Consider the following 136,314-nt stretch of genomic DNA (forward strand, 5'->3'; position numbering starts at 1 on the left):
CACTTGGAATACAGCATTCAGTTCTGGTCGCCACAATGTAGAAAAGACGTGGAGACTCTAGAAAGAGTGCAGAGAAGGGCAACAAAGAGGATTGGGGGGACGAGGCTAAAACATGAAGAATGGTTGCAGGAACTGGGTGTGTCTAATGTTTAATGAAAAGAAGGACTAGGTAGCAGTCTTCCAATATCTCAGGGGTTGCCACAAAGAAGAGGGAGTCAAACTATTCTCCAAAGCACCTGAGTGTAGAACAAGAAGCAATGGGTGGAAACTAATCAAGGACAGAAGCAACCTAGAAATAAGGAGAAATTTCCTGACAGCGGGAAGAATTAACCAGTGAAACAACTTGCCTCCAGAAGTTGTGAATGCCCCAACACTGGAAGTTTTAAAGAAGATGTTGGATAGCCATTTGTCAGAAGTGGTGTAGGGTTTCCTGCCTAAGCAGGGGGTTGGACTAGAAGACCTCCAAGGTCCCTTCTAACTCTTGTTATTCTATTCTAACTGCCCCTCCAGTAGCTGATGGTGAGACTGGTCTTCCCAGTCTCCCAATTTTGCCAAATTGTAATCTGGGATTTGAGAGTTGGGGTCTGTTCTATGCATTATACCCCCTTTGGGATTCCTTGATTTAAACTTTATTGCCCTACGGTGCCCTGTTTCACCCAGTTTAAAGTGGCAGACGCAAGAATTTTATCCGTACATGTAGTCCTCAAGTTAGGACCCACAGGTCAGGCCAACAAAGACAGTTGTTAAGTGAGGTTTGCACCATTTTAGGACCTTTCTTGCCACAGCTGTTAAGTGAATTGGGATGAGTTAAAACAAAGACACTGACAACCTTGAAGCTTCAAATATGGCCCCAGCCAGGTTTGCTTCAGAGTTAACAGCAGTGGTGGGATTCAGCCGGTTCGCACCTATTCGGGAGAACCAGTTGGTAACTTTCTAAGCAGCGGTTTTGGGAAGAAATATCTTGTTTTTTCCCACTTTACAGGGCTAATCCTGTAAGGAAGGCAGGAAGGAAACATTCTGGTGTTGTTTCTAGCCTAATCTTTATTGCCCTGCTTACAGAAACGGCCTCTCCGGTTAACCCTTATTACCGGTTAACCCTTCCCACCAAAAGCACCCCTAACCCTTTAGAAAAATAAACCCAGGGGTGTTCAAACTTGACAGCTTTAAGACTTGTGGACTTCAACTCCCAGAATTCCTCCTCTCGCTCTTCATCTTGATGATGTTCGGATGGGGGGGATGGTGGGGGGAGCTGGAACCGGTTCTAAACGGCACAGTAGATTTGGTGAACCTCTTCTAGAGAAGAGGTTAGAACTGGCAGGAACCCACCCCTGCTGTCCATGCTCTGTAGCATCTACCCAGACACAATTCTAACCTGTAGCACTCACCTGCTGAGCTGGGATTTATGTCTCTTCCCACATTGTGGTCACGAGGTCCCCACTTAACGACCCGTGTGATCCAGGGATTACAAGAGGAAATTCTGGGATTGCTGTCATTAAGCAATGCAGTCGTGTGACGTTTGTGCTTTTCAACATCATCACTCACCATTGTTGTCAACCCTGACGTGAACCTGGCTGCGGTAATCCAGGAGGCTTTCAGGATTGCCACACAACAGAGGGATTTGGATTTGGATTTTGGATTTTATTAGTATTTATAGGCCGCCCTTTTCCCTGAGGGGACTCAGGGCGGCTTACATAAAATAAGGAAGGGAGGGTACAGACAATAGACACAAACAATACATAGAAGTAAAATAGTAAGCAACATTCATTCATCATTCGGGTGGGGACAAATTAGCTTTATCTCTAGGCCTGACAGGCTAGCCAGGTCTTAAGGGCTGTGCGGAAGGTCTGGACGGTGGTGAGGGTACGAATCTCCACGGGGAGATCGTTCCAAAGGGTCGGAGCTACTACTGAAAAGGCTCTCCTCCGTGTAGTTGCCAGTCGGCACTGACTGGCAGATGGAACTCGGAGGAGGCCTAATCTATGCGATCTAATTGGTCGCAGGGAGGTAATTGGCAGGAGGCGGTCTCTCAAGTAGGAGGAGGGGAAATAGCTAGATGAGGTTTTGTAGCCAAAACAATACATTTATTTATACCTTCTCTTGGGCTTTGACCTTTAGCTTCCTGTTCCTGTGGCAAGTGCATATATCCTATTGGTTGCAGGCCCCCATGTGGAGCCATGTTTGTCTGAACAGAGTTTGGTTGAACCTTGCTGGGTGATGTAATGAAGGAAGGGACTTGTGCCATGTGGTGAGCTAGATAATCCTATTATGTCCTGGAGGGTCCTGTCTTAATCCCATCACCCTGGAGCTGGAGGTCTTTTGCTTTGCAGATAGTGTCAGGCCTGCAGCGGCTCCTTTAAGAATCTTTGGCCTGCCACACTCTTATTAAGGGGAGGGGATTTAGCAAAGGGTAGAATGTGTTGTTTTCAAAATAAGAAATTCTTTCCTAGAAGCTCCCGGTCATCTTTTGTCTTCCAAACCCGAACACCTGGACGGAAGCAGTTAGGCGTAGACGCCAGTGTGGAAGAAGATTGGACCATGTGATGGACTGTGGGTGTGGGGGCAAGATCATGAACTTTTAACTGGGTGGGATTCTTGTTGTGACTCAGCAGCAGTCTTCTGTGAGTCTTTTCAGAATGCAAGATTAACGATGCAGCTGGGGCTCGTTAGTGGGGTTTTGGAGATAAAAGGACAGATGCTGCCATGCCCTAGTCGCAGGAGTCAACGTTCGTTCCTTGGTTCGTACAACATTGCTTGATACACTTGGATAAGTGCTTTCTGTTTCCTGTAACCCTGATTCAAGGCTACACTTGGAGAAGTGCATTGCTTGTAAGAGTTGTTTTGTTTTTCATTCCGTTATCTGGTCAGAGACTGTATTTATGTTATTTTGGGGGCTCGAAGCCAGTCCGAGCCGAGAACTGATAAAGAAAGTTCCTTTTAAGTTTGTTTGCCTGCCATTTGTTATCAAGCCGTGAAGGGGGAACAGAACAGTTTCTGATGTAACTTCCAGAGTCGGAATCGCATAGCTCTATGCCAACATGCCTGCTTTATTAAGTTGGAACTTTAAGCATAGTTTTGGCTTCGACTCTGATTTAATTTTACATGGTATTTGGAACGCTTACAGATAGGTTGGCCCAGTTTTAATGCGCACCAAATATCTGCTGGGCGCAGGGAACTACTCTTCGTCTTTAAAAACATGCTTCTTCTTTTCTCATCCAGGGAAATAATACACATTTTCAAGCCCAGGGCATTCGTGCAAGCCTCACGCGCGAGCAAAGCAAATGCATGGAAGGCGGTGCACATGTGTTGACAGGGCACATGCACTCACATTTGAGAACTGGTAGGGAAAGTACCATATTTTTCAGAATATAAGACGCATCAAAAAAGAGCATGAAAAAGTGTGTGTCTTATACAGCATTTTTTTGCCTCCCGAAGTGCTGCCCCCTTCACCAAAATGGCCATGCATAGCCTTTAGGAGGCTTCCAGAGTGCTCCTGGGGGCTAGGGAGAGCAAAAAATGAGCGAAAAACGGGCCATATTTTGCTCGTTTTTGCCCCCTCCCAGCCCCCAGGAGCACTCTACAAGCCTCCTAAAGGCTATTCATGCTCTTGGTCTGCAGAGTGCAAAAACCTTTTTTTAAAAATTTGCCTCTTATTTGTTTATTTATTATTTATTTATTATTTATTTATTATTTATCTATTATTTATTTATTATTTATTTATTATTTATTTATTTATTACTTATTTATTTATTATTATTATTATTTATTTATTTATTACTTATTACTTATTTATTATTTATTTATTACTTATTTTTATTTATTTATTATTTATTTATTATTTATTTATTTATCCGGGTCCGGATCTCAACAGGGAGCTCGTTCCAGAGGGCCGGAGCTGCAACAGAGAAGGCTCTCCCCCGGGGAGTCGCCAGCCGACATTGGCTGGCAGATGGAATCCGGAGGAGACCTAACCTGTGCGATCTAATTGGTCTGAGAGAGGTAATCGGCAGGAGGTGGTCTCTCAGGTACCTAGGTCCGATGCCATGTAGGGCTTTATATGTAGCGACCAGCACCTTGAAGCGGATTCGGAGACTAATAGGTAGCCGGTGCAGCTCGCAGAGGATAGGTGTAACGTGGGTGTACCTTGGTGCACCCACAATCGCTCGCGCGGCTGCATTCTGGACTAATTGGAGTCTTCGAACACTCTTCAAGGGCAGCCCCATGTAGAGCGCATTACAATAATCCAAATAATCTTCAAAATCGTGGTGCAGCTTATATTCAGGTGCGTCTTATAAGTATAATCTTTATTGTTATTGTACTTAAATACAACGAAATTGGTTTATACTCTGAAAAATACGGTAAGTAAATACCATCTCTGGCCACAGCCAAGTAGTCGGCCATGGTCCACAGGCTGGGGGCCCCTGCATTAAAGGACCAGTTTTAAGTCACGTGCATTCGATACTGTCATTAACGCTACGGATCATAACCCAAGGACTAACTGTGGTTTACTCCATCACCATTGCCCTCTCCTAGGTTATGTCTAAGGGGCCTTCATCCTTTCAGAAAACAAGGGGAGGCAGAGGGTTGTGGGTATATAATGCTAAGGAAGGATGGAGTAAATTGGTAGCCCAACGGCAGTAAGTCATTTTAATTAGTGTAGAGCAGTGATGGTGAATCTTTTCGGCACCGAGTGCCCAAACTGGAACGCACAATCATACGTGTGCATGTGCATGCCTGCGCATGTGTGCTGGAGTCCGGAAAACTCAAAGCCCAGCTGGCTGGTGCGTGCATGCCTGTATTTTGAGCCATTTTCAGGCCCCTTGTTCGGCGAAAAATGCTCAAAAAGTGGGCATTTTTCGTGCTGTTTTCAGGCTGATTTTGGGGCCATTTTCCAGCTGTTTTCCAGCACTCCAGCACCCAGAAAGATCAGCTGGCTGGTGCGCATGTGCCTGCTGGAAACCAGAAGAACAGCTGGTGATGGCGCCCCCCCCCCCGCCCTGCTCACAGTGAGAGCTCTGTGTGCTACCTCTGGGTACATGGGCCATAGATTTGACATGACGGGTGTAGGGTGTTCTCATGAACTGTTGTGCTCCATCTGAGAGCAGGCATAGCCTTAAAATCAAATATCTTCCGACTTCTAGAGTGCTTTCAAACGACAGCGTAGGTAGTCCTCACTTAGTGACCACAATTGGGATTGGCACCCCTGTTGCTGAGCAGTCATTCAGTGAGTGCAATGGACTTTTAAATCAGTTCGGTGGTGGTCATTAAAGCCATAATTAAAAGTCGCCGTGAGTAGGCGGTTTTTAAAATTTTCTAAATGAAAATAGAAGTCACAGCAGGTTGTTAAGGACAACTTCACATAAGGGCAAATTGTAATTTAATGGGACCGTGAAGTCTGAGAACTATGGGTGTTACGACCTTGTAAATGGTCTGCTTCTTCATTTCAAGTTGTATTTACTTATTTCCCCGATTCCAGCAAGCAGCTTCGGTCCAGCCCCTTCAAATCTATAAGGTAAAGGTAAAGGTTCCCCACGCACATGCATGCCAGTCGTTCCCGACTCTAGGGGGCGGTGCTCATCTCCGTTTCAAAGCTGAAGAGCCAGCACTGTCCGGCATGACTCAACGTCAAAGGCGTACGGAACGCTGTTCCCTTCCCACCAAAGGTGGCCCCTATTTTTCTACTTGCATTTTTACGTGCTTTCGAACTGCTAGGTTGGCAGAAGCTGGGACAAGTTATGGGAGCTCACTCCGTTACGTGGTGCTAGGGATTCGAACCGCCGAACCGCTGACCTTTCTGATCGACAAGCTCAGTGTCTTAGCCACTGAGCCACTCTAAATCCCACATAAATCTTTTATAGTGAAACCAAAAGGCACACTGTGGATGATACATTATGGCTAGTGCAATCTTGAAAATAAAAGTAGTTTTGGGAAAATATGGTAAAACCACATTCCTGATGTTGGAAAAACTAATACGAATAAAATAAAAACCACCATAGCAATAGCAATAGCACTTAAGACTTATATATCCCTTCAGTGTTTACAGCCCTCTCTAAGCGGTTTACAGAGTCAGCATATTTGCCCCCAACAATCTGGGTCCTTGTTTTACCCACCTCGGAAGGACGGAAGGCTGAGTCAACCTTGAGCCTGGTGAGATTCGATCTGCGAAACTGCTGGCAGCCATCAGAAGTAGCCTGCAGTACTGCACTCTAACCACTGCGTCACTGCAGCCATAATGTATGTTGACCCTAAGTATATTTTCTTGCAGTCCTTGTGCCCCAAATGACGAGAAAGTTGAAAAGAGAGTTTCCTCTGTCCCCACCTCCTCCCATCCTTAAACCCCTTTGTACAGGTAGTCCTTGACTTTGGACCGCAATTGAGCTCCAAATCACCGTGGCTAAGTGGATTTTGCCCCATTTTACCCTTCCTGGCACAGCGAAGCGAATCACTGCATTTTATGACTTTCCTGCCGCGGTTAAGTGAATCACTGCAGTTGTTAAGTGAGTCGCGCAGTTGTTAAGTGATTGTTTTTGCTTGTTGTAAAAAGGGATTCACATGACCCCGAGGCGCTGCAACTGTCGTAAATGTGAGTCAGTGGCCCAGCGTCTGAATTTTGATCACAGTCATAAGTGTGAAAAATGGTTGCAAGTCCCTTTTTCAGTTTTGTTGTAACTTCGGTCACTAAACGAACCATTCTAAGTTTGAGGACTACCGGTTGCCCTTTCCAACTGCCAGTGTTCTCCTTTGTCTGCTCAGATATATTCAGTACCCCCAAGTTACTGGCTCCATCCTCTCAAAACATGAGAAATTTAAGCTGGTACAGTTGTGGCAGAGTGCCAGTCTTGGACTGGTCTCTCTTGGGCCACACTGTGCCGTAATGAACACAGCATCCCACATGACACCTAAGGGAGTTGCACATTGGACACTGGGGTGGGGTCATTGGAGGGAGGGTGCTGGGTTATCATTTGATATGTACTTGTTCACACCCTTCTGGCTCAGATCTTGCCAAAGGTCATTTGTGAAAAATGGTCATAAAAGTCACTTTTTTCAGGGCTGTTATAACTTTGAACGGTCACTAAACAAAGTGTTGTAAGTCAAGAACTACCTGCACACCAACTCCATGGCTTCAATCCTGACTGGAACTTCAAGAGCCGTAGCTTCAGTTTGGAAAATCTTACTTAAGGCGAAAAAAACCAAAATCAACTATATTGAGCTGCAGGCTAGGTGAAATCTGGTTTAATGTCAGTAACTGTGAGAGGGATCTTGGAGTCTTAGTGGACGATCACTTAAACATGAGCCAGCCAGATGAAGCAGCTGCCAAAAAAACCAATACAGAGACAGGAGCTTACGTCGCAACGTTTTTTAAAAGTGAAAGTATTGGTTTTTCTTCTATTTCTTTTTTTTACCTATGGATTAAATCTTTTTCTTTATTTTTATAATATTGGTTTGGATGGGTTTTTTCTCTTTATTTTGCTCCATTTAAGAATTTTGTTTCTTTTATGCCTAGAATAAAATAAAATATAAAAGGAATATAAAGAGGGTAGTAATATCAGAAGGAAAAGAAGTTGCACTGCCACTTGGAGGTTGGAGGTTGAGTCCTGGAAATATTGCTTTCTCTCTTTTCTCTTTGATCATTTTGACTTTGCACTTCAAAGGCTTCAACTTGTTTACAAAAAAGATAAAGAGCATGGGTTGTTTATGAAGGTGCTCTTTGGATGCTTCTTTGGCAGCTGGAGAGAAGTGAAAACAAAACCTTGTTTTGAAACTAGAGTGGCAGTGTTTACTAGTTGGAAGAATAGCACAGCATCAAAAAGAAACCACAACATTACAACAGGTTATGTTTGAAATTCAAAAATTATTAGAAACAACAGAGAGAATTGAGAAGAGATTGGAAAATATAGATTGTAATGCAGTGAAATTCGATGGAAGAGTTGAAGATATCCAGCAAATGGAAAAAGGGGAGGTTAGAGTCCTAAAAACCCAGGGGAGAAATGAACAAGGAGGCAAGATAATTGTGGATACTGATGATGAACTGAGTGTGGTTGGAAAGAGTGGAAGATGGAAAGGGAAGATAGATGGAAAGGAGCTCTACCCCAGATTTCAAGGTATAGAAGATAATAGAGAAGAATTGATGGATTCAAGGAGAGAAACTTTTGACAAAAGCACTACTGATAACCAAAGATAAGCTGATTAAAGAAGCTGACGGAGGATCTCGAGATTTTACAAGATATGTAAAAAGCAACAAGTTGCAAAGAGAAGTCCACACAAATTTGTTTAAGGAAATAACCAGAAGAATAATTCCACAAATGGCAAAAGTTATAAGACTGCACTATTACTGGAAAGACATAGGTTGAGAAGAAAATTAATAACAAAATTAGTCAAATTTAGTTAAAATTAGAGCATTATGTTAAAAATGAAGTGATAATGGATATAGTTAGATAAATAATTGATAATGATAACAATGTACACATATGTATTGGTTTGATAAGAGGAAATTTGGTATAAATTCTAAATGGTGATCATGAAAAGTATAGAAACTTATGTATGAAAGCTTATATTAAAAAAGAGTAAGTTAAATTTAAACTAAGACAAAAAAAATGAAATGATGGATATTGTTAAATGATTGATAATAATGTAATATTTGTATTGACACGATAAAAGGAAAATTGGATATAAATTGTAAACAATGATTAAGAAAGGTTTAGAAACTTTGTTATTAAACATAATTAATTTTTATTTAGAAAGTGTTATAAAGATGTAATGTTGCTGGATGATATTGAAAATAGATAACGAAATGCCATCATGTGGTTTTGCTTTAAATTTTGGAATATTTTATATAAAGGGACGTAAAAATAATTGTCTTATGAAGATTGAGGTATGATAGCAATATATATAAATATATTTGATTTAAAATATATAACTTGATATGAATTGTAGGTGATGACTATGGAAGGGATGCACGAAAACTCTTTGTAGCCAATTGACACACTTTTTACAATGGAAGATATTTTTGTGGTTTGTTGTGTTTTGTGCGTTTTTGTTTATTCAAAAATAAAAAATTATATTAAACAAAAAAGCCAATACAGTTCTAGGCTGCATTAAAAAAAGGGGGCGGGAAATCAAGATCACGTGAAGGTTTAATACCACTTTACAAAGCTTTAGTAAGATCGCGCTTAGAATACTCCATCTTGGTTCTAGTTCCCACGATATAAGAAAGATGTCGAGGCTTTGAAGAGTGCAGAGAAGAGCAACTTAAGACGATTAAAGGCCTGGAGACTAAAACATCTGAAGAATGGTTGTGGGAAATGGTTAGTCTAGAGAATTCAGGATTTGCAGAATCCAATCTGGGTTGTGTTGTGGCCTGCCAGCTGGCAGCGGAGCTGGTGGCAGATTCGGACAGCGAGGAGGTTGGGGAGGAACCTGGGCCAGTCCTGGAGTCTGGGGAAGGCTCTGATGAGGGCTCTGTGTCGGAGGCAGAGAGGGGGCCAGGGCCCTCTGACAGTGATCAGCTGCCTTCAGAGTCAGACATCAGTGAGGCAGAGGAACAGCTGGAGCCTGTTCCCAGTGTGCGCATGCACAGAGTTGCCAGACGAAGGGAACAGCTAAAGAACCTGGGAGTAAGGCCACAGGTGGATGGTGAATGCCCCCTCCCATAGGGAATAAAAGAAGAGGAAAGGGGAGTGGAGTTTGCAGGAGACAATTAATTCACTTAATTAGTGTGAAGATTTGTTCATGACTCTGAGACTCTGCCAAGTATTTTCTTGTATAGCATTGTGTTTGGAAGATATCAACCTGGCAGCTCTCCAAGCCTGATAAGGTTTGTGATTGTAAATACACCCTTGAAAGACTGTTTGCCGGGACTTTGCTGGATGTGAATGAGAGGGATTCACATTAGTTTAACAAAAAGGGGTTTGGTTGGGACAAGGAGGCTGCTTTGTGATTTGGTGAAGTCTAGGTCAGAAGAGATCAGTCACCAGCACCAGATTTTGTCTTCTGAGCTCTCAGACTCATCAGTCAACAGGAGTGCTGATTTACACACACCCCAGCTAATCAAGTACAGGTAGTCCTTGACTTACAACAGTTTCTTTAGCGAGGTCACAACGGCACTGAAAAAAATAACCTATGACCATTTTTTACACTTCTGACCACTGCAGCGTCCCCATGGTGACATGATCAAAATGATTGGTAACTGATCCGTATTTATGTCGACTGCCGTGTCCCGGAGTTGCGTGGTCCCCTTTTGTGACCTTCTGATGAGAGAAGATGATGGGGAAGCCTGATTCACTTAATAGCCATGTTACTAACCTAACAACTGCAGCATTTCACTTAACAACTGGGGCAAGGAAGCTTGTACAATGGGGCAAAATTCACTTAATAATTTTTCACTTTAACTGCAGGAATTTGGGGCTGAATTGTGGTCGTAAGTGAAGGACAACAGGTAGTCCTTGACTTACAACAGTTCATTTAATGACTGTTCAAGTTCATAACACCACTGAAAAAAGTGATCACGTTTTTTCCCCACTTACAACTGTTAACAACATCCCCATGGTTAACGTAATTAAAATTCAAATGGTTGCCAAGTGGTTCATATTTATGACGGCTGTCATGTCCTGGGGATGGGTGGGCCACACGATCCCCTTTTGCGACCTCCTGACAAGCAAACTCCATGGAGAAGCTAGATTCACTCAAGAATCGTGTTACTAAACTTAACAAATGCCATGATTCCCTTAACAACTGTGGCAAGGAAAGTCGTAAAATGGGGCAAAACTCGCTTAACAAATGTTTCACTTTGCAATATAGATTTTGGGCTCCGTTGTGGCCGTAACTCAAGGACTACCTGTTTCTGTATTTAGGAAGCAATGATTTGGCAGCACAAGGAAATCACAGCAAAAGACTTAATAGCAAGCCACAAACACCCCATTCAACAACTAAAAAGCCACACACAACAGACACCACAACAATTGTCTGCTAGAGAGAAGATTCCTGAGGACAGGCTCCAGTACAAGCCCAAAAGCTCGGAAGGGAAAAACTTTGGTCCCTCCCGGTCATCAAATCCAGATTAGAGCTTGCAAAATTTTCCTGGGACATACACGTTTGCCTTCAATTGTGAGAATTGTATTTTTTTTTTAAAAAAGTACTTTTGCATGTGTGAGAGACCTGCCAGTGGGATCACGTTAGGCATTTTCCAAATTTTTGACCCTTGCCATCGCTGGCCCACCCCTTTGGCTGAAAAACCTCCGTTCTGCTGCACGGACAAGGGGACAAAAAATAGCGACTGGATCCCTGGACACGAGGCACGTCAAGAGCCCGTTTTTGGTTCAATCTGCAGAGCAAGGGATCTCTGCTTCCATCTGCTATGCTGGCCCGTTGCCAAAGCGATACAGAAATGTGAACTTCAAAGCTACCTGAGCAGTAACTTGCTCCGCCGCCAGGGGCGTCCAATTTTGGTGACATCGAAGACTTGTGGAATTTCGACTCCCGGAAGGCTGGGAATTGAAGTCCACGGGTCTTAAAAGTGGCCACGGTCTGTACAAATCCCTTTCCTGGGAGTCTGTAGAGATTGTCAGTCATCCAGGTCACGGATTCCCAAAGGTGCTTTTTTTTTTCTCAAGAGGCAACTGGCCTTTCTTGTGTTTCTTTGAAGACGTTTCGCTTCTCATCCAAGAAGCTTCTTCAGCTCTGACTGGATGGTGGGGAACGGAAGGTTTTATATTCCTTGCAGACAGCTGGTCATTTGCATCTCTTTTGAAAGTCGTTGAGGCTGCTTGGAGGTCTATCGGTGTTCTCAGGGTCACCTGAGTGGTGCTTCTGGTTCCTGTAGTCTGCACGCCCTCGTGACCTCAAGACTGGACTACTGCAATGCGCTCTACATGGGGCAGCCCTTGAAGAGTATTCGGAGACTTCAACTCGTCCAGAATGCAGCCGCGCGAGCGATCGTGGGTGCACCTCGGTTACACCTATCCTCCGCGAGCTGCACTGGTTACCGATCAGTCTCCGGATACGCTTCAAGGTGCTAGTCGTAACTTATAAAGCCCTTCATGGTATTGGACCTGGGTACTTGAGAGACCGCCTGCTGCCAATTACCTCCCACAGACCCATTAGATCTCACAGGGTTGGCCTCTTCTGGGTGCCATCTACCAGCCAATGCCACCTGGCTACTACCCGGGGGAGGGCCTTCTCTGTGGCAGCTCCGGCCCTCTGGAATGAACTCCCCGCAGGGATTCGGACCCTCACCTCTCTCCAGGCCTCCCGAAAAGCCGTCAAAACCTGGCTTTGCCGGCAGGCCTGGGGGTGATGAGTTCCCTCCCCTCTCGACATGGATGGTTGTGCGACTGTTGTCGACTTTTATTATTTGTATTTTGTCTTTTATGTTCCCCCTTTTTGCCCCTTTGAATTGTTCGCCGCCCTGAGTCCTCCCGGAGAAGGGCGGCATACAAATAATAAAATACAAATACAAATTTCCTTTGCAATTTTTAGAGGAAAGAACTGCAGTCTACAAGAACTACTCAAGTGATCCTGATGACACAGATAAGCCTCCAAGTGGCCTCAACGACTCTCTCAAAGGATGCAAAGGACCAGCTGCCTGCAAGGAGGATAAATCCTTCCATTCCCCACCATCCAGTCAGAGCTGAAGAAGCTTCTTGGAGGAGAAGCGAAAGGTCTTCCAAGAAAAACAAGAAAAGTCCAGTTGCCTCTGGTGAAAAACCACCTTTGGGACCTTTTCCCGGGAGGCGATTGAGGCCGGATGCTTCCTGAAAAGCCCTCAGAACCAGCATCGGGGCGATTGTAAATCGTACTTTTTTCCCCCTTTATTTATAGAAAATGGAATGCCTCGTAAAAGAAACACGTTTTCTTTGAAAGGATGAGCGTGTGCGGCAGCACCTACAGAAACACGTTACAAAAAAAAAAAAAAATTATGATGAATGGCTTCACATACTGAGCTAGGAAGTGAAACAATGAAGGTTAACTTAAGAGTCACAGTCAGTGGTACACACTGAGTCGTGGTGTCGAGTATCTTTGTCCCTCATCTTGGTTGCCATTTGTACAGTTAAAAACAATAAAAACATTCAATAGTGACAGCTGAACCGGGGGTCGCCGGGTCGGTTTGCCCTCTCTTGTCCTGCAAAGCCCTCTCCCTGGGCAGTCGGTTCCTGCAGGCCACCTGGGATGAATCCTCCTTGCCTGGAAAAGAGAGAGGGGGAGAGAGAGGGAGAGACCACCGTGAGAAGGGGAGGGCCATAGGCCAGGAGCCCTCATTCCCAGCTGTGCCCCATGCTCCTTCCCCTTTTGCAAGGAATTATTACCCTGGTGGCAGCACCAAATTGGTTCAGGCCAGGTGAACTTTGCTGCACCAGTTTCCTAACTTTGGCAACTTTAACAAGCCAGGATGGGTGGGCTTTCTAATTCCCAGAAAGGATGTGTGAATTCCCAGAATTCCACAGCCAGAATGTGTGGGTTTCAACTCCCAGAATTCCCCCGATGAGATGGGCTGGACAGTCTCCCTCTTCCCTCCAAGGAAAGGCAAGAGGAAAAAAAATTAAGTAATCCAGGACCCTAAGGTTGAATAGGAAGGAAAACATGGGTTTAAAACATATAAATGGGCCCCTTAGGGTGCTCTTAAGATCACAGCTAGATAATGCAACATTTAAAAAACCCTCCAAATGCTGTACTGGGAGAGGAAGGGCCACTTTGGGAAGCAGAGGGGGAGACTGCCATTTAAAAAACCGTCTAGTTTTGCTAGTAAGTCAAATGCATAATGAGAAAAGGTTAACCTTACTCTGAATTCAGAAGGCTGAAGGCTTCTTACCCAGACATTCCACCTCGCGGCATTATGTGGCCACGCCGTTCTCTGCCCCCACCTAGAAAAGACGGGAGTAATTCAAACACTTGCAAGGTCTGAATTGCTCTGAAACTATCTGTCACGTTTCCTCCACTCCTCGATCTGAACAGAACAGGAAAAGGAACCCTCGGAAGGAGAGCAATTCAGAACTTGTGAAGCCCTTGTTGCTCCCTGCCCTTGTTTTTGGCAGGCGTTTCATGACCCAAAGAGATAACGGGACTAGGAGTGACATGATAGTGGCGTTCCAGTATTTGAGGGGCTGCCGCAAAGAAGAGGGGGTCAAATTATTCTCCAAAGCACCTGAAGGCAGAACAAGAAGCAACGGATAGAAAGTAACGAAGGAGAGAAGCAACCTAGAACTAAGGAGAATTTTCCTGACAATGAGAACAATTAATCAGTGGAACTGCTTGCCTCCAGAAGTTGTGGGTGCTCCATCACTGGAGGTTTTCAAGAAGAGATTGGACAGAATGCTATAGGGTTGTGATGGCGAACCTATGGCAGGTGTGCCAGAAGTGGCATGCAGAGCCATCTCTGTGGGCACGCAAGCCATCGCCTGTTGCTCTTCTGGGTTCCGGCATGCCGGCCAGCTGGTCTTTGTAGTCGTAGGTTGAGGACTACCTGCACACAGTCTTGCCCTGTCAGTGGTGTTTTCCTTTTGGCAGTTCCTTAAATGAGGTTGCTCCTTACTGTTGGATGGTTTGTCTGAGTTGATACCCTGTTTCCACCGAAAATAAGGCCTCCCAGGATAATAAGCCCAATCGGGCTTTTGAGCGCATGCGCTAAAATAAGCCCTCCCCGAAAATATTGCAACACAGCAGCAGCCATGAGGTGACCACACTCTCCTCCTCCTCCTGCACCTCAAAAATAATAAGACCTCCCCGAAAATAAGCCCAAGCGCTTATTTCGGGGGTCAAAAGAAAATAAGACCCTGTGTTCTTTTCGGGGAAATATGGTCGTGGCAAATTCCACTTGCTCTGTGTTTACATAAGAGCAAACCCCACACTCCCTTCTATCACTGATGATGTCGTCTAGCTGGGTCATGAAACGTCTGCAACAAAATCACCAAGATCAGACACCATCAAGGAGTCCACAGTTTAAGCCTGAACTACAAGCTATAGATATTCCCTTCTGTTAATTTCTGAACCTATCAGGCTTTGGGAACAGAGCTTCCTTCATAGGATCCTGTCTGACTATAAATACCATTCCCAAAAGCTGTTTTGAGTTGCACCAACTGGTTTCTCCTTCTGCCCAGATGTAAGAGCCCAACTAGAGAAGGAACAGACATAGGGTTCTTGCTGTGCCCCCACAATAGGCTTGGCTGCCCTGGGACAGGAGAGCTGAAAGGGGGGAGAATATCTGGACATTACCCAGGGGACACAAAGCACTATTCACATAAGGACACCAAAAAAAAAAAAAAAAAAAGGAAGATTGGTCAGCTCAACAACGTTCAAGAAATGACTCTAACATTTCTTCAAATCCTCCTTGGTCACTCCGTTCATTTCAAAAACAGTAAGCCTGAAGGAAAGCCCTTTTTTAAAAAAAAAATTGTGGAAATGATGGTTTTAGGAGACCATACAGACCCTCCTCAACTCACAACCGTTGGTTTTGCAACTGTTGGAAGTTACAACAGCACTGCAAAATGTGACAACTGGCGTGTATTGATGACCGTTGCAGCGACCTGGGGTCACGTGATCCCCTTTTGCGACCTTCTGATAAGCAAAGTCAGTGGGGGAAGCCAGATTCACTTGGCAACCGTTGTTGGCAACTTAAAAACTGCGGTGATTCGCTTAACAGCTGTGGCAAGAAAAGTCGTAACACGAGGCAAAACATTGCTCAGCAATGGAAATTTCGGGCTCGATTGTGGCTGTAAGTCAAGGACTACCTGTAATCTGAAGAATGGAGAAAGCTTAAGGGGATAAATAAAGAAGCAGACATAATAGATATTTCTTTCCTTGGCTTTTCTGCTCCGCACAGAATAGGATCCTGGAAGGCTCAACCTTGCCTATGTCCCATCCCCAAAGCCTAAACAACAACAGGAGTTTTCCCAAAGGGAAAATACAGCTGTGAAGGGAACAGAACTAATTACCTCGCCATCGCTCATGTTCACGTCCTGGTGGGCCCCCATCATCGTTGCCTGGCCAAGAGCGACCGGGGTGGCCTTCAAATTTTCTGATGTGATCCCCCCAGTCACGTCCATCTCTGAAAGGCAAGGAGTTTGTCATAGACCAGGGGTCGGCAAACAAAAACACTCAAAGAACCATTTGGACCCGTTTTCTCCAGAAAAGAAAACACCGGGAGCCACAAAGGTCCTAACCGGAAGCCCCCTGTTCAATGCTGGAGCTGACCAGAAGTTCAGTTCCCCCACCAGAGAGTCTCCTTCTAGCGCGGCGTCCTTTTTCCTCTACCTGTCATAACCGAAAGCCCTATCAATTGTGGAGACAACTGGAAAACCCTCCCCTTGCCGTAGAGTCTTCTCCTAGCGCACTGTGCTTCTCCTCCTCCACCCCCCCGGAAGCTCCTCTCAAAATTGTGGCATTGACTGGTGACGGAGCTGCAGCAGAGGGACAAAAGAGCCACATGCAGCTCCAGAGCCGCAGTTTGCTGACCCCTGACTTAGATCAAGTGGTAAACCGGTTTCTCAAAACACGTAAGATAATCCTGAAAGCTCTCAAGTTCAGGAGGTCGTTAAAAACGAAAAGAGAGCTTATACGGGAAATGTTTAACAGGTTTTAAAAATACTTTTCTAAAAAAACAAAAAGGCACCGTTCAGAGGCTTGGCATTATGTCCACTCTATTTACGAATCATCATGATAGCCCAGCAGTATGCCAATGCTACCATATCAAAACACTTGTTTGGATGAGCCGAACTCCCTCCCTCCCCGTTAGAACTGCTAAACGCTAAAGAAAGCAGCTGCCTTCTCTGCACCATTTTCACTGAGTTTACCAATGTTTAAAAAAAAATGTTGCTTTTTAGAAAGCTACCCAGAGAGATTGAGTTGAGATCTCCCAAGGTTCCCATGATGGTCCATGATGAGGCCAGCCCTGACTTCTCCTGCCTTCCAGTTATTTTGACAACTGGCCTGAAAGTAAGTGAGTGAGTGTGTGTGTTTGAGGGGGGGGGGGGGGGGGGGGAGGAGAGAATATGAATCCATAGCCATAGCATTCTTGTTTGCAGCTTCCAGTTTTTCAGTGCATGCTTTGTTTAGGAATCCCAGAAAGTTTTATTAATGAAATGCTGTGTGTGTTTGTGTGTGTGTGTGTGTGTGTCCCGTGTGTGTTTCCATTCACTCATTTTCATGTGTGCAGAAGGTGGATATAGGGAGGCTTAGGTCACTGGTGTGACTTGTGAGTGAGTGGAAGGGAAATCTTGGTCTCGCAACCATATTCGTTGTGTTTTCAAAAACTAACAAATGGCTTGGAATAAGGGCGAATGTTTTCGCTTCTTTGTAGTCTCCCTAATCCCTTTTGGCAAAAGAATACGGGAGTGAAAGCTCAATTACTGTCTCTCTCTCTAAAAGTGTCATGGAATCCCTGGAGTGGTTGGTGAGTTGAAGGCGTTTCGTCAGGCTTTTAACTCGGCAACTGTTCTTTTTAACTAGGTTTTAATCTGGTTTTGAACTCTGTTTTGAATTATGGCCTTGATGTCATTTTATTTGTAAATGGGAGATGTAGAAATTTGATTAGCGCATAAACAAACCAGCTATAGGAAGTGTCGCTTAATATCCACTTGCTTAGCAACTGTTTGAAGTCTCAACGGACCCTTGAAGAGCTATTTATGACCCGTTTTGGAATTTCAATGGCGGCATATAATTCTGTGGTCACATGACTGCACTTTAGGGATTTGGCAACACTCACCTTTATCCCCGGCTGCAGCGTTCTTCAGTCACATGACAGCAATTTACAATGTTTTCTGCCAGTTTCAAGTCTTTTCCAGCAAGAAATGCCCACAGGGGGATACATTGATTCACCCGGGGTGGGATTCAGCCGGTTTGAGCAAACAGTAGCTCCGACGATCAGGTGGGCCCACCCGTCTGCCTCTGCGCTATACTGATCTATAGTTCCTTTGTTTGAAGCCCAGCTGACAGGCGTGGCAGATGGATTGCCGCACCTGAGGTGTCTTATTCACCGGGGGGGGGGGGAGTGCGCTACAGTAGAAGGTAAGTTTTTGAGCTGTTTTCAAAGGCACTGCCCGTGCGCAGAGCAAACCGGTTGTTACACCGGTTGAACCCCACCACTGGATCCACTTAATGACTCCAACGGTAGTTGTGCCTGGTCCTCAGGAATTTGGGCCATCCTAGTGTCCCTGTGGTCATGTGAAGCTACCTGGGTGCTTGTCAACCTGTTTGAACTCATACCTGTTTGCCAAGTGCACCCCGCAATCACCATTTGCTAACTTGCCTGATGACCCCATTGACCCCAGAGAGTCAATGGGGAAGCCAGCAGGGAAGGTTGTAGAATGGTCTCCTCCAGTCTCAAACCCTCCCCCAGGCCCTGAGCACTCACATCAGGCTGGGGCTGCCACTAAGAAGAAGGGAGCCACCCTATTCTCCAAAGCACTTGAAGGCTGGGCAAGGAGCCAAGGATGGAAGGTGATCAAGGAGAGAAGCAATCCGGAATTAAGGAGGAATTTCAGAACAATTAGCCAGTGGAACCACTTGCTCTAGAAGCTGTAGGCGATCCAGCACTGGAGGTTTTCGAGAAGAGACTGGACAGCCGTTTGTCTGAAATGGTCTCTAGGGTCTTCTGCCTGTAGAGGCCGTTGGACTAGAACATCTTGGAGGTTCCTTCCAATTCTATTATTCTGTTAAACTCTCACCCACTTTCCTCAACCAATGAGGGCACCACTTATGTCCTCCACCAACCCACACGGCAAATTTTGTATATCCTCCCCTTCAACCTGCACCCTGCCCCCCCAAAAGCAGCCTATCTGCAGGCCTGGGGCTTGCAACTTCCTGTCAGCTTTCCCTGGCTGTGGGAAGCTGGCAGGAAGTTGCCTCACCTAACGACCGAGGGAATCAATTAACAACGGGACTGCAGGGATTGCCTTTGCTAAATGATACCGTTGTTACCTTATGACCAGATCGCTTAACCAAGGAAATTCTGATTGCGCCTATGTTCTGCTCGTAAACTTAACTGCTTTCTGGACTCGACGCTGTTTGAACGCGATCACCTGCAAGCCACTCACCGGGACTGTGGAGGTATCCTCCGCCCCTCGTTCATGCGCCTGTCCGACCCATAGCCGCCCCAGCCATCTCTGGAGTGGCGATCTGGATCCCTGTGACGTTCCTCTGCATAGTGCTGAAAGAGGGGAAGGAGACAAGAACAGCAATGATCCAACTGGTACGTGGGGGGGTACCAAGTGGGGTGCAGCAGAGATTTCTGAAGCCACGCAGCAAAGTTCCCTACTTCAAGATAAAGGCAGGCGAACGACACAAAGCTTCTAGCGGATATTTCAACAAGCTCGTTTTGCTGGTGACTCATTTGCTCTAAAGTAGTGACGGCGAATCTTTTCGGCACTGAGTGGCCAAACCGGAATGAGTCCTATCCCACCCACCCCGCCGAAGAAACTGGAAGACCAGGTGGCCGTTGCGCATGCACACACTTGGAAACCTTAAGACCCCTGGTCTTCTGGTTTTTGTTGCTCCAGCGCGCACCAAGACCAGCTGGTGCTCCAGAAATGATGCCGGTGCGCATGCCCACAGAGCTATCTGTGGCATGCGTGCCATAGGTTTGCCATCAAGGTCCTAAAGGAAACACCAGAAGCTCACAAGCCACTGAACTAAGAAAACAGCCAGAAGCATTGGGACTTTTAAAAGGTTTTAGAGCTTTCAAGAGCTGCAAAGCACTGGTGCTTTCTCCAAAGTGCTCCAGCGGGTTAAGAAATTCTAGAACCAGATATTTATGTTGGTTCAGAACATGTTGAAAAATGTGTATAAAATTGAAACCTGAAGTTTTTTTTTTTTTAAAGGAATGGCAGATAACACAGAATCATAGGGCTGGAAGAGACCAATCCCGTTCAAGGCACGAGACATTATACCACCCCAAAATAGACCAACACACACCCCCCCCCATGGTCGTTCTTGGATGAGATGCAAAACGTCTTCAAGGAAAAACAAAGATGCAGAAAAGCATCTTTGGGACAAGCAGGATGACTGAGAACCTTCACAGAGCTCCAGTGTTGGAGCACCAACAACTTTTGAAGGCAAGTCATCCCAGGGATTGACTGTCCTCAGTGTCAAGCTTTCATCCTATCAAATGCACAATGAACATGACTCACCGGCCTCTCTCGGTCTCCCATCATCCCCCGTGACCCTTCTCTCCTGGGAAAAAAACACAGTCATGTCAAATTTTTGACCTGCATTGATCCTCAATAAATTAGCATTAGCAATGGAAATTGTGGTCCCAGTTCTGGTTTAAATTGATGGTATTGCTTGAACTTCGCCTGAACATTACTCTGCTTTGGAACATTTGAAATGTTCAGAGTTGGGATATTATATTAAATTATATATTTCAAGCTGAGGATATTATATATTAATATCCACGTGGTCTGCTAGGCCCTTTAATCAGGAACCCTCCTTTCTCTCCAAGTCCTTAGCAACTGAGGAAAGAATTTCTTCTAGACAAAAGGGTCTCCAAATTTAGCAACTTTTAAGACTTGTGGACTTCTACTTCCAGAATTCCTCAGCCAGTCATGTTTTTTAAAATATATATCTATATATGTATATTAAATATACACCCATATTGTGTGTGAAGAGAGTTGGTTCTGAGTATCATTCATATTAATCCAATTCACAATAACAGTTTTAGTAATCTCTATCACACTTATCAAAATTAAATAATCATTATATTGTTCAAACATACAAAAACAAGAAATGTCTAACTCCTCATCTTTATCTCTATCTTCATCTATGTCTTTCTTGTTCAATCTAAACATTTCTCTGTTTTATATGAACAAATTTGAGTAGGTATCATTTATATTGCTCATGTTGAAAGGAATGATACTAAACAGATTGTCCACAATAAAAGGGTTAATGCATTACACCTCTTCAGAGAGAATTGGGGGGGGCGGGGGGAGAATAGATCCCTGCAGTTAATTTAACAACTTTGGTTTTTAAAAATCATGTTCATCATAACACGTTGGGATGTGAATTGTCACTTCCCTCAAAAATCTAGGTGCGTCTTATACACTGAATACAGCATTTTTTTGCCTCCTGAAACCCAGCCCCCTTCACCAAAATGGCCGTGCATAGCCTTTAGGCTTTCAGAGAGCTCCTGGGTGCTGGGGAGGGCAGAAATGAGTTTTTTGCTCAATTTTGCTCCCCCAGCCCCCAGGAGCACTCTATAAGCCCCCTAAAGGCTATTCATACCCCCCCTTTTTTTTGACAAAAAACGGACCCGTTTACACAAAAAAGGGCCATTTTTTGCTCATTCCCCCCCCCCGAGCATTTTACAAGCCTCCTAAGGCTATTCATGCCCTTTTTTTGAAAAAAAAAAGGGGGGGGGGATTTTCACAAAAAACAGACCATTTTTGGGAGGTCTGCAGAGTGCAAAAACTTTAAAAAATTTGCCTCTTCAAAACTTTGGTGCATCTTATATTCTGAAAAATACGGTAATTTACAGTAAGGAGATGGGAAAGGGATTAAGAGACTGGCAGCTGGACAGAGGAAAGGCTCCGGGATGGAGGAGAGGAGAAAGCTAATATGGTTGAACAATCAAATCCTCCTTGTGACAAACTTAAACCAGGTCTGTCCAACCTGCAGCCCACTGGAAAGCCAGTAATGAGGCCCCAGAAGATAATAAAAAATATAAAAAGAAACAACCGTTGACTTACCTGAACGGCCCCTTCTATGTGCGCTGTGAGGGGAATCCAAGCATGGGTTAACCTTGCCCATTAGCCTTGAGACTGAGTTATGTAATTGTTGACCACACCTCCTCTGACTGGGATACTTCAGTTTTGTACGAAGGCTCAGCCAATCCAAGAGATGTAACAGAACCAGCTCGGAACGTGAAGACGAGTAAACAGGTAACCAGAACAATGTGTCCAATGCCCGGACCAGCCGAAGCCGAGGACGGGATTGAATTCCCCTCACAGCGCACATAGAAGGACCGTTCAGGAAATCCAAGCATGGGACATGCCAAAGCAATGCGTCTCAAGGGCAGGAGCTAGGCTGGTCAGGGGCCCTAGGTGGCGATAGAACCCTCTGCAAGACTTGCCACCCAAAGGAAGCCTCCGCCAAGGCATACATGTCCATTTTATAATGTCTGATAAAGGGCGACGGAGATGACCAAGTCGCCGCCCTGCAAATGTCTTCCACTGAGATTTGCGTCGCTCAAGTCGCTGTGGTGGCCGCACTCCTGGTGGAGTGGGGGGGAGGGTGATGCGCCTGGGAACTGGTCTGGATTGACTGTTGTAAGCGAGGGCAATACACGCTTTCAACCAGCGTCCGATGGTATTCAATGACACCTTCTGTCCCATGGATGCTGGCTGAAAAGACACGAATAGTGCCTCTGACCTTCTGAGTGACGCATTATGTTTCACGCAGCGACGGAACGCCCTTCGAACATCGAGGTGGCGCCACCGTCGCTCTTGTAGGTGTGAGGGCTACGGACAGAAGTCCAGGAGGATAAGTTCCTGGGCCCTGTGAAACCATGAATTAATTTTCGGGAGGAATGCCGGGTCTAACCGTAGGATGACTCTGTTCGGATGGAAGATACAGAGGTCCTCGCGGACCGACACCCTCCTAGCTGATGTAATAGCTACCAAAAAGACAGTTTTAAGGGTCAACAATCTAATGCTCATCGTGCGGATGGGCTCGAATGGTTCCATCATGAGGGCCCTAAGTACCAGGGATAGGTCCCATATCAGGTTACGGTGGATTACTGGCGGCCTGAGGTTCAAGGCACCTTTTAGGAATGACCGAACACTTGGATGTTGAGCCAAGGAGCGGCCCTGCCCGTCCCCAACAACAGTCGATAGAGCTGCAATCTGGCGGCAGAGGGTGTTGGGTGTCAGCCCATTGACCATGCCTATCTGCAAGAAACCTAGTACCTGTGGTACGGATGCTGTGAGTGGGTCAACTCCGGTTGTGCAGCCCCACCTGCAGAAGACCTGCCAGATGGCCTCATAGATGCGAGTTGTGGACGGACGTCGTGCCGCTTGGATTGTGTCAATGACTTGTCAGAGAATCACTGTTGAGTCAAGAGAGCCCGTTCACGTGCCACACAGCTAACTGTAATAGTTGGGGGTTTGGATGGATGAGAATCCCTTGGGAGAGATGTATCTGATTGTCCGGAATTCTCCACGGGCATGAGACGGACAGATGGATGAGGTCGGCATACCAAGGGTGACGGGACATCGGTGCAACCATGAGAACTTCCACCAGTTCTGCTAGAATCTTCCAGATGACAAGTGGAATGATTGGGAGAGGCGGGAAGACGTAAAGGAGGCCTTCCAGCCAAGGATTGCGAAGCGCATCGGCGCCCTCTACCCCCGGTCCGTGGAACCTGGTGTAAAACCTTGGGAGGTGTGAATTGTGAGGTTGCGCAAAGAGGTCCACTTCAGGTTGACCAAACCTGCGAGACAGTTCCTGGAATAGGGCTGGATGGAGCCACCACTCTGCCTGGTCCACCGTGGCCCTGCTCAACCAATCCACCTCCGTATTGGCTGTGCCCGATATGTGCTCTGCCCGAATTGATAGCAAACGGTTCTCTGCTCAATGGTAGAGCCTCTCCGCTTCCAACATCAGGGACTTGGACCGCATGCCTCCTTGGCGGTTGATATGAGCCTTGGAGGCCATGTTGTCAGTGAGGATCAACACCTGGTCGGCCGTCACCAATTCCCGAAACTCATGGAGAGCTAGCCGAATGGCCTGCAGTTCTAACCAGCTGATGCTGTTCCAAAGTTCCTGTGCAGTCCAAAGTCCCTGTGCTACTCGGTCCAAGACATGGGCTCTCCACCCAAAGAGACATCCCTTGAGTAATTTGGAGGATGTCCACACCGGAACGACCGTAACACATTGGATGATACTTGTACCCTGGTTTGCGAGAGACTAGCGTGGGCTCTCTGGAAGGGGAGTAGGAACCATTGGAGCGGTCATGTGTGGAACCGTGCTCAGGGAACAATGTTTATACATGCAGTCATTTTCCCAAGAAGCTGGGAAAGAACTGCCAGTGGTATCGACCTCTGTGATAGTACGTGACTCACCGGGGGTCGGCAGGCTTTGTTGTCTCTCCTGAGATAGTGACACCTCGCACAGCTCCCAACTGATGATGGTCCCGAGGTGTAAGAGAGACGTGGTCGGGTGCAAGTGACTCTTTGGAAAGTTCAGGATGAAGCCATGGCGCTGCAGTGTCGATTGTGATTTGCAGGTCTTGATCCGCCTGGTTCCGGGATGAGGACAGGACCAGGATGTCATCGAGATAACAATTGACTCTTATGGGTAGTGACCGAAGAGATGCGACAATCACTGCCAGCAAATTTGTGAAGATTCTTGGGGCCGATGACAGGCCAAATGCCAGGGCTCGATATTGAAAATGCCGTCCTGCGAACTGGAACCGCCATAACCTTCGATGTGCCAGATGTATCAGTACGTGGAAGTACGCCATGTCGACTGAGGTAAGCAGGATAAGATGCTTTTGAGCAATTGCATCTTGAACCTCTGATATTTCAGGTATAAGTTGAGCCATTTCAAGTCTACGATGGCTTGTCATCCTCCCGGGTTTTTGGGAACTAGGAACAGAATAGAGTAAAAACCTTGTCTTTCCTGCCCTTGTGGTACCGTCTCTATGCCATTGATTGATAGTAGATGTTGGATTTCGGTGTCCATCAGACACCTCTTTACCTGACAACTGGGTCTGGGGCACCTGATGAAACACCTCGGGGGGGACAGAGAGAAATTCTAGAGTGAAGCCCAGCCTCACAGTCTGGATGACCCAGGCATCTGAGGTGATTTCTGCCCATTGGTGAACGAAGGCTGTTAAACGTCCACCAATAGGCCCCACCCTGTGCGAGTATCTACGAAAGGACCGGTTGTTGGCACCATGAAATGGCCGCCAGGCCTGAGGCTGTTGCTGGCTCTGTTGATGGAATCAATCCCTGGCATCGGAATGGTCCTGGGCCCTGTCCTGTGTCTGTGTATAGGACCTGTTATACTGGGGAATATATGGAACTGTGTTATACCCAGAGTCCTGGGCATGAAAGGACTGCTGTCTATTGTAAGGTTCTTGTCTCCTGTCTGTGCATCTGTTGGTTGATGGGAGCACCTTACATTTGTCCCTAGTCTCGATTAAGATAGGGTCCAACGCGGCACGAAACAGAGGCCCGCCCTTGAAGGGGGTGGATGCTAGGCACCATTTGGAGCATATGTCCGCCTGCCAATGGCGTAGCCAAAGGAGGAGATGGGATGCCACATTGGATGCTACCGCTCGAGACGTGAACTTGGCCATATTGAGGGTAGCATCAGAAGAAAACTCTAATGCTGCCACCAGTTTGTTGACATCCTGATGGAGGCACATATCATCAGGAGCAAGCCTGGCCTGTAACTACCTGAGCAAGACCAATGAAGTCCTATTGAAAAACGAGGCCGCCGTAGCAGCTCGCAACACCCAGCTGCCTGGTGCGTTTTACATATGACCAATTCGGCCTTACGGTTCTCAGCCTTAAGATCTTCTGAAATTTTGGACGGAATCAAAGCTGGGGAGGCCAAGGCTGCTACTGGTAGGTCTACTGTAGGGAATTGAAGGATTCCATCCAGTTGTGGTGTGGAAGTATAGAGCTTCCTGTCACCATTACTACGTGGAAGGACAGCAGTTGGTTGCGTCCATTGTTTTTGGACAACGTCAAGGAACAGTTTTAGAAAGGGAATGACATCCTGTTCTGCACCTGTTCAGCAAAACAACGTTTTGCAGAGTCAAGCCCCACCGCAGTAGCCTGTGTGATAGCACCCCCCATGTTGGTAGTAGCCTTAGCCTTATATAAAAGTGATTTAAATAAGGGTGGACAAAACAACCCAGAAAAGGTAGGCTTGTCCTGCACTAGGCCCTCGTCATCTGAAAATTCTTGGTCAGCCACCTCTTCCTCTTCGCCCAGCAACGAACCCTCGCTGTATACCGAGGGCAGGGGTGATAGAGGGTCAGCCTGGGAGGTAAAGAGGTCCCTAGATAAATTAAGTATCATGGGCCATTGGGCCCTGCGATGCAATTCCGCATCCACGTCCTGTGAGATGGCTGCTGATATTTTGAAGCTCGGGGAGGAAGACTGAACTCGGGGCCTTCCTCAGGTCTGAGCCCCGCAGCTGTAGGTGTAAAAGTAGCCGTGGGACCCGAGTGCGTGGGTGCTGGTGCTGAGGCTGGGCTAATCTCAGAAAGGCCAGGGAGAGATTGGGTCCCCCCCGCCCTCCTCAAACTTTATCCCCTGGGGAATAGGGAGATCAGGGGACCAACCCTGGATCCCTGCCAAATGCAGGGAAGAACCAGGAGAAGGGCCTTCGGCCAATAATGTGGGAGGCGACCTGCTGGTGACTACGGGTGCCTTGGCTGATGACTTGTCCTTGTGCTTAGCGGCCCTATCTGGAGCCGCAGATGAAGCGCAAACCCTATGGCTAGAGGCCCTAATGGTGGCCCTGCCCACCCTAGTGCTGGCCTCGGCGGTCTCAGAGTGCAGCGGGGAAGAGGTAGAAGCCCCAGTACTGCCTCCGGAGGTGGGATGATCCGCCATTATAACTAAGAGGAAGAGAGAGTGAGTTGAAAGGCTCAAGCTCACGTCCAAATATCAGAGTGAATACGCTGCTACAAATAGCGAAGCTAGCCCAGGCTGCTGAGATCGAAAGGACAACCGTGTGTGCTGAAGCGGAATAGTAGCGAACCGACTTCCACAAGCACAGATAAGGCTGTTGACGCATCACCGCAAATCGGGTGCGAACTGCAAGTCGTGCCCCTTCCGGATGCTTTTTTAGCGCGAAAACAAACGGCTCCCAAAATGGCTGCCAGCAGCAAGAACGGCGCGAAATTCAATTTCGCCTCCAAAATGGGCAACGCTCCTTGCCAGAGACCTTCAGCGATCCTGTTATCGTGGCAGTAACATAGCAGCAACAACTGGCGGGGCAGTGGCGAAGCGACGAAGCCACTCTGGGACAGATCACGCTGGATTAAGTGGATCGCGCCCATCCCAACTGGCGCAAGATTGGCAAACCGACTCTCAACCACAAGCGAAATGGTCACAAGCGAAATGGAGAGTGGTGGACATATTCTCATCCACAACATGAACATAAGTCAAACCGCGCGGCTGCAATCCTCTGCAGGCGATAGCTTCCCCGGCCGTGAAAGCCTCAAGAAGCTTGCTGAAAGTTTCCAATGAGGTCGAGGCTAACAGTGAACTGCTGCCCGCCGAAACAGTCAAACAATACGAATTGTGCTTCGCCAATTTCCACAAATAATCAGTCAAACACAGTGAAGAATCCGAAGTTGAAGAATGAGTTAATTTTGTCTATTATCCTAGAGCAAATTATCTTACGTCTCTTTCGGCTGGGCTGAATTAAAAAACTGAACTATCCCAATCAGAGGAGGCGTGGTCAACAATTACATAACTCAGTCTCTAGGCTAATGGACCAAGTTAACCCATGCTTGGACTCCCCAAGCAGCGCACAGGAGAACAAAAGAAGTTTGTTATTTATATACATTAACTAGTTTATATGTTTTATGTGGCCCCAGATAAATCCTCTTCACTCCACGAACTTAACAGTCGTTTTGATAATGAAGCCAAATGGAGAGAGACTACAGTAGTTCTCGACTTACAACAGTTCATTTAGTGACTGTTCAAAGTTACAACAGCACTGGAAAAAGTTGACTAAGGACTGTTTTTGTTATAACCTTTATGATATCCCCATGATCATGTGATCAAAACTCAGATGCTTGGCAACTGACTCATATTTATGACGGTTGTACTGTCCCTGAGGTCATGTGATCCCCTTTTATGACCTTCTGATAAGTGAAGTTAATGGGGAAGCCAGATTCACTCTGTAACTATGTCACTCACTGATCAACGGCAGTGATTCACTTAACAGCTGTGGCTGGAGAGGTCGTAAAATGGGGCAAAACTCACTTAACAAATATCTTACTTAAGAACAGAAATTTTGAACTCAATTGTGGACGTAAGTTGAGGACCATGTGCTTTCTCCCTATCTATCAAAAGCAGAACAATTAAAAAAGGTGACAACATTTATATAAGATTAAATTAAATTTGTGAACTCCTAACTTCGGGGGCAGGTGGATTGTTTGCCTCAATTTAAACAAAAAGGAATACGTGTGGTCCTTGACTTATGACCATAATTGAGTTTGGACTGAAAAAGGTCACATGATTGTAACTTGTTTTTAGACCTTTATTGCAGCGGTCATTAAGTTAATGTGGTGCTTATTAAGAAAATCTGTTTTTATCTGATGAGCATTTCTTTTGCTGGAAACTAGAAGTAAACACTGAAAACCAGCCAAAAAGAAGAAAAAAAAAACCTTTGAAATTTATGGTCACATGATTTGGAATGCTGCAAACAGCCACAATGACCAGTCAGTTGCCAAGTGGCCTAAATTGGCATTATGTACCTTTTGTGGGGGGTCAATAGTAACTTGGTCGTAAAGTGAGGACTACCCATGGTCCACTTTTCTGCAGATACGCTTGAGGTTGAACAAAAAACCTCCCCTAAACAGGGGAAACGAAACGTTCCAGTCGCTGCCTTACCTGTCTAGAGGATGGCCCTGGTACCGTCCGCGTTCCCTGTGATCAAAGTCATGGAACCGTTCCTGGCGGCCGAAATCAGAGCGGTGACGATCGTCCATTGCCATCCGCTTGGCTTCTGGCCAGTAGGGATCATCCCTCCTGCAAGCAACATGAGGTCAAGAGACCAGCCTAAAAAAAACCTCCCCCCCCCGATCTCCTAGTAGCAATAGCAGTTAGACTTATATACCGCTTCATAGGGCTTTCAGCTCTCTCTAAGCGGTTTACAGACTCAGCATATCGCCCCCACAGTCTGGGTCCTCATTTCACCCACCTCGGAAGGATGGAAGGCTGAGTCAACCTTGAGCCAGTGAGATTAGAACCGCTGAACTGCAGATAACAGTCAGTTGAAGTGGCCTGCAGTACTGCACCCTAACCACTGCGCCAGCTCGGCTCATAAGTTGCTACCCTGATCCAATATAAAGGGATGAAACCTGATTCACAATAAAGGAGAATGTTTGTAGCTCAGGGTTGAAATGAGGGGGTCCTTGGTGCTCTCTGAGCTTGACTGTTTTCTTGCAGACGTTTCATGGCCAAACTAGGTAACCTCATCAGTGCTAGAAGGGAGTGGGGTTTGTGGAGGAGGAGGAGGAGAAAGAAAAGGTCTGTGGGGTCCTTGGTGCCCTCTGACTTTGTTTCCTTGCAGACATTCCATGAACCAAACTAGATAACCTCATCAGTGCTAGAAGGGAGTGACGTGGAGGAAGACTGTGAGTACCCTGAGCTTGGTTGTTTTCCTGCAAACGTTTCATGACCCAATTAGGAAACATCATTAGTGCAAGAAAGCAGCAAACCCCACATTCCCTTCTATCACTGATGATGTTACCTAGCTGGGTCATGAAACGTCTGCAAGAAAACAACCAAGCTCAGAGAACACCAAGGACACCTCAGTCCTCCTCCTCTCTACAAACCCCACCCCCTTCTTGCATTGATACCTAGTTGGGTGATGAGAGGTCTGCAAGGAAACAACCAAGGGCCTCTCACCTGACCCACAGTTGCAAATGTGACTTTCACCTGCCATCCATGTCATACGGCCTCCGCAGGGCCACGCGCCTCTCCTTGTCGTAGCGCAGCTGCTCATGCTGCCGCCGCAGTTCCTCTCTCTCCCGCTGGATCCGTTCCTGCTCTCGTCTCCGCTCATGCTCAATGTACATCCGTTCTCTCTCCAGCCGCTCCCGCTCCATCTGCTCCTGTTCCAGGCGCGCCCGTTCAAACTCCAGCTTCTCGCGGGTGATCTCCAACCTCTTCCGCTCCTCCTGCTCCCAGATGGCTTGCAAGCGCAAGCGCTGTCTTTCTCGACGGTCGCCGGTGCTGTGAGGCAGAGAAAAGACAGTTGGCTCTGGTCAGCAGGCTGTTTCTGCCTTTCGGCTCCTCCTGTCAGGTTTCCCCATTCGAGGAATGAGCAAGTGAGGAAGCCTAGCCCCCCATTTGGCCACCTTCCTGACGCTGAACTGGCTGGGGAGAAGGAAATGTCACCTCCACTCTCACAAAGGTAGCTTACACACGGAGCCAGTTTGGTATAGTAGTGAAGGTACTAGATTAGAAATCAGGAGGAAGTAAGTTCTGTTCCCACCTTAGGCGTTAAAGACGCCTGGGTGACACTGAGGCAATCACAAGGTGGTGAGTTCTAGTCCCACCTTAGGCAGCAAAAGTGGCTGGTTTCATGTTGGGCCAATCACCAGGAGACTAGGAGTTCTGGTCCCACCTTAGACATGAAAGCTCACAGGGTGACTTTGGACCAATCACCAGAAGATGGTGAGTTCTAATGTGCCTTAGGCATCAAAGTTGGCTGAGTAACTTGGCTAGTCTGTCTCTCTCTGTCTCTGTCTCTCTGTCTCTGTCTCTTTCTCTCTCTCCAACCCACTTCACAAGATGGTTGTTGTGGGGAAAATAAGAGAAAGGAGAATTATGTAAGTTCACTACCTTGAATGGCCTATAAGTAAAATCTAAAAATAAACACAGCAGTATGGCATGGAGTCCCAAGTTCTGTACTTTCTTGATTAGTTATTCTTATTACAATTTTGCTTAAGTACAACAATACAAAAGGTAGGTCTTTTAATATTAGGAGGGCACATCAAAAGATCAGCACTCTAAATTGAGGTTCTCCCAATGTACCAAGCTGCAGAAAATCTTCGACTTAGGATTGCAATTGAGCCTGCAAATTTAGTCCTAAGTCAATATGGTTAAGGGAGTCACTCACATGACTGCGCCCCGTTTTACAACTTTTTTGCAATGGATGCTAAGTGAACGTGGCGGTTGCAAACTGAACACTGGAGTTAAGTGTACCAATTTGCTATGGAGTGTTTTTTGCCAGAAACTGGAAGCAAGTTTTGGAAGAAAAAAAAGGTCACAAATCATGATCATGTAACCATCCAGCGTTGCACGTGACTGTAAAGGCAGGTGAGTTTCACAGCACTCAAAATGCAGTCACATGACCGTGGGGAGGGGACTGGGCCTTTGCAATCTCAAATATGGTTCTTAAGTTTCTTTTGGGAATCCATCATAACTTTAAATGGTCATCAAGCGACCAGTTGTAAGAAGGATTATCTGTACAATGGACATTCCTTATCAGTACAATGGCTAGATATGATAGGAACCAAAGGTGCTTTTTCAAAAAACCAACTGGACTTTGTTTTTTCCTGAAGACACTTCACTTCTGATCCAAGAAGCTTCTTCAGTTCTGACTGAATGGTGGGGAATGGAAGGATTTATATTCCTTGCAGTCCTTAAAACCTTCCGTTCCTCACCATTCAGTGAGACCGGAAGAAGCTTCTTGGATTAGAAGCAAAATGTTTTCAAGGAAAAAAACCAAAGAAAGTCCAGTTGCCTCTTGAAAAAGCACTTTTGAGACAACCATGATCTGGATGTCTGAGAATCTCCCCAGACATTTATGATAGTTTTACTCAAAATAGAGAAATCTGTAAGTACCGTATTTTTCGGAGTATAAGATGCACCGGAATATAAGACGCACCCAGGTTTTGAAGAGGCAATTTTTTAAAAAAAAAGTAGGTAGATAGAGGGAGAGAAAGAGAAATACAGTATGTAGGTAGGAAGACAGAGTGTGAAGGTAGGTAGGTAGAGGGATAGAGAGAGAGAAATAGAAAGAGATAGAGAAATACGGTAGATAGGTAGGGAGAGAGTGAGTAGGTAGTTAGGTAGGTAGATGTATATGTATATATATAGAGAGAGAAATACAGTAGATAGGTATGGAGAGAGAGAGAGTAGGTAGGTAGAGAGATAGAGAGAAATAGAAAGAGAGAGAAATACAATAGATAGGTAGGGAGAGAGTAGGTAGGTAGGTAGATGTTTCCAGGTGTATTTATCCATGTACTGGAGAAGGAAATCACTGATAAACCTTAAGACTTTGTTTCTGCTGGCACAGCACTTGATCAATGTAATTCTCATCAGTTAAAAAGCTTTTCAAAGGGGGGGGGGGTTGCACTCTGCAAATCTCCAAAAAAACAGTCTGTTTTTTGTGAAAACGGGCCCTTTTTAAAAAAATAAAAGGCATGAATAGCCAGGGGGGGGGAGGGGGCGCTTGCAGAGTGCTCCTGGGGAGGAAAGAGCAAAAAATGGCCCCTTTTTTGCGAAAACGGGCCTGTTTTTGTCAAAAAAAAATTATGCAAAGCCTTATGGAGGCTTATAGAGTGCTGCTGGGGGAGGGGGGGGGAAAGGCCCATATTTTGCTCATTTCTGCCCTCCCCAGCCCCCAGGAGTTCTCTGAAAGCCTTCATAAGGCTATGCACAGCCATTTTGGTGAAAGGGGCGGGGCTTTGGGAGGCAAAAAATGCTGTATTCGATGTATAAGATGCACCCAGATTTCCAGGTGCGTCTTATACTCCGTAAAATACGGTAAATATGACACAGGTTGTTTTTTTTTAAAAAGGCAAAGAACGTGAACACAACCACAGATTGAGCCCCTTCCTTTAGCCTGTAGGTCTCACCGGTGCTGTTCTTCATTTGGTCGCTTGTCTCTGGTTTTGTTGAATGGTGCGGAGCCTTGTCGCTCTCGGCTCTTTTCTCTGCTCTCTGACTTGCGATCCTGACTTTTCTCACTCTGTATTTCCAAGAGACAGCACAAAGTTGCAACTTCTAACTCATTAAAGGAAGGGTCACGTTTGAAAAGGAAAAGGAAGATCAAGCGAAATGTCTGTCTTTCAGTCTCGGCTCTAGAGGTGGCTCTGCCTCTCTGCTACCCATTGCTTCTTCTCCTGCCCTCAGGTGCTTTGGAGAATAGCTTGCCCCCTCTTCTTTGTGGCAACCCCTGAGATATTGGAAGGCTGCTATCATGTCTCCCCTAGTCCTTCTTTTCATATCCAATTCCTGCAACCATTCTTCATGTTTTCTTTGAGAATCAGGATTATACAATAAATATATATTATAAACGTATATAGCGAACTATCCTAAAAATACGAGTTCCAGGTGTAGCTATAAAAGAAGAGACAGACATTGCGATATTATCCACTTAGCTTTCGTTAGCCTCTGCTAACATTGTCGGTGTAAAATCGACCACTGAAGAGATATTTGCCTTTATACACCATTGATCAATTTGGCCATTGCACGTAACTGCCTCAAGCTGTAATAGACATGAACAATGAGGAACTAGCTGGACAGCTCAGTGTTATTCCCTGGGGATGAGTAGCTCAAGCTGTGCTCAATAAGGGAGGAAGCAACAGGAGCTATGCCTCCATCGATTAACATGTCTGAAGTAAAAACGACATAGCTAATTACAGGTGGGAGGTGGGTGGATGGGCCTATCAGGTGTGCAATGGTCAAATTGATCAATGATGTATAAAGGCAAATATCCCTTCAATGGTAATTTTTATACTCTGATGTTAGCAGCGGCTAACAAAAGCTAAGTGGATAATATATCTTAAGTTCCAGAGATCGCTTAAGACTTACCGGTAATGATCAAAATCAACTTCAATAAAGAATCTTAAAGGTTTCACATTGATCTCCCCATTATGCAGGGTGAAAGGATGTTTACTTCTTAGTATCAAGTTTCCAAAATACAAAGATGGAAAGACACACTTAATTCCCCACAATAGAAGAATGGATGGCAAAAGTTAAGGGGTTGGCAGAGAAAATGGTCGATTTTGACCATTTGAATTAAAGAGAAAAGAATTTATATAGTTTTTGTTTCTGTTTGGAAACCACTGATGGATTTTGTACTCAAATCTGGGGGAAAATTGAAACTCTAATTTTAGCTTTTTATGATTAGAGTGACTTTGTTGTTATAGGCTTGAAGTATTTAGAAAGTAAAAGTAAAAGGTTGAGGCTGTAATTGTTTTCTTTTATTCCACTGTACTTTAAAAGGTTGGAAGTCGTTCCTTTTTTCCGTTCTTTCTTATCTCCTTTTCCACCTTTCTCTCCTTTTAACTTTTGTATTTTACCTATCAATAACCTTTAATGAAACTTTTCGGAATGAAAAAAAAGTTTCCAGGTGTCAAAGTAGATCATCGCATTTCAGTTATCTAATGATTTTTATCTCATTGGTTAAGATTTTTATAAGAGTGGCCAATGAACGCCTCTAAAGATTAAGGGGGGGGGAATCTTGAGGTTTCGATAACTCTGTATAGCAAATGAAAGAGAAACAACGATATAAAACTTCTCAAAGATAAAACAGTAAAACTGTCCTATTTCCTTCTCTTGCTTTCAGAAAATCTGTTAAATAGCAACTGTGACAAGGAAAGCTATTCACTTACTCTTTCTTTTGATCGCGATGTGGTCTTCACCCTGATAACTGGTTCACCCTTGGACTTATCCATTATCACGGTTCTCTCTGTCCCTTTGCCCCCTATGCAAAAGCAAAGAGATTGGATGACAGTCCAACTGATGGCAGAAGCCAGCAGTGAATGGCTTAGGGCAATGTTTCTCAACCGTGGCAACTTTTAAAGATGGGTGGATTTCAACTCCCAGAATTCCCCAACCAGCCCAGAACTTTGGATGTTGAAGTCTTCCCATCTTACAGTTGGCAAGGTTGAAAAACATCGATTTAGGGGTTCCCCCCCCAACTCCAGTTATAAATTACCTGATTTGGGAGTCTTAGATTTATCGGCAGATGAAGATTTCTGCTCCTCTTTCCCCTTTTCGTCTTTTTCATCCATTTTGTTACTATCTTCTTTTGCATCAGATTTTTCATTCTTTTTTGCACTGGAAGCCCTGAAAAAGCAGTCAAGTTCAAAATGTTTAGAGCAGACCTGGGTGTTTTAATTAATTAATTTATATTCCACCTTTATTATTTTATTTATGAACAACTCAAAAGCGGCTAACACATCTAATACTCTTCCCTCCTTCTATTTTCCCCACAACCACCACCCCGTGACGTGGGTTGGGCCGAGTATGACTGCCACATCATCACTGCAGCCATGATTGGAATTTGGGCGCTTGGCAACCAGCTCACACTGACAACTGTTGCAGCATCCTGTGGTCACATGATCAAAATCGGCATCCTTCCCAGCTTTCTTCCGACAAGCGAAACCAATGGGGGAAAACTGGGTGCACTTATCAATTCAGGGTAAAAATGGTCATAAAATTGGTTTTGGCCACATGACTTGTTTAATGACCACACTGCTTAGTAATTGAAATTCTGGTTCCAATGGTGATTTTAAGTTGAGAACTATTTGTAAAGAAGATAACCTAGACCAATGTTTCTCAGCTTTGGCAAGTTTAAGACCTGTTGATTTCTACTTCTACACTTCCTCAGCCAGCCATTTTGGCTGGGGAATACTGGGAGTTGAAGTCCACATGTCTTTAAGTTGCCACGGTTGAGAAACACTGACCTAGATAGAGACATATAAGGTCCAGGCCAATGAGGGGCAAAATATATTTTGGATCAATGGTAGACAATATCTGAAAGTAGCTCAGGCAGACACCTCTGGAATTCACAGCAGTATAAGGGGGAGAATAAACAGCAGACTAAAGTAACAGAATAACAGTGTTGAAACAGACCTAGGAGGTCTTCCTGCTCAAGCAGGAAGCCCTATAGTACCATTTCAAACAGATGACAGTCCAGTCTCTTCTTGAAAGCCTCCAGTGATGAAGGTCCCACAACTTCCAAAGGCAACTTTTGTTCCATGGGTTGATAGCTCTCACTGTCAGAAAATTTCTCCTTATTTCCAGGTTGAATCTCTCCTTGGTCAGTTGTTCCTTATCTGGCCTTCGGGAGCTTTGGGAAATAGCTTGACCCCCTCCTCTCTGTGGTAGCTTCTCCAATATTGGAAAACTGCTATCATGTCACCCCCCCTAGTCTTTCTCTTCACTAGACCAGCCAGGCCCAGTTCCTGCAACCGTTCATGTGTTTTAGTCTCCAGTACCCTAATCATCTTTGTTGCTCTTCTCTGCACTCCTTCTAGAGTCTCCACATCTTTTTTTATATCATAGCAACCAAAAATGGATGCCGGATTCCAAGCCTGGACTTAAAAAGTACACTGACTCTTATCTGATGCCAATTTGCCTTGACCATTAGATCGTCAGATTCTGGTGAATAGCATGAAATACACTCATAATGCTTTTGAACTCTAAGCTGGTGCCTGATTTCCTGCGTCTGACAGTGATTTCTGAAGAGAGTGGGGTAGAGGAACACATCTAATAAACTGAAAAGCAAAACAGGCTGCAGAACTTACCTATCCCCAGAGGACGTTTCAGTCTTCCCCTCACTGTCCTTTTTGTCCAGAAGCTTCCTCGTGGCAGGTTCATTCTTTGCCTGAAATTATATTGCATCATCAGAAAAACTGAAGCGACGGGTTGTTTTCCCACCAGTCTGGGGGCTCGAGGAAGGAGGGAGGCCCCACTTACTCTTTCCACTGAGATTATTTTGCCGTGCAGCTCCGTCTTGTGGCAATGGGCAATGCATTTGGTAGTTTCTTCAGCTGTGGACATTGTCACAAAACCGTAACAGCGAGCCCCCGGGCTACGAGCGTTGGTCACCACCTTGGCACCAACCACCTGGAGAAGAGAAACCACATGTGGTCTTGGGAACTGCTGGCTGAAGATCCATTGCATCCTTCTAAGATCAAGCACCAGGCCAGTGATGGCGAACCTACAGGGCATGTGTCACAGGGGACATGCCATGCCATTTTATGGTGACAGGCAAGGTCTCCCGACTCTCTGGAAGTTGTGCGAGCAGGCCTTGCTCTCACGCAGCCTCTGAAAATGGCACAAGCGTTGTCGTGTTATTTTCTGAGGGTACCCTTGGATGGCGTCTGAGAAGATCTGGAAAGTCCAGAGAGGAGGTTCAAGGGGGCCTATTTTGTCCAGGGTGAGGGTGAAGTGTAGGACACGCCAGCAGAGGCTAGGTGGGCATTTTCTGAATTTTTGACACAGTGAGTCCAAAAGGTTTACAGTCACTGAACTAACCTTTACCAGTCAGGAGGAACAGAGACAATAATTTCACCTTGTCAGCCAGCCCCTCTCCCCAATTTTTTTTTAAATGTACAGATAGTCTTTGACTTACAACCACAACTGAGCCCAAAATTTCCATTGCTGAGCCAGACATTAAAGTGAATTTTGCCCCACTTTACGACTTTTCTTGCCACATTTTGTTAAGGGAATCCCTGCGGGCTCTTAAGTTAGTAACATGGTTGTTAAAGTGAATCTGGCTTCCCCACTCACTTTGCTTGTCAGAAAGTGACAAAAGGGGGATCGCTTGACCTCAGGACGCTGCAACCATCATAAATGCATGTCAGCGGCCAAGCATCTGGATTTTGATCACGTGACTGTGGGGAGGCTGCAATGATCATGTCAAAAATGGTCCCAAGTCACTTTTTTTCAGTGGCATAACTTTGAACAGTAGCCAAATTAAGTGAAAGACTATCATATAGGGTATCATTATTCACTGTTCTGCCAACTATCATAGCTTCTGCTACTGGTCAATCTCTCTAACCACCTTTTTAAAAATATCAGTTGAGGCCTTACAGTCTGGGAGGTTGGGGGGGAACGGGGGCAGATGGTCAATTATTTCTACATAGCAAAAAAAGAAGAAAACAACTCCCATGCCCAGATTTATTCCCAAAAGCTGAGGATAAAAAAATATCTACATGTAATTTTCTAAATGGAAAGATTCTTGATTTAAAAAGCTTTGGGGATTGGGGGGGGGACGACACACCTGTGTTGTTGTAATGGAATGGAGAGTCCTGGTGGTACAGGGGTTAGAGTGCAGTACTGCAGGCTAACTCTGCTGACAGCCGATTGCCAGCAGTTCGGCAGTTCAAATCGCACCGGCTCAAGGTGAGCCATCCATCCTTCTGAGATGGGTAAAATGAGGACCCAGATTGTTGGGGGTACTGCGCTGACTCTGTAAACCGCTTAGAGAGGACTGTAAAAGCACTGTGAAACGTTGTATAAGCCTAAGTGCTATTGCTGTTGCAGGCAAACCCTGCCCACTGCCAGGAGTTCAATCCTCATTGGCTCAAGGTGGACTCAACCTTCCGTCCTTCCGAGGTCAGTCAAACAAAGACTCAGATTGTTGAGGGGACAATATGCAAATGATATTTCTACATTGTAAACTGCCGCAAGAGTGCTGTAAAGCAGGAGTACCCTGACTCCATGCTGCGGATGGGTACCAATTCGCGGCCTGTTGGGAACCAGTCCACCCATGTGGTGGGCAAGCGCACCAAACTTTATTTGCGCATGTGCAGGATTAGGTTGCGTGCAGAAAGCCATCCCCTTTTTCTCCCCCACTGCCAGTCTTTGGAGCCAAAACAGTTGTGGACCGCTGCTGTAAAGCATTATGGGGCAGTATATAAGACCAAATGCTGTTTATATGGCTAGTATCCTGACAGAGGGCATGAACTGGTGTTACACCAAGGCCCTTGCGTTAGAAGGGAGATAAAAGGAACCTGTAACCAAACGGATCATCTTTGGACTTAAGGAAGAAATAGAAACAGCCTTACTTTCCCATATTTGCTAAAGAGGTTCTTCAGGTCAGTTGCTCGGGTACTGGAAGCAAGACCACTGACCCAGAAGTTCCGACCGGTGCTAGTGCTACTGTGACCTAGTTGGGAATAGAAAACGAAAGCATGTGACAAGGTGCAAGGTGAGCAGTCCAGCCGCTCTCTCTGTTGCCCATCCTTTCAAAGGAACACAACTCCAGAAAAATATCTTTTATGTTCCACTAAAAGCTGTTCTCAACTCAAGGGGATTGGCTCACCCCACCCATGCCAGCAGAAGGGGCATGCTGTTGGTCAAAAGACCCCAGTCGGCAGGATCCAGAAGAGCCTTTTCTGCCATGGCTCCCATCCTCTTGAAACATCATGTCCCGTGAGGTGAGATTTGCCCCCAACCCTCTTCGCTTTGCAGAAGGGCCTTGACACCTGGCTCTTGGGGCAACTCACTCTGGAAGTGGTTAATGGATTCAGAGAAGACTCCTACCCTCCACCCCATTATCTGTTTTTTCCTTCCTTGGCTGTTTTTTGTTTTAATATCTATCATTTTGTTTTCTATTGTTTTTTTTATCTTGTAAGTCACTAGATGGTGAGATGAATAGAATATAATACAATGGAATGGAATAGAATAACAGTTGGAAGAGACCTTGGAGGTCTTCTAGTCCAACTGCCTGCTTAGGCAGGAAACCCTATACCATTTTGGACAAACTGTTGTCCAATCTCTTCTTAAAAACTTCCAGTGTTGGAGCATTTACAACTTCTGGAAGCAAGTTTTTTCACTGATTAATTGTTCTAACTGTCAGGACATTTCTCCTTAGTTCTATGTTGCTTCACTCCTTGATTAGTTTCCACCCATTGCTATTTGTTTTGCCTTCAGGTGTTTTGGAGAATAGTTTAACTCCCTCTTCTTTGTGACAATCCCTGAGATATCGGAACATGCTATCATGTCTCCCCTGATCCTTCCCTTCACTAGACTAGCCATACCCAATTCTAGCAACCGTTCTTCATGTTTCAGCCTCCAGTCCCCTAATCCTCTTTGTTGCTCTCCTCTGCACTCTTTCTAGAGTCTCCACATCTTTTTTACATCGTGGTGACCAAAACTGAATACAGCATTCCAAGTGTGGCCTTACCAAGGCATTATAAGGTGGCATTAACACTTCACATATATAAGATATTCACTATATAAGAGCCTTGGTGGCGCAGTGGGTAGAATGAAGTATTGCAGGCTAACTGCATTCCCACTGCCAGGAGTTTGATTCTGACAGGCTCAAGTTGACTCAGTCTTCCATCCTTCCCAGGTTGGTAAAAATGAGGACCCAGACTGTTGGGGGCAACATACCAACCCTGCAAAACTGCTTAGAGAGGGCTGTAAAGCACTATTGAGCACTATATAAATCTAAGCATTATTGTTAATAAATACATGAAAAAGTGGCAATAGTCATACTTGAGGTATTTTAGTTTCAACTGCAGTCAGCATCCACTGATGAATGCCATCGAAGGAGATATTTGCAAAAGATGTCTGAAATTACTGCCTTTGGAATCCCAGCATTCATCAGTCTTTTGACATCTGCAGGACAGTATCCACCATCACAAAATGCCATCATGCTAATTGATAAATAATGCTTATTGACTATTTTTTAACTGTAGGATTTCATCTCCACTCATCATGAAGCATCAGCTGAGGTCATGTGCGAAGCCATCCAACATTTAAATGTCCTCTCCCCAGTAATGGTTATGTGTTAAGTGGACAAGATATAGGTTTTTTTATACACAAAGAAACGCAAATACCTTTTTCCTCTTTTGAAGACTGTTTGGGATCTTTGGATTCCTCAGAACTAAGAACAAAAGAGAGAAAGGAAAGCTCAGTCAGCAAACGGGAGGAGGAAAGGCTACTACATATAATAAGGTATTTTAAAAATTCATTAGAGTCCAAATACCTACCCGGTTTAAACATAAATGAAATCAATGAATTGAAAAAGCAGTCTTATAGTACTCACAATTTAATCTTAGAAACCATTTTTTAAATATTTTTTTTAAAAAGGTTGCAAAACAATGTTTAATGCACAAGAAAGGGAAAAAACAAAAGCCATGTTTTTTTTAAGGTAACAAGGAATTTTAGTGGGCTTGCAGGCCAAATTGAAGAAACATCCTAACCTAACTTCTTACAGACCAGCTATCTATCTACATACTGTATATATGTATATATAAAAAGGAAAAAGGCAGCATTTTGTCTAGAATGGAGAAATGTAAGGTACCAGCCCGTATTACCCACAGATTAATAAAACTGTTAAGCACTAGCAGGATTAATCAACTCATTACTTACACAACTGAAAAAGAGGGGAAGGTTAACATTCTGAGGAATTGGAGAAAAATAAACAGATGCAACAATGTTTTTTTTTAAATTCCCTCCATGATTCAAGAAGGAGGAGGGGATATAATATGTTCCACTTACTGACAGGAATCCAGTTATTTTCACCTTTATTACTGCCTTGAAGTACTAAAAGTACAAAGCTGCACTCCATTTCTATAGTAGTCGTATTTAGCATAATGTACCTGTTTTTAAGTACAGGCAATCCTCGAATTACGACCACAACTGAGCCCAAAATTTATGTTGCTAAGTGACACATTTCGTGGGTTTTGCCTCATTTTATGAGTTTCTTGCCACAGTTGTTAAGTGAATCACTACAATGTTTAAATTAGTTTGACTTAATCTGACTTCCCCATTGACTTTGCTTGTCAGAAGGTTACAAAAGTTGATTACGCAGCATGCTGCAACCGTCATAAATAGGAGTCAGTTGCCAAAGCGGCTGAATTTTGATCATGTGACCACGGGCATGCGGTAACTGTTGTGTGAAAAACAAGTCATAAATCACTTTTTTCAGTGCTGAGGTAACTTTGAATGGCCACTAATTGAATTGTTGTAAGTTGAGGACTACCTGTACTGTAATATAATCACAAATTGTACCATGTTGTCCTTATGATGCTCCGAATGTGCGGCTAGTTTTCCTATACCTCTTTCGGGGCCAGGTGAATTTTTTTTTTTTAAAAAAAAAAAATTTTATTGTTCTCTTAAAATGTGTATGCATGCAGATATATGACTGTTATGGATCCCTGCTTTCCTACGTAGGCTAACTGACTGATTTCTAGAATTGTCCTGGCATTCCACCCTTTGGATCAAATGAATCCAGCCTTGACCTTGGACACAAAAGGGGGAAAAAACAAACAAACAATGCCACTGAGAAAAGCGGCAATGAAAAGCTCTGAATTATTGCATCTATCTAGTCTTCCTCTGTTGTGGAAAGCGCTAACCTCTCCGTCCACACAGGTCTCTAGATAGCGGCTTACCTGTCAAAGTTATATCAAGGCTCACAGGATTATAAATCTGGGTATCGTACTGGCTGGTACCTTACTCTGGCTCTTTGGATGGATGCTATACTGGCATAGCGGATCAGGGATTGGCATTTTCCTTTTGCTGCTAAAACGGAGAGAAACAAACCTCGTGTTCTGATCACCACCCTCTTGGGCAGAGGACTCTCTAGTGGCAGAGGGCTCCTCCTCAACATTAGCCTTCACTTCCATCTTCTCGGCCTCTGGACTAACCACTTGGGGACCTGTGTCCGATTCCGCGGTTTCCTCACTACAGGCTTCCAGAGTTTGGGCTTCTTTGCTACTCTCACCACCTCCACTCCTGCTCTCTACCGCTAAAGAGTCCGAGTCCGGTTTGTCTTCCTCAACTGTCTGCTCGCTGGGCTCCCCTTTCGCTACCACTAAGAGATTTCCTTCGTCCTCTTGGTTCTTGGCCTCAGCTGGGCCTGATTGGCTGTCCTTATCTACAAGGTCTTCGTCCAACTGGGTGCCGGCAGCCAGCGTGTCTTCCTCTTCTTCCTTTTTGCCCAGGGACGGTTCATTTGCTTCCTGCGCCTGCTCCGATTCGGATGCATCTTCTTTAAGAGGCTCAGATTTACAAGTGTCACCCAAAATGTCGAGCATTTTCTCATTTTCTATAGATTTAACAGGAATAGAATGGCACAAGGTTTAATCACCGGGGAAACATAGCAAAGACATATGCGGAACGGGCATGGCTGCCAGTCTAACAGTATGGTTATAGCTACACAGAAACTGGAAAAACGCTTTCGGTACACCACATTCAAATGCCTAAAGCTAAGACATAATTTTAAAAAGATCACACGCTACGAAGGAAAAGAAAAAAAAAACCAACCCTGATCTTATCAGTTTAACCAAAAAAAAGAGCACCTTCTGGCACAATTCTTGAGAGATCTTCAAGAGGTTCTTTCTTCCAGAATTCCAAGAGGCTTAAACAGAATGCATCAAGAACACACATTTCCATTTCAAACTCTGAATTTCTTTCTTTCTCTTTTGGTTTAAAGCATGGTGGTCCAACAAGAAAACTGGAAGGTCTTCTGATGATGCAAGAATATGTAACTCCAAGAAAGTAAATAGCAATTTTTTTTTTAATGGCATTTCCACGTAGAACCTCTCTTCTTGCTTCTTCTGTTTAGCTTGCAACTCACAACGCTTCCCTAGGGCAACTTTTAAACTAGCCTTTCTGCTCTACTGGTCACACACATCACATGCTACGATCTGCTCTATAGGATTTGCTTTCATATTTGACATTCACTTTCTTCTAGTGTATCTGCGCAACTAGAGAGGACTTTAAAAAAGTTTTTTTTAACAGGTCTAAGGGGGGGAAAAAAGCACTTAAGTGGCAGGCATGAATTCACAGAGTTGGAATCACGATTGCATTCCAGATATTTACACACTAGAGCATTACGTGGGTATGTAATTAATTAATACAACTAGAAAGTCCAGGAACTGGCCCCTTACCTCCGCTGCACTTTTTAAAAAAAAAAATAGAAGAAATTAACAGAAAAATACCTGGTTCTGAATGATGCTCTTCCAAATCCTGTAGCAAAAACAAGGAAAAATGTTAAACGAGGGGGGAAATAATGGCTTCTACATTCATATTGTAATTTCCCAGTCTAGCTAGAAAAAAGCCTGAGATTAAATTATTGTAATCTGCTCCTCATGCCTGATTCCTTTATGACAAATCCCATCCTGGACAAGGTTATTTTATGAAATTGCTAAGTACTTTTGTTAAGCACCTAGGATTTTAAAATAGTTGTTCAATGTTCAAATCACGTAGTAACAGGATCCTATAGATGTTTTTAAAATCCACATAATATATTGGAAAATATTCAGATACTAAAAGCACAATTGCAAGGGAGGAGGGAGACAGAAAAACAATAGAACAAGCCAACAAGAGCTGAAAACAAAAAAAGGCCACGTAGTTGAGAGGCGTGCTTATGTGAGTCTAATAAAGGGGAAAACAGGTCACCAAAATGATCCAGAATTGTCAATGTTTGTCAAGAAGACTATCATTGACAATAAATGGAAACAACCTAACAGAATAACAGAGTTGGAAGGGACCTTGGAAGTCTTCTAGTCCAATCCCATCAAGGGGAAAAATACCTAACCAATAAACAACAACAACAACAACAAAAAACGGAATCAAATGATTCAAAACTATTTGTTTGGTGTGTTCATGCTTACTCAAGAAGCTGCCAGCAACATGTTGGGAATGTTTAATTAATGAATATAAGATTGGATCTATGATTCTTTCAAATCCTAGATTCCTTAAAAAAACAACAGCCGCATCCTTATATTTCACCTCGCACTGAGTTATGAATATTTATAAAACCCTAAACCAGTGTTTCTCAAACATGGCAACTTGAAGAATGATAAACTTCCACTCCCAAAATTGCACAGCCAGCATTTTTGGGAGTTGAAGTCCATCCATCTTAAAGCTGCCAAGGTTAAGAGACACAGTTTTAAGCCATTTAGGATTCTTAGAAATAGGCTATGTTGCTACTGTTATTTTTAAAAGGAATAGCTAGGTCACAGTATGTCAATACTCTACCTGTGTGTGTGTACGTATGTACACACACAAACACACACACACACACAGACAAGGAATCTAAATCTCAAGGGCTGAAACCAGCTTCTTGTTTAATTCCCAGAACATCACCTGATTACAGGCATTTCTTTCCAAACACAGTTTCTCAGCCATAGGGAATCAAGCTTCTAGAAAAACAAAGGGCTTTTTAAAATCCATTTCTGTCCATGCAAACAGCAACACAGAACCTGCAGGATAATCTTTCCTTTGATATACTTCATCTTTGTTGTGGCCCGCCAGTGGCCACCAGAGCTGGCAGCAGATTCAGACAGTCAGGAGGTTGGGGAGGAGCATGGGCCAGTCCTGGAGTCTGGGGAAGGCTCTGATGAGGGCTCTGTGTCTGAGGCAGAGAGGAGGCCAGGGCCCTCTGACAGTTATCAGCTGCCTTCGGAGTCAGACATCAGTGAGGCAGACGAACAGCTGGAGCCTGTTCCCGGTGTGCGCATACGCAGAATTGCCAGATGAAGGGAACAGCTAAGAAACAGGGGCCGACTTAGGAGGAAGGCCACAGGATGAATGGCCTCTCCCAGAGGAAATAAAAGAGGAGTGAAGGGGGAGTGGAGTTTGCAGGAGACAATTAATTTGCTTAATTGGTTTGTGACGCTCTGAGACTCCTTGTTAACCTTTGCAGATATCAGATATCAGCCTGTCAGCTCTCCAAACCAGATAAGGTCTGCAATTTAAAGATTTTGTTGGATATGAATGAGCAGAATTCACAGTAATAAAAGGGATTTTTGTTGGGACAAGGAGTTTGCTTCATGATCTTCAAAAGCCTCAGTCAGAACAATCTTTTTGTGAAAAAAGGGTTACATAATCAACATCATTGTAGTCATAGAAAAAAAGATGATATCTCTAAAAGACAAAACTCAGTCCAAAAATTTTAAGAAGTCAGCAACCACCACCACCACCCCAGAAATAGCATAAGTTTATTGAAAGTGAAATTCTATAAACGTCTGCCATGAGAAAGCTCTTTTGGCTATCTAGCCCAACAAAACAGTTATGGAATTGGGAAGGATTTTATGAAAGGATTAACTGTCTCCTCAGCCCCCATAATTCCAGTTTCATGGTATTAAAATTTATTCCCATAAGCAGCAGGATTGGGCTGGATAAAAATGGGTTGAAATCTGAACTGTGTGAAGGAATGTTGGTGTACCTGTCTGATTTGACCCTGTAAAAATAAGAATTACAGCACTGATTTGACTCTGTAAAAATAAAAATACAGCAGCACGACTCCTAAAAAAAAGTGGGAAAGGAAAGAAAAACCATGCCAAAACTGACAACTACGAGGGATTATTGTGTTCCATTGATTAGAGATAGCCAACACAACTGTTCTTTCTTGGAGAGAGAGAGAGGGTTAAAGAATTTGGGCATGGCTTGGGAGAAGGCAAATTAACTTGGCCCCTTAAAAAAAAAAAGTTGCTGGTTGAATGCACATTTTCCAAGCCCTTGAGAGGAGAGCCAGCAGGTTACCTTCACTTCAGCCAAGTCAGGTGAAGCAGCCTCTAACTGATCATCAAGTTCGTCACCATTCTCCTGACAGGATAAATAACAAACACAGATGTGCCTTTCAAAAGCTGAGCATCTTTTTGTAGAGGCAAAATCCATCAAAAGAATATGAATGACTGTGTCCCACTACTATAAATGCTTACTGCAAACAGCAACTCCCTGAAGTAGTAACAAATTTCACTGACACACTTATCTAGTACCAAGTGTCGCTTCCCAGCGACACTCAGCCTGTGTAATGTCAGAGAAGTCCTGTGAACATTCCAACTGAAGGGAAGGCATCAGAAATAGCATAGGACTGAGGGGTGAAAGTGGGGCTTTGCAGCTAATCTTTGCATTTATTTAGATTATATCCTGCAGAAAAACAATGCCCATGTTAAAATACAGGGGTCTGAATTTCATTCATTCATTCATTGTCAGTCACAGGTAGTCCTCGACTTACAAGTTTGTTTAATGACCATTCAAAGTCACAACAGCATTAGAAAAAAATTACTTATGACTATTTTTTCACACTTAGGACGTTTTGCAGAATCTCCATCATGTGATCAAAATTTGGCCGCTTGCCAACCGACACATATTTATGACGGTTGCAGTATCTGGGATCATGTCATCAAGAGGTGGGATCAGTTGTTAAATCGATCCACCACCTCCACTGTGATGCTTCTCCATTGGAGCACCAAGCTAATTGGCAGAGATAGGTCTTTATATTGATTTTGAGTAGCCAGCCTTAATCTTTGCAGGCACATCTCTGGCATGATATAAGTAATAAAATATGCCCCACCCCCCACCCCGATGATCTACCTCGCTTTCCATCAGCTGCTCTGGAAGTTCTTTCATTTCCATATCAATGTTATCTTTATCAGGATCCAGAATGCTTTCAGAGCGGTAGTCATCTCCACAGTCCACGGCACTGCTGTTATCTATTTCGGCTTCATCCAACACGCTGATGTCCATCATGTCGATATCCTGCAAGTTGTCTGAGCTTGCTTCAACATCCTTCTAGAGTTGAGGTGGAATGAAAAGAAAAAGGGAAACCAATTCTTACTGTGACTTGAAACAAACTTTTAAAAGAAACAATGCATTTTTCTTCCCCCTCCCCCATACCTGTCCATCTCTGGAATTCTCTTCCAATCCATTGTCCTCGCCCCCTTCTTCTTCTGATTTACGCCCTAAAAGAATAAAGCTTTAATAGACTACTAGAAAGTTTAACAACAAAACCGATAGTCCTCAGAAACAGAATACTAAAGTCTAAGCCAGCGATAACTCGCTTTTATTTACAGAGGGGTAAAATAGTTGCCAACTTCATTGTTAAGGGAAAAAAACAAAACAAAGCAGAATTTTTAAATACTGCAAATCTGAGATTTTTATATTACACATCAATGTATCATACAAATGAAACTCTTATTGTCTGATAATGTCAATTTTATTATTTAGCCCAAGGGCAAATAAATGCCCCTAGTTTGGCAAAATATAACCCTGAAGAGTAAAACTGTGCTCCAAAATACAGATTCTGAACACCACTGGTTTGAAGCAGAAAACATGCATTAAGAATTATTTTAAATGTGATTGCTTTTTAAAAAAGAATTCAAATGGAAGTTGGCTGACCACTCTTTCCTAACTCAGAATTCTTGCACAATTGTTGTCATCACTGACTTTAAATGGAAAAAAACCAAGGGACGCTACAGGTTAGCTATGCTAACAGCAAATTCTGGTGATGAATATTAAAATAACTAGACTCAAGATAGAACTGCCAAGAAAGTGATCTGCAAGCTCTCATTAACCCAAAGATTGAAGAATCATAAAAAGCGATCTTCTAAAAATATCAAAGGACGTCACAATTTCCCAATTACTCAGAAGATTAAATATGTCCACAAACCGTGCATTAAAATGTCAAGTAGAGGGGAAAAAAGGAATTCTGTTAGTGGCTAGAATATATGACAAAACCAAGGAGTGGTGCAGATTCCACTTTTTATTTATCTAGCATCAAGCTGCATGTTTGTTTTTTAAATGACCACCCGCAGGTGTGCAATCTGTACATATACAGTATATGTGCACATGTAATTCTATTTTAATTTTGTACCTTTTAAAGATCTTTTGGGGGTCTTCTTGCTAGTGTTCTCTGAGGCCATGGGAACCTCATCAGGATTTCCCCCTTCTTCTTCAATAGCCTGTCAGGAGGGAACAGTGTGAGGTTTTACAGCAAGAGCACAACTGGTTTCTGAATTGTCCAGGAAAAAAAAGGCCTTCTTTGCTCTACATCCCCAATTTCCTCTGTTCACATGGATACCCAAACCTATTTCCGTTTTGCTTTTCTCTCATAGACTGATTTATTCTTTTCCTAGTCCTTATTTGCCTCTGTTAATTTTTCATTCTTCTCCCTGCTGACATGATCTAAATCTTCTCTTCCCCTAAACTACGGTACTTCAATTATTTCTTCCAGGTCACCTTTTCTTATTGTAATACCCCCACCTCTGCTTAAGATATATGCTTTCCATTTGCCTTTTTGTCTTCCCTTAATTTTTCCCTCATATTGCCATGACTGCTTTACATGCCATTTTAGAAAAACAATATATATTTTCCAAACAGGCAAATAACTTTATTGTAAAATCTAATATAGTAGTTCCCAACCTTTTATTCACCGTGAACTCCCTTTAAATAACTTGGGACCCCCAAGACCTAACTCAAGATTTAAATCATAACATTTCATCAAGACTTCGCTGTGATGAAATCACAGCTCTCCAGGGGTCCATGGACCACAGGTTGAGAACCCCTGGACTAATAATTTCTCTCTTTCTATGCCTCAACTCACCCTATTTCCCCTACCCATTTCTCTTATTGTTCATCAAACCCTCATCTTTGCTTATTATTGTAGAATCTCATTATTCCTTTTTCTGGATTTTAATTCCAGCCATCATTTCCCACATAAATTATTTCTAGCTCTACTTTTCTTATTTCCCTCACTTATCAGTCCCTTCTCCTCTGCAGAATGCTCTGGCTTTCCTTCTCCCTTTCCAATTCCAAAGTCACATTTTCCATTTATACTTTCACTGTCAATAATTTGCCTACTTCATCTCATAACCTTATTCTGCTGAATCTGACCAAACACCCAACAAGACAACAGCGATCACATTCATATTAACCATTGCTGTTCCACAGGGATATATTAAAAAGGAGGGATAAATAGCTACTGAAAGAAACAGGATCATAAAGTACACCAAAACAAACATCAAATAGAGCATACATTTTTATTCATTCCATTCTCTTTAGGATCCATTCTTTGTTTTAACTATTGCTACTTATTGCTGTTGCTAATTTCAATGGAGCCAGTTGAATCAATCATCATTCTTGGTTCCCAGTGTTTCCTACAGACCTTTTAGTGTAAGATTTAGAGACATCATACTTTGAAATTAGTATTCAGTGATGACAGAATACCTCTGATTCTGGAGGCTAGTGAACAGTAGTTTTTGAAACCTTCATATGAATGATAATATAGCCTTATGAAGAGCAATGAATTCAGGAAGCCTATGCCTTAGCTTACTAGATTTTTAGTTGTTCCTGTTAGCCTTTTCCTCCATAGATTTCACTGTACCAGAATGCAAGTTCACCCACCTAAATTACGGTAAATGATGCAAAATTAAAAGCAGAGAAAGACCCAAATTCACAAAAATTAAGGCTATTAAGGTATAACCACTTCCAAGTGCCAGTTGCTGAAAATAGGAGCTAGAAAGTACTAAACATTTGTATCCTACTGGTAGTCTTCCCAGAGGCTTTGCAGAAAACAAGATGCAAGATAACAAGAGCCTTTTGCTTGATCCAGCTGATCTCTCCTTAGGGAGATTTATCATGATTACAAAATTGGTCTACTATATACACTGCAAATCCTACCATACATCATTAACTGCTAGGAACAAGAGAAGACTATGTCCCAAAGGTCTTTTTCAAGAGGCAACTGGACTTTCCAGTTTTTTATTTGAAGAAGTTTCCTTCAGTTTCTCAACCAAGAAGCTTCTTCAGCTCGGACTAGATGGTGGGGAATGGACTCAGGTGACTATTCAGATAACATGGCTTCAACAACTCTCTCAAAGAATGTAAATGACCAGCTGCCTGCAATGAATAAAAATCCTTCCATTCCTCACTATCCAATCAGAGCTGAAGAAGCTTCTTGGATGAGAAGTGAAATGACTTCAAAGAAAAAAATCCAAAAGTTCAGTTGCCTCTTGAAAAAAAGCACCTTTGGGACAACCATGACCTGGAAGACTGAGAATCTCCAGACATTAAGAAAAGGCTGTGATGCACAGGGCTTTCCAACAGAATAAAGGATGCTGAACCGAAGGGCCTGTGTTAAGTTACATTCCCATTGACCCATCTTGACTTCCCCTCAAATCACTTGCCCCTTTTGATTTCAACACCCCATCCAGATCCAGTGACTTTGGATTAGATGCTAACCATCATTCTCAGCAGGAAAAGGCTGTGGGATGGGGATGCAGCCCCTCTTTGGAAACTAAGGCTAGCTCAACCCCTGTCCTCTTGTGGATGGATTCAATTCTCAACGGCCCTTAAACCTGGCTGACAGGTGGTGTAATGTTTCCTCTCTGGAAGACCAGCAAGTTGGGGCAAGGCTGCCTTGAATGCTGCCCTCCAGGGAGAATGAGCTCAACCTCAGAAAATGGCTAATAATGGAAGTTGTACCAAAGATACCTTTGGGACAAGCATGACCTAGATGACTGATATCTCCATAGACAATGGGAGTTGAAGTCCACTCTGTGCTGTGAGGCTGCTTGAGTCCTTCCCTCCGGTGAGACGGGACTTCAGTTCCCATCATCCTCCCAAGTGGTACATGGGAATTGTAATCTGTCATGTCTGGAAGGCTGCTTTAAATCCTCCTTTCTAGTGCTTGTCTCAATTCCTATCCCCGCAAGGCTGGCTGATGGGAATCGTCACTGGAAGGCTGTCTCCACAGAGACAGCACTTCGACCCCCATCATCCCCAAGGCTGGCTGATGGGAGTCGTAGTCCCTGGAAGGCTGCTTCCACAGAGATGGCACTTCAACCCCCATCATACCCAAGGCTGGCTGATGGGAGTTATAGTCCCTGGAAGGCTGCCTCCAGAGACAGCACTTCAACTCCAATCATCCCCAAGGCTGGCTGATGGGAGTCGTAGTCCCTGGAAGGCTGTCTCCACAGAAACAGCACTTCAACTCCCATCATCCCCAAGGCTGGCTGATGGGAGTTATAGTCCCTGGAAGGCTGCCTCCAGAGACAGCACTTCAACTCCAATCATCCCCAAGGCTGGCTGATGGGAGTCGTAGTCCCTGGAAGGCTGCCTTCAGAGACAGCACTTCAACCCCATCATCCTCAAGGCTGGCTGATGGCAATCGGTGCCACTGGAAGACTGCCTCAACAGAGATGGCACTTCAACCCCCATCATCCCCAAGGCTGGCTGATGGGAGTTGTAGTCCCCGGAAGGCTGCATCCAGAGACAGCACTTCAACCCCATCATCCCCAAGGCTGGCTGATGGGAATCGGTGGCACCACAGAAACAGCACTTCAACTCCCATCATCCCCAAGGCTGGCTGATGGGAGTTGTAGTCCCCGGAAGGCTGCCTCCACAGAGATAGCACTTCAACCCCCATCACCCCCAAGTCTGGCTGATGGGAGTTGTATTCTATGGAAAGCTGCCTCCACAGAGACAGCACTTCAACCCCCCACCATCCGCCAGGCTGGTAGATGGGAACTGTAATCCCTGAAAGGCTGCCTTCAGCGAACCCCCACTTCACGACGCTGCCGGGATGGGCCTAGTAGTCCTCGGTCCCGAGCTCCCCCGCTCCTTCCCCGCGCGGCGGCCGGGAAGCTTACGCTTTGCAGCCGCTCGAGGAGGACGCTCTTGTTGCCCCCCGTGTCCAAGTTGCGGCGCTTCAGCTCGGCCCGGAGGTCGATCACCCGCAGGTCGCTCAGGCGCCGCCGAGGAGTCGAGGTCGCGGGAGTCGCCCCAGAGCCGCCCGCTGAAGGAGCCTCCAGCCCCGCCGCTGTGGTCGCCGCCGCCTCGTCCTCGCCAACCGGCCCGGCCGGCCCTTGCGCCCCCTCCGCCATCCGCGAGAGCTTCCAGGCGCCGCCGCTTTTCCTCACATGAAGCGACCGAAACCGAGTCTCGGGGCAAAAATCACGGCGTCGGAGCAAAAGTATATATATATACGGCTTCCCTTGTTTTTATTTTGTGTTTTTTTTTCCCCTCGCCGCGGCCGCCCCCCTCCCCCTCTGTCTACGGCCCGGTTCTTTCTCCCCCTCAGACAAAATGGCGGGAAGGCCTAGCACCGAGAGACAAGCACGGCCTCGGGAGAGGGTCGCTCAAGCTGCGCCTGCGCGGAAGGAAGGGGGGGGTGAAAGACAGGATTGAAGAGGAAGGGGCCCAGCCTGCGCACGCGCGGCACACCGAAACTCGCCAGGCTCGCGGAGTCACGAAGAGTGCGCGCGCACGGGAGGGATGGCCCGAAGGGAGCGCGCGGGAAGTCGGTGCGCACGCGCGAGCGGATCGTACCGTCCCTTCCACCCCTATAGAGCTAAGCAAGTTACAGCAGAGTTTCCCCCGTCTCTGTTGGGGAATTCTGGGAGTTAAAACCCACGTGCTTTAAAGTCGCCAAGTTTCAGAAACACTGAATTCAAGGGGCTGGACCTCCATGTTTCTTGGGGTGGGGCCTTTTCATTTAGTGACCACTCGAAGTTACAACGGCACTGAGAAAAGTGTCTTACGGCTGTTTTTCACACTTATGGCCATTGCAGCCTCCCCGTGGTCATGTGATTTGCATTTGCATCCTTGGTGACTGGTTCATATTTATGACGGATCCCGGGGTCATGTGACTTTGTGACTTTAATGAGCAAAATCTTTGGGGGGAGGGACACCAGATTTCACTTAACGACTGCAGTGATTCACTTGGTTCCACCACAAAACCGCGGTAGACTAAAGCGCGCTCGATGAAAGCGCGTACGTGACATCATCACAGCGTGACGAAAACAGCGCGCTGTGAGCAGTAAACTTAAAATTAACGCGTAAATCTAAACCTAACCCCCCCAAACCTAACCCTAAACCTAACCCTAAGCCTAACCCTTAACCTAACCCTAACCCTAACCCTAACCCTTAACATAACCCTAACCCTAACCCTAACCCTTAACCTAACCCTAAACCTAACCCTAACCCTAACCCTAACCCTTAACCTAACCCTAACCCTAACCCTTAACCTAACCCTAACCCTAACCCTAAACCTAACCCTTAACCTAACCCTAACCCTAACCCTTAACGTAACCCTAAACCTAACCCTAACCCTTAATGTAACCCTAAACCTAACCCTAACCCTTAACCTAACCCTAAACCTAACCCTAACCCTTAACGTAACCCTAAACCTAACCCTAACCCTTAACCTAACCCTAAACCTAAACCTAACCCTTACCTTTATGTGAATCGGCTTGCTTTAATTTTATTTTAATTTAATTTATTTTTAATGTTATTTGTTGCGCTGCTGATGACGTCAGGTATGCGCTTTAATCGGGCGTGCTTTAGTGGACCGCGGTTTTGTCGTGCCACGATTCACGGTTCCACCACAAAACCGCGGTAGACTAAAGCGCGCTCGACGAAAGCTGCAAATTGAGGCGAAACTCAACACAACAACTTTACAACTGTCTCGCTTCCCAACAGACATGTTGAGCTCAGTTGTGGTCATAAATCGAGGACCACCTGAACTCTGGAGCGCCAGGATTTTTGGAATCTCCTAAGGCTTTTTTCTATTATATTTGTTTAAATGTCTATGGAGATTCTCAGTCATCCAGGTCACTGGACTTTCTGATTTTTCTTTGAAGACGTTTCGCTTCTCATCCAAGAAGCTTCTTCAGTTTTGACTGGATGGTGAGGAAGGATTTATATTCCTTGCAGACAGCTGGTCATTTGTGTCCTTTTAGAGAGTCCTTGAGGCCACGTGGAGGTTTATCTGTATCACCAGGGTCACCTGGGTGGTTTATTTTACTTGTTATTTATTCATTCATTCATTCATTCATTCATTCATGTATTACATTCATTTGCTATCATAAGCTGACTGGGCAGTTTACAGTTAGGGTTGGGTTCCTGCCAGTTCTAACCTCTTCTATAGAAGAGGTTCCACAAATCTACAGTGCCCTTTAGAACCGGTTCCAGTTCCCTCCCCCTACCCGTCCACATGTCATCAAGATGAAGAGCGAGATGAGGAATTCTGGGAGTTGAAGTCCACAAGTTTTAAAGCTTTCAAGTTTGAACACCCCTGGGTTTTTTTTTCTAAAGGGTTAGGGGTACAAGGATCTTGTAACTTGACAGCTTTAAGACTTGCATGCTTCAATGCCAGAGTTCCTGAGCCAACATTTTGGTTGCTAAGCAAGAGCGTTGTTAAGTGAGTTTCACCACATTTTACAAGTTGGTCACGCCCACCTAGTCACATGACTTCCAAGCTACTTCCACTTGGTCACATGGCCAGCAAGCCACTCCCACAAAGTAGGCCACACCTACAGAAGAGATACTAAAACATTTTCAAACCCACCACTGTTTACAGTGTTAAAAAAAAAGTAATACAACAACATATATACAACAAGCATAAGAAAGAATAGGTTCAGGGATTTATTTGGTGAGGGACCCCAATCAGGATATTTGGTTTTGTAGCCCCCCCCCTCATCAAACTTATTTTTTTTGTCAGATGTTGTGTTCCACCTATAACAGTCTCCAACCTTTGTGGCGTGGCAGCTCAGCAGGGGCGGGGGGGGGGGAACCAACCTATCTAATCTAATCTCTCTCTCCTGTCTCATCTGTCTATATCATCCATCTGTCTATTTCATCTACACTATATTGCCAAAAGTATTCGCTCACCCATCCAAATAATCAGAATCAGGTGTTCCAATCACTTCCATGGCCACAGGTGTATAAAATCAAGTACCTAGGCATGCAGACTGTTTTTCCAAATATTGGTGAAAGAATGGGTCGCTCCCAGGAGCTCAGTGAATTCCAGCGTGGAACTGTGATAGGATGCCACCTGCACAACAAACCCAGTCGTGAGATTTCCTCGCTCCTAAATATTCCACAGGAAACTGTCAGCTGTATTATAAGAACGTGTAAGTGTTTGGGAACGGCAGCAACTCAGCTACGAAGTGGTAGGCCACGTAAACTTGTTCAACATCAGTGTGTGACCTCACAAATGCGCTTCCGGAAGAATGGTCAAAAATTCTCATAAACACACTCCTGAATAAGGGGACCAGACGTCCCGATTTAAGCAGGACAATCACGCTTTATAACAATTTTTCCCGTGTCCCGGGCCGTTTTAAAAAAGTCCCGATTTTCTGGCTTCATGTTGAAAGCCCAGTGGATTTGCTTAAGAAATCCTAACCGGGGCAAGACAAAAGACACCCTGTCTAACCTCTCTCTCTGTCTCAGTACTTTCATTGAAGATATTAAAATGTTAAAGCAACAAAATGGAACCCCCCCCGCCCCTTTTACTCACTTTTATAAGAAAAAATGACCAAGTACCATAGAGCTCCAGGAAATGGCTAGAGAGGTCGCGAGTGTTACTTCCCGGATTTTCCGGAGGGGAGGGGCACGGAGGTTGGAGGTCTGCTCCGAAAAATGGTGGCAAAGTTTCTTTGAAAAATATTTCCCTGACTAATTTCACCATCTCAATTTGCTCAGTTCTTTGTATTAACATCTACATCATTCTGGGTTTACTTGGAGTGCAAGCCTGCTGGTAAGTGAGCTGGGTTTTTTTCCTTTATTTTTTTAATGTATTTTAAAATAATATTTTATTTATTGTGCATAGGATTTTTTAAAATTCTGTGTGGATTCTTTTTTTAAATTGTCTTAGACTATTTTAAAAAAAGATTCTATCCAAAATAAATTGAAGTGAAACCATGTTTAAAAATTCTATGCACAATACTTTGAAATATATTGTGCATAGAAAGAATAGTTTGAAATGTTTTACTTCAATTTATTCTGTGTGATTCTTTTTTTAAATTGTCTTAGGCTATTTAAAAAAAGATTCTATCCAAAATACAAAATACCAGCTGCAGTTATTCACTTAAGAACTGTGACAAGAAAGGTGGTATAATGGGGTTAGTGACCAAAGTTACAATGGCATTGAAAAAAGTGACTGATGACCATTTTTCACACTCAGCGACCATTTTCACACTTAGCGACCGTTGCAGCATCCTCATGGTCACACGATCAAAATTTTGATGTTTGGCAACAGATTCGTATTTATGATGGTTTCAGTGTCCTGGGGTCATGTAATCACCTTTTGCCAAAGTCAAATGGGGAAACCAGATTCACTTATGCTACTAACTTATCAGCTGCAGTTATTCACTTAAGAACTGTGGCAAGAAAGGTGGTATAGTGACCAAAGTTACAATGGCATTGAAAAAAGTGACTGATGACCATTTTCACACTTAGCGACCGTTGCAGCATCCTCATAGTCACGTGATCAAAATTTTGATGTTTGGCAACAGTTACAATTTATATTTGTAAATTGTAGTTATATTTTTGCGTTGTATGAAAAATTTTGTTGCTCCGTATAAAATTTTTAATCAAGGCCCCCTCCCCCCCCCCCCCCCGGTCAAAGGTGTCCCTTTTTACCAATCTGAAAATCTGGTCACCTTACTCCTGAACCTTGTGGACAGCCTTCCCAGAAGAGTTGAAGCTGTTATAGCTGCAAAGGGTGGACCGACGTCATATTGAAGCCTATGGATTAGGAATGGGAGGTTACTTACAGTAAATTCATATGCGAGTAAAGGCAGGTGAGCGAATACTTTTGGCAATATAGTGTATGTATCCTATCCTATCTATCCATCTACCTACCTACCTACCTACCAGGGGTGGGTTTCAACCGGCTCGCGGTGGTCCCTGCGAACCGGTTGGTTGGCGAACCCGGAAGTAAGTAACTTCCGGGAACGGCGACTGGCCCACCCGCCCGCGCTCCTTACCCGGTTTTGACGAGTTCTGTGCTTCCACGCATGCGCAGGACGCATACAGCGCCTGCGCAATCCTCCAGGAGCAGCTGGAGCATCGCACAGATGCTAGTACGCATGCGTGCGCCACGCGCATGCACGAGGACGCCGCCGGCCCCGTTCCAACCGAACCGGTTGGAACGGGGCGAGAAACCCACCCCTGCTACCTACCTACCTACCTGCCATGGTGGCACAGTGCTTAGAATGTAGTATTGCAGGATAACTCTGCCCACTGACAGGAGCATGCTCTTCCTTCTGTCAGTAAAATGAGGACCAGATTGTTGGGGGCAAGAGGCTGACTCTGTAAACTGCTTAAAGAGGGCTTAAAGCACTTATGAAGTGGTATATAAAGTCGAGGTGCTATTGCTAATATATTATTATAATTAATATTATTATGCATCAATATGAAATGCTTGCATCTATCTCTGTTCGTCTTCTAGCTGTATTGTTTACATTATTAAAAGGGATTAATTGCTTTAAATTTTAATATTATTAGTTTCTTCCACCACTGGGGCCACTTTGGCCTTTACTTTCCACATAATCCCCATTTCCTCCTTCAGGCCCAGTTCCTCCTATTCCTTCTTCCTGAGGTTGCTGTCCTTGGGCACGGTTTCATCTGGCACTAATGATGGTGATGTAGTGGATATACATATACATATGCCTGTCTGTCTGTCTGTCTGCCCACCCATCATTCAGTCACAGTGGCACATTGCTTAGAACACAGTATTGCAGAGTGACTCTGCCCGCTGCCTAGAGTTCAATCCTGACCAGCTGAAGGTTGACTCAGCCTTCCATCCTTCCAAGGTCGGTAAAATGAGGACCCAGATTGTTGGGGAAAATATGCTGACCCTGTGTTGAAAGAAATGTCCTTCTGGGTTCAGCTCCAAGTGGGGAAGAAGACACTGGAGACATGGAGGCTGCTTGGAAAGATGGTTTATTGTTGGACAGGACCACATGGCTTGAGCCCTGAACAGAAAAGGGGATCACATGCTTCAATGTTGGTGGAGAAGAAGAGAAGGGCTGAGGAAGGGGCTTGCTAGGCTTTTTATACCCTGTTTAGTCCCACCTCTCTGTTTCCTGTTCCTGTGTAAGAAATGTATTCTGACTGGTTGTCAGACTCCCATGGTGCCATGCAGGGGGCTACTCTCTAGGCTGTGATGAGTTCTCAGATGCCTTGTGGTCAGTTGAGTATATTATCATGCCTTTCTGTAGCTGCTGGTGAAGTCTTTATTATGTAAAGTGGGCTAGCCTGGCCATCTCAATAGCCCACTGACAAAGTGGGGGTGGGCAGGAAGCTACAGGCAACTATTCTGTCTTTTAAAGCATGTTTCTTTCTTTTCACATCCAGAGAAATATTCTGCCTTTTCAATATTTCCTAGGATATTTCATTTTTCTGGGAGAGGGCTGGATGATAACTTCCCACACCTGTAAACTGCTTAGAGAGAGAGGGCTGTAAAGCACTCTGAACTGGTACACTGCTTCAAGTGCTATTGCTAAATGCCATCTGAGGTCTCCCATAGGTACAAGGTGAGAAAAATCACTTAGTATTATTCATTATTTGAGAGCTCAAAACATATGGGGTTTTGGAATGTGTTGTTCAATTGGCCAGCTTCATTTGAGTCATCAAGCATCTATAGAGCATGCTCAGCAACTATTCAATATACCTGGGATGGCGAACCTATGGCACACGTGCCACAGGTGGCATGCCGAGCCATTTGTCAGGACACGCTAGGTGTTGCCCTGTCAGCTGGCTAGCGCGCATGTGCACACTGGCCAGCTGAGTTCAGCCTTTTTTAAAGCCATTTTTTGCCCTCCCCAGGCTCCAGAGGCTTTATAGGAGCCTGCGGAGGACGAAAACAGCCTCCCCCCAAACTGGCCTATGGGCAAACCATTCCCAAACATCCGGTTTGCCCGTAAGGCTGGTTTTTTGCGCTCTGGAGACTTCAGGGAAGCTCCTGAAGCCAGGGAGGGCAGGGGAGGCTGTTTTAACCCTCCCCAGACTCCTATAAAGCCTCTGGAGCCTGGGGAGGGTGAAAAAAGCATGCAAAAATGGGGGGTGGGTGTCGCGCATGTCATGCGCGCATGCCCTCTGGGGTGGTGTCACACATTGCATTATGGGTGCGGCATGCTCGCGCACGACCCCACTGCGCTCCCACCGCTTATGGCACGGGAGCCAAAACAGGTTCGCCATCGCTGAAATATACCATATAAACGTTCAGAGTATCCCATAATATTGCTAGCATGATCTGTTAATGTCTAATTGCATATTCAGGAGGTGTGTTTCCCACATTGATTTTTTTTTTTTTTTTTGGTTACTAAAGTTAAACTTTCGGGGCATTTCTCATGTCTGGAGTTTCAAGTGCTTATCAGAAATCAGAGTCTTGTTGCTTCAAAGAAACTAGAGACATTAATCAAAGCTGCTCCTTGTTACTGAAAACAGTCACAGGTAGTTCTCGACTTAGGACCACCACGGAACCAAAATTTCCATTGCTAAACAAATCAGTTAAGTGAATTTTGCCCCATTTTACTTTTCCTGCTACAGTTATGTGAATCACTGCAGTTGTTAAGTTAGTAACAAGGTTTTGAAGTGAATTTGGCTTCCCCATTGACTTTGCGTGTCAAAAGGGGATCCCATTGGCCTGGGACACTGCAACTGCCATAAATACATGACAGTTGCCGAGTGTCCAAATTTTGATCATGTGATCATAGGGATACTATAATGGTCGTGTGAAAAACAGTTGTAAGTCATCGTTGTAGTTTTGAACGGTCACTAAATGGATGTTTTAAGTCGAGAGCTACCGGCATTCAGACAGACCCCCCCCTCCTGCCCGCATCAGTTTTATTTGCAGAAAAAAGTCTTAAATGACAAGCATATTCATACACCTGGGCAGGAAAAACCAGTTACAAGGACAGATTAGGTGAAACCTGGCTCAAAAACAGTAACTGCGAGATGGACCTTGGAGACCTAGTGGACAATCGCTTAAACAAGAGCCAGAGGCAGCAGACAAAAAAGCTAATGCAATCCTTGGTTGTATACGGAGGCATAGAATCAAAACCCCGTGAAGTATTAATACCGCTTTATAAAGCCTTAGTAATGTTGGGAGAAATATCCATCTGGTTTCTTTCCAAGCCAGGAGAAGGACACTGGAAACATGGAGACTGATTGGAAAGATGGTTTAATGATGAACAGAACCACATTTCTGGTGCAGCTGACCACATAGAGTTGAGATGTGGGTGTTATATCTTCTCTTGGGTTTTGCATTTGAGCTTCCTGTTCCTGTGCAAGAACACGTATTCTATTGGCTGTTGTCATGGGGTCATGTAGGGGCCATAGCTGGCTCTGTAGGTTGTCTGAACTCCCAGGTTGAAGTTTGGTTGAAGTGAGGGTGATGCAATCAAGGGCCTTGTGTAATTCCTATTGTGGCTGAGGGCTAATCCTACCTTTATTCAGACTTTGCTGCAGGGAATTTCAAAATATCCTGTCTTGAATAGATTTCTGCCTAAAGTATTTGTCTGCATTTTGCCTATGAATAGAGGTACCTAGATCTCAATAAGCTCTCTATTACTTGATGAAAAAAATGTCCTTCTGGGTTTGGCTCCAAGTGGGGAAAAAGACACTGGAGACATGGAGGCTGCTTGGAAAGATGGTTTATTGTTGGACAGGGCCACATGGCTTGTCCTGAACAGAAAAGGGGATCACATGCTTCAATGTTGGTGGAGAAGAAGAGACGGGCTGAGGGAGGGGTTTGCTAGGCTTTTTATAACCTGTTCAGTCCCACCTCTCTGTTTCCTGTTCATGTGTAAGAAATGTATTCTGATTGGTTGTCAAAATCCCATGGGTCCATGCAGGGGCAACTCTCTAGGCTGCGTTTTGAATCCAGGTTTGGTTGAGTTCTCAGATGCCTTGTGGTCAGTTGAGTAAAGGGCAATATTATCATGCTTTAATCCCATCCCCCTGTAACTGAAGTGGAGAAGTCTTTATTATGTAAAGGGACTAGCTTGGCCTTCTTAATGGCCCATTGACAAAGTGGGGATGGCAGGAAGCTACAGGCAGCTATGTTTCTTTCTTTTCACATCCAAAGAAATATTCTGCCTTTTCAATATTTCCTAGGATATTTCATTTTTCTGGGAGAGGGCTGGGTGATAACTGCCTACACACTTAAGTGCTGACATCTGCTGTGGGCTATTAAGAAAGGTGGGTCTGCTTTCTCCCTCTAAAATAACATGTTTCTCAATTTCTCATCCAGGGAAATATATTTATAAAAAATATTTCTCAAAATATTTCCTTCTTCTAGGAGAGGGGTGGGTGTTAACTTTCTACTGTAAGACCTCACTTGGAATCCTGCATCCAGTTTTGGTCACAAAATAAAAAAAAGATGTTGAGAGTTTGGAAAAAGTGCAAAGAGCAGCTATGATTTAAGGACCTGGAGACTAAAACATATGAATAATGGTTGCAGGATTTGTGTTTGGCTAAGTCTAGAGAAAAGGAGGCTATTTGCACATTTTTGAAATTCTATTTTTAGTCAGCACCATTCCCTAATCAGGCAAGGACAGAAAAAAAAACCCCACCAAAAAACGCCCGCATGCGCACATAGATACGTTCTCAGCTCCCTATATTTAATCGCATCCAAGGCGGGCGCAAAGTTATGTTCAGGGCGCATGCGCTCCCGGGCTCTCTTTCGTTTCTCCGCTTGTCGCTTTCTTCTGCCATTCTACCACGTCGCGCGCGCGCGCGCGCGCGCACTCGCCCCGCCCGCCTCTTTTCCCCAATAGGGGTGTTCAATCAGAACGCACATGCGCAGTGATCCTTCGCCAGGCCAGTTCTGCGCACGCTCAGAAAGAGAAGCTCGCCCGCCATTTTATGCGTGCCGGGAGCGCTCGCGCGCCCCGCATAGACGTTACAGTTTACAGAAATTTGTTTTTTTTTTTTAAGTTTTTTTGCGGGGGAGGGGCTTAATTCGGTATTATTTTTTTTTGAGAGTCAAACTTTTGCGCGAGAAGCCGTTGTGTTTTTTTTCCCCTTCTGCTCCATAGTCTTTCCTTATGGCGGCAGAGAATCAGGCCGGGCTCGCCGCAGAAGCGACGGTTTCCCTCAGCGGTGGCGACTCGGAAAGCTCCGGAGGCGGGATGACCCGGCGGCGCCTGAGCGACCTGAGGGTGATCGACCTGCGGGCCGAGCTGAAGCAGCGCAACCTGGACACCGGAGGCAACAAGAGCGTCCTTCTCGAGCGGCTCCGGAAGGTAAGAGCGCGGAGCCTTCTCGGGAAGGGCTGGCGGGGCCCGAAGGGGTTAAATCCTCTGCGCATGCGCCGCAGCACAACTTTTCGCCTCCGGGATTTGGCGGAACGTAGACTTTATAAAAACTGAAGAGTCGCCCTCGGAACCGTGCGTTGAGGGATTCCTGCAGAATTCGTGGCTGCTATTTGAATCCTCATCGCCTGAGAATCGCCTGGTTTCAGGGGAATTATACCAACAAGTTATGTTGGTGTAACTGAAATATTCATCTTTTAACAAATGGAAGGGAAGCTTGGTGTAACTCCGTTCAAGTTAGGTTAACGATTAATTGCAGTAGCATTTAGACTTATATGCTACTTTACATTGCTTTACAGCGCTCTCTAAGCGGTTTATAGAGCCAACCTATTGCCCCCAACAATCTGGGTTCTCAATAACCGTTTAATCTCAGGCTATTTCCCCCTTGTGTCTAATACATGCATCTTTTATTTTTTTCAAATAATCTTTATTGGTTATAGTTTTTTTTTAAATAAGACATACAAATACAAATGCAACTTTAAACATACAACGCCCCCCCCCCCTGACAGTCATTCACAGTTCAACTTTTTTTCCCCTTCCTCATTGTACAGTCTCTAACCAGCATCTTCTCGTTACAAAGTTCAGGGATCTATTACAATACCCATGTTCACTTTTAGTTCCCATTGTTAACAACTGCTATTTAACTTTCCCCGTTTTAAGTCCCTGCTGTTCTCCTTGTCGCCCACATATACCATAGGTTCCAGCTAAGATAATGTTCCGTTTCTCCTTTGTCCCTCAGCCAACCCGTCATTCTGTCCATTTCTGCACATTCATAAATCTTTTTAATTATGGCATCTTCCGATGGTATGGTAGTAGATTTCCAAAATTGTGCATAAGTTATTCTTGCGGCCACAATTATATGCAGGCTCAAATGCCATATAGATTTACTCATGTTTTCTGGTTTTATGCTTAGTAAAAAAAGTCTCGGGTTTCCATTCCATGCTTGCCCCGGTAACCTCTTTTAGCCAGTTTTGAATCCTTCCCCAGTATTTTGTGACCTCAGTACAGGACCACCAAATATGGTAGGATGTGCCATCCCTTCTTCCACATTTCCAACACAGTGGGGAAAACCCAGGAAACATTTTGGCTAACCTCGTTGGGGGGAAGTGTCACCTATAAACCATCTTGTATATAATACATGCATCTTCATGTTATCTCTCAGCCAGGTTTTAAGATCCATTTCGGAATGGCTTGCCTTCAGCATTCGTGGGTGCTCCCATCACTAAAAGTTTTTAAGGAGCCATTTATCTGAAATGATATAGGACAGTGATGGCTTTGGGCCTAGTAGGCTTCTCTGCAGCCTCCTGGGACCATAAATGGGCCACGGGGGACGAATGTTGCACCCCCCTGCACTCCCCCCATACATGTGTGTGCAACTTCCCCTCCCACGCAAGCGTGTGCATCTCCTGCATGCGCCCCCCCCCCCACATGCGCGGCAGAGACAAGAAAATCAACTGGCTGTTGGGAGGTGCACACGCATAAACAGTGGAGCTGAGCTTGGGCAACATGCGTGCCATAGGTTCACTATCACGGGTATAGGGCCCCCTGCTTGAGCAGGGGGTTGGATTAGAAGACCTCCAAGGTCCAATTCTGTTATTTTGACCAGTAAAGGAGCTACATAAGTCTCCCAACCTATTATGGTTTCAGGAGAGGGAAAGATTCAAATCCAGCTGGATCTCAGGGAGAGGCAGTCCATGTAGTCATCTTAACGAAGAGTACAAGAGAGGAGGGCTTTGATTTTGCCATCTTTGTGTGTTTTTTCTGGTTTTCCAATCTAATTGGCAGCTTTAGGCTTTCCTGGTGGTCTCCCATGCAAGCACAAAGAAGGTCGATCCTACTTAGCTTTTGGTGGTGAGACTTGGCTAATGTCTGCTCCCTGCCTCAACTACATTGGCTTCATACAACTAACATTCTGTAACCAAAGTAGGGAAATCATATTATGGCAGGGGTTGTTCAACCTTGGCAGCTGTAAGACTTGTGGTCTTTAACTCCCAGAATTCCCCAGCCATCGTTGGCTAGGGATTTCTGAGAGTTGAAGTCTGCAAGTCTTAAAAGTTGCCAAGGTTGGACACACCTATATTAATGGTTAGTGGGTGATATGACTCAGGCTGCTGATTGAATGATAACAATTCCATTTCTTGCATTTGAGCCATGGTGGCACAGTGGCTAGAGTGCAGTACTGCAAGCTACTTCTGCTGACTGCCGGCTGCGTGCAATTTGGCAGTTCTAATCTCACCAGGCTCAAGGTTGACTCAGCCATCCATCCTTTCGAGGTCAGTAAAATGAGGACCCAGATTGTTGGGGGCAATATGCTAACTCTGTAAACATCTTAGAGAGGGCTGTAAACCACTGTAAAGCGGTATATACCGGTAAGTCTAAGTGCTATTGCTATTGGGGTACATTGTTTTGATTTTTCTCAACTACCCCTTTTCAATTGCTGCAGTCACAGCAAAAACAAAACAGCGGCCTATTAGCTTTTCTAGTTTGTGGTACCTGAAACCTAGTAGCAACTGTGGGAGATATGCAATGTAACATTAGAAATGTCACCTGGTGCTTACATTTTTCTTCCTTTCCTTTTTATTTGAAGATTTGTAACTTGACAGATTCCTATAAATTAACAACAAAACCAGAATTGGTCCCTGTATTTTAAGTAGTAATCTTCAAACCATGGTAGGTCAGGAAAAAAAATTTATCGCAAAATCAAATTAAATCTTTTTCAGGATTCTTTCCATTCTCTTGTTTCACATCTGAATATTGATCTTGTAGATAGGAATCAGCAGAAAATGCCGTAATAGATGTCTTCAAAACAAGCACATCCAACTGTCAGTGCATGGGTCACATTGGCAAGTAATGCGGTTCCACAAAATATTTGTAAAAAAATAGAAAAAAGTAAATAGGTTTATCACACACACACACACACACACAAGATTTTTTTATTAGATTTTTTATTAGATTTTTACAACCCCTGGTAAGCCCCAATTATGGGAGGAAGCTAACTGCTTCCATCATCTGTCAATCGGCTCGTCACAAGAGTCCATCACGACAGAAACCCAATATTTTTACTGTTGCCTTTGTTATATTTGTGTGTGTGTGTTTTTTTATTTGTGCTGATAAATAAATATTAACTATATTGTATGTATTTACATGCATCCTAAGACAATTCCTCTTCACTCAATGCGGCCCAAACAAGACAAAAGGTTGGACACCCATGCTTTAAAATAGGGGACCCCAAGTCCTGGATTGTGAACTGATACTGGTCCATGGCCTGTTGGGAACTGGGCTGGGCAAGCAGTGGGTAAATACGTGAAGCTTCATTTGCGCTGGCACTGGAGCTAGGATGTGCACATGAAACCATCCACCCAACCCACCCACCACCATTGCTGCCAGTCCGAACTCAAAAAGGGTGGAAATTTGGGGCTCAATTGCGGTTGTAAGTTGAGGACTACCTGTATATATTGAAGTGGTCTAAGGCAGTGGTCTCCAACCTTGGCAATTTTAAGACTTGTGGACTTCAAGTCCCAGAGTTCCTCAGCCAGCGTTGAAGTCCACAGTTCTTAAAGTTGCCAAGGTTGGAGACCACTGGTCTAAGGTATCTCTCATTAAGAAAAGGTTTTATAGCCAAGAATATAGTTACTAGGAAAGAATTTAAAATGTCACCATCCTTGTGTGTGAAGGGTTTGCATGTTGAATACAGTGCGGTTTTGGTTGCGGTGCTTGAAAAATTACATCATAACTGGAGAACATGTGACCCAACCAACCAGAAAAATTGTGGGCTCAGATTTTTCCATCTATAATAAAAGATTTAGAACTCTTTAGCTTAGTTAGATAGAAGAAGAGAAATGATTGAAGTGCAAAAGATTAGGAAAAGATTTAACCTAGACTCATTTGTATAATTTATCTCTGGAGTTTATTATTGTGAATTGTGATGATGGCTACTCATAGAATATAGCTTGAAAAGAAGATTGGATACATTTCTTTAAGAGGGCACAGTAGCGGTAGTCCTCAACCTATGTTGACAATTGACCCCAATATTTCTGTTGTTAAGTAAGACATTTGTTAAGTCAGTTTTGCCCAATTTTACTACCTTTCTTGCTACAGTTGTTAAGCGAATCGCTGCAGTTGATAAGTTGGTAATACGATTGTTGAGTGAATCTGGCTTCTGCATTGATTTTGGAAAAGGGGATTACATGACCTTGGGAATGTCAGGGTTCCAACTAACAGACCCAACGCAATCAAAACTCTGAGGCCTAGGAGTTCCTCAAAGCACAGATTTATTTGGCATGTTATATTGGCACATCTGGTGAAAACCCAACTCTAAAGATCCACCCCCCTCCAAAAAAATCCCCATGTCCATCACATGGTCCAATCTCTCCCCAATACCTAGAACGTCCTTGGTTCTCAGTATAAATAATTTTATTTTGGCTACAAGTCCCCAGCTGTCTATATTCCCCCACCCCCACCCGCCTGTTCCCACAGCTCCAAGCAGCGTAGCTGTGGCAGTTGCTCCAGAAATGGCTTCAGGGTTGACAGGGACACAGCAACGGTTATGAGTATGAACCAGATGCCAAGCATCTGCATTTTGATCACATCCTAGGGATGCTGCAACGGTTGTAACTGGGAAGAATGGTCATGAGTCCCTTTCAGTGTCATCGTAACTTTGTACGGTCACTAAATAGCAATAGCACTTAAAGTTATATACCACTTCTTAGTGCTTTCCAGCCCTCTCTAAGCGGTTTACAGAGTCAGCATATTGTCCCCAACAATCTGGGTCCTCATTGTACCCACCTTGGAAGGATGGAAAGCCAAGTCCACTTTGAGTCTGGTGAGATTCGATCTGCCAAACTGCTGGCAGCCGGTGATCAGAAGAAGCATCCTGCAGTACTGCACTTTTGCCACTGCACCACTGTGGCTCAGTAAACTGTTGTTTATGAACTGTTGTAAGTTGAGGACTACCTATCTATCAGGGTATTGGTCTTCAAGTTTCAGGATTACCCCCTGGGCTGAGAATGTGTCTCTCTGCCAGTTGCAGAGCATCAAAAGGGAAATGTCTCCATCTGCTGTTTGCCTGGAGGCATCAGCTATCTAGCCTGAGGAAGAACAAGCTGGGCTGAGAGGTGTCTTGGCCTGATGGAGCTGAACGGTTTGTGTCATGCTTGGTGCTAGAGATGTAGACGTTTTTGCTCCCTAGGCAGAAGAAGGGAGAGCTGCCTCTAGGAAGCAAATAAACAGAAATGCGGGCAGTCTTCGACTTACAACAGTTGTTTTAGTGACTGTACAGTTACAGAAGTACTAAAAAAAAGTGACTTATGACTGTTGCAGCATCCCTAGGGTCACGTGATTTGCATTTGGATGCTTGACCGCTGACTCACATTAATGACGGTTGTAGTTTCCCAGGGTCAGGTGATTACCCTTTTGCGACCTTCCAACAAGCAAAGTCAATGGGGAAGCCAGATTCGCTTAACAGCCGTGTGACTCACTTAACAACTTCAGTGATTCCCTTAACAAATGTGGGCAAGAAAGGTCGTAAAATGGAGGCAAAACTCACATAACAAATGTCTCAATCAACATAAATTTTGGCTACCTGTAGTCTGAGCCATGCTGGGTTGGGGCAGAAATACATCTTAGTCCCGACTTTCTCTTCCGCAAATCAACGACAGCTGCACATGTCCCTCAGGCGATTGTGGAGACAGAAAATGTCATGCAGGCTTTTCTCTATCAACTTCTAGAGGCCACACTTCAGTGCCACTGCCTTTTTTCTTTCTGTCCATATGACATGAGATAAAATTCCCACAACGTTTATCTTATGCCCTAGGTCAGGAGGTGTCAAATTGAAAGCCCAGGGACCGGATCTGGCCCATGGGGTGCTTAAATTTGCCCTACGGGGCCACCCTGCAAACAGCGAAGGACTGGCTCACGCTGCTTCTGTCAGCGAACCCAGAGCTCGGGAGGGCTGTGTACAGTCGTCCCAAGCTCCTTTTGCTGGCAAAGGGTTGCAGGAGGCCATCGCAGCCAAAAACAGAGCTCGGTAGCCTGTTTTTGCTGGCAGAATGCTTGGGCTATAATAGGTGTCTCTGACACGGGTGACGTCGAGCTGGGCACACCCACCCTGGCTCCTCAAGATCAAACACAACCCTGATATGGCCCTCAATGAATTCGAGTTTCACAACCTAGGGCCTAGGTCTGGGATGGCGAACCTATGGCACGCATGCCATAGGTGGCATGCGGAGCCATTTGTCAAGGTAAACGATGCGTTGCCCTGTCAGCCGACTCCAGCCTTTTATAAAGCCATTTTTTGCCCTCCCCAGGCTCCAGAGGCATTCTCTGAAGCCTCCGTAGCACAAAACAAAACCGGTCCTATGGGCAAACCGGACGTTTGGAAACAGACTTCCGGTTCGCTTGTAAGGTCATTTTTTGCTCTCCGGAGCCTTCAGGGAAGCCTCCTGAAGGTCCCTGAAGTCTCCGGAGGGCCTCCAGGGAGTGGGGGAAGCTGTTTTCACCCTCCCCAAGCTCCTATAAAGCCCCTGGAGCTTGGGGAGGGTGAAAAAAGCATGCAAAAAATGGGGGGAGGAGCATCTGTCATGCACGCATGCGCACTGGGGCGGGTGTTGCGCATCACATGGGTGCGGCATGCCCGCACACAACCCCCCTGTGCTCCCCCCACTTATGGCATGTGAACCAAAAAGTTTGGCATCGCTGGCCTAGGTTGTCAAACCACATAATGGGATTGTATTTCCTATTACCCTTCTCATCTTTCCTATTACCTTTAGCATCTTATGACTATTTGTTCTTTGTATCTTATGACTTACGGTGTGTAGAGGTTATACGAAGGTTATGTACAGGCATGTGCAGCAAACTGCCATGATCTCAGTGATTGGTTACCTCAACATCTGTGACCTCACCTAATTAGTGGAGGCAGGTACTACCAGGAACTGTTGTGTTATGTGAAGATTCCAATCTGGCTGGGATGGTCTTCAAGATTGACAAGGATCCAGCCGCTTTAAACAATTACCGTCCAGTCTCCAACCTCCCCTTTGTGGGGAAGGTTGTTGAGAAGGTGGTAGCCTTTCAGCTCCGGCGGTCCTTGGAGGAAACCGATTATCTAGATCCCTTCCAGTCAGGATTTAGGCCAGGCTACAGCACGGAAACCGCTTTGGTCGCATTGATCGATGACCTCTGGAGAGCCAGGGATGGAGGTTATGCCTCCGTCCTTGTGCTCCTTGATCTCTCAGCGGCTTTCGATACCATCGACCATGGTATCCTTCTGCGACGACTGTGGGAGGTGGGGGTGGGAGGCACTGTCCTACAGTGGTTCTCCTCTTACCTCTCGGACAGGTCGCAGTTGGTGTTGGTCGGAGGGCAGAGGTCGACCCCTAGGCCCCTGAAGTATGGGGTACCGCAGGGATCAGTCCTGTCCCCCCTCCTATTTAATATCTACATGAAACCGCTCGGTGAGATCATTCGACGGCACGGGATAAAATACCATCAATATGCGGACAATACACAGCTGTATCTGTCCGCCCCGTGCCAACTCAGTGAAGCGGTTGACGTGATGTGCCAGGGCCTCGAGGCTGTTAGGGACTGGATGGGGGTTAACAAGCTTGTACTCAACCCAGATAAGACCGAGTGGCTGGTGTGCTTCCCTCCTACTAATTGGCCAAGTGTTCCATCTCTCAGGCTGGGGGGGTCAAACAGTACGCCCCTCAGACAGGGTCCGCAATTTGGGAGTCCTCCTGGACCCACAGCTGACTTTTGAACACCACGTGTCGGCTGTGACCAGGGGGGCATTTGCCCAGGTTCGCCTGGTGCACCAGTTGCGTCCCTACCTGAACCTGGAGGCCCTCACAATAGTCACTCGTGCCCTTGTGACCTCTAGACTGGACTACTGCAACGTGCTCTACATGGGGCAGCCCTTGAAGAGCATTCGGCGACTTCAGCTTGTCCAGAATGCAGCCGCACGAGCGATCGTGGGTGCGCCTCGGTTCACCCATGTAACACCTATCCTCCGCAAGCTGCACTGGCTGCCTATTGGTCTCCGGATACGCTTCAAGGCGCTAGTCGTCACTTATAAAGCCCTTCATGGTATTGGACCTGGGTACTTGAGAGACCGCCTGCTGCCAATTACCTCCACTAGACCGATTAGATCCCACAGATTAGGCCTCCTCCGAATTCCATCCGCCGGCCAGTGTCGACTGGCGACTACCCGGAGGACAGCCTTCTCTGTGGCTGCTCCGACCCTGTGGAACGAACTCCCCGTGGAGATTTGAACCCTCACCACCCTCCAGGCCTTCCGCAAAGCCCTTAAAACCTGGCTGTTCCGACAGGCCTGGGGCTAAAGAACTGCTGCCCCGTCTCGAATTGGTATGACTGTTGTGTTTTTAATCATGCATTGTTTTATGTTGTTTTAAATTTTTGTTTGTACCCCCCTTCCCTGGTTGAGTTGTAAGCCGCCCTGAGTCCCCTTCGGGGGGAAAGGGCGGCATATAAATAAAATAAAACTCAAACTCAAACAAGGGAAATAAAGAAGGAATGAACCAATAACGATGCTGTTGCTGTCTATGCTTTATTCTGCTTGTTAAAACTGTATAAAAATAATAAAGTCTGCGTAAGGCAGACAGACATTTTGGACACAACCTGCTGTGATGGATTTTTGAGACCTATAACGGTGATTGCTTTTATTTACCATGTTTTCCCGAAAATAAGGCCTACTTGGATAATAAGTCTAATTGGACTTTTGAGCGCATGTGCTAAAAATAGCCCTCCCCCGAAAATAAGCCCTTCCCGGAAATATTGCAACATAGCAGCAGCCATTAGATGACCACACTTGACACCTCCCTGAAAATAAGGCCAAGTGCTCATTTTGGGGGGGTCAAAAGACAATAAGACCCTGTCTTATTTTAGGAGAAACACGGTTTCTCATCTATCTATCACCGAGTCTTGTATTTTATGGTTTATAATTATTGTATTTTATGATTATGATAATGATTTATCTCTCTTTTATTTAAGTTTTTTTATTTTTTTACAAACATCAATGCCTGAACAGTGTGGCACATGGGTGTCTTATATTTTAGTACAAATAAAATAATATTCATATTTATTACAGTTGACAAGGTTATATAGTTCTGATAATAGTGTGCATATTTTGGTTGAATTATAATCTTTCATTATTTAGTTATTCAGTATTTCAATATGTTATTTTTATGCCAATCACCATATTCTGAGTGTCATTCCTTTTACTACAAATAAAATATTAGCAATCATTTGTTACATTTAACGGACATATCTAATAATAATACACATATTTATGTTAAATTATAAACGTCCATTATTTAATTGTTCAATATTTCAATGTTATCTTTATGCCAATCACCATATTTTTCAAACATGCTTAATACTACCATTGTTCAAGTTCTAATTTCCCCTCTTGTTATTACTTCATCTTATATAAAAATGTTTATTCCATTAATCCCCCCCTGTCTAGTTTCCATACCTATTCTAATTTTTAATTATGCGTCTATTATATTTACAAATATTCCCTTTCTATCTACATTTTAGTACAAATAAAATAATATTCATCATAGTTAATACGTTCTGGTAATAGTACACATATTTTGGTTGAATTATAATCTTTCATTATTTAATTATTAAATATTTCAATATTTTATTTTTATGCCAATCATACTTTAATAATAATGTTTTTTTTATTCTCACATTTAAGTCTCCAATAGCCAAGTATTTCCAGGATTTGGGGAATGTGTTATGCTTTCCTTTTGTCAGCAGGTGGCATTCTTAAGTCGAATTTCAATATTAGCCAGTTTTATCCAATGTTAATGGTAACAATCCAAAATATAAAGTTGATGTTAGTTTTTTTAAGTAAATAGTTCCAGCATTTTGAAATGCCTGTCCAAAACAATGCCTGTCCAATTTAAAGAATCAATTTTCTGTATTTTTAAAGATTTTGGTTCTTTTTCCTTCAATTTTAAAATTCTTCTCAAAATGTTAAATCGCTGCTTTTAAAAATAGCAGTGAGCCTCTCTTTTCCTGGATATTCTTTTGGGGATGAGTTTTAGATAAAAAGGATTCTTCTTACCCAGTTCCAGACATTGTTCACCGACTCTGCACCAGTACAATGCTTAGATGTTTCTCGGCTGTCCTAGCTTTGTGGCAGCCATCTTTAGGCTGCCTCTTCTTGCTGTGGCATAGAGGGAAAAAAGCTCGGGGTTCAGCAGGAGAGTTGTGATTCCTCCCATGACCTCTCTAGGCACCCCACCTTAGCTTCACCACCCCTACAGAGCAGATTTGGCTCCTCTTGGAGCCTACAAACAGGGAGAACTCAGCACAGGGAATGTGGAGACCTGTTCCCTGTGTCCGATATTGCTGCGATGTCAGCTGGAAGAGCCTGATAATGATTTATCTCTTGTTGCTTGTATGTACACATATGCACTGGAGAGAAATCCCTTGTGTGTCCAATCACACTGGGCCAATAAAGGGTTCTATTCTTTTCTAAGTCAATGGCCATCATGGATGGAGCACTGCTTACTACACTTCTTCCTTTGTGGTATTTTCTGCCAAATTCAATACTGCTCTGTTTACCATGCTGACTTTGTCTCTTTCTAACAGGCTATTGAGGAAGAAGGAGGACACCCTGATGAGATTCCAGTAGTGTCCGAAATAACCCCCAAGAAAGTGCCAAAAAGAAGCAGTAAAGGTATACAAGGAAATAGATAAAGGCGGAGGGTAAAATTGGTTAATAGATATCAAATTCCTGCTCTGCAAATGCTGAGTGATTGTTTTAAGACCTGGGTACACTGATGGCCTCATAACATTTGCTGCGCTCAGGGAAGTAACAGAAGGATTGAAAACTCTTTCTGTAGTTCAGTGTTTCTCAATCTTGACAACTTTCAGACATGCAGACTTCAATTCCCAAACTTTCCAGCCAATAAGGTTGAGAAACAATTATATAAGTTGTTGTAGTAACGGAAGTTGCAACAGTACTGAAAAACTGACTTACAATCAATACTTACGTTTACAGCCATCCCCATAATCAAAATAATGGCCCTTGGCAATCAGCATGTATATATGATGGTTACAGTGTCTTCCTAACCAGCTTTGACAGGGAAAGTCAGTGGGGGAAGCCATATTTATTTAACAACTATGGCAAAAAGGTCATAAAATTGGACATGATTCACTTAATATCCACTTTGCTTGACTGTTGAACGTCTAGTCCCAAATGTGGTTGTAAATTGAGGACTACCTGTATAAAACTTCATGGCATAGATCCAGGTTACTTAAGGGATAGATAGACAGAGTTAAATACTGATAGTCCTCAACCTATTACCCCAATTGAGCCCCAGATTAATGTTAAGTGAGACATTTGCCCTATTTTATGACTTTTCTTGCCACATTTGTTAGGTGAATCACTGCCATGTTAAATTAATAACATGGTTGTTAATGGATTTAGTTTCCCCATGGACCTTGCTTATCAAAAGGTCACAAAAGGTATATGCCTGACTCCTGGACACTGCAATTATCATAAATATTAGTTAGTTGTCAAGCTTCTGAATATAAATCATGTGGCCATGGGGGATGCGGTTGTAAGTGTGAAAAATGGTCATACGTCACTTTTTTTAGTGATGTAACTTTGAATGGTAACTAAATGAACTATTGTAAGTTGAGGACTACTTGTAGATAGAAATAGATGGATGGGTGTGTGTGTGGTGCAGTGGCCTAGAGGTGGAGCTCTTGCCTCACAATCAGGAAGCTGTGAGTTCGATCCTAGGTAGAGACAGATATTTCTCTCGCTGAACAAAACTCTGCATTGGCAACAGGCAGGGCATCTGGCCAGTAAACAGCTTCGTTTCATTGCCCAGACTCTACCCCGCAAGGGATTATGGAGTCATAAATAGATGATGAGAGATAAATAGATGTGGAGATAAATGTGGAGATAGAGATAGAACGGTAGGCAGATCGGATAGATATGTGTGTGTTTTTGCGCTTGCTCAAGGATTCTGTTCTTTTTAGGGCGGAGGCTCGAGGAAGAAGGAGTAGAGGACAATGGCCTTGAAGACGAATCTGGAGATGGGCAGGTATTGCGAACGAACGTACGGAATGATGCTCCGTAAGACTTCTACGCCGGAACCCCAGCAACTATTATATATGTGGCTTTTTTTTTCTTTTTGCAGGAGGATATTGAAGCAAGTTTGGATAACTTGCAGGATATTGACATGATGGATATTAGTGTGTTAGATGAAGCGGTCATAGATAACAGCAGTGGTGTAGACTGCCGAGAGGATAGCAGTGCTGATAGTAGACTTGACTCCCTCTTTGACAGTAAGGAGAGTGCTGATGCAGAAAGGCGAGGACTTCCAGAGCAGCTGACAGGAGGTGCTCTGGCTAACATGGAGGCAGCAGCCCTATCCTTATCAGACATGCCAGAAGAATCCAGAGAAATACCAGTAGCCATGGTATGCACCTTCTTCGGGGGCAGATATATTCGCCATCCTTATGAACGTTTCATTTTTTATTTTATTTTTTTCGTTTTCTTCTTCCCCCTGAAAGGACGTAAATGATCCAGAATCGAAAAAATAAATTTCCTCTTATCCCCTCCACCTTTACGTCTGTGTGTGTGTGTGTGTGTGTGTGTGTGTGAGAGAGAGAGAGAGAGAGAGAGAATGAATGAATGTATGAATGAATGAGAATCCATAGCCATGATATTCTTGTTTGCATCTTCTAGTTTTTCAGTGCATGCTTTGTTTAGGAATCCCAGAAAGTTTTATTAATGAAATGCTGTGTGCGTCCGTGTGTGCTCCTCCCTCCCCGGTGTGTGTTTCCATTCACTCATTTTCATGTGTGTAAAAAGTGGTGGATATAGGGAGGCTTAGGTCACTGGTGTGACTTGTGAGTGAGTGGAAGGGAAATCTTGGTCTCGCAACCATATTAGTTGTGTTTTCAAAAACTAAGAAATGGCTTGGAATAATGGCGAATGTTTTAGTTTCTTTGTAGTCTCCCTAATCCCTTTAGGTCAAAAGAATATGTGAGTGAAAATTCAGTTACTAAACATGTTTTTTTGCAAATGATTTGTGAACAGATTCTAAAGTATAGGTAGTCTTTGACTTACAACGGTACGTTTAGTGACCGTTCAAAGTTACAACGGCGTTGAAAAAAGTGACTTAGGACCATTTTTCACAGTTACAACCTTTACAACATCCCCAGTGATCAAAATTCAGACACTTGGCAACTGGTTCATACTTATGACCGTTACAACGTCCCGAGGTCACATAATCACCTTTTGCGACCTTCTGACAAGCAAAGTCAATGGGGAAGCCAGGTTCACTTAGCAACTAGGTTACTAACTTTATCAACTGCAGTGATTCACTTAACAACTGTGACAAGAAAGGTCATAAAATGGGGCAAAACTCATTTAACAAATTTCTCACTTAACAACCATAAATTTTGGGCTCGATTGTGGTTGTAAGTCAAGGACTCCCTGTATGTTTGTTTTGCAGGTAGTCCTCAATTTACCACCATACTTGAGAGCAGGATTTCAGTTGTTAAGTGACTGGTGCCCAATTTTACGACCCTTTTGCCTTGGTTGTTAAGTGAATCATGCCGACATTAAGCAAATCTGGCCTTCCTCACGGACTTTATTTTTTGGAAGATGTCTGCGAAGGTCACAAAGGGTGATCACATGATTCCACCATCAAATATACCTGCCAATTGCCAAGTATCCGAATTTTAATCGTGTGAGTATGCCGTGACCATTACATGTGGGAATCAGTTGTAAATCATGGTTTTTGGTATCATAACTTTGGTTCGCTAAACGAATGGTTGTAAATTAAGGACTACCTGCAATTGGGGTATTCAATTCTGTGATTGTAGTCTTTTAACTAGATTTAAATTGTGGGGCAGGGAAGGATCAAGAGGTAGCCTGAACTGTTGAATGCAGATTTGTGTCATGAGTTGGGTAGAATGGATTTCAAATTCCTCTTTGCAAACCTCCATCCCTGCCAATGAAAAGAATGATTTAGGGTTTGACTTTGGTGTGAATCTAGCCAATAGTTTATTCGGCGCACAAAAAGGATTGGAGCAAATCACGGTTTAGCATAGCATCCAAATTTTATTTTGATGAAAAACCCACTTTGGGCTGATTTCCGAAGCTGTGGATTTTAAACCTGACTTCTGGAGAATTCGGGAATTGGAAGCTTTATGAGGACTATTGTGCATTTGGGATAATTTATGAGAATCTCTCCCCCCCTCCCCCCCAAGCTTTCTTTTGATCCTATGATCAAGGACTCACTTGTGACAAAGCAGGGCATCTCACGAAGAAGACTTAAGTCCCGTCTCAGTTAAAACAAGCTTAGCCTTCTCCCTTTTCTAAAAGCCACAGCCATCCCCGGACCTAAAGAAAAAACCCCAAAGCCTCAAATCTTCCCTGGCTCTCCTCTATCTTAGTTTCCTGTGTTCAGTGTTTGTCAACCTTGGTGGCTTTAGGATGTGGGCACTTCAACTCCCAGAATTCCCCAGCCAGCCATGCTTTGGGAGTTGAAGTCCACACAACCTTAAAGTCTTCAGTGTTGAGAAGCTGGCCTTAATGAGAAAGCTTGAAAATGCACCAAAAGGGCTAACAGATAATGCCCCACTTCCCCTTTCTTCCTTCAGCTCCTTTTCAGGCAGTCCTCAACTTACAAGCACAATTGTGCCCCCAATTTATGTTGCTAAGGGAGATAATTTGCTAAAGGAGTTTTTGGCCCATTTTGGCGACTTTTCTCGCCAGAGTGGTGAAGCGAATCGCCGCAGGGGTTGAGTCAGGTCACGCGGTTGTTAAGTGAATCTGGCTTCCCCTTTGACTTTGCTGGTCAGAAGGTCTCAAAAGGGGACCACGTGACTCTGGGACACTGCCACGAGTCATAAATATGAGTCAGTGGCTAATCTTCTTGCCTTTGATTACGTGACCTTAGGGAATGCTGCCACACAACGGTCCCAAGCCCCATTTTTCAGCGCCGTTGTACCTGCGAATGAACGGCTGTAAATCGAGGAGTACCAAGATGCAATCTTGTCCCCTGGGCGAACATAGTAGAATAAGGGCCCATTTCATGGAGAAGACTTTCAGGGATGGCTGGGCCATCAAACAGGCTTGTATGCCACCAGAGCGGTAACGATTGCCTTCCCTGAGGGCCTATTGCAAGTTAATAAACCTCTCTTACGGTGGATACAAAGGCCTGCAATGAGGCTCGTGGCGTCTCCTTTTCCGACTCGGCTTCCCGCCTTCCTGACCCAGGTTAGCGAGCAGAAGGCAAATAGAAATTTGCCTAAGATGTGCCTGTTGAGGATCCAAAATCCAGTATAGATAGTCCTCGACAATGGAGCCCCAAACTTTGTGTTGCTCAGCGGAACATTGGTGACATGGGTTTTGCCCCAGTTGTTCGGTGAATCGCTGCAGTTGTGAAGTTAGTAACACGGTTGTTAAGTGAACCTGGCTTCCCCTCTTGGCTTTGCTTGTTAAGAAGGTCGCAGATGCTGGTTGTCATCCCTAATTAGGGATGACAACCCCCCCCCCCAACGCACTGCAACCATCATTATCAATCTGTTTGCCAAGCGTCGGAATGTCGATCACATGATCACGGGGCTGCTGCAAAGGCCTTAACTATGAAAAAGTCACCTTTTTCAGTGCCATTGTAACTTTGAACAGTCATTAGGCAAACTGTTGCAAGTTGAGGACCGCCTGTATAGCTCTAATATTTGGATTTGAATATATGGACGTGTATTCCTGTGGCGGTGTTTGGCTTATCGTTTCCAGATCAGATTCTCCATGCTTGTTTCTGGTGTGCTTGGAGGCGCAAGTCTCTGAATTTGGCATGCTTTCAGTGCGTGTTGCCTTGTTGCTTTCGGCTTGTATTATGTGCAATCTAGGGGTGAAATGGTACCGGTTCTGACCAGTTCTCTAGAACTGGTAGCAAAAAAAAGCTTTAAAATGTGGGGGGGGGGGGAATGATTCCGACGATCACACGGATCAGCTGTGAGCCATGCAATTGTTGGAACCAATTTCCCCCCCACTTTTTAAAGCATTATTTTCCTCCCGGTTTGGGCAAATAGGTAGCAATAGCAATAGCAGTAGACTTATATACCGCTTCATAGGGCTTTCAGCCCTCTCTAAGCGGTTTACAGAGAGTCAGCATATTGCCCCCAACAATCTGGGTCCTCATTTTACCCACCTCGGAAGGATGGAAGGCTGAGTCAACCCTGAGCCGGTGAGATTTGAACCGCTGAACTGCTGATCTAGCAGTAGCCTGCAGTGCTGCATTTAACCACTGCGCCACCTTGGCTCTTGGTAGGGGAAAAAATGCTTTAAAAAGTGAGGAAAATTGGCCATGCCCACCCGGTCACATGACCCCCCCCCAAGCCACGCTCACAGAACCGGTGGCAAAATTTTGTTAGATTTCACCACTGGTGCCATCCAACCTGTATAAAAATGATAAGAGAGCCTGTTCCCAGCCTCACGTTCCCCAAGGATGGTGGATCTGTTAAGTTCCAGCAATTGTGGTTGGCTTGGCCTGGGATCCCTGCTTCCTAGACCATTTGAAACCTGGTAGGAATTCAGAAGGAAAACGACAGCATCAACCACTGAAGCATCCCCATCGAAAGACATTTCTCATTTTGTCCTATCACATTTTATTTCTTCCGCTCCATTTATTTTTCATATTTGTTTATTATTTGAGAAAGCGAGTAGATTTGTGTGGCTAACAACCATGTTTTGGGGGGATAATGGATCGAGGAGAGAGCGACCCGATTTCCTGGCCTGACTTTAGTGAAGGAATGATAGCTTTTCAGGAAATGTGATGAATTTTTATTTATTTTTAAATCTCTTTTAGGGAAAGGCTGAAGAGGCCAGTAGCATCATAGATCTAACATCCGATGATTTGGCAACCCTGAAGGTATGATTATGAGGTTAATAATATAAGCAAAGAGGTTTAACGCTCTTTTTCAGTTCTCTGTTCTTTGCACGGGGCGGAAAATCCTGCTCTTTATTTTATTTTTTTGTTAAACAAGAAAGTGTTACGTTCTGATCCAGGTTATGCTCACACCATGGTTTGTGCAAGCTTCCATCAGATTTAGATGCTTCACCCTCTTCTATTCCTGGCATGAATGGGGCTATAGAAATATTTGGGAGTTTTGCAACAATATTATGAGCTTGGAGTCTTTTTTTTTTTTTCCCCTTGGAGAAAATAATTAGATTTTCAGTTCTACATCAGAACTGGAGTTGCAGTTGGGTATTGAAGACATGTTGAAATTTCCTGCCTAAATAAAAATTGTGAGTATGCATTTAAATTGTATTTGGGCACCTGTACAGGCACTCCTCTACTTAAAACTTTGGGCACAATTGAGCCCCAAATTCCTGTTGTTAAGTGAGTTTTGCCCCATTTCACGACCCCTATTGCCACCGTTGTTAAAGTGAATTACTGCAGCTTATAAATTAGTAACCCAGTTGTTAAGTGAATCTGGCTCTCCCATTGACTTTGCTTGTCAGAAGGTCATAAAATGTGATCCCATGACCCTGGGACACTGCACCCATCATAACTATGAGTTGCCAAGCATCTGAATTTTGTTCTCATGACCATTGTAAATGTGAAAAACAGTCCTAAATCCCTTTGTCCCGTTGCTGTTGTAACTTTGAGCTGTTCCTAAATGAATGGTTATAAATTGAGGACTACCTGTATTCAGAAATCTCTTTAACAACTTCATAGCCTTCTTGGCAGAAACTTTTCCAGGTGCCCCAAACAATTCATTGACATGCAAGTTATCAAAAAGCAACTTTGAAACTAAGTAGCCAAGAGCAGAAAATATTTGGGTTCCATTAAAGCAATCCTCCACTTAAGGGTGCAATTGGTTGCTCTGCGATGTTATGTGATCGCATGACCAGACCTGGCTTTCCAACCATTTTTACCATGTTGTTAAGTGAATCATCTGGTTGTTAAGGGAATCGCGCAGTCATCAATAAACTAATCTGGCTTCCCCCATTGACTTGGCTTTTCGGAAGCTGATTGGGAATGTCACAATCACGTGACTGCAAGATGCAGCAGCCATCATAATGAGCTGCGGTGGCCCAGTGGTTAGAGTGCAGTACTGCAGGCTACTTCTGCTGACTGCCGGCTGCCTGCAATTTGGCAGTTCAAATCTCACCAGGCTCAAGGTTGACTCAGCCTTCCATCCTTTCGAGGTGGGTAAAATGAGGACCCAGATTGTTGGGGGCAATAGGCTGACTCTGTAAACTGCTTAGAGAGGTCTGTAAAGCACTGTGAAGCAGTATATAAGTCAAAGCGCTATTGCTTGCAAAGGAAGGTAGGAAGGAAGTCGTAGTGGCACAGTTGTTACAAAGGCTGACTCTGCTCACTGCCAAGAGTATGAGTCACCGGTTCAAGGTTGACTCAGCCTTCCGTCCTCCTGAGGTTGGTAAAATGAGGACCCGGGGATAAGAGGCTGTATAAACCGCTTAGAGAAGACTGTGATGCACTGTGAAACAATATATAAGTCTAAATGCTATTGCTATAATTGTGAGTTGGTTGCCAAACGCCTGAATTGTGTTCTTGTGATTGTGGGGTAGTACAATGATCATAATTATGAGGATGACTTGTAAATACCATTTATTGATACTGTTGTAGTATAGAACAGAGGTCACCAAACCTTTGGGCACCAAAGACCAGTTCCATGGGGAGAGGTTTTTCTTTCTTTTTTTAAAAAAAGTTTTTATTTTTATTTTTCCATAACCACTCTTACATCATTAATCTTACAGTGTTTCATCTGGGTACAATCTTTATGTCATCATATTTAACGGTTACATCATTTTTAATCTATTTTTATCTTGCCTTTACATTTACATTTCAATTGCCTTTTAATTCAACTCCTCCCCTATAATTCTACTTTCTTTTCCAAATTATTCAATTTTCTGTTTCTTTTTGTCTATATTCATTTTCTATCCAGTGATAAAAACATCCCCATATCTTATAAATACTCTGATTCTTCCTTCTCCTTAATTGCCAACATTAACCTGTTCATTTCTGCACTTAAAAAATCATCTCTCCCTCCGAGGGAATTTTTTCCATTTTCCAATTTTATGCAAATACAATTCTAGCTGCAGTTGTTATATGAGTAATTAAATATACACTTTCTTTACAATCGGGGGTCGCATAACTAGTGGACTGGAGGGGGGCGTAGTTTCACGTGTTGCCTGCATCCCATGGATGGGGCTTTGCTTGTTTGCACAACCTGGCTTCTGGCATGCCACGGCCCGGTGCCCATCCACAGACCTGGGATTGGGGACCCCCGGTGTAGAAGGAAAATGGTGAACCAGGATAAGCATCGCACTCAAGTTGAGAGCTGGTGGTGTAACATCTGCCTCCAGGGCATCACTAAATTAGTAGAAAGGCAGGGATTAAAACCAGGAGGCTCAGAAGAGAATACAGGTGGTCCTCAACTTACAACAGTTCATGTAGTGACTGTTCGAAGTTACAACATCCCTGAAAAAAAGCGACTTACAACCGTTTTTCAACTATGGCATCGTCCCCATGGTCACATGATCAAAATTCACTTGGCAACTGATTTATATGTATGACAGTTGCAGTGTCCTGGGGTCACATGGTCCCCCTTTTTGCAACCTTCTGACAAGCGGAATCACCGAGGAAAGCCATATTTACTGAACAACGGAGCCACTGCAGTGGCAAGAAAGGTCGCAAAACTCACTTAACAACAGACATTTGGGGCTGAATTATGGCTGTAAGTCGAGGACTGCCTGTATTTTTAGCTCAGGGTTGAACTGTGGGGTCCCTTGGTAACTTTAACCTAGTCTTCTGTTGCAGAATCCTTGGTGCTCTCTGAGCTTGGTGGCTTTCTTGCAGATGCTTCATTGCCCAACTTGGTAACATCATCAGTGCTGTGGAAGGGAGTGAGGTACCTCCCTTCTAGCACTGATGACATTACGAAGTTTGGTAATGAAACGTCTGCAAGAAAGCCACCAAGCTCAGAGAGCACTAAGGATTCTGCAACAGAAGACTAGGAGGGTAAGATACAGAAATATAAATAATCGAATAATCACACGTGCCAAATGGACCCTGAGCCCTTTTTTTCTTTTGTTTCTTAATAGGAACCTGACGAGTTTCCTTTGGAATCAGGTACTGTATTTCAAAAACCCTCTGCCCCTCCTGGGCTTTTTCCACTAGGTCTCGCACACCGGTCCCTTGAGTTACTCTTTGGTTTTTTATCCCATAAGTAGCTGTAGTCCATTATTCTAACATGGTGCACGGTCCAGAACACCTCCAAAGGAAAAGCCACAGAGATTGGAAATCTGGCCATATCACCGGATCTGCGGGAGCACCTTTGATCCTTACCGCACAAGTGATCAGATTTGTGAGAGGATAATTTTGCTTAAGATCCCTTCACCGGGGAGCAGACCGGGCCCCACATATAAAGGAGCCGTTAAGACGTGCCGAGCAGATCCTGTGATATCGCTCAGGGCTTTGGGATGGTAACTTTGGCTAGAGAGGTGCAGTTGAATTAATGTCAAAGCAGGGATCAAATCTTTTAAGTGGCTACGCGAAGCCCTGAAGACGGAAGGTCATGGAAGGCCTTCCACTTTGCTTTCTGGACTCCAACCGTATTTCGAATCACTTCCGAAGTTCTTCTGGTGTTCACATGCGGACTTAGTCTCCTTAAAAAGAATATTGGTAAAACCTGCAAGCCGAACAGTCGAAAAGCACCGATTGCCGTCTGCACAAGCACACACACCCCGCCCCCCCGCACGCTTGGAAGCGAGTCTTGGCAAGAATTGGAAAGGCGTCGCAGTTGTGTGAAGACAGCCAAGGATCACGCCAGGAAGCATTGTGCATAAAGGTTATTCTTCCTTCTCTCTTTCAGGCCTTGCTCTGATAGCCGTGTTAGACTGCAGTTGGTTTTAAGGCGTGTGAATGTGGTTGGCCCAGAGGGTTTTCCAATCTCTGTGTTAGCCTTTAAGCTCTCTCTCGGTGTTAGTCGGGCAGCCATGCCCGTCCGGCATTTGTCTTTGCTATGTTTCCCTGGTGATTAAACCTTGTGCCATTCTATTCCTGTTAAATCCATAGAAAATGAGAAAGTGCTCGACATTTTGGGTGACACTTGTAAATCTGAGCCCCTAAAAGAAGACACTTCCGAAGCTGAGCAGGAGCAGGAAACGAATAATTCATGGCCGGGCAAACAGGAAGCCGTGGAGGAGGAGCAGGAGGAGGAGGAGGAGCAGGAGGAGGAAGAAGAAGGAGAAGGAGAAGAAGAAGACATGTTGGCTGCCACCTCTCCTGCCCACTCGGACGAAGACCTTGTAGATAAGGAAAGCCAATCAGGAAAGCCTGCTGAGGCCAAGAACCAGGAGGACGATGCAAAGCTCTTAGTGGTAGCCAAAGGGGAGCCCAGCGAGCAGACAGTTGAGGAAGACAAATCGGACTCGGACTCTTTAGCGGTAGAGAGCAGGAGTGGAGGTGGAGGTGGAGGTGGTGAGAGTAGCAAAGAAGCCCAAACTCTGGAAGCCTGTAGTGAGGAAACCGCGGAATCGGACACAGGTCCCCAAGTGGTTAGTCCAGAGGCCGAGAAGATGGAAGTGAAGGCTAATGTTGAGGAGGAGCCTTCTGCCACTAGAGAGTCCTCTGCCCAAGAGGGTGGTGATCAGAACACGAGGTTTGTTTCTCTCCGTTTTAGACCAGATGCTGTCTTTTCCCCCCCTCGCCCGTTGGTTATTTATGAATGCCAAAAATGTGCTGTGATGCCTTCCAGTGAACTCCCCCACCCCCACTGCTGAGGGCCCCAACAAGACGATAGCTTATCCTTCGACGTAGATTTTCTGTTTTTTGTTTTTTTTTAAGTTGTCCTTATACAGTTTGTTTCTGTAGGAGTACGTTTGGCTGCTCTTTTTTTCCTTAAAGCATTTAAAAATATATATTTTTTAAATATATAAATATATAATCATCTCCATCTTCCAAAAGGTTGCATTTCTTAACTTTGTATTCCTGATTAGAAGTTAGTTCTCTGGTGGTCAATGGAGACTTTCCTTTGGGTTGTTTTTTATTTTTTCTTTTAAAGACCCACTGTGCCCCCTTCCCTAGTAAAAGCCCAATTCTTTTTTCCCTTTTTCTTTTTGGTTTTTCCTCTGGTAGGTATTTATCATAGCACCCATTGTCATGCCTGTTCATTTTCCACATGGCTTTCCAGAATAATGTTCTTATCTTTTTTCTTTCTCGTCTTCAGCTCAAATGAGGATACAGAGGCTAAAAGTGCTTCCAAAGATGAGAAGGGTAAGTTTATGGCTGTGTGTGTGTGTGTGTTTGTGTGTGGAAACAGACATTGCGATCTCCGGAACTTTAAAATATATTGCTCACAAAGCTTTCGTTAGCCACTGCTAACATCGTCAGAGTGTAAAAGCCATTAAAGCGATACCTGTCTTTATACAATGTTAATCATTTTGGCCACTGCGCGTGATAGACCCATCCACCTGCTTCCCACCTGTAATTAGCTTTGTTGTTTTTACATCAGGCATGTTAATCATGCTCCTATTCCTTCCTCCCTTATCGAACACAGCTTGGGCTGTTGCTCCCCAGGAAGTAACGCTGAATTGTCTGATGATGATGTTTGATATCTCCTCTCCCTCCCTTCTCCCCACGCCCAAATATAGGTCGCTCCACTCCTAGCTCTGGCAGAAATCTGTGGGTCAGTGGTCTTTCCTCTTCGACCAGAGCAACCGATCTGAAGAACCTGTTTAGCAAATATGGCAAGGTAGGGTGAATAGAAATAAAATGGTATGACTTTTGTTGGTTCAATATTGCCAGATAAATGTTTTGATTAAAGTAGTAATTTTTAAATTGGAAATGAGAAAAAAAGAGGACCCTACATAAGGGTTGTTTTTGGCCACTTGCTCCATATTTTTTATTTAAGCGTGATATTTTGGGGTATTATTCATCTACCTTTGCTACGATGCTTGTTGACAGATTTATGTGATCCTTGCAAAATTATTCCCTTGCAAATCGTGTCCTGAGAAGTTAACCAGTTAATCTAGTTCAGTCATTGAACTTCAAATTCCATGCTACATAACCCAGAAGGAAGTACAGGATTTATTATCTAACATCCAGGGGGCATTGTGTGTGTGTGTGTGCGTGTGTGTGTGTGTGCATACGCGCGCCCGTGTGCTATGGTCCATGGCGTTCCAAAGAATCGGATGTGACTTACTGATTGAACAGCCACGAACGTCTGCAAGCAGCGTATGGTCCCACACATAATACAAAACCATAATGTGGCTTGCTGTGTGGAGTAAACACAACACACTGAATGGGTTACAGCTTAGAAAACAGTATTTAAAGCCTAGTTGATTGTCACAGTTTAGTTAATAAGCCATGGCTAAATAAAGATGAGATAACCTTTATACGTCACTTTTCTGTGGACATTGGCACTCATTAAAAAATGAAATTCTGATGCCTGCTCTCAAAACATACATACATACATACATACATACGCATACTCATATATGCCCCATACATATACACACACACACACACACACACACACACACATCTCCCTGACTCTTTCTCTGTGTGTGTGGCATATATGGGTATGGATATATGTGTGTCTTCATTTACACATTACATCTTGGTGAGCCATGGTGGCGCAATGGTTATGCAGGCTACTTCTGCTGACTGCCGGCTGCCAGCAATTTGGCAGTTCGATCCTGACTGGCTCATGGTTGATTCAGCTGTCCATCCTTCTGAGGTCAGTAAAATGAGGACCTAAATTGTTGGGAGCAAGAGGCTGACTCTGTACACCGCTTAGAGAGGGCTGTAAAAGTATTGTAAAGCGGCATATACCGTATTTTTCGGACTATAAGACGCACCGGTGTATAAGACGCACCAAGATTTCAAAGAGGTAAGTAAGAAAAAAAAGTTTTTATCCTCCCTGGCCCCCAGGAACACTGTAGGCTTCAGCAGGGCTGGGGTAAGACAAAAATGCACCAGTTTTTCACTGACGTGGGGGCATTTTTCTCTTCCCCCAGCCCCGCTGAAGCCTGCAGAATGCTTCTGGGGGGTGGGGGGAAGGCAAAAATGCCCCCGTTTTTCTCCCATTTTTCACAAAAATGGGATGCGAGGGGGCCGCTTCGGGAGGCCAAAATTGGCTGTATTCGGTGTATAAGATGCACCAACATTTCCATGCTCTTTTAGGGGGGGGAAAGGTGCATCTTATACTCGGAAAAATACAGTAAGTGCTAAGTGAGAAGATAGGAAGGTAAGGAAAGGAAGGAAGGAAGGAAGGAAGGAAGGAAGGAAGGAAGGAAGGAAGGAAAGGAAGGACGAACTGAGGTGGCACAGTCGTGAGAATTCAGAAATTGCAGTGTGTCTCTGCCCACTGCCAGGAGTTTGATCCTGACTGGGTCAAGGTTGACTTAGCCTTCCATTGTTCCTAGGTCGGTAAAAGAAGGACCCCCAGACTTTTGGGGGGCAAGAGGCTGACTCTGTAAACCTCTTAGAAAGGGCTGTAAAGCACTGTGAAGCGGTATATAAGTCTAAGTGTTAATGCTGTTGCTCTCCCAGAGGGTAACAAACAACAGCTAGTAGTGTGTAGATGTGTAAAACCCAACCAGTACTTGTCATCTTCATTTCTCTCTCTCTCTTTGAAGGTGGTAGGTGCAAAAGTAGTCACAAACGCCCGCAGCCCCGGGGCCCGCTGTTACGGCTTCGTCACCATGTCTTCTTCTGAGGAAGCCACCAAGTGCATCAACCACCTCCACAGGACAGAACTCCACGGGAAGATGATTTCTGTGGAAAAAGTGAGAATTTTCATCAGCGATTAAATTTAATGTACAAGATGTTCTCGACTTAACAACCATAATTGAGCCCCACATTTTTTTTTTGTAAATTTTTTTTTTTTTAAAAAACAAACATACAACCCCTCCTTCTTTACATACTGTAGAAAGTGTATCAGCTGGTTACAAAAGGCTTTTGCCCCACATTTTTGCTGCTAAGGCGAAGTGAATCTTGCCCCATTTCCTGATCTTTCTTGCCACAGTTGTTAAAGGAATCGCTGCAGCGATTAAATTAGCAACCCGGTTGTTAAGTGAATCTGGCATCCCCCTCTGACTTTGCTGGTCGGAAGGTCGCAAAAGTTGACCCCGTGACCTAGGGACGCTGTAGTCACAAATATGAGTCAGCTGCCAAGCACCTGAACTTCGATTGCATGACCATGGGGATGCCGTTAACAGTCATAAATGTGAAAAATGGTCATACGTCACTTTTTTCAGTGCTCTTGTAACTGAGCAGACACTAAATGAGCTGTTGTAAGTCGAGGACTTACTTTATTCCCATCCAGGAGAGGAACCAACATCGTTCCCAGCCAGGAGAGGGACATGCAGTAGATAAGATGGCAGTGGTAGGAAAGAGACTGGAAGGTCCAGAGATGGGTCTCTTCAGCTCTAGACAGCATATGAACCCTGGTCACAGTGATGACTTCTTAACCAGCCACAACAAAATAGTCTTCCCTACATGAAATCTTTCAGGGACTTCAATTCCCAGAATTCTCTCTGCTATGCTAATGAGGAACTTTGGGAGTTCAACCTACCTGGAGGTCATCAGATTGAGGAAGACTGGTCTAAGTGATTACTTAGATTCAGTGTGTGTGTATGTTCCAGCATAACTCTGGAACACCTCGAACAATTTCAACCAAACCTGGTACACAGATGATTTACTCTCGGGGGACAAATACTGTGGGGGTAAGATACCCCTAACACCCCTCGGGGTGGGTGTTCTGTTAAGATACAGCCTGTTGTGCCTTAAACTGGCTCTTATTGTACTGCCATAAAATGGCTTCTACTATACAGCACAGTGGAGTTGCCATGGTAACGGCTTCACGGTACTCCACAAGGGGGCGCCCTCTAGTAAGGGGGAAAATCCAATATTAGAAATTACATTTGGTCCAGACATTTGTGACCGCCTAATACAGGATTGGGATAAACAAATAACCGAGCAACACCAGGTTAACAACTAGTTATTGGTAAAGAGAATATTTGTAGCTCAGGATTGAACTGCGGGGGTCCTTGGTGTTCTCTGAGCTTGGTTATTTTCTTGCAGACATTTCATGAGCCAAACTAAGTAACCACATCAGTGCCAGAAGAGAGCGAACCCCACGCTCCCTTCTAGCACTGATGGTGCTACCTTGTTGGGTCACGAAATGTCTGCAGGAAAAGAATCTAGTTTAGAGAGCATCAAGGCCGCCCCCTGCCCACTCGCTGAATTTAATCCGTATACATTTTAGTACATGTTAAGGTCAAAGGAAACATCCCGGAGAAGAATTTTAAGCTTTCTCTATTCCTCCACCTCTTATGTTTGATTTTCCTTATGGAACATTCGGAGATGATTGCACTGTGCTCGCCCGCCCCCCCCCCCCGCCTCCCCTGGGCCTCGTCCTGCCTGCAATTCAGAACAGGGTGGGGTTGCTTGCCATTTGATTTCTCCCACTCTTCTAGACCAGGCCCCCAAATCACCCCTTTTTCCTTGTTTGATTCCAGGCCAAAAACGAACCTGCTGGGAAAAAAGCATTACCGGAGAAGAAAGAAAGTGAAAGCAGGAAGGAAAAAGACAGGCGGCATTCTACCGACTCCAAACCAGAAAAGTAATAAAGCAGGACTGTTAATTTGTTTTTGCTGTAGCGTTCAGGCAGCTCTCTTCTAAACCTTGGCTGCGGCTTTTAATCTCAGCTTGTTCAAACAGGTGTTGTGGCCCGCCAGCGGACAGCAGAGTTGGCAGCAGATTCAGACAGTGAGGAGGTTGGGGAGGAACCTGGGCCAGTCCTGGAGTCTGGGGAAGGCTCGGATGAGGGCTTTGTGTTGGAGGCAGAGAGAGGGCCAGGGCCGTCTGACAATTATCAGCTGCCTTCGGAGTCAGACATCAGTGAGGCAGAAGAACAGCTGGAGCCTATTCCCAGTGTGCGCATGTGCAGAGTTGCCAGACGAAGGGAACAGCTGAAGAACAGGGGTCAACTTGGGAGTAAGGCCACAGGTGGACGATGAATGGCCCCTCCCAGAGGGAATAAAAGAGCAGCGAAAGGGGAGTGGAGTTTGCAGGAGAGACAATTTGTTTAATTGGTTCGTGAGACTCCTTGCCAAGTTTTACAGATCTCGGCCTGGCAGCTCTCCAAGCCAAATAAGGTCTGTGACTGCAAATCCTCCCTTGAAAGACTTTGCTGGATGTGAAGGAGCAGAATTCACAGTCAATTAATAAAAGGGGTTTTTGTCAGGACCAGGAGTTTGCTTCATGCTCTCGGGAAGCCTCAGTCAGAACAACAGGCCCTGGTTTAAGGTCCTTTATCAGCAAGGCCATGCTGATAAACTGGGATTTTACATTACAAGTGGTTCTTGACTTACCACCACGATTGAGCCAAAAATTTCCATTGTTAAGCAAGACATTTGTTAAGTGAGTTTTGCCCCATTTTTACTACCTTTCTGGCCATGGTTGTTAAGTGAATCTCTGCAGTTGATAAAGTTAGTAATACTGTGGTTATGTGAATATGGCTTCCACCATTGACTTTGCTTGTCAGAAGGTCGCAAAAGGGGATCACGTGACCCTGGAATACTGCGACTGTCATAAACTTGAGTCGGTTGCCAAGTGCCTGAATTTTCATGGCATGTGATCTTGGGAATGCTGCAACAGCCGTGTGAAAAATGGTCATAAGTCTCTTTTTTTCAGTGCAGTTACAATGTGGAACGGTCACTCAACTTATAACAGTTTGTTTAGCGACCATTTAAAGTTACAGCGGCACTGAATAAATGACTTAACAACCATTTTCCACATTTACGACAATTGGCAACTGATTCATATTCATGGTGGTTGCACTGTCCACGTGATTCGCTTTTGTGACCTGACAAGCAAAGTCAATGGGGAAACTAGATTCACTTAACAAATGTGTTACTAACTTAACAGCTGCAGTCACTTAACGGTGGCAAGAAAGGTAGTAAAATGGGGCAAAACTCACTTAGCAACCGTCACTGTGTGAGGCCTGCAGCCATCTTTTCTTTTGAATCTTTGGCCTGACACAGTTTCTATTATTCTGCTATGCATTTTTCTATTGTGGGAAAATGGGAGGGAGGATTGTATGGAGTTAGATGCTATGTAGCCATAACAAAATTCTTTTTATAAAACCAAGGTCATACTTTGTCACCTGACCGGAACTGGATGGGTGGAACTGCCAGCACGGCAGTGGGAGATTGGACCATGTGATGGACTTGTGGGTGTGGGGGAAAGATCTTGAACTTTCAACTGGGTGGGGAACACCGGGAAGCTTTCAGATTCGGGTTTTCCCAGATGTGCCAACGTGGTTCTCTTAATATATCGGACTCTGATTTACTTTTTGGATGCTATTGATGGAACCCTGACATCTCGCTTAGCAACAGATCTTCTGAGCTCAATTGTGGTCATAAGACCACCTGTGTGAGGGATATTGGGTTTTTACCCTTCGTGCTGTTTTTCGGATTTAGATCTGAAGGCCACCTTTATTGTACTTTGACAAGTCATCACCTGGTGCTCCTGAGATCAAAGTGATGAATTTTGACTTAGGATGTACGACAGATAGAGTTCCAGCTGCTCTTTCGATCTGTTTGCAGGTCTCTCAGCCTTAAGGAAGAAAAAACCGACAAGAATGGAGACTCTCAGAAAGCGGAAGGCAGCGGAGATGAAAAGAAGGATAAAGGAACAGAAGAGCAGAAAAATGGGTCATCTGGACGTTCGCGATCTGTTAAATCAGGTAATGAAAACCTACGGTGGAAAACTATGGTTTCAGGGCTGAGGGTGAGGCGATTCCTTCGTGTGAATGTCCTAGAGCAGTGTTTCTCAACCTTGGCAACTTGAAGATGTCCGGACTTCAACTCCCAGAATTCTGGGAATTGAAGTCCAGACATCTTCAAGTTGCCAAGGTTGAGAAACACTGTCCTAGAGCCAAGGTCTTCAAACTTGGCAACTTTTAAGACTTGTGGACTTCAACTCCCAGAATTCCCCAGCCAGCTATTCTGGGAGTTGAATTCCACAAGTCTTTTTTTTTTTTAAAGTAATCTTTATTGGTTATACATTTTTTTAAGAGTAAAACATACAAATACAAATACAATTTTAAACATACAACACCCCCCCCCCCCACGGTGACAATTATTCACCCCCTAATTTTTTTTTTCCCTTCCTCATTCCACAAGTCTTAAAGTTGCCAGGTTTGAAGACCTCTGTCCTAGTGGACAACCATTTAAATATGAGCCAGCCATGATTCAAAACTTGCAATTTGCCACACTGGATTTAGAGAAGTAGTTTTCTCCTGCTTTCTTAGGTCTTTTCTGTTACCTGTTTCCAGACTCGGATCTCCTGATGGTATTCCATCCGGGATTTATTTCAGCCTTGGAGAAATTTATTTACTAAATTTATTTATAACACCCTGGCCAAAGCTTTTCAGCGAATTGAAGGTTACAAATAGCCCACGCTGAGAAATTTATAGTAACTGTGAGAGGGATCTTGAAGTCCTAGTGGACAACCATTTAAATATGAGCCAGCCGTGTGCAGCAGCTGCCAAAAAAGCCAACACATCAAGATCTCGTGAAGTGTTAATGCTACTTTATAAGGCCATACTTGGAATACTGCATCCAGTTTTGGTCGCCACGATGTAGAAAAGATGTGGAGACTCTAGAAAGAGTGCAGAAAAGAGCAGTGAAAATGATTCCCAGAATTCCCCAGCCTGTGAAGTCCACAAATGCATGAATTCTGGGAACTGAAATTGCCACGTTGTCATCTGAAAAGTTGAGAAATACTGTCCTACAATGTCATTTTGTGCCGCTCTAGGAAGCCGAGGAACGGAGCGGACGGTTGTCATGGATAAATCCAAAGGGGAGCCGGTGATTAGCGTGAAAACAGCGTCCACCTCCAAAGAGAGAGTAAGCCTTTGGTTTTACTTCTGGTCAAGATGGGAAGGGTCAAGATTGCATCTATTATTTCAGCTTTCCTAACTTATGAAATTTGGGTCCAGAGATTAACTTTCCAAGTTGGACTATTTATTATAATTCTGCTTTTTAAGCTGAGGCAGGGAAGTAGATTTCCATCAAAACTGGTGAAATGATAATATATTTATTTACTTATTAAATTTGTATGCCACCTGTCCGTCTCTACCAAGCGACTCTAGGTCGCTTACAATGTTGTAATTAAGATAAGCTGCTCCCACATGCATCTTTCTTCTTTGCCATCTTGGGTATTTTAAAAAGTCATTATAATGTTTTATAATATTATTATATAAAACTTTATTATAATGTTGTACAGTTTTTATTGATTGTAATGTGCCTAGATTCACCTTTAGATGGTGGCATATACCGTATTTTTCTGATTATAAGATGCACCTGAATATAAGACGCACCTGAATTTAGAAGAGGAAAACAATAAAAGAAAGGTTTTTGGCCTCTGCATGCCGCATTTTCAGCCCTTTTGGGGGGCCTTTTTTCGGCCTTTTCCAGTCTTTTTTCTACCCATTTTTGAGGCTTTTTCCGGCCCGTTTTCGAGGCTTTTTCCGGCCCGTTTTTGAGGCTTTGGGGAACATTTCTGCCTTCAGAAATTGTTGGAGCTTCATCACTGGAAGCTTTGAAGAAGAGACTGGACTGCCATCTGTCAGAAATGGTGTAGGGTCGCTTGTTTGGGCAGGGGGTTGGACTAGATGACCCACAAGGTCCCTTCCAACTCTGTTCATCTGTTATTCTTGCCACCTTCTTTCTGCTCCGCTCCAGAGCACCAAAAGCCAGGACCGCAAGTCGGAGAGCAAAGAGAAGCAAGACATCCTGTCTTTCGATAAAATCAAGGAGCAGCGCGAGCGAGAACGCCAGAGGCAACGCGAGCGAGAGATCCGAGAGACGGAACGGAGGAGGTAGGTTGACGTTGGCTCCCTCCCTCTTCTTTGGAAAGGACACTCTTCTTCCCAAAATCACGAGCCTTTGACATCAGCCTGATTTCACATCTTGGCATGCCAAACAGTTGCCATTACACAGAGCCTTTGACGTACGGCCATTTGTTTAGTGACCATTCTAAGTTAAAACGGCGCTGAAAAAAGTGACTGATCACCAGTTTTCACACATAGCAGCCCCATGGTGATTCATATTTACGACGGTTGCAGTGTACTTGCGTACTTCTGCTCCCAGAATTCCTTAGCCAGCATGGCTGTCTGGGGAGTCCTGGGAATTGAAGTCCACAACTCTTAAAAAGAGCTGGCCAAGGTTGGATACCCAACTCTGCGAATGAACAACCTGTCTGAAATCTATCGTCCACCTGGGGAGCTGTCAGGTGGGCTGTCAGTGATCCTTTCTTTTGATCCCTTTGATCTTCTCTCAGAATCTTTGGAAAACGGTATGCTGAGGTCGCCATTCTTGGCTCACTTCAAAAGTGGACAAAAGATCCAGCTTGTGTTAGCTGCATGGCGCTGGACTGCTATTTCTTCGTTTTTCATGCGTCCTTGTCGTAGCTCAGCAGGCTCCAGTCCGACGCTGCCCCAGCTGAGCTGGGCACTTTTCCCCCTTCTTTGAAAACCCTCCTGCCTCCGTGCCACAGCCAGAGTGGATTATCCTGGCATGAATCTGCAGCTCTGTTGACATGATCTATTATGCAGCTGTCACTTTCCTCCCCAGCTCCGCTCTCTGTTTGGGCGTAATTCAGTTGCTGAGTGAAATCTTCCATGTTTCTCTGTTGTTCCAAGTAGATATTTTAAAGCGCACTTTATTACATAGGAGTGCGGTGCGTTTTCCCACTGAACGGATCGTACGTCAGTGGGCTGGTGGAGTTCTTTCTCTTGATTAAATGTTGTCAGGGTTCTTTTTTATGTGACATGTACTTATTAATATTGGAAGAGGCCTTTCCCACTCTTTCCCGCTCTCTCTCCATGTCCTCCATATTCCCTTCCGAATTTCCCCCCCTCTCCATTCATTTGACACACTCACTTCACTTCCACGTTCCCTTCTTTCGTTTCTCCTAATTGGGCAGGTGGGTTCAGGGTGTTGGATTTTAAAAATTTATTTATTTATTTATTTATTTATTTATTTATCTTCTTCTTCTTCTTCTTCTTCTTCTTCTTCTTCTTCTTCTTCTTCTTCTCCTCCTCCTTCTCCTTCTCCTTCTCCTCCTCCTCCTCCTCCTCCTTTTGTTCTTTTTCTTCATCATCATCATTCTATCTATTGTCTGTCTGCCTGCCTGCCTGCTGCCTGCCTGCCTGCCTGCCTGCCTGCCTGCCTGCCTGCCTGCCTGCCTGCCTATCTATCTATCTACCTACCTACCTACCTACCTACCTACCTACCTAAAAATGGCTGTGTAAGTGTATGTTCCAGCATAACGCTCGGACACCTCAAGCAATTTCAACCAGATTGGGTACACAGATGAATTACTCTCTGGAAACAAATACTGTGGGGGTTAGACACCACTTGGGGTGTGTGTTCTGTTAAGATACACCCTGTTGTGCCTTAAAATGGCTTCTACTGTACGGCTGTAAAATGGCCTCTACTGTGCAGTGGAGTTGCCATGGTAACGGCTTCTCAGTACTCCACAAAGGGGCTCCCTCTGGTAAGGGGGGAAATCCAACATTATAAATTACATTTGGTCTGGGCATTTCCCCCCTATAAAGAAATACCCAGGCAATGCGGGGTTATTGGCTAGTACAGCGATGGTGAACTTTTTTTGGCTCGTGTGCAATAAGGGGGGGGGAAGAGTACAGGGTGGTTGTGCGTGGGCGTGCCGCACCCACAATGCAATGTGCGAACACCCCCCCCCCCAGTGCGCATGCACACAAGAGAGCCGCTCCTCCCATTTTCCATGCTTTTTTCGCCCTCCCCAGTCTCCAGAGGCCTTATAGGAGCCTGGGGAGGGTGAAAAGAGTCCCGTCCCCCCGGAAGTCCTCCAGAGGCTTCAGGGATCTTTAGGAGGCTTCCATGAAGCCTCTGAAAGGCAAAAAAACGACCCTACGAGCAAACTGGAAGTCTGTTCCCGAACTTCCTGTTTGCCCATAGGACCTTTTCTTTTGCGCTCTGGAGACTTCAAGGAAGCTCATGAAGACTCCGGAGGGCCTACGGGGATGGTGGAGGCTCTTTTCACCCTCCCCAGGCTCCTATAAAGCCTCTGGAGCCTGGGGAGGGCAAAAAATGGTATTAAAAAAGGCTGAACTCAGCTGGCCAGCGCGCACATGTGCGCTGGCCAGCTGACAGGGCAACGCCTCGCGTGCCCTTACAAATGGCTCCACATGCCACCTGTGGCACGTGTGCTATAGGTTCGCCATCCTGAGGCTAGTATATTTACAAATATCTCAAGGTGGTGAACCTATCCTACACATCTTCCTTTTCCTATCTTCCTCACAACAGCAACCCTGTGGTAGGTTGGGCTGAGAGCGACTGACCCAAAGTTACCCACCCAGCTTTCAGATCTAAGGTGGGATTAGAACTCACCGTCTCCTGGTGATTGGCCCAAAGTCACCCAGATAGCTGTCATGCCTAAGGCGGGACTTGAACTCAAAATCTCCTGCTTTGATTCCGGAATGCTACAACCTTATTAAATATGAGTCAGTTTCTAAGCGTCTGAATTTTGATCACATGACCGTAGGGATGCTGCAACGGTAATGAGTGTGAAAAAACGATTGTAAGCCACTTGTCAGTGCCTTTGTAACTTCTAACGGTCGCTAAACAAACCATTGTAAGTTGCCAACTACCTGTATTAACATTTAAGCATTAAAATGTCCCCTATCCTGGAGGAAGGAGAGAAGGAGAGAAGGAAGGAGGGAATGTAGGAGAGAAGGAAGGGGGGAAGGTAGGAGGAAAGGAAGGCGGAAAGGAAGGAGAGGAGGAGGGAAGGAAGCAGGGAAGGAGGAGGGAAGGAGAGAAGGAGAGAAGAAAGGTGGGAGGGAAGGGGGAAGGAGGGAGGGAAGGAAGGAGGGAAGGAAGGAGAGTAGGAGAGAAGAAAGGGAAGGAAGGAAGAAGTAGGAATGTTGTAAGATAAGATGGAGTTATGGGACAGTAAGAAAGCAATTTCAAGTATATTGTCAACTGTAGGGGAAAATTGTCATAAATACATATTATTAATAACAGTTATGAGATCACATAATTGTGAATGTATATATGAAATTAATAAAATTTTCAAAATTTAAAAAATAAAATAAAATGTCCCCTATCCTGGTATATTTCACTGAGTGCACAAAGAGTGATCATTGAGTGGAGATTGTGGCAAGAAGTCCTCCCCCCTCACCAGCATTTGCTCTAAGAATACAAAATAAAAATAAATGTTATAATCCAGAAGGATAAACCAGTAAAAGTAAATGTATAATTTCTTCTGCAAGCAAAGCTAATTAAAATTAATGCTTTAAAAGTTACTGAAGCTAGCTACTATTTGGATTCACATGTCTTTTCTCCTCCTTTCCTCTTAAAAGGAAACTTTTCCCTCCTTCGTAATAAAGTCTTAGATTACAACGGAGCAATGTGCAAAAAGCAATACCAGCCACGCCATTATACAAAATTAAATCTAATTTTCTCAGCATAAATGCTTCTTAACATAATATCTAGCTAATTGCTTTTTAGTAAGACTTGGGATTTCTCTAGGATCAGATGCAAGAGCTATAAACCAATCAATTTCATTCTTTTAATTAGTGGTGGGGGGAGCAATGTTTCCTATTGTCACTCCCATGTCTTCACACCCAACCAAAGCCTAGTGCTCCCGTTGCTTGTCCCTGCTTCTGCCAACCTAGCAGTTCGAAAGCAGGTAAAAAATGCAAGTAGAAAAATAGGAACCACCTTTGGTGGGAAAGGAACAGCGTTCCGTGCGCCTTTGGCGTTGAGTCATGCCGGCCACATGATTACGGAGAAGTCTTTGGACAGCGCTGGCTCTTCAGCTTTGAAACAGAGATGAGCAGCGCTCTCTAGAGTCTGGAACGACTAGCACATATGTACGAGGGGAACCTTTACCTTTAACTTATCCATTCTTCCATCCAAGTTGCCGATTTTGAGGGACTCAAAATATGCCATCAAATTAAAGGGCCACGCAAGCATTATATGTACAGTATTTTTAATTATTTTATGCAGGATATTGTGAATCCTCCTAAAAGTCCCTGGAGCTCAGATTTGGCCAGCCAGCGCTGGCTCTTCAGCTTTGAAATGGAGATGAGCACCGCCCCCTAGAGTCGGGAACGACTAGCACATATGTGCGAAGGGAACCTTTACCTAACCCTCAGCCTTGCCGTCTTTCTGTTTGTGATCGCAGGGAACGGGAGCGGAAGGAGCGGGACCAGCACCCGCAGGAGAGCCATGAGTCGGACGAAAGGCAGCGGCTGCAAAGAGAGCGCGACCGGCTGCATTTCCAGAGGCAACGACTAGAGCGGGAGCGGCTGGAGCGGGAACGGCTGGAGCGGGAGCGGATGCGCATCGAGCAGGAGCGGCGGAGGGAGCAGGAGCGCATCCACTGGGAGCGGGAGGAGTTACGGCGGCAGCAGGAGCAACTGCGCTACGAGCAGGACCGTCGGTCGGCCTTGCGGAGGCCTTACAACGATGGACGGTGAGAGGGAGTCTGCTTGTAAGGCGGAGATGGCGCCTGGCTGGTCATTTTCAGTCAACGGCTGAGCTTCTGTAACTGCCTCTGTGTTTTGTAAAGTTTCTACCTTTGGGGCATTTTGTTTTCTCTTCTTTCTGGTCAAATGCTGCATCTGTTGGACCAAGCATTATTAACCAAAAAAGCCAACACAGTTCTAGGCTGCATAAACAGAGGGATAGAATCAAGATCACGTGAAATGTTAATACCACTTTATAAGGCCTTGGTAAGGCCACACTTGGAATACGGCAGTCAGTTTTGGTCGCCACGATGTAGAAAAGATGTGAAGACTCTAGAAAGAGTGCAGAGAAGAGCAACAAAGATGGTTAGGGGACTGGAGGCTAAAACATATGAAGAATGGTTGCAGGAACTGGGTATGTCTAGTTTAAGAGAAAGAAGGACTAGGGGAGACATGATAGCAGCCTTCCAATATCTCAGGGGTTGCCACAAAGAAGAGGGAATCAAACTATTTTCCAAGGCACCTGAGTGTAGAACAAGAAGCAATGGGTGGAAACTAATCAAGGAGAGAAGCAACTTAGAACTCAGGAGAAATTTCCTGACAGTGAGAACAATTAATCAGTGGAACAGAAGTTGCCTCCAGAAGTTGTGAATGCCCCAACACTGGAAGTCTTTAAGAAGATGTTGGATAGCCATTTGTCTGGAACGGTGTAGGGTTTCCTGCCTAAGCAGGGGGTTGGACTAGAAGACCTCCAAGGTCCCTTCCAACTCTGCTATTGTATTGTATTAATGAAGCCCCCGCATTATCTTATCTCTCCATTCAGTCACAAGCTTGCCTTATAAGGCCTTGGTGAGGCCACACTGGGAATACGGCATTCAGTTTTGGTCACCACGATGTAGAAAAGATGTGGAGACTCTAGAAAGTGCAGAGAAGAGCAACAAAGATGATTAGGGGACTAAAGGGGATATAAAGAACAATTACAGGAATTGTGTATGTTTAGTCTAGACTAGAACTCACCATCTCCTTGGGATTGGCCCACAGTCGCCCAACCGACTTTCGTGCTTAAGGCAGAACTAGAACTTACCGTCTCCTGCTTATTGGCCTAAAGTCACCCTGTTGGCTTCAATGGCTAAGGCAGGATTAAAATTCCCCATCTCCTTATGATTGACTAAGAGTCTCCCAGCCAGTTTCCCACAAAGAAAGATTAGGGGACTGGAAGCTAAAACATATGAAGAACAGTTGCGGGAACTGGGGATGTCTAGTCTAGTCAAATGAAGGAGTAAGAGCGACATGATGGCAGTCTTCCAATATTTGAGGGGCTGCCACAAAGAAGAGGGGGGGCACCTATTCTCCAAAGCACCTGAAGTCAATTAGAAGCAATGGATAGAAACTAATCAAGGAGAGAAGCAACCTAGAGCTAAGGAGGAATTTCCTGTCAGCGAGAACAATTAATCAGTGAAAGAACTTGCCTCGAGAAGTTGTGGGTGCTCCAACACTGGAGCCTGTAGAGATTCTCTTGTCACCCAAGATCATGGTTCTCCCAAAGGTGCTTTTTCAGGAAGCAACTTCACTTTCTTATTTCGTTGAAGACATTTCGCTTCTCATCCAAAGAAGCTTCTTCAGCTCTGACTGGATAGTGATTTATTCTCCTTGCAGTCAGCTGGTCATTTGCATCCTTTTAGAGGGTCTTTGAAGCACTTGGAGGTTTATCTCTGTCCTCGGGGTCACCTGAGTGGTGCAAATGGTTCCTGCAGTCTGCAATTTTTTTCCACTCTGGAAATCCATTCCTTCTCCCACTCCATTCGAACGGTGTCCATCCCAAATTGTAGAGCTAAAAGTCTGTAGAGATTCTCAGTCATCCAAGGTCACGGTTGTCCCAAAGGTGCTTTTTCAGGAGGCAACTGGACTTAAGTTGTTGTTTTTTCTTTTGAAGACGTTCAAGAAGCTAAATAAGCTTCTTGGATGAGAAGCGAAACGTCTTCACATAAAAAACAAGAAAGTCCAGTTGCCTCCTGAAAAAGCATCTTTGGGACATCCATCACTGGAGGTTTTTAAGCAGAGACTGGACAGCTGTTTGTCTGGAATGACTTGAGCAGAGGGTTGGAGTAGAAGACCTCCAAGTCTCTTCAACTCTGTCATTCTGTATAAAAGCTGATTGGATAACTTTGAGCCAGTCCCTCTCTCTCAGCCCAACCCACCTCACGGGAGTGTTGTGGAGAATAAAGGAAGGAGTATTACCTACGCTTGCTGTCTCGAGTTAACTTAATAAGGCTTATAAAGACATCTAATAAGTAAATCCATATATAAATAAATAGCTGAAATGATAACCCAGGTCTGTCCGGAACTGGAATGCTGATAACTTGTTGAATCTGGACTCTTTGCAGGCGTGACGATGGCTACTGGCCGGAACCAAAGCGGATGGCCATGGATGACCGATACCATTCGGACTTCAACCGGCAGGATCGCTTCCACAGCTTCGAACACAGAGATCGTGGGAGATACCATGACCACTTTGGGGACAGGTAGGTGGCCATATGCCCTTCCTTCTACCTCAAAGCTCTCAAAACACAAACCAAATCAGGAACAAATCTGCTAGCCTGAGGGCTCAACCCTGAAGCCGTTTCACCCATGGTTTCGAAAGTCCTGTAGAGCAGGGGCCACCAACCTTTCGGACCTCAGGGACCACTAAATTCATAATTTTAAATCCCGTAGACCAGTGGTCCCCAACCTTTTTATCGCCGCGGACCAGTCAGCCTTTGATAATTTTACCGTGGCCCGCTGAGCGCGCGCAGGGGTGGGGGGGCGTTGTTCGCGATGACACATTGATTGCGTACCTGCGCGGGGCTCTCTTCCCTGGAGCCTTTGCGCACGGCCCAGGAGCTTTTACGCACGGCCCAGGAGCCTTTGCGCTGCAGCAATCATGTCCCCCGGCCGCTGCAGCGATCATGGCCCCCGGCCGCTGCAGCGATCATGGCCCCCGGCCGCTGCGCGGCCCGGTGCCAGGTACTCCACGGCCCGGCACCAGTCCACGGACCGGGGGTTGGGGACCACTGCCGTAGACCACTAATATGAATTAGTGACGGGACGGGGTCCTTCAGGCACTTAGCTTGGACGCCTGTTAGCAGAAAGAAGCCCCCGGGGTCAACCCTAGGTTTGCTGTCCTTTGCAGCAAGGAATCTCAAATACGGCCAAGAATAAATGTTTGTCTTGTAGGCAGGCTGGGAGCTAGATCGCCCCCATGCAAACTATGTCTTTTGAAGAGCCTGGCTGAAGTTTCACGCACCGCTCACTGAAGCGCCTGGATTCTCAGGGAGGGAGGGAAGGGCTGGAGCTACTAAACAGGCAGCCAAGCTAAGTGCCTGAAAGACCCCATCCTGGCAGCAAGTAGGAGTAATTGCTTTTATCCGACCCAGGGGCCGTAGTTTAAGGATCCTTGACTTAGTGCAATATAAAAAAATGCAAAGATCTTTCTGCGGACCAACAAAAATTTCTCGTGGGCCAGTTGGTGACCACTGCTGTAGAGAATTAAAAACAAGACATACCAGAGAATTAAGGTGGCCATACCTTTATTAAACCCTCATCTCATCACGATTCTCCTGGCACATGTATTGGGGGCGTGAAAATGCACTAGAATTGGTTCCAAGTGGTGTTAACCTTCATTCAACGACAAGGTAGAAAATAAAGGCACCTGCACCTTTATAAAGATAACCTTTATTTATACTTTTTCTGTATGGGATCAAGGCGTCTGGGATCGTCTAAACTTAGTGATTATTTTAATTTCTGATGATGATGTGGCAAATAAATTTCCTTTTCCCCTTCTAGGAGAGAAAGTTCAAGAATGGTGCCAGACCGAGATGGACAGGTACGCTTGGCTTGAACGGTGGTGGGGATTGTTAAATTTAATTTCTGCCTCTTGCTGAAAACCTGCCCAGTTTTTAAGCGTTTAGGATTTGCCATTTAAAAAGGTGTTCTCATGGGCAAGACTGAGTTGAAAGTGGAGTCACGCAGAGGAAGCAGAGAAGCGTGGCTCCAAAATTAACTCAGTCTAAGGGCAGATTGGCTGTGAGAATATCCCACTCCTGGAGGCTTCTCCATCCTATGAGAATACAGTTCAGGTAGGTCCAGCTGTCATTCAAAGGGGTGGGTCTGAAATCAAAGGAGCTCTCTCGAACTGTGTCCCTTGTCCATGGAAGGAAGGGAGAATAGAGGCCACACCCCTCATTCCCAAGGTCGCCTTTTGAACCAGCCAATTTTGCAGGCAGTCCTCAACTTACAATCGTTTATTTAGTGACCATTCAAAGTTACAATGGCACTGGAAAAAAGTGACATAACCATTATGATCCTTGCAGCCATCCCCATGGTCACGTGATCGAAATTTGGCTGCTTGGCGACCAACTTACATTTATGACGGTCGCGGTGTCCCCTGGGGGGGGGGTCATATGATCCCCTTTTGCGACCTTCCGACCAGCAAAATCAACAGGGAAGCCAGATTCACTTAACAACCCTGTGACTAACGTTAACAACTGCAGCGATTCGCTTAACAATCGTGGAAAGAAAGGTTGCAAAATGGGGCAGAATTCACTTAAGCGTCTCAATTGGCAATGGAAATATTGGGCTCCATTGTGGTCGTAAGTCGAGAACTACCTCTGTTTCATTTTTGGATGCCTTCCTCTGAGTCCATGTGGGCTGCTCGCTTGCATAGTCTTTTTTCACATACTCTCCCGTCGCCGACATGGGAATGCAAATTAGCCATTAAAAATTGGACCGTGAAATTAGATGCTTCCCCATCCGAAGTCAGGTTTTGTTTAATACAGACACTCGCTTTCTGCGGCGATTAAACTCAAAGTGGATTTGCTACAGATGTAAGGGTGACAGGATCACAATTTATTCCAAACTGAGCAACTATAGAGTGCGGTTTTTTTAAAAAAATGTTTTTGATAGAGGAGCTGGCTTCTGCGTTCAGCTTCATGGCCCACTGACAACTGCCCCAAAGACATAGCCAGGCATTTAACAATAGCATTTAGGTTTATATATACCCACCCCATGGCACGTGACAGCACACTCTGGGTGGCTTACAATGTATTATTTGCATATTGCCTACAACAATATGCATCCCCACTTTAACGACCTCGGAAGGATAGAACGCTGAGTCACCCTTGAGCCGGTCAGGATTGAACTACTGGCAGTGTGCAGAGTTAGCCTGCAATGCTGCATTCTCACCACTGTGCCACCCTGATCTTCCACTAACCTAATGATTGTAAATTAAGGAGATGGTTGGATGGTTGGATGGATGGATGGACAGATGGACAGATGGACAAGATAGATGGATTTGCAGATAGAAAGATGGAGATAGACAAATAAATGATAAATAGACATTGGTATATGTAGATAGATAAAAGAGAGAAATAGATTGTTGAGAACATCTCTGTCGGGAAATGGGGTAAGAACCTGTTGGGGCATTGCAGGCAAGACTGGATCCGATGGGGAGGTCAATCCCTGGGTCGGCCACTGCCCAGTTATCTGACATGGTGCCATCTGCTGAGGGAAGGCAGTGCCCACTGGCATCTCTCTCATCCATGACTTGGGAAGAGAGCCCATTGTGGGGCTGCTTGATTCACATCGATGGCTGGCTAGGGGAAGATATGGCGCAAGCCCCTTTCTGCTGGCTGGGTTGATTTTCCCATGTTGATGGCCAAGCTGCACTTTAACCACTGGGCCACCAGGGCTCAGAGCTGCCCCCTTAACACCTTAACGGAGCTGTCCTTTTAAGATGTGAACATTTAGTGTCGAGAAGCTTTGTAACCTGATTTTGTGGCCTATCTCTTCCAGCACTATCCTGACGAGAGGCACGGGCCCCCCGATCGCCATTCCCGGGACGGCTGGGCGGGTTACGGGTCAGAGCGGAGGCCAAGCAGAGGCCGAGGTTTACCTCCCCAATCCCGGTGAGTTGATTTAAAGAGGAAGAGGCGCCTTTCATACACACACACACACAAACACACACACACACACACACACACGGCAAAACCAGGCAATCAATCAATCTTCAACTATAACACAGAAGCACATACGGGGAGAGAGAGAGAGAAAGACACCCTCACGGGGCCTCCCTTATATAGACAGCTTCTTAAAGTGGCAGTAACCCTGCTGACTCATTCTCATTCCATCATCTCAGTTCACAGCCTTACAGCAGCTGATCAGGTATTCAATCATCATTCACCTTAATCAAAACTGAACCATTGAGGAGATAACCATTGGCTTGATTATTCCCAGAGCTGGCCTGGCCAGCTAAAAGATCAATTCATTGTGAATTCAAATATTAGGAATCAGAGCAGGGAGGATGTAGACCAGTGGTAGTCAACCTGGTCCCTACCGCCTACTAGTGGGCGTTTCAGCTTTCATGGTGAGCGGTAGGGGTTTTGTCCGATATTGAGCACTTTCCTTTTTTTAAATTTCATTGATTTTTTTTAAAAAAATTCATAGCATTATTTAAAAACATTTTCATTGGGTTTTCATAAAATCACCATTACTGTGGAACCGGTGGGCGGTTAGAAAATTTTACTACTAACAGAGATACAAAAGTGGGCGGTAGGTATAAAAAGGTTGACTACCCCTGATGTAGACCTTCCCTTCAGCATGGTCGGTCCCGAAGGATCCACACCCTCTCCAGCCGTTACAGTCCTCGACTTATGGCCCCAAGGCACCCCAAATTTCCCTTCCTAAACAAGGCAGTTAGGAAGTCAGTGTTTTATGACCTTTCTTGCCACAGGTGTTAAGTCAATCAGTGCCCTGGTTAAAGTTAGTAACATGGTTGGTAAGCGTTGTAAATCGAGGACCGCCTATAAATCCCAACATCTCTAAAAGGGCACCTACCTATGGAGAAGTTCCACTAGGGGGCAATATTTCATATATATTTTTTTTTTAAAAAGCAAGACTGAATCAGCATTTCCTAGATGGCAAGAGCCAAGAAATGTTATGCATGTTGATCCATAATATAAAATGACAGTAATGATAATAATTTAAAACGGATGTTTGCCCCACATCTTAAACCCAAAGTTATGAAATGAAATTGTAGCTTTAGTGCACTATGAGAACTTAAGTTCCACTGAGTGAAGTTACCCATACCCCTGTTGTTGGTTATATTGATGGGGAATCTCTGTCTGTCTGTCTGTCTGTCTGTCTCTCTCTCTCTCTCTCATATAATCTTAAGAGCCGAGGTGGCGCAGTGGTTAAATGCAACACTGCAGGCTGCTTCAGCTGACTGCAGGTCTGCAGTTCGGCTGTTCAAATCTCACCGGCTCAGGGTTGACTCAGCCTTCCATCCTTCCGAGGTGGGTGAAATGAGGACCCAGACTGGGGGCGATATGCTGACTCTGTAAACTGCTTAGAGAGGGCTGAAAGCCCTATGAAGCGGTATATAAGTCTTAACTGCTATTGCTATTGCTAATCTATCTTTCTATCGCTTTCTGTCTGTCTGTCTGTCTATCTATCTATCTATCTATCTACTATCTATCTTATCTTATCTATCTATCTATCTATCTATCTATCTATCTATCTATCTATCTATCTATCTATCTATCTATCTATCTATCTATCATCTTATCTAAATAAAACCTAACTATATCTGTTTGTCTGCCCGCCTGTCGCTCTTTCCCTCCCTCCATTCACCTCCCTTTCTCTCTATTTTCTATATCTGCCCATCTCAAAATGACTCGGGGCGACTTACACTTTAAAAAATATACTGCAATTAAAGTAATGAAAACATTTTTTCAAAACTCCCAAGAGATTGAAAAAAACCAGCTAGTTTTTCCTCTCCTACCCCCCACCCCCCCTCTAGGGAAGGGAGACACTGGGGAGATCACGGCCGAAAGCTGGAGGGGCATCATGATCGCTCCTGGACAGGGAGTGCAGATGGAGGGATGGACCATGACCGATGGCAAGGTAAAAGCCCCGCTTGCTTCCTAGATAGAGCTGGACAGCATTAGATTTGGCGGTGCCTTATGTTGAAAGCATTTGGCCTATTCTTGATAAAGGCAGCTCCTGTAGCGATAGAACAGAATATCTGTGGCTCAGGGTTGAACCGTGGGGCCCTTGGTGCTCTCTGAGCTTGGTTGTTTTCTTGCAGACGTTTCATTACCCAAGATGGTGCCACAGACGGCAGTCTTGGTGAAATGCTCTCTGATAGTTTTCCTGTTTTTTCTCATTCTCTGTGATTCACTACGGGTTTCATACTCGAGACAAACTACTAAGCTTCTTCTTTGATGAACAGCTTTCTGTGACTTCACACACACACACACACACACACACACACACGGTCTTTACAAATGCAGAAGAGTCTCTAACTCAGGAAGAAATATCTTCCTCTGAACAATGGATAAACGAAAACAAAAGGAAGATACTGAAGGGAAAAAAGAGGTAGGTGAAAAAAGGGGTAAGCAAGCAGGAATTTTGAATAAACTAAAAAAAAAAAAGTGAGATAAATTGTAGTTAGGCTTATATACCGCTTCATAGGGCTTTCAGCCCTCTCTAAGCGGTTTACAGAGTCAGCATATCGCCCCCACAGTCTGGGTCCTCATTTCACCCACCTCGGAAGGATGGAAGGCTGAGTCAACCCTGAGCTGGTGAGATTTGAACCGCCGAACTGCAGCTAACAGTCAGCTAAAGTGGCTGCAGTACTGCACTCTAACCACTGCGCCACCTCGGCTCTTCAAAAACTCTTCTCCCACTCTTTCTGACTAATTTACGCTAATTTGCTAAGAAGATGGATGAATTACTTCTTTTAAATAGATGCGATTCTGATTTTTACAACTCAAGCAGCTCTCTGCTTCACTGAAACCTGGCTAAATGAGTCAATTGATGACAGCAGCCTGCATATCCCAGGATTTCAGATACAAAGAGCAGGCAGAATTGTAGAAACATCTGGTAAAAGGAAGGGAGGAGGCTTATGTTTATATATCAACGACTGCTGGTCCAGAGTCATAACTATATTGAAGAAATACTGTGATGTGGATTTAGAGACATTAATTATCAATTGCAAACCATACTAGTCTCCACGTGAGTTCTCCTCATTTCTCCTAATTGCTGTGTATGTTTCTCCACAAGCTTGCGTAAACAATACATTACAAACTCTAGCTGACCAGATTATGTGGGCTGAAGTAAAATACCTAGATTCCAATTATTTTAGGAGATCTCAACAAAGGCAATTTAAGGAAAGAGCTAACAAAATATTTTCAGCATGTCAATTGTCTCACTTGAGCATTGCTACACAATACTAAAAGATGCTTGTCGGTCCTTACCATGAGCAGCTGTGGGCCACTCTGATCATTGCATGCTTCACCTTGTACCTACTTACAGACAAAGACTTAAAGCCAGGAAACCAACAATTAAATCAGTCAGGACTTGGACTGAGGAGGCAATGCTAAAGCTTCAGGCTTGCCTTGACTGCACTGATTGGAATATTTTTGAAGAAACCTTTGCAGACCTGGATGAATTCACAAATACTGTAACATCATAAATGACAGCGTTCCAAATACCATGCAGAATTAAATCAGAGTCAAAGGCAAAACTATCCTTAAAATTCCAGTTTAATAAGACAGGCATGTTGGCATCGGGCTATGGAATTCCAAAACTGGAAAATCACATCAGAATTCCACCCAGTTAAAAGTTCATGATCTTGTCCCACACCCACAATCCATCACATGGTCCAATCTTCTTCTTCCACGCTGGCATCTCCACCCAGCTGCTTCCGGTCAGGTGTGAAAGTGCGGAGACAAAGGATGACCTTGGCTTCTAGTAAAGAATGAAAACAATACATTCCACAATCCTACTCCTTCTATTCCCCCCTCCCACCGACTATACTAATTAAACAGCATAATGAAATAAGAGAAAGTGTGGCAGGCCAAAATTCTAAAAGGAATATAAATGCAGGCCTGACAATATGTCAGCTTCTGAGAAGACCTATGTGTGCTGACCAGGGTCGTGTGAATATACAGTAACAATAAACCTTGGTTCACAGCTGAACTTAAGCAGCTGCGTCGTTCCAAAGAGGAAGCCTACAGAGAAGGCGATAGAATGCTGTACAATCAGGCCAGAAACGTATTAAGAAGGGAGATCAGAGCAGCAAAGAGAAGCTACTCTGAAAAGCTAAGGAATCAGTTCTCAACAAAGGAACCAGCAAACATGTGGGAAAGTCTTAAAAGTATCACCAGTTACGGCAAACCTCCTTCCCAGGCTGAAGGACATCAACAACTGGCAGATGGCCTGAACGTGTTTTACTGCAGGTTTGAAAGGAAACTACAGCCACCTATCTCCACAACCCCCATCCCAGACACACCAACAACAACCTCCTACAACCTACCCCATCCCATTGGGCCCACCACCTCTTGGTGATTACGGAGAATGAGGTGCAAAGTCTTATTTCCCAGACAAAGGCCAGGAAAAGCACCGGCTCCAGACAAGATAACAACTCCTTGCTTAAACGCTTGTGCTGACCGACTGGCCCCCATCTCCACCCGCATCTTTAATGAATCACTGGAGATGTGCTATGTTCCTTCTTGCTTCAAATGCTCTACCATTATCCCAGTGCCGAAGAAACTCTCCGTCAAGGAACTGGATTCCTTCAGACCGGTTGCTCTTTTAACGCCTGTAGCTTTGAAAGGCTACTGATGTCCCACCTGAAAACCATCAGGGATCTGCTGTTAGATTCCCCCCCCCCCCCTGCAATTTGTCCACGGAGCAAAAAGATCGACAAATGATGCCGTTCATATGACTCTGCACTATATCTGACAACATCTTGAATCTCCGAAGAACAACGCGAGGGTCCTCTTTGCAGACTTCAGCTCAGCATTCAGTACCATCACTCCAGATACTCTTCTAACTAAACTAAATCAGCTAGCGGTACCTGAACACACTTGTAGGTAGATCATAAGCTTCCTAACAGACAGGAAGCAGCAGGTGAAGCTAGGCAAAATCACACACCTGTACAATTAGCACAGGAGCCCTCCCCTCCCTCCGGGCTGTGTGCTCTCTCCACTTCTTTCTATACACCAATGACTGCATCTCAAAAGATCCCTCTGTTCAAGCACTGAACTTTGCAGATGACACAACAGTGATTGGTCTCATTCAAGACAACGATGAATCCGTATCCAGGCGGGAGGTTGAACAACTAGCCTCCTGGTGCAACCGGAACAATCTGGAACTGAAAACACTCAAAACCGTAGAAATGGTGGGGGATTTTAGGAGAAACCCTCTGATACTACCACCTCTTGCAATACTAACAACACAGTATCAACAGTAGAGACCTTCAAATTTCTAGGTTCTATCATATCTCAAGACACCTAACATCAAAAATATCATCAAAAAAGCACAACAAAGAATGTTCTTTCCATGCCAACTCAAGAAACTCAAGACCCCTCGCATCCTGGACATAAATTGTTTCAACTTCTACCTTCAAAATGACGCTATAGGGCACCGCACACCAAGACAACTAGACACAAGGACAGTTTTTTCCCCGAATGCCATCACTCTGCTTAACAACCAATTCCCACAACACTGTCAAATAATTTAGTGAGACTGTATTACTATTATTCTTCTCTTTCTTCCTAATATCTCTCTCTTCCCACCTATGACTATTACCATGTTGCTTGTATCTTTCAATTTATATTGTTTCTATTAATTCCTAGTACAATTTGATAGCTTAGTAGTAACCTTGGCTATCACTATCTTTTGATTCTCGAGGAATGTATTTTATTCTCTTTCTGTACACTGAGAGCATATGCACCAAAGACAAATTCCTTGTGTGTCCAGTCACACTTGGCCAATAAAGAATTCTCTATATATTACCAGACTAGGTAACATCATCAGTGCTAGAAGGGAGTGTGGGATTTGGTATATAACAGCCTAATCAAGGAACCACCAGGAATACTCCACCAACACTGACAGGACAAGTCACCGGTCTATAAACTGAGCGCGAACCCCACTCCCTTCTATCGTTGATGTGCTACTTAGTTGGGTAATGTCTGCAAGAAAACAACCAAGCTCAAGAGAACACCAAGGACCCCACAGTCCTTTTCTCCTCCTCCACCCCCACCTCCCACTCTCCACAAACCCCACTCTCCTGTAGCACTGATGATATAACCTAGCTGGGTCATGAAATGTCTGCAAGAAAACAGCCAAGCTCAAGAGAGCACCAAGGACCCAACAGTCCTTTTCTTCTGCTCCGCCACCGCCTCCCACTCTCCACAAACCCCACTCTCCTGTAGCACTGATTATATAACCTAGCTGGGTCATAAAATGTCTCCCAAGAAAACCCCAAGCTCAGAGTGCCCGAAGGATCCCATTTTGGGTCAGACATAACCGGTTGAACCCCATTGTATTTGGTCTGCACAGAAAAACCCACCATAACTTTAAACCCTGATGGTTCCACAAACAAGGATCTTCAATAATGATTGGTGGATGTGTGTGCCACAGTAAACTCCTATTCCCGTAATGGAGAACCTGTGGCACGCATGCCACAGGTAGCAGGCAGAGTCCTCTCTGTGGGCAGGCCAGCCATTGTCCCAGCCCAGTTCCACTGCACATGTGCATGTGTCTTCTGCCGACCGGCTGGTTTCCAGGTTTCTGCCGCACATGTGCAGGGGACGGGGTGCACGTGGGGGGGATGCACATGTGGGGGGGCGAGGCACATGTGCGGGGATATTCTCATTGCATCTTGGGGGTTCGTGCGTGCGTTCTGGGCCTGGAAAGCCTCCTGCACCAATCTGGAAGCCAAAATGGGGCGCCATGTGCGAACCCCCCATGCCCCATTTTCGGCACCAACCTGGAAACCAAAACGGGGTGGGGGAGGGCCACGCACGACCCCCACGTGCCCCGTTTTGGAGCTGGAAGGGCTCCTGCACCAACCTAAAACCCCAAAAGGGCTGCAGGAGGGCCCCCCCCCCCCCTGTTCCTGTTTTGGTCCTGGAAAGTGGGCGAGGGGGACGGGGTGCATGCTTAGGGGATGTGTGTGCATGCGCACAGGGGGGCTCATGCGCGGGGGCACTCGCGTTGCGTTTCGGGGCTTGCCCACAAGTCCTTTGGCCACTTGGCACTAAAAGAGTTAGCCATCACTGCCCTTTTCCCTGCTCTGTTAGGTGGAGAGAGGAATGTTCCTAGCCAAGGCGGGCCTGGCCATGTAATGAACAGAGGAGAAATGCCAGGGTGAGTATCCATAAAATATGGCTTTATTTCTATTCCTGTCTCCTTGCTTTTATCTCACATCTTTTCCCCAAGAAAGCTCATTTCTGCCTGAAGCCAGAAAAAGGTCATTTCCCCCCCCATTCAGAAGTACAACCAAGATGCAGACCACCCCCCACCCCTCATATGTTTTGGGCCAAAGTACCATCCCTCTTACGGGGTTGCTGTAGCTAATCCTCGACGTGCCATTCCCTTACTGACTTTCTGAAGTTACAACCCCACTGAAAAAAGGGACTTACGACCACCGCTTAACGACCATAGCAGCATCCCTCATGGTCCTGTGGTCAAAATTTGGAGGATTGGCAACTGGTTCATATTTATGGTGGCGCAGTGGTTAGGGTGCAGGCCACTTCAGCTGACTGTTATCTGCAGTTCAGCGGTTCTAATCTCACCGGCTCAAAGTTGACTCAGCCTTCCATCCTTCCGAGGTGGGTGAAATGAGGACCCAGACTGTGGGGGCGATATGCTGACTCTGTAAACCGCTTAGAGAGGGCTGAAAGCCCTATGAAGCGGTATATAAGTCTAACTGCTATTGCTAACTGCTATTGCTATTATGACAAATGCAGAGTCCCGGTGTGATGTGATGTCCCCCTTTGCAACCTTCTGACAAGTCAAATCAATGGGGAAGCCGGTTTCACTTAATAACTGTCTTACTAACTTAACAACTGCAGGGATTCCCTTAATAGCTGGGGCAAGAAGGGTCGTAAAATGAAACTCCCTTGACAATGCTTAGCAGTGGAAGCTTGGGGCTCAATTGTGGTCGTAGGTTGAGGATTACCTGTAGGGGAAAATTATGGGGGTTGCTTAGTGGTCTTGCGCTAAAGATCTTCAGGCTCCCTCTCATCCTTGCTGGGTTTCTCTGGGTGCAAACTAGTAGCTCATGAATGATGGTTTATCTGATATAGTATACCTTTCTTCATATGTTTTAGCCTCCAGTAAGGTCTCCTGCTTGAGCAGTGGGTTGGACTAGAAGACCTCCAAGGTTCCTTCCAACTCTGTTATTCCGTGATTCTGTTACTTTGTTATGATAGGGCACATTGAATATTAATATTTCCTATTTTGGGAAAGATTTTTTCCATTCTCAAACTGCCCATCATTTAACTCTGATGACATGTCTTCCATTTAACCTGGTACAATTTATTTTATTGCATACCAAGCAGGCTAAAAGATGTTATTTTTCTTTTTAAACTGGAAAGAGAAGGGCAATGGTTAACCCAGGATTTTGGAGGATGAAGATCCAGGATGAGAGAAAAGCATCTTTAAGTGGGACAGAGATACAAATTTGGCAATAATGTTTTTTTGGGGGGCGGGAGGGGGGAATGCAAGTTTGCTTAGGAAATACATCACTTAAAAATAATCCTGAAACGAGTTATTAAATTGTCCCATTCTCATTGCAACTTGAAATTACTTTTTAAATGCTTTGGGGTTTTAATCTCAGCAAATGGGCCCATCTAGCTGCTTGTCTCGGGCACGAATTGGCTCCCTGATGTGCACCAAATGTTTTGAAGTTAGCTTAGGGATGTGCAGCCTGGGATGTGCAAAAATACTTCATTCCAGGGAGAGATTTCTAACATTGGGCACTATCTAATAAAATGAAATTCAATGGTGAAAAGGGTAAGGTTCTACATTTAGGCAAGAAAAACGAAATGCACAGGTACAGTATAAGTGGTACCTCGCTCGATAGTAGTAACTCTGAGAGGGATCTTGGAGTCCTAAGTGGACAACCATTTAAATAGGAGCCAGCCGTGTGCAGCAGCTGCCAAAAAAGCCAACACGGTTCTAGGCTGCATCAACAGAGGGATAGAATCAAGATCACATGAAGTGTTAATACCACTTTATAATGCCTTGGTAAGGCCACTCTTGGAATACGGCATCCAGTTTTGGTCACCACCATATAGAAAAGATGTGGAGATTCTAGAAAGGGTGCAGAGAAGAGCAACAAAGATGATTAGGCAATTGGAGGCAAAAACATGTGAAGAACGATTGCAGGAACTGGGTATGTCTAATCCAATGAAGAGAAGGACCAGGGGAGTCCTCATACCAGTGTTCTGATATCTCAGGGTTTGCCACAAAGAAGAGGAAGTCAAGCTATTCTCTAAAGCACCTGAGGGTAAAACAAGAAGCAATGGGTGGAAACTAATCAAGGAGAGAAGCCACCCGGAACTAAGGAGGAATTTCCTGACTGAGAACAATTAATCAGTGGAACAGAAGTTGCCTCCTGAAGTTGTGAATGATCCAACACTGGAAGTTTTTAAGAAGATGTTGGATAACCATTTGTCTGAAGGGTTTCCTGCCTAAGCAGAGGGTTGGACTAGAAGACCTCCAAGGTGTCTTCCAACTCTGTTATTCTATTCTATTCTACTTTTATTCTATTCTGTTGTATTGTATGTAAAGGAACGTGAGAGATACTTCAGAACTAAAGCAGTTGTTGTTTTGTCCACAGGCGTGGAGAATTTGCACAAGGTGGATCGCAGAACCCAGTTGCGCAAGCACCCAGTATGCCAGGCGGTTTTGCGAGCCAGGAGAGAACAACCTCGCCGGGTGACCCACGTTTTACTCGCCGTTATTGAAGATTCCCCCCCCCCCTCCCTTTGCCATCACAACTCTCTGGTCCCTCTGTGGAATTTTGCTCCCCTGGTTATGGCCTTGAACTGTTGTTGCTGAAACAGAAACTCACCACAGTAACTTGCAGATGATGTGAACTTAACCGTGGTTTTTTTTTTCTCCTGTGTGTGTGTGTGTGTGTGTGTGTGTGTGTTTCCTCCCCTTCCCGGCTCTGGGTATGTTCTTACCGGGACACCATTCAGTTGTTTCGCAGGAAACATTCCATTTTCCACAAACAATAAATCTTACTGTATTGAGCTGATGGGGAAATCTTTGGGGCCGATCGGGGGGAGCCAATAAACTTGAATAAACTTATCCGTGTTTTCTGCGAAAACGAAGTTTTCCGCGAAGGATGGGTGAATACAGGTAGTCCTTGACTTACAACCACAATTGAGCCCGAGAATTTCTTCCGCTACGGAAGTTATTGTGAGTTTTGCCACGTCCTTTTCACATGCTATACAATTGAATTGAAAAACCCAATATTGTATTAATATTGGACTATGCCGTAGAATTCAATATAGTTCCTGTCCTGGGATAGAAGCTGTTTTTCAGCCTACTTGGTGCTTTTTTTTTTATTGTCCTGTACCGGCTGCCGGATGGTAATACTTCAAAAAAAAAAAAAGAAGGGTGCCAAGCATGAGATGGAAGAATGTTTTGAACTTTCTTAAGGCAGAGAGAGCTATAAAGCTCTTCCAAGGAGGGGAGAGGGCAACCCATGATCATTTGGGGGGCTGGGGGGAGCTGAGAAGCATCTACCTCCATGGAAATTGTGAATGTTGGTTTTGTTTTTAATATGTTGTCTTTGTCTCGTTCCCCCCTTTCCCTTGTCTTTTGTGAGCTGCCCGGAGTCCTCCGGGAGTGGGCGGCATACAAGATAGATAGATTAGATTGATAGATAGATAGATAGATAGATAAATTTGGGCAATGACGTTGGTGGGGATGCTGCAATGGCTGTAAGTGTATAAATAATGGTCTTAAAAGTCGCTTTTTTCAGTGTTTTTGTAACTTCGAATGGTTGCAAGTTGAGGACTATCTGTATTCAGTTTGGCCAGCATTCAGTCTTGCCTTGGCATGCTGGACGAGCTGCTGATATGTTCATGAACGGGCACGGTACCCAGAGGGGGAAAAAAAAGATAAAAAATTAAAAGTTTGAAAGGAAATGGGGGGTGGGGAAGCAGAGGGCAAGATTGATTTGGGGGGGGGGCAGTGTTTCTTAACTCAGCAATTTTAAGATGGCTGGACTTCAACTCCCAGAATTCCATAGCCAGCTTGCTTCAAGATAGGTGGACTTCAGTTGCCAGAATTCCCCAGCCAACATGCTTTAACATGCATGGACTTCAACTCCCAGAATCCTCCTACCAGCATGTTTCAAGATGGGTGGATATAAACTCCCAGAATTCCTCCAACTCACATGCTTTAAGATGGGTGGACTTCAACTCCCAGAATTCCCCAGCCAGCTTCCTTTAAGATAGGCAGAATTTAACTCCCATGCTGGGAACTAAAGTCCACCCATCTTAAAGTGGCCAGGTTTGAAAATCAGTAGACTCTCATGCCTTTTTAGGTTCTGCTTCAGGGGTGGGTTCCTGCCAGTTCTAATCTCTTCTATAGAAGAGGTTCCACAAATCTACCGTGCCGTTTAGAACTGGTTCCAGCTCTCTCCCCCCGCCCGTCCCTACATCATCAAGATGAAGAGCGAGAGGAGGAATTCTGGGAGTTGAAGTCCACAAGTCTTAAAGCTGTCAAGTTTGAACACCCCTGGGGTTTTTTTTCTAAAGGGTTAGGGGTGCGAGGGTCTTGTAACTTGACAGCTTTAGGACTTGGAAGCTTCAAATGCCAGAGTTCCTGAGCCAACATTTTGGTTGCTAAGCAAGAGTGTTGTTAAGTGAGTTTCACTACATTTTACAAGTTGGCCACGCCCACCCAGTCACATGGCTGGCAAGCCACTCCCACCTGGTCACATGGCCAGCAAGCCACTCCCACAAAGCAGGCCACACCTACCAGAAGAGGTTCTAAAAATTTTTGAAACCCACCACTGTTCTTGCTTCCTTCCTATTCCTCCATCGTGGATGTTTCACGCACATCCTTCCACCTGGGTCCGAGATCCACCAAAAGTTGGTTTCTCTCTTGCAAATTCGCTGCTTGCAAATCCGGCTCTTAGATCCAGCTGATCGCCTCCTCCAGATATTGGACACTTCCAAGCAATGCAGGAAAGAATCAAGATACCTTCAAGATTTCCTATCTTGGGGGGGCTTTATTAGCGTTCTTTCAAAAAGCAGAACGAGAAGCCTGGCCTGCTACAAAAAGAGAATCCTTTGCTTCCAGCGATGTCCTCATTTGAAGGATCCCTCTGAAGCCCTCACGGGCCATGTTGGAAAGAAAACGGAGTGGCTGAAACGGACAGAGGAGGAGGAGGAGGAGGGGGTCGCCTGCAGAAAAAGAACAAAGCGTTTATAGAAACTTGACTGGGTGGCAAGGAAGCACCTCACCGATTTGAATGGGTGCCCGTTTGCAATTGTAGAAAGATGGAACTTCAGAGATCATCTAGTCCAACCCTCTCGTTTGATTCTCGGCCTATAGAACCAGAAAGAGTAGACTTGATCCAGGTCCCATTTATTAAGCTGCAGGGACGGGGACCTTAGAAATTAACCATGTCAGTTTACAGCTTTTGCCCCCTGGAATACCAGCTGGGGCTGACATTTTGACTTTTTTGACCTCCCCGTGGACATCAAATCCAAGATATCTTTCCCCAGGCCCTGGTTTAGAGCAGTGGCTCCCGAACCTTTTGGACGCCAGGGACTGGTTCCATGGAGAGAGATTTTTCCATGGAGTGGAGGAGGCTGTTGTGGCCCGCCAGTGGAATTAGCAGATTCGTACAATGAGGAGGTTGGGGAGGAAGATGGGCCAGTCCTGGAGTCTGGGGAAGCCTCTGATGAGGGCTCTGTTGGGGGGGGGGGGGGGCAGAGCCGTCTGACAATTATCAGTTGCCTTCAAAGTCAGACAGTGAGGCAGATGAACAGCTGGAGCCTGTTCCCAGTGTCCGCATGCAGAAAGTGGCCAGATGAAGTGAGCAGCTAAAGAACAGGAGTCAACTTGGGAGTCAGGCCACGGATGGATGGTGAATGGCCCCTCCCAGAGGGAATAAAAGAGGAGCGAAAGGGGAGTGGAGTTTGCAGGAGACAATTCGTTCATTCCTGCATTCTTGCCAAGTATTGTGGGCGTCTGAAAGATATCGGCCTGGCCACTCTCCAAGTCTGATCAAGGTTGGTAATTGTAAACTATCTTGAAAGGCTGTGGGAGAGGAAAGACTTGGCTGGAAAGGAATTCACTGTCAATTAAATTTATCAGGACGAGGACTCGGCGTCATGTGCTGGGGAAGCCTCAGTCAGAACAGAGGCATGGTTTCACATGCTGCCTGCATCCCACAGATGGGGCTTCACTTGTTTACGTGGCCTCGTTTCTGGCATGCTGTGGGCCATGGACTGGACTTTGGAGACCCCTGGTTTAGAGTATTTATCCACATCCTATGTGCTTTATTGTCAATTTTAATGATATTTTTTTATCCTGATGAATGGGTAGCATTTTCGTAAAAATGCATGATACAGTTGCATTTATGGTGTTCGGCACCCAAATCATTATAGAGTTAGTCAGCCTTACAAATTTCTTAAGCCAGTAGAAATGTAAGAACTTAAAGCTAGGAAGGGACCCCCTGAGAGCATCAAGACCAACCCCTTGCTCTGCTAAGGGCTTCGTTTGGGAACTCCCAATAGTGGTCCAACCACAGTTTGAATGCAACCAGTGTAAGAAAGTCAGCATCTCTCTGGGGCTTTGCATTGTACGACAGCTGTTTGTGAGAGTTTTTTTTTCCTAATGACCCTCCTGGTAGCTTAAATCCCTTACAGGTAGTCCTCGACTTACAACAGTTCCATTTAGTAACTGTTCGAAGTTACAGCGGCACTGGAAAAAGTGTCTTACGACTGTTTTCCACACACGGCTGTTGCAGCATCCCTGTGGTGACATTATCAAAATTCAGGAAACTCCCCCCCCATTCCCCCGGCGGTTCATATTTATGACGGTCGCAGTGTCCCCGTGTCACGTGGTCCTTTTTTTGCGACTTCCTGATAAGGAAAGTCAATGGGGGAGCCAGATTCACTTAACTGGATTACTAACTTAACAACTGCAGTGATTGACGTAACAATTGCGGCCAGAAAAGTTGCAAAATGGGGTAAAATTTGCTTAACTGCCCTCCCGCTTAGCGACAGAAATGGCCTCAATTGCAGTCGTAAGTCGAGGACTACCTGTATTGCTTGGCCTTCCCTCTTTGCGATTATTTTTCTCAAGATTAAACCTTCCCATTTTCTCATCCCATCCCTTAATTTCCTGATTGTCCTCTCCGTCTTTTAACGCTCCTGTTTTCCAAACCCTTCCTTCAAATCTGGATACAGATTTGAAGCCCAGGATACAGAGGAGGTCTAACCAACTCAGGAATAAAATACAAGCAATTACTTAATACAATACAATAGCAGAGTTGGAAGGGACCTTTTGAGGTCTTCTAGTCCAACCCCCTGCCTAGGCAGGAAACGCTATACCGTTTCAGACAAATGGCTATCTGACATCTTCTTAAAGACTTCCAGTGTTGGGGCATTCACAACTTCTGGAGGCAACTTCTGTTCCACGGATTAATTGTCCTCACTGTCAGGAAATTTCTCCTCAGTTCTAAGTTGCTTCTCTCCTTGATTAGTTTCCACCCATTGCTTCTTGTCTTGTCCTCAGGTGAAGGGTACTTGTGGGGTTGCCACAAAGAAGTGGAGGTCAAGGCACCTGAGAGAAGGAGAAGAAGCAATGGGTGGAAACTAATCAAGGAGAGAAGCAACTTAGAACTGAGGAGGAATTTCCTGACAGTGGGAACAATTAACCTGTGGAACAACTTGCCTCCAGAAGGTCTGGAATATATAGGGCAGTGATGGAGAACCTTTTTTGCTTTGGGTGCCAAAAGAAGACACTCCCATAATTTAATGCCCCCCCTCCCCCGTGCCGTGCCCCCATGCAATGTGTGGGTGACCTCTGCTGTTCTGTTTTTTTAAAAAAAAAAAATTAGTGTGGAACAAGCTACCATATATAATTAGGTGGCGCAGTGGTTAAATGCAGCACTGCAGGGTACTTCGGCTGACTGCAGTTCTGCAGTTCGGCTGTTCAAATCTCACCGGCTCAGGGTTGACTCAGCCTTCCCTCCTTCCGAGGTGGGTAAAATGAGGACCCGGATTGTTGTTGGGGGCGATATGCTGACTCTGTAAACCGCTTAGAGAGGGCTGAAAGCCCTATGAAGCGGTATATAAGTCTAACTGCTATTGCTATTGCTATAATGAAATAAGAGAATATGCAGCAGTTGAAATATGAGCCTTGGCGGACCAAAATTATGACTAAACCTTCCTGATGGTTGAGTTTGGGAATTTTTGCATCAGAATAGACCTGCCTGCCTGCCATTAAACAATGCTTTTCTCCTTCTGAAACACACAATGGATCTACTTTCAGTTGCGAAGTGCAAAAACCTGAGATGGGATGACCTCATCTCTCCTTTTCCACGTCTCCTATTGGTCGGCGTCTCACCCCCCCCTGCGATTCTTTAACCAGCCACCAGATGGCAGTAGGGATTAACCAATGGAGCCTCTCGCTAATTTTTTTTTTTTTGGCCCCCAAATCAACTTTAATTTTTCTTTTCTTGTTCTTTTTGGAACGTATAGAATAATTTAATTCTCTCCACCTCCAGTGAATTTGCAAGCTAAGCTACTTCAGGGGGCCTCGGCGAGATGGGAATGCCTAGAAGTCTAATAATGAATAAATGAAATGAAATGTATGATCAAAAATGTCCCCATTCAAAAGTGCTTTTTACTTTTTAAAGGATGATGAATGTCCAAGTATCGCCTAAATTCCACAAATTCCTTTTTTCTGGTCACAGAAGAAATTTAAAAAAATGTTTTTTTTCCTCTTAATCTTTTTCTTTGTTATATTAAACATTTACATTCTGTTGGCTCCTTTTAGAGGTTTTGAGGCGCTCCATGAATCTCACCCTCACAAGAACCCTGCAAGGTGGGACACTATCCTGTTTCCCCTATGTATAGGTTCCTGCTTCAACTGTCAGAATAGCGGAGAAAAATCCATTCAATAATTCTTGGTACCATTTTCCTCATAATCCAGCTCTGCTTCTCTATGGTGATGTTTCTAGTTTGAATGAGTAGTGGGTTTAGTTGATTTAAACCAGTGTTTCTCAACTTTGGCCACTTTAAGAAGTGTGGACTTTAACTCCCAGAATTCCCTAGCCCAGCATAGCCGACTGGCGAATTCTGGAAGCTGAAATTCACACCTGGGGAATTCTGGGAGCTGAAGTCCACACCTGGGAAATTCTGGGAAGTGAAGTCCACACCTCAACATAGCTGACTGGGGAATTCTTGGAGCTGAAATCCACATCTCAGCATAGCTGACTGGGGAATTCTGGGAGCTGAAGGCCAAATCTGGGGAATTCTGGGAAGTGAAGTCCACACTTCAACATAGCTGACTGGGGAATTCTGGGAGCTGAAGTCCACACCTGGGAAATTCTGGGAAGTGAAGTCCACATCTCAGCATAGCTGACTGGGGAATTCTGGAAGCTGAAATCCACATCTCTGGAGAATTCTGGGAGCTGAAGTCCACACCTGGGGAATTCTGGGAAGTGAAGTCCACACCTCAACATAGCTGACTGAGGAATTCTGGGAAGTGAAGTCCACATCTCAGCATAGCTAACTGGGGAATTGTGGGAGCTGAAGTCCATACATACCTCTTAAAAGTTGCCAAGATTGAAAATTCCAAAATGGTGCAAATCTACATCTAAAGCCCCCCCCCCCCCAAGCTCTTTCAGCAATTCTCCAATCCAGAAAATAACACACACACACAGAGGCTGGTTCACACAACATTTTGTCAACAATCTGATAAAAGCAACATTCAACTCCCATAATTCCCCAGCTAGCATTTGTAGACTTCAATCCCCATAATTCCCCAGCTAGCATTTGTGGACTCCAACTCCCATAATTCCCCACTCAGCAGGTCAAAGGTTGAATAACAATTGCCTACATAATTAGTGGAAAAGAAAAGGAGTCATAATTGGGCATTTGCAATTCTGATAATGTTTTATTGAAGTTTTAAAATACAGAGATCATAAATTAATACAAACAAAGAAAAAATATAAAAAGAGGGGAAAGTGGAAAACAAGAGGAAAAAAAATGGGTGACGGAAACTGAAAAATATATTCAATAACAAAAGAATTAAAAAATGAAATTCCCTTGTTTATGTTTATGTTTATACCTATACCTGCTACCTTGTAATGTTTGACAAACAAACTAAATAAATAAATACTTCCTCCTTCATTAAGACAAATATAAATATTTTCAATATCTCAACATCATGTATAATATTTCAACCAAAATCTCTTTATTTCATATCTCATTTTTATCTATTGGCAAATAATAAAGCTTCAATTTTCAATCTTAATCAGCAAAATCCATTAATTGCTATCAGTAATAATCATCTCTCTCTCTCTCTCTCTCTCTCTCTCTCTCTCTCTCTCTCTCTCTGTCTCTGTCTCTGTCTCTATCTCTATCTCTGTCTATCTATCTATCTATCTATCTATCTATCTATCTATCTATCTATCTATCTATCTATCTATCTATCTATCTCTATCTCTCCTCCCTCCCTCCCTCCCTCCCTCCCTCCATCTGAATATTTCTGATAGTTCTTAATGAACTTTTGCTGATTAAGATTGAAAGCTGAAGCTTTATTATATATACTTGGAACAAGCAAATCAATTTCATATTTCTTTCCTTTACACAATGCCTTCTCAATTTCTCTAAAAATGCACAGGAAAAAAAAATTATCTTCCACAAAGTATAACTTCTCCAAAAATCTTATTTCCAGCCAATCTGACCTCTTAGTCCCTTTGAAAACCTTCCAAAATCAACATTCTAATCATCCTTAATTCCAAGTAGGAAAAGTCTAAGTTTTAAACTTGCATAAATCTTATTTTGCTGCGGGTTGAAGGAAAATCACCCAGAGTAATAAAATTTGTCCTTCTGGAGGTTCTTAATGTCTTAAAACCACAATTTACAAGGTATTTCAAGTAAAAGTGATTAAGTGGGGGGGAAGGGGGAATTCAGTGTCCTTTTGAAATGCTCTGAACCATCTTGAGCAAAACTCTCTCTCTCCCAGAGCTTTAAATTGTACAAAAATCCCTGTTTTAGAATCTGGATACAGGAAACATCTGTAAGGAGCACTCTGGGCCATCTCAAGTCCTCACCTTTATCCAGAGAGGAATCCAGGGAGCCAATTCCTTCCCACTGTGATTGTTGGCTCCGCTAAAAGCAAAACTGTCTTAGTCCACCATGGCTTTCCTGGAAGTGCTGACTGGGGAATTCTGGGAACTGAAGTCCACACATCTTAAAGTTGCCAAAGTTGAGAAACACTGATGTGGAGAAACTAAAGAAAAACAAAACCATATCTGGAATACGGACTCCCTTGATTGCGTATACAGCTAGTTCTCGACGTACGACCACAATGGAGCCCAAAATTTCCATTGCTAAGCGAGAGAGTTGTTAAGTGAGTTTGGCCTCATTTGATGACCTTTCTTGCCACAGTTGCTAAGCAAATCACAATGGTTGTTAAGTGAATCTGGCTTCCCCATTGATTTTGCTTGTCAGAAGGTTGCAAAGATAACTCCGGGACACTGCAACGGTCATAAATATTAGTCAGTTCTTTTTTTTTTTTTGATCGATCATGTGACCATGGGGATATTGCAATGGTCGTAAGTGTGAAAACCAGTCATGTCCCTTTTTTCCAGCCCCCTTGTACCTTCAAACGGTCTCTAAATGAACTGTTGTAAGTCAAGGAGTAGCTGTAACTTGTTTTAAAGTACAGTTTTGTATTTATGAGTGGCTTTTTAAAAAATAAGAGTAGAAGGGTGTTTCATTCTGTTTGTTCTGACCGAGGTTTCCCAAGAGCATGAAGCCAACTCCTGGTCCCCACAAAAGCCCCTTTTATTCATTGACTGTGAATTCTGCTCATTCACATCCAGCAAAGTCTTTCAAGGGAGGATTTACGGTCACAGACCTTATCTGGCTTGGAGAGCTGCCAGGCCGAGATCTGCAGAACTTGGCAAGGATTTTCGGAGAGTCATGAACCAATTAAGCGAACTAATTGTCTCTTCTGCAAACTTCACTCCCCTGTTGCTCCCCTTTAATTCCCTCTGGGAGGGGCCATTTATTGTCCACCTGTGGCCTTCCTCCCAAGTCGACCCCTGTTCTTTAGCTGCTCCCTTCGTCTGGCAACACTGGGAACAGGCTCCAGCTGTTCTTCTGCCCCACTGATGCCTGACTCCGAAGGCAGCTGATAACTGTCAGAGGGCCCTGGCCCCCTCTCTGCCTCCGACACAGAGCCCTCCTCAGAGCCTTCCCCAGACTCCAGGACTGGCCCATGCTCCTCCCCAACCTCCTCACTGTCCGAATCTGCTGCCAGCTCCACTGGCATCTGGTGGGTCACAACATTGTTATTCGGTTCTTTTCAAGCTTCCCCCCCACTTTTTTTAACATGGCCATGTTGGAAAGGCTGTTGCAAGACATTCTACATCTGCAAATAGGCCAAGCTTTGGCATAAACGTGCTTAGCATAACATGCTAACATGGGAAGGAACAGAGCGAAGAAATTTATAGGGACTCCTGTTTGGCTTCCCATCAATACATATTTCTGAGTAAGCCTGCAGAGAAGGGTTTTTTTTTGGGGGGGGAGGCTGTTTCTTTGCTTGTTTATCTCCCCTATTTCTAAACAACCTTTCAGATCCGCTGTCTTGCCAGAGCCGCTGACGATAGTCGCAGCAAACACACGACAGCGTGTTTAAACCTTTTCTTTGTTGCCATCAAATATTGCTTGCAGACAGTTGAAAAGAAGCCAGCGATGGGGAAATGCCACTAAAATGCAAAGAACAGCCTGAGCACGGCTGAAGCGCCAGGGAAGCGAAGAGAGGCGGCTGCGTTAAACAGAAAAAGACTTTGTCTCTTTCTCTTTCTCAATCTCCCTCTCACTCACTTTCTCTGTCTCTCTCTGTCTCTGTATCACTCTCACTCTTTCTCTGCCTCTCTCACTCATTCTCACTCACTTTCTCTCTTTCTGTCTCTTCTCACTCTCTCTGTCTCTGTTTCTCTCTGTGTGTGTGTGTCTTTCACACTCTTTCTCTTTCTCTCTCTCTGTCTCTCACTCTCACTCACTCTCTCTGTCTCTCCCTCTCTGTCTCTGTCTCTCTCACTCTCACTCACTCTCTCTGTCTCTCCCTCTCCCTCTGTCTGTCTGCCTGTCTGCCTGTTTGTCTCTGTCTCTCCCTCTGTCTCCCCCTCACTCTCTGTCTCTCACTCTCTTTGTCTCTGTCTCTCTCACTCACTCTCTCTGTCTTTCCCTCTGTCTCTCGGTCTGACTGTCTGTCTCTCTCTCCCCCCCTCTCTCTGTCTCTCTCTCACTCTCTCTCTCACTCTCTTTGTCTCTGTCTCTCTCACTCACTCTCTCTGTCTTTCCCCCTCTCACTGTCTGACTGTCCGTCTCTCTCTCTCTCTCTCACTCTCTCTGTCTCTCACTCTCTTTGTCTCTGTCTCTCTCACTCTCACTCACTCTCTCTGCCTCTCCCTCTGTCTCTATCTCCCTCTGTCTGTCTGTCTATCTGTCTGTCTGTCTGTCTGTCTCTCCCCCTCTGTCTCTCACTCTCTGTCTTTCTCACTCTCACTCACTCTCTGTCTCTCCCTCTGTCTCTCCCTCCCTCTCTCTGTCTCTCACTCTTTTTGTCTCTCACTCTCTTTGTCTCTGTCACTCACTCTGAGTCACTCTCTCTGTCTCTCCCTCTGTCTGTCTCTCACTCTGTCTGTCTGTCTGTCTCTCACTCTGTCTCTCTCTCACTCTGTCTGTCTGTCTGTCTCTCCCTCTGTCTCTCTCACTCTGTCTGTCTGTCTGTCTCTCCCTCTGTCTCTCTCTCTCTCTGTCTCTCTCTCTGTCTGTCACACTTATGATGGTTGCTGCATCCCTGTGGTCATGTGATCAAAATTTGGACGCTTGACAACTGCCTCGTATTTATGACGGTTGCAGTGTCCCGGTGATCATCTTTTGTGAACCTGTGAAGAGCAAAGTCAACGGGGAAACCCGATTCCCTCAACCACCGTGTGACTAACTAAAAAACCGCAGGGATTCACTTAACAACCGCAGCAAGAAAGTTCGTAACGTGAGTCAAAACTCCCTTAACAACGGTCTCGCTTAGCCTCGGAAATTTTGGGCTGAGTTGGGGTCATAAGCCGAGGACTGGCCTACATTGAAGATATGTTTCCTGTAGTTCCTCATGGCTACCGTAGCAACTACTACCCTGGTTGTTGTGGAACCACGCTTCCGCCCTCTTCCTCTCCCCTAGGAGTAAATCTGGAATATTTTCCTGCCGAGCAGATGCTTCCTCCCCCAGCCCTGCTTTCCCCAATTACTGCACTTCCGAAGGTTTGACCCAACGTTCATTATTTTTAGTTTTCGATACCGAAGGGATTTGAAACCAAAAATCTCACTTGAAGGTCTGCCAAGCTTCTCTGGCTGAGCAAAGCATATTTTTACATGCTACGGTGCACCTTGGCTGCCGCTTCTTGCAAGATTTCACTCTCCTGTAGTTGCAGGCGGAATCGTAGACCCCTATAGAGCTGGAAGGGTCTCCGAAGATCATCTAGACCGACCCCCACCCTCCCCTCAAGTGCAGAAAAGGCAGAAAGTCCCCAGAGTTCCCCCGTTGGAATTGAATCACGGAATGCGGGAAAGACAGATCGTTCTCACGCAGGTGGTAAGGATAAAGATTCCCCTCACACATATGTGCTAGTCGTTCCCGACTCTAGAGGGCGGTGCTCATCTCCGTTTCAAAGCCGAAGAGCCAGTCCTGTCCGAAGACCAGTGGTGGGTTTCAAAAAAATTTCGAACCTACTCTGTGGGTGTGGCCTCCTTTGTGGGAGTGGCTTGCCGGCCATGTGACCTGGTGGGAGTGGCTTGCTGGCCATGTGTTTTCTCTCTCTCTCTCTCTCTCTCTCCCTCCTTTTCCTTCCTTTTGTCTCTCTGTCCCTTTTTCCTTTTTTCTTTCATCTCTGTTTTTCTTTCTTTTCTTTCTTTCTTTCTTTCTTTCTTTCTTTCTTTCTTTCTTTCTTTCTTTCTTCCTTCCTTCCTTCCTTCCTTCCTTCCTTCCTTCCTTCCTTTCTCTTTCTCTCTCTGTGTGAGTCTGTGTGTTTGTGTGTGTGTGTGAGTGGTGGGTTTCAAAAGTTTTTGGAACCTCTTCTGTAGGTGTGGCCTGCTTTCCGGGTCCACTGGTGGAACCTCTTCTAACCGGTTCAGTAGATTTGATGAACCGGTTCTACTGAACTGGTGCGAACTGGTAGGAACCCACCTCTGCCGAAGACGTCTCCGTGGTCATGTGGCCGGCATGACTCAACGCCGAAGGCGCACGGAACGCTATTAGGCCTTTCTATTTCGTTTTCAGTTCACTCTCTTCTATTCTGCCTTGGCCACAGAGTGACTCCGGGCAGGTTACAATATTAAAAAGGTAAAACTATACAACGCTAGTGTATAGTTGGCCCAAAGTCACCCAGCTGGCTTTAATGGCTCAGGCAGGACTAGAATTCACTGTCTCCCAGGTTGTCGTTCGGCGTCTTAACCAGTGGTGGGTTCCTACCGGTTCGGCCCGATTCGGCCAAACCGCTAGTGGTATGGTGGCCTGGGTCACCAGAATCGGAAGCGACCTGGGCCTGCCACGCCCCCGAACCGGTTCCCTGGTCTCCACCATCCTGCCTCTCTTGCTGTCACCGCCATGTTTCTGCGCATGTGCAGAAGAGTTTTTAGTCAACTGCGCATACGCAAGTGCAAAACGCCTTCTCAGCAAACCGGTAGTAAACCGGTTAGGAACCCACCACTAGTCTTAACCACTAGACCAAACTTTGCAGGTGAGAAAAATAACTTCATATCCTAATTTCTAGCCTCTTTTTCTTTTGGAAAATTAAAATTAAAATACAGTACAGTTTTAAACTGCTCTTTTCCCTTCTGGTTTTGCTGGCAAGATCCCAAGTTAGGCATTGTCCACATCTTTTGATGATATGATTTTTTTTTTTTGCTGGACAATGAGGGGTTGTAAAAATTCACAGTCTGTGTTCCCTGGAGGTGCATGAATATGTTTTTAAAGCAATATGGGGAGTCAATTTTTGTCTTACGCCTGAGCTGCCCTTGGCTTCATTCTCAATCTCCCAGCTGCTGTTGCCTTGGCGTAGAGAAAGTTTTATTGGAAGGAATTGTGAAAAATCAGCATGCAAACCCCAGATAATGCAGCCCTAGTTTCATTAGCTAAGACTTTACAAGATATTAAAAGTGATACTAAAAGCTGGAAGGAGAGGAAAACATTTGGGTTTTAAGGCAGAATTCCCTGCTTTGATCACTCCACTGAAAACTATGTCTGTCTGTCTGTCTGTCTGTCTGTCTGTCTGTCTATCTATCTATCTATCTATCTATCTATCTATCTATCTATCTATCTATCCATCCATCCATCCATCCATCCATCCATCCATCTATTTATCTATCTATATATCCCTCCATCTATTATTTATGTATTTATCCATCCATCCATCCATCTATCTCTATATCTATCTATCTATCTATCTATCTATCTATCTATCTATCTATCTATCCATCCATCCATCCATCCATCCATCCATCCATCCATCCATCTATTATCTATCTATATCTATCCATCCATCCATCCATCCATCCATCCATCCATCTATTATCTATGTATGTATCTATCCATCCATCCACCCATCTATCCACCCATCCATCCATCTATCCATCCATCCATTCATCTATTATATATCCATCCACCCACCCACCCATCCATCCATCCATCCATCCATTTATCTATCTATATATCCCTTCATCTATTATTTATGTATTTATCTATCTATCTATCTATCTATCTATCCATCCATCCATCCATCCACCCATCCACCCATCCATCCATCCATCCATCCATCCATCCATCTATTATCTATCTATCTATATCTATCCATCCATCCATCCATCCATCCATCCATCTATTATCTATGTATCTATCTATCCATCCATCCACCCATCTATCCACCCATCCATCTATCCATCCATCCATTCATCTATTATATATCCATCCATCCATCCATCCATCCACCCACCCACCCACCCATCCATCCATCCATCCATCCATCCATCCATCCATCCATCCATCCATTTATCTATCTATATATCCCTCCATCTATTATTTATGTATTTATCTATCTATCTATCTATCTATCTATCTATCTATCTATCTATCCATCCATCCATCCATCCACCCACCCACCCACCCATCCATCCATCCATCCATCCATCCATCCATCCATCCATCCATCCATCTATTATCTATCTATCTATCTATCTATCTATCTATCTATCTATCTATCTATCTATCTATCCATTCATTCATCCATCTATTATCTATGTATCTGTCTATCCCCTCCATCCACTCATCCATCTATCCATCCATCCATTCATCTATTATATATCCACCCACCCACCAACCCACTGATCCATCCATCCATCCATCCATCTATCTATTTATCTATCTATTATTATCTATCTTTTTATTTATCTCATACTTCCATCTACTATTTAGCTCTATCCTTCCTTCCTTCCATCCATCCATCCATCCATCCATCCCTCTCTCTGTCTCTCCATCTATTATCTCCCTCCCTCCCTCTGTTCTCCCAACTTCCCATGGTCACTTGATCAAAATTCAGACACTTCGAAACTGACTCATATTTATGACGGCTGCAGCGTCCTGGGTCACGTGATTCCCTTTTGCGACCTTCTGGCCAGCAAAGTGAATGGGGAAGCCAGATTCACTTCACAAAAGTGACACCAATTTAACAAGTGCAGTGATTCACTTAACCACTGCGGCGAGGAAGATCGTAAAATAGGGCAAAATTCACTTACCAACTGCCTCGCTTAGCAGCAGAAAATCTGGGCTCAATTGTGGTTGTAAGTCGAGGACCACCTGTCTTTCCTTCTCGGATTTCTCAATGGGTTGAACAATGGCAGAGTTTCTGATGTAAAAAACGGCCCTGTCATTTCCCCCCCCCACCAGTGCCGTCGTAAATTTGAACTGTCATTAAATGAACTATTGTAAGTCAAGGACAAACTGTATGTAGACATCTCTCCCTCTGATTTTCTGTTTTTTTCCTGCTGAACACGAATGTTTCAAGGCTGTAGTACCCCATTGTATCGTTTTTATCGGCTGTCACGGATGCCGGATTTCTTTGGCCTACTTAATGCTGGGGGGGGGGGGGGTAAGACTAAATGACCTCTAAAATCCCACCCAATGTTGAAAAGCTTATGGTTTTAAGCTCTGTCCGGCATCTGAGTCTTAAAAATTGCAGTTTGGGGGTCATCGTGAGCATAAGAAAGGGCTTAATCTCTCAGAGGCAGGTTCTCTCCTCGGTGCCCTCCTTTCTAGCAACAACAGATCCCTCTGATTAACCTGCATGAACCAGATGGTTCATCCTCCATCTTTTCTTTCGATCCAAAAAAAAAAAAAAAGGGGAATTTCTGGGAATCAAAGGATGGCAGTTGACAAATGCTGGAATGAAAACCTTTGCCTTTTTTTTTTTTCAGCAGAGAAATCCTCCCCGTTCGGCCCGGTTCAGCCGAATTGGTAGGGACGCTTGTCTACCCCACAAGCCACGCTCACAGAACTGGTAGAGGGGAAAAAAAATAGTTTTCACCCCTGCCTTTTTTTCATATGTTCTTCATACCGTTCTTTATACGTTTTTGTCTCCAGGCCTTTGAGCATCTTAGCTGCTCTTCTCTGAACTGTTTCCAAAGTCTCAACATCTTTTACTTTTTCAACGCGCTGACCAAAACTGGAAGTTGCATTCCAGGTGTGGTCTTATAAAGGTTTTATAAAGCGGGGAAAGGCGGGGCTCGATGAATCAAACCAGTGGTGGGTTTCAAAAATTGTTCGAACCTACTCTGTGGGTGTGGCCTCCTTTGTGGGAGTGGCTTGCCGGCCATGTGACCGGATGGGAGTGGCTTGCCACACATGTGACGGGATATGAAGATGCCGACGACACTTGTCAGAATCACCTTAAATTACCTCCCACACAGCCCTGGCATGCATGAGAATAGGATGTAAACTTGTTTTTTAAAAGGCATCTTTTGGTTTGCGTTAAAACAACTTCAACACACACAATGTTCTGATTGCACCACAAACGCAGGAGTCATCCTTACCTTTCACAGAGGCACTGAGTTTTATAAATATGAGCATGATAGTGTAGAATAATCATATCCAAGGACCAGTGGTGGGTTTCAAAAAATTTTGGAAGCTCTTCTGTAGGTGTGGCCTGCTTTCCGGATCCACTGGTGGAACCTCTTCTAACTGGTTCGGTAGATTTGACGAACTGGTTCCACTGAATAGGTGCGAACTGGTAGGAACCCACCTCTGGATCAAACATTGGAATTAAGATTGCAGGGAGAAATATCAAGAGCCTCAGATATGCAGATGACACCACTCTGATGGCAGAAAGTGAAGAGGAACTAAAGAGCCTCTTGATGTGGACGAAGAAGAAGAGTGCAAAAGTTGGCTTGAAACTGAACATTAAGAAAACGAAGATCATGGTATCTGGCCCTGTCAATTCCTGGCGAACAGATGGGGAAGAAATGGAGGTAGTGACAGATTTTATTTTCCTGGGCTCCAAGATCACCGCAGATGACATTAAAAGAGGCTTGCTCCTGGGGAGGAAAGCTATGGCAAATCTAGACAACATCCTAAAAAGCAGAGATATCATCACCTTGCCAACAAAAGTGTGCATAGTCAAGATGATGGTTTCCCCAGTTGCAATGGATGGCTGTGAAGGTTGGACCATAAGGAAGGCTGAGCGCCAAAGAATGGAGGCCTTTGAACTCTGGTGCTGGAGAAGAAGACTCCTGCACTGAGTCCCTTGGACGGCAAGGCCATCCAACCGGTCAACCCTAGAGGAGATTAAACTCTGACGGCTCTTTAGAAAAAGATTGGAAACCAATTGATTTGGAAACAAATCAAGGAGAAAAGCAACTTTGAAACAAGGGGACATTTCCTGACAAAACAATTAACCATGGAACGACTTGCCTGCAGAACTTGTGAGCGCTTCATCACCAGATGGAATAAAATCTCTTGCTTGAGCAGAGGGTTGGACTAGATAAACCTTCCAAGGTCCCTTCCAATTCTGTTATTCTGTTAAATAACTTTTGATAATAAGGATGGGGGAAAGGAGGGGGGAGGAAAAGAGGGGTCATTTGCCCACCCCCTCCTCCCCACCAGCAACCTGATCCTCGATTCCGCCTGCCCCAAATAAATAAAATCCACTTTGGACTGGTTTAAGATTTCCTGAGTGCGAAAAATTCCTTCTGGGGCTCTTGAGAAGCTTATGGGCTTGGATGCCGGAGAATAAACTAATCCGGAATCGTTTGATGCAGATTTCCGAATGCGGCTTGCCGAGAAAATGAATTTTGATTTCTTCTTGCCAATTTGCAACTTGTTGGCCTCGCAAGGGGGAAGATTAATCACAATTTTGCCTCCCTCCCACCTGCTCTAACCTGGTATGGCGTCTTCCAGATGTTTGGGGATTACCGGGCCCAGAACACCCACCAAGCAGGACCATGGAAGAGTTGATGCTTTCTGCCTAATCCTCATTTGCAGCTGTCTCCAGTTTTTCGGGAGGCATAATGGCCTCACACAGGGCAAAAACTACACGGCTTATCTCGCTTTGCAAATTGCCAGTTCCACCCGCTTTGTGGGAGGAATTCCTTTTTTCTCCTGCTTATTTTCAGCCTGCGGATGCAGCCACCTTTTGAAAATATGGGAAGTTAAATGCATAGAGTAAAGAACAGTGATGGCAAACCTTTTCAGCACCAAGTTCCCAAACTGGAACACATGTGCATATGTGCGTGCCAGACAGGGACATGCAGTCAGGAGAGGCAGGGGAGGCAGAGCCTCACCACTGTCATCATGGAAAAAGAAAAAAAATGTAAAAGGAAAAAGGCAAGCGCTGCTGAGGTCAGGCTGAGCTAGTTGCTGCCAGAGTCCGTGGCATGACAAAACCGCGCTCGACTAAAGCGCGCCCGATTAAACCACGTCGCTGACGTCATCAACAGGGCGACAACAGCGAGCGCGGAGAAAGAAGGGCGCTTTAAATAGCGCTTTGAAAGCAAGCCGATTCAAGTTAAGGTAAGGGTTAGGTTTAGGGTTAGGTTTAGGGTTAGTTTTAGGGTTAGTTTTAGGGTTAGGTTTAGGATTAGGTTTAGGGTTAGGTTTAGGGTTAGGTTTAGGGTTAGGTTTAGGGTTAGGTTTAGGGTTAGGTTTAGGATTAGGTTTAGGGGGGTTAGGTTTAGGGGTTAATTTTAGGTTTAGCATTTACAGCATGCTTTTTTCTCCGCACTGTTGTCGCGCTGTGATGACGTCAGCTACGTGGTTTCGTCGAGCGCCCTTTAGTCGAACGCGGTTTTGTGGTGGAACCCCCAGAGTCACCGTGGATGACTCTGCTTAACTGTTTAAAAAAGCCTCTAAAAAGCGCCCTCTACAGGGGGAGGCAGGAGAACGATGTGCCTCATCTAGTCTGACTTTAGGCGTTTTATGATCACTCGAGCAGAGTTAAGCAAGGGTTAAAAGCCTAAAAATTCCCGATGTAGGTGAGGCACATCGTTCTCCTGCCTCCTCCTGTAGAGGGTGCTTTTTAATAGGCTTTTTTAAACAGTTAAGCAGAGTCATCCACACGGTGACTCTGGCAGCAACTAGCTCAGCCTGACCTCAGCTCTTGCCTTTTTCCTTTTACATTTATTTTTCTTTTCATGATGACAGTGGTGAGGCTCTGCCTCCCCTGACTGTCCCTGAAATTTCTCCTTAGTTCAAAGTTGCTTCTCTCCTTGATTAGTTTCCACCCATTGCTTCTTGTTCTACCGTCAGGTGCCTTGGAGAATAGTTGTGACTCCCTCTTCTTTGTGGCAACCCCTGAGATATTGGAAGACTGCTACCATGTCTCCCCTGGTCCTTCTTTTCATTAAACTAGACATACCCAGTTCCTGCAACTGTTCTTCATCATATGTTTTGGCCTCCAGCCCCCTGATCATCTTTGTTGCTCTTCTCTGCACTCTTTCTAGAGTCCCCACATCTTTTTGAATAGAATAGAATAACAGAACTGGAAGGGACCTTGTAGGCCATCTAGTCCAACCCCTCAGCCAAGCAGGAGTCCTTACAACATTTCTGACAGATGGCGGTCCAGTCACTTCTTGAAAGCTTCCAGTGAGTGGAATGGAATGGATTGGAATGGAACCGAATAGAACAGAACATAATAGAATAGAATAGGATAGTGTTGTAATATAATTCCTTGTGTAGGTGTGGGTCACCCATGGCCCAGTTCATACCAGAGCATGCAGAGCCACGCTGAACCACACAGGAGAAAACAAACTCCTAAAACTCCATAACATCCTGATAGTTCATAACATCCTGAGATATGCCCTACCAATGACGCCCAGGAATTGACCATATATAGACTGAGCAGTAGATTAGAAATTGTACTTTTACAGGCTGTTTTTAACCACATGCTATTGCTCCTCCAGCCTTTGTCCTATCTCAATAAAAGGGGCTCTCAGACCCCCAATCTGGGTCGCTCCATCCCGAGAAAGATCGTGTCCTGTCTTTTCTCCACATTGGCCTCATGGACGAACCACGGGAACGTTACAGAATAGAATAGAATAGAGAATAAAGAAGGAATGGAATGGAAAATGATCCCCTTTTGCGACCTTCTGGCACAGCAAAATCAATGGGGGAAGCCAGATTCACTTAATGAGCAAAGTGCCTTAACAACTACAATTCATTCCCTTAACCCAGTGTTTCTCAACCTTGGAGACTTGAAGTCCACAGGACTTCAAGTCTCCAAGGTTGAGAAACACCGCCTTAACCACTGTGGCAAGAAAGGTAGCAAAACCGGGCAAAACTCCCTTAACGGATTTCTCGCCTAGCAAGATAAATTTTGTGCTCAAATTGCGGTCGTAAGTCGAGGACACCCTGCCAGAGGGGGGGAAAAAATAAAACCCAATAAAACCTTTTCCTCTGCAAGACAACAGACGCCGCGGCTCTTAACATTCTAAGCTTGCTGGTGGGATGGTTTTAATTCACAGCTCTTACAAATAGAATAAGCTGATGACGTTTGAAATCTCTCTTTATTTCGCCGTCTTTCTGCTTTAAATCTGTTTTTTATCTCCAGAAGAGGGCTTTAACGATGATTAAGGAGAAAAGAATCTTTTCGCCATACAATGTTGTAATATGAAATCTTAAGAGGATTGTGGCAGGATTGGATTCGGCGGCTACGTTGATGCTATTCTGAAATTCTTAGAGGCTGACAATGCGCTTAAAGCTGGACAATTAAAGAGCTGGGAGCTCTTAATTTCGACGCGGTTAGATTTACCACCTCCCTTCCGCCCTCCGCACATTGTGCGAATGCAGTACTTTCCAGGAGTTCAGGAGTGGGATTGAAAAAAAAATGTGAGCAGCCAGTTCTCTGCCCGAGAGAAAATTTACAAATGCTGGCTGAGGAATTCTGGGAGTTGAAATCCACAAATACTGCCTGGGGATTGTGGGATTTGAAGTCCACAAATGCTGACTGGGGAATTCTGGGAGTTGAACTCCACACATCTTAAAGTAGCCAAGGTTGAGAAACACTAGATGCTCAGGATCTCTCTCTCTCTCTCTCCCTCCCTCCTCTCCCTCACTTTCTCTGTCTCTCTCTGTGTCTGTCTGTCTCTCCCTCTCTCTCTGTCTGACTCTCTCACTCTCTCTGTCTCTCACTCTCTCTCACTCTCACTCACTTTCTCTGTCTCTCTCTGTATCTCTCACACTCTCTGTCTCTCACTCTCACTCTCTCACTCTCACTCACTTTCTCTGTCTCTCTCTCTCTGTATCTCTCACACTCTGTCTCTCACTCTCACTCTCTCACTCTCACTCACTTTCTCTGTCTCTCTCTCTCTGTATCTCTCACACTCTCTGTCTATGTATGTATGTATGTATGTTTGTTTGTATGTGTGTGTGTATGTGTATGTATGTATATATGTATGTATGTATGTATGTATGTATGTATGTATGTATGTATGTATGTATGTATGTATTGTGTCACAACCCCTGGTATGCCCAAATATGGGAGGAGGCATACTGCTTCCTTTCTCTGTCTATCGGCTCATCACAAGAGACCATCAGGACAGAAAGCCATTATTTTTACTGTTGCCTTTGTTACATTTGTGTTGCATTTCAATAGCTTGAAATAGCTTGAAATAGCTCTATACTAGTCTCCCTTTATTTATTTATCAGCACAAATGCAACATATCTATCTATCTATCTATATATCTATCTATCTATCTATCGCATTTGTGCTGATAAATAAATAAAGGGAGACTAGTATAGAGCTATTTCAAGCTATTTCAAGCTATATATATATAGCATGTACACATACATACATACATACATACATACATACATATACAGTACATATGCAGGATGTGAGGGAAACTAAAACAGGTTTGTCTCCATTATGCTGGGACAGGGGACTTGTGGAAAAGAAGGGAAAATATTGGAGACAAGATCACGTAAAGTGTTAATGCTACTTTATAATGCCTTGGTGAGGCCACACTTGGAACACGGCATCCAGTTTTGGTCGCCACGATGTAGAAAAGATGTGGAGACTCTAGAAAGAGTGCAGAGAAGAGCAACAAAGATGACTAGGGGACTGGAGACGAAAACATATGAGGAACGGTTGCAGGAACTGGGTATGTCTAGTTTAATTGAAAGAAGGACTAGGGGAGACATGATAGCAGTCTTCCAATATCTCAGGGGTTGCCACAAAGAAGAGGGAGTCAAACTATTCTCCAAGGCACCTGAGGGTAGAATAAGAACCAATGGGTGGAAACTAATCAAGGAGAGAAGCAACTTAGAATTGAGGAGGAATTTCCTGACAGTTAAAACAATTAATCAGTGGAACAGAAGTTGCCTCCAGAAGTTGTGAGTGCCCCAACACTGGAAGCCTTTAAGAAGATGTTGGATAGCCATTTGTCTGAAACGGTATAGGGTTTCCTGCCTAGGCAGGGGGCTGGACTAGAAGACCTCCAAGGTCCCTTCCCACTCTGCCATTGTATTGCATTGTATTGTAAATATATAAATTTATCTCCAATATTTCCCTTCTTTTCCACAAATCCCCTTCCCCAGCAGTTTCTCATTCTACAAGCCACCTTAAGTTGCTGTCACACATCCTACCACCCATCTTGGTGGATTGCATCTGTTCTTTTGGTTCTCTTGGGGCTAAGCTTGTTGTAAGAACTGAACCTTTCTGGTTGTTGTTTTTTTAGCAATTTCTGAAATCAAAAAGCGCCTGGATGAGACGGGCTTGTTTTTTTCCTTCTGTAAAAGGCTGAGATTTTTCCAGAACAGCCTAAGAGGCAAAGACAGCGCGCTTCCTTGGAATGGGAAAAATGCAGCCGAGCATTTGCCGGGAACCGGTTAGG

The 136,314-nt window shown here is 44.8% G+C and overlaps 2 protein-coding genes across 6 annotated transcripts; one reads left to right on the plus strand and one right to left on the minus strand.

Annotated features, from left to right (window-relative positions):
• Positions 1-12,781: 12,781 nt before the first annotated feature.
• LOC116515433 (scaffold attachment factor B1-like) lies at positions 12,782-52,259 on the minus strand. Of its 3 annotated transcripts, none has more exons than XM_032227598.1 (21): positions 51,815-52,259; positions 48,040-48,127; positions 47,064-47,128; positions 46,761-46,955; positions 45,927-45,989; positions 43,379-43,406; positions 41,979-42,483; positions 40,271-40,317; positions 38,492-38,592; positions 36,396-36,545; positions 36,224-36,303; positions 34,630-34,760; positions 34,304-34,395; positions 32,543-32,655; positions 29,613-29,909; positions 28,563-28,700; positions 20,112-20,154; positions 19,020-19,132; positions 15,921-16,033; positions 13,802-13,853; positions 12,782-13,176 (listed from the first exon to the last, which is right to left on the minus strand). In XM_032227598.1, exons 1-21 carry the CDS (start codon positions 52,046-52,048, stop codon positions 13,062-13,064), a joined length of 2,763 nt encoding a protein of 920 aa, XP_032083489.1. In that variant the 5' UTR covers positions 52,049-52,259; the 3' UTR covers positions 12,782-13,061. The 3 variants fall into 3 exon arrangements, with proteins under 3 accessions (XP_032083489.1, XP_032083406.1, XP_032083568.1); XM_032227515.1 differs by having other exon boundaries at positions 46,761-46,958; positions 51,815-52,257; XM_032227677.1 differs by having other exon boundaries at positions 13,115-13,176; positions 13,772-13,853; positions 46,761-46,958; positions 51,815-52,255.
• A 9,521-nt stretch (positions 52,260-61,780) lies between these two features.
• Positions 61,781-113,980, plus strand: LOC116515627 (scaffold attachment factor B1-like). Of its 3 annotated transcripts, XM_032227787.1 has the most exons (21): positions 61,782-62,200; positions 72,887-72,974; positions 74,288-74,352; positions 74,449-74,730; positions 79,135-79,197; positions 82,401-82,428; positions 83,374-83,959; positions 84,527-84,573; positions 84,951-85,051; positions 86,940-87,089; positions 88,824-88,927; positions 90,915-91,054; positions 92,128-92,219; positions 93,057-93,193; positions 97,549-97,839; positions 100,216-100,353; positions 101,654-101,693; positions 103,661-103,773; positions 105,666-105,769; positions 110,959-111,025; positions 113,505-113,980. In XM_032227787.1, the coding sequence occupies exons 1-21, from the start codon at positions 62,003-62,005 to the stop codon at positions 113,629-113,631; spliced, it is 2,961 nt and encodes a 986-aa protein (XP_032083678.1). In that variant the 5' UTR covers positions 61,782-62,002; the 3' UTR covers positions 113,632-113,980. The 3 variants fall into 3 exon arrangements, with proteins under 3 accessions (XP_032083765.1, XP_032083678.1, XP_032083849.1); XM_032227874.1 differs by lacking the exon at positions 105,666-105,769 and having other exon boundaries at positions 61,781-62,200; positions 113,505-113,592; XM_032227958.1 differs by lacking the exon at positions 74,449-74,730.
• The last annotated feature ends 22,334 nt before the right edge of the window (positions 113,981-136,314 follow it).

This window comes from Thamnophis elegans, chromosome 1 (genome assembly GCF_009769535.1).
Source record: "Thamnophis elegans isolate rThaEle1 chromosome 1, rThaEle1.pri, whole genome shotgun sequence".
Classification (NCBI taxonomy): domain Eukaryota; kingdom Metazoa; phylum Chordata; class Lepidosauria; order Squamata; family Colubridae; genus Thamnophis; species Thamnophis elegans.

What these genes read in the sequence shown, in the direction of transcription:
- LOC116515433 (XM_032227515.1), bottom strand. Translation starts at nt 52,048, where the DNA reads ATGGCGGAGGGGGCGCAAGGGCCGGCCGGGCCGGTTGGCGAGGACGAG. An exon ending in GTCTTCAAAAGAGGAAAAAG is followed by an intron (nt 38,593 to 40,270) that starts GTATTTGCGTTT and finishes ATTCCCAACTAG; the next exon opens with GTCACAGTAGCACTAGCACC. An exon ending in TGAACATGAGCGATGGCGAG is followed by an intron (nt 13,854 to 15,920) that starts GTAATTAGTTCT and finishes CGTCTTTTCTAG; the next exon opens with GTGGGGGCAGAGAACGGCGT.
- LOC116515627 (XM_032227787.1), top strand. Translation starts at nt 62,003, where the DNA reads ATGGCGGCAGAGAATCAGGCCGGGCTCGCCGCAGAAGCGACGGTTTCC. An exon ending in ATGATTTGGCAACCCTGAAG is followed by an intron (nt 79,198 to 82,400) that starts GTATGATTATGA and finishes GTTTCTTAATAG; the next exon opens with GAACCTGACGAGTTTCCTTT. An exon ending in CGAGTTTCCTTTGGAATCAG is followed by an intron (nt 82,429 to 83,373) that starts GTACTGTATTTC and finishes TTAAATCCATAG; the next exon opens with AAAATGAGAAAGTGCTCGAC.